Genomic DNA, 144,179 nt, shown 5'->3' with positions numbered 1-144,179 from the left:
AGCATAATTTGTCTGATTCTCTGTAATAATGGTATGGGAATAATAATGCATTTTATTTTGTAAAGTGGTTTCTTGCATCAAACAACACAACAACATTTTCAGTCACCTCCTTGTCTGAAAGACAAGTGAATAAACAGGTTAATGTCAAGGTCTGCATGTTTTTTTCAAAGGTCGCATGGAATCAATGTAGGCCTACATTGAACACCACACATTGGCAGCTACTGTAGTCTGAATTATAAAATTTTATGGGAGGATGTTTTTGATGGTAGGCTACTCTAGAAGGCATACATTATGATCAAATAGCCACAGTAGCCTACTTGACCACTGTTAAAACTGTAACTTGAAAACATTTGAGGGAACATTAGTAGCTATATAATTTTAAACATTCTGCTCCCCCGTGCTCTCGTGATGGCATGGGAATGTCTTGTAAATATGACTGCAGAGAGAGTGGGAGGGCTGGGCTGTGCCCTACAGGTACAGATGTAGGATCTTAATTTGAGCCAGTTTGCTACAGCAGGAAAACAATCCTGCAGCAGCAGAACATTTGAATTATTATGTGGATTATAATTAATGGACATGTTTCTAGGGGTTGATACATTTTTCGTAAGGGAAAATCAAGTCTGAAATTTCAGAGTGGAAATTACAAACTTCAGAAGCCTTTTAAAACCTAAAATACACTACAGGTTTGCAGGAAAGTTCTCCTGCAACAGGGTGATCAAATTAAGATCCTACATTTGTAATGTCTTGTGAATGGGTGAGCTGGTTTCCACAGGTAAGACTGTGTACATAGTACAGCTGCAGCAACATGCCCTGTCCTGTTTGCATTCCATGCAACAACCCTCTCTCTGCAGCACTGGCGCTGGAAAATTCCAACGTGAGTCAAGATGGGAAGATGGGGGAGGTATAGAAAAGAGAAACATCCCACTAGGGCACAGACGTCAATTCAACGTCTATTCCACATTGGTTCCATGTCATTTCATTGAAATAACGTTGAAACATTGTTGATTCAACCAGTGTGTGCCCAGTGGGATGAATTGCTCAAGTCTTTGACTATGTTTGAAAGGTGAGACTTCGTATAGTACATGTATAGCACAGGAGGCTGCTGAGGGGAGGACAGCTCATAATAATGGCTGGAATGGAGTGAATGGAATGATATCAAACACGGAAACCATTCCATTAATTCCGTTCCAGCCATTACTAAGAGCCTGTCCTCCCCAATTAAGGTACCACCAGCCGTCTGTATAGTATAGTATAGCATAGTATGGTATTCAATAATACACAGTGGAAGAGACATTATGCACTATGCCATCTATACATCAATGAATTAGAGTCAAAATTATCAATAGGCCTGTCAACTAGATATCACCCTGTATGACACACAGTACCCATACAATGTTGATGAGTCGATGACTCAATGCCATTAAGCCATTAATACGTCACCACAGCTTTGCGCCTGGAAAAATATTAATTTATCAATACTTCAATAACACTGAATAGGCTACTGTATATTATTCCACAATATGAATCATGCAATGGGCCATAAAATAATGCAATTGCTACGGGCCAAATCCATACAAAAAAATTTAAACGTCATAAATCTGTATATCTTTGGCTTGATCATGAAATAGTCATTTACTCCAGGGCTCCCCACCATCACTCCAGCAAAAACAGGGAAAGAGAATGAAAATATATTGTAGATTAGACAGGAGTGCATTCAAAATAATGCACTCACTATTTTTGTAAAGCCCAGTGTCTCCTCTTCCTTTTGTTTCTCAAAAAGTGGGCAGCTCATTATTCATTCAAATACGCTGAATCCAGAAAATAGCCAATACCAGATTACATACTGTAATTCTAATGCCGATGAGTTCCTGGTATATCTCGGGAGACATTACTTTATTTGAAATACTTCCCACTTTTTATTAAAGGGGGGTACATACACAGCCATGAGCAATTTTGACAGAGTTTCTGACTATTTGTGTTCTTCCAATTACTAAAGAACACCTTTGACTAGAAACACAGTGCATGCCTCCCTATTTGAACATCGCTCTCCTGTCTAAACCCTGTCTAACAAGGGGGATATATTATATCAGACATACCATAACAGTCCATAAAGTATCGTAGCAGTGTCCTTTGTTGTTTGATCTGGGATCATCTCCTCTTAGACACTCCTGCCAGTGAAAAAGTAGTCCCGTCACCAATGTGCTTCTGCTAGCTCAGATAATCCCATAACTCTGTCTATAGCTGAAGTCTATACTGCTAAAGTCTCTCGTTTAAGGGCACTCGGCTGCCCTCAACAACATACTATTTTCCGCATGAAAGTAGAAAAGGAATCTATCAGCATGTGTGAATTGTGATGATATACAGTTGAAGTCGGAAGTTTACATACACTTAGGTTGGAGTCATTAAAACTCGTTTTTCAACCACTCCACAAATGTGTTGTTAACAAACTATAGTTTTGGCAAGTCGGTTAGGACATCTACTTTGTGCATTATACAAGTAATTTTTCCAACAATTGTTTACAGACAGATTATTTCACTTATAATTAACTGTATCACAATTCCAGTGGGTCAGAAGTTTACATACACTAAGTTGACTGTGCCTTTAAACAGCTTGGAAAATTCCAGAAAATGATGTCATGGCTTTAGAAGCTTCTGATAGGCTAATTGACATCATTTGAGTCAATTGGAGGTGTACCTGTGGATGTATTTCAAGCCCTACCTGCATACTCAGTGCCTCTTTGCTTGACATCATGGGAAAATCAAAAGAAATCACCCAAGACCTCAGAAAAATATTGTTGACCTCCACAAGTCTGGTTCATCCTTGGGAGCAATTTCCAAACGCCTGAAGGTACCACGTTCATCTGTACAAACAATAATACACAAGTATAAACACCATGGGACCACGCAGCCGTCATACCGCTCAGGAAGGAGACACGTTCTGTCTCCTAAAGATGAACGTACATTGGTGCGAAAAGTGCAAATCAATCCCAGAACAACAGCAAAGGACCGTGTGAAGATAATGGAGGAAACAGGTACAAAAGCATCTATATCCACAGTAAAACGAGTCCTATATCGACACAACGTAAAAGGCCGCTCAGCAAGGAAGAAGCCACTGATCCAAAACCGCCATAAAAAAGCCAGACTACGGTTTGCAACTGCACATGGGGACAAAGATCTTAGTTTTTAGAGAAATGTCCTTTGGTCTGATGAAACAAAAATAAAACTGTTTGGCCATAATGACCATCGTTATGTTTGGAGGCAAAAGGGGGTCGCTTGCAAGCTGAAGAACACCATCCCAACCGTGAAGCACGGGGGTGGCAGCATCATGATGTGGGGGTGCTTTGCTGCAGGAGGGACTGGTGCACTTCACAAAATAGGTGGCATCATGAGGAAGGAAAATTATGTGGATATATTGAAGCAACATCTCAAGACATCAGTCAAGAAGTTAAAGCTTGGACGGAAATGGGTCTTCCAAATGGACAATGACCCCAAGCATACTTCCAAAGTTGTGGCAAAAAGGCTTAAGGACAACAAAGTCAAGGTATTGGTGTGACCATCTCAAAGCCCTGGCCTCAATCCTATAGAAAATGTGTGGGCAGAACTGAAAAAGCGTGTGCGAGCAAGGAGGCCTACAAACCTGACTCAGTTACACCAGCTCTGTCGGGAGGAATGGCCCAAAATTCACCCAACTTATTGTGGGAAGCTTGTGGAAGGCTACCAGAAACGTTTGACCCAAGTTAAACAATTTAAAGGCAATGCTACTAAATACTAATTGAGTGTATGTAAACTTCTGACCCACTGGGAATGTGATGAAAGAAAGAAAAGCTGAGATAAATAATTATTTCTACTATTATTCTGACATTTCACATTCTTAAAATAAAGTGGTGATCCTAACTGACCTAAGACAGGGAATTTTTACTAGGATTAAATGTCAGGAAATGTGAAAAACTGAGTTTAAATGTATTTGGCTAAGGTGTATGTAAACTTCCGACTTCAGCTGTATTGTCAGTGGTGTATTACTCCCTCTCAGGAAAATCTCTATGGGAAATATAGGTGTGCCATTATTCTTCACCATCTGTGTCCTGTGGAGGGAATAAAGGCCCCAAATGGATGGCCCCATTGTTCCCAGACCACATTTTAACAGCACAGTCTGCGATATTTCACTGCTGTTCAATGGTCATGACAAACAGAGTGGCAGGGTCAGTCTGTTGAAATGGCAGACTGTGGCTTTGACGCTGGCCAGATCCATCAGTGTCCACACAGCTGAATGAGTGACAGGAGGGGAGGAGAGGGCCGGGCAGGGTGGAGAGGCGCAGTCAGTACTCCAAGTGAGTTCTCTCTCTCTATCTCTTTCTTTCTCTCTCTTGCACTTTCTCTCTCCTCCAGCAATTCAATCTGATATTAATCAATGCACAGGAGGAGAAATGATAGCTTTCTCATATTGCTAGCGCCCCTCACACACACATTATTGAACGTTTTTCCTCTATGAGCTCTTTTAATAACAAGGCCAATTTCATTTTCAGTTGATGCCGCCATCCATCTACACAACGTTTACACCTCCAAAAGAGGCAATTGAGTTCTATGTTTTACTGATGCAGCCATCGATGTTCGTGCCAAGTGGGTGTGTGATTAATTTATTCTTCTTTGACAGAATCTGTGAAGCTTACATAAATATAGCCTACGTGCCATGATCCATGTTGCATTTGGAACAGTAATAGAATGACATGTATTATTGTGTCCAAAAATGAAATTAGTGGGTTTGAGTTTCCCACCAGAATTACGTTGTCACTTATGTTCTTACACCGAGAGCCGTATTGAAAAGTAACACGTACAGAAACATCAGAAACAAACATATAACCCTAATACTACATCAAATAATAAGTGTGGTATCTGAAAATGTGACAAATATTAGAATAGAATGCTTTGCAAAAACAGGAGATTGGAGATGAAGATACTAAACTGCATTTTGGTCTTGAGACACACAACTTGGCACTAGCTCCTATCCACAACCTGGCACTAGCTCCTATCCACAACCTGGCACTAGCTCCTATCCACAACCTGGCACTAGCTCCTATCCACAACCTGGCACTAGCTCCTATCCACAACCTGGCACTAGCTCCTATCCACAACCAGGCACTAGCTCCTATCCACAACCTGGCACTAGCTCCTATCCACAACCTGGCACTAGCTCCTATCCACAACCTGGCACTAGCTCCTATCCACAACCTGGCACTAGCTCCTATCCACAACCTGGCACTAGCTCCTATCCACAACCAGGCACTAGCTCCTATCCACAACCTGGCACTAGCTCCTATCCACAACCTGGCACTAGCTCCTATCCACAACCTGGCACTAGCTCCTATCCACAACCTGGCACTAGCTCCTATCCACAACCTGGCACTAGCTCCTATCCTTCAAGCAGACACCATTTTCTCTCCCAAGTATGGTCAAATGCCAGAACAGGCTTTTTGTTCTGGCAATGACACCTTACCCTGCCTCCTGTAAGGTTACAGGACTTGTCTCGTGTTTTTTTAATCATCAAATCTGATAGGTACAGACCAGACCAACTGTCAACTTTTCAACTAACATACTAAAGTAGCCTTCCATTTACATACGTAATTTTTGTTTAGAGTATGAACAGTGTTGTTCTATGTATGATGCAGGGTACCTTCTCTGTCTTGTAATGACAGCATGGGTGGCAGAACTCCTTCTATAGTTCCTTACTCACCATGAGAGTTCATTTGCCCACATAGTTGTGATAAGCAGTGAAAAGCGAGACAGGCAGCGCTCACAGACACCCCTTTCTCACCTTTCTATAGCTTGTTTTGTCTCCGGATTACCTCCTGACTGCAGAGGCACAGGAATCTAAATTGGCTCTCAGTTAACCTTTCAGTCATGGCACAGTGATTTCCTTTAAATCTAGACATGCTTTGTGCTGCTGGGGCTTGGTGTTCAGTCCCCTGCTCTATTAGGAGGTCTTATGGAGTGCTTTCTACGACTATTAACAATAGAAAGAGTTATTTGAATCGGTAATGCATGTTGTAAATAGTTAATTAAAAACACACCAATATATTTCAGTAAACAGACTTTTCAGAAGTGTGGCATTCCATCTCAAAGCTGCTCTGTGCTTTAACAGGTTTCTCATTGTTCTGGATCTAATCAAAGGATTGCTTTCTGGACCTTGGGGAGATGTGGAGAGGTGGAGAGGATGAAAGATGCTGAGGTGGATAGGCTTTGACCTGTGTCATAAGAGGAGAGAGGTTTTGACCTGTGTCAATAGAGGAGGGAGGTTTTGACCTGTGTTGAGTTCACAGTGTCACTGTCCTTTTTCAGGAGCACAAAGAACATCTCAAAGCACGCCTGAACTAATCAGCACCTCATAGCCAATTGGAATGTCCTCCTCTGTCAGTCTCTATAGAAACAGAACAGTGACGATGGCTGGGTAAAACAGCAGGTATTCTGAACACAGTACAAGCCCAGACTCATACAGTCACAGAGGCCAGGGCTCACTGGGATGAGAGGGGGAGGACTGGAGTGCTTAGCAATGTGCTCAGGTGCTGTGCAGAAACACGTAGAGCTATAAGCTCTTTCACAAATATAGGATAACTACTAATCTATGCACACATATTCACACAGTAGCCTTATTTCTGTCATATAGACCCACCTACTGTGTACACAACAAATTACAGTGGACTGGAAGCTAACTTTATGAAACAAAGAATGAGTAGAGTTCAAGTATTCAACAGAGATCAATTAGCTCATATGTTGTCATGTGTTTTCTCTTCTCTACATATTCGTAAGCTAAATGTGTCTTCAACTATGATTGCACTGACTGGTAGCTTCCATATAATCAGTAATTTAACATGATCTTTATGGTAGCTTCACTAATATTCTGATATCCTGTTAGCTTCCATATAATTAGTAATTTAATAGGATCTCTTTGGTAGCTTCACTTATATTCTGATATCCTGTTAGCTTCCATATAATTAGTAATTTAATAGGATCTCATTGGTAGCTTCACTAATATTCTGATATCCTGTTAGCTTCCATATCATTAGTAATTTAATAGGATCTCTTTGAAGCTTCACTAATATTCTAATATCCTGTAGCTTCCATATAATTAGTAATTTAATAGGATCTTTATGGTAGCTTCACTAATATTCTGATATCCTGGTAGCTTCCATATCATTTGTAATTTAATAGGATCTATTTGGTAGTTTCACTAACTCTGATATCCTGGTAGCTTCCATAGAATTAGTAATGTAATAGGATCTCTTTGGTAGCTTCACAAAAATGCTGATATCCTGGTAGCTTCCATATAATTAGTAATTTAATAGGATTTCTATGGTAGCTTCACTAATATTGTGATTAGGCCCAGAGTACCTGAGGGATCTGCTGTGATGCTATTCGTCCTCTGTTATTACTGAGTAGACAGTAAATAAACACAGGTTTCTAACAGCCCCGCTGCCAGAAAACCCAATATGAGACTCACCAGACAGACACTCTATGAGAATCATGTTGGGATAAAAGTTGTATATCTTTTAGGATTCCATTCATGTGCTATTTTGAAAGTTTCTCAAAACAGGGCATCAATGTCTATCTTGGTAACTACTCAAATCAAATCACAATTTATTTGTCACATGCTTCGTAAAAAACATTTGTAGACTAACAATGAAATACTTACTTACCAATAATGCAGAGAGAGAAAAAAATGAAATAGTAAAAAACTGAAAAATATTAACATGGGGAATGAATAGAAATATAATAACACAAGGAATAAATACACATTGAGTAACGATAACTTGGTTATGTACATGGGGTAACAGTACCGAGTCGATGTGCAGGGGTACGAGGTAATTGAGGTAGATACAGTGCATTCGGAAAGTATTCAGACCCGTTGACTTTTTCCACATTTTGTTACGTTACAGCCTTACTCTAAAATAAATTACATTCTTTGTTCCCTCATCAAGCTACACACAATACCCCATAATGACAAAGCGAAGACAGGTTTTTTGAAGTTTTTGCAATTTTATACAAAATAAAAAACAGAAATACCTTATTTAAATAAGTATTCAGGCCCTTCGCTATGAGACTCGAAATAAAGCTAAGGTGCATCCTGTTTCCATTGATCATCTTTGAGATGTTTCTACAACTTGATTGTAGTCCACCTGTGGTCAATTCAATTGATTGGACTTGATTTGGAAAGGCACACACCTGTCTATATAATGTCCCACAGTTGACAATGCATGTCAGAGCAACAACCAAGCCATGAGGTCGAAGGAATTGTCCGTAGAGCTCCGAGACAGGATTGTGTTGAGGCACAGATCTGGGGAAGGGTACCAAAAAATTTCTGCAGCATTGAAGGTCCCCAAGAACACGGTGGCCTCCATCATTTTTAAATGGAAGAAGTTTGGAACCACCATGTTTGGAACCACCAAGAAGTTTGGAACCACCAAGAGCTGGCCGCCCGGCCAAACTGAGTAATCGGGGGAGAAGGGCCTTGGTCAGGGAGGTAACCAAGAACCCGATGGTCACTCTGACAGAGCTCCAGAGTTCCTCTGTGGAGATGGGAAAACCTTCCAGAAGGACAACCACAGCCCGCTTGGAGTTTGCCAAAAGGCACCTAAAGGACTCTCAGACCATGTGAAACAAGATTCTCTGGTCTGATGAAACCAAGATTGAACTCTTTGGCCTGAATGCCAAGTGTCATGGATAGTGTGATGTCACGAGAGGCTACACAGCTTTCAGCGGGATTGCTCAAGTAGTGCAAGGAGACAAGGTTCAAACAAACCAAGGATTTTATTATAGGTCTTGGGAAATTAACGAAAATATAACAAAATTCTGTTCTCTTGTGGCTCTTTAAGGGTTAACAGTTCAGGGATGTCTCTTCCACATCCAAAATCATAATTCTCACTCGCTCAGATAACTTTTCCCCAGCCTTACTGTAGTCCACGTTGCAGCTAGTGGCCAACCCAGCAAAAAGTCCTTCCAAATGTCTCTCACGTATTTCCACAGGTGCATATATCCAAAGGTGAGTATTTCCCAAAGGTAAGTATCTCCAAATCCTTATATTCCTCATGGAAGTGGACGTGCAGCACTCTTGTCCTCCAGAGAGCCCAGGTTGGAGACTGTGTCTCTTCACCCCCCACACACTCCCTCAGTGTGTCTCTTCCCTTCCCAAACCTTCAGCTCATCAGCTCCTCATTTGTTTCAGCTGCGTGGGAAGATTGGCCATAGAGGGGTGGAGTTCCCGACCATACCAGCAGATGGAGCCATAGCTGTCTGGGTTTGCAGCCATCTCAGGGGATGTAACGTCCCTCCAGGACACAGCCTCTCGTGACATCACACATCCCCCTCCTCGGGACCGGCGTCCTCGTCGGGGTAAAGGCAGCGAAGAAGGCATCACGCCGGGAGAGGGCGTCCGCATTGCCGTGGTGCTTGCCAGCCTGCTCTCTCTTCAACTCCTCCACCTCTAGGACCAGGGACTCAGCCTCCTGTTGTCTCTCCTTGAGTTTCTTACTGAACGCATCAGCCTTGGTTTAGCAGAGTTTAGCTTCTGTTGAGCAGCTTTCAGTTCCTTCTCTCTCTTGCCTCCGCATTCTTCATCTTGTTCTCCAACACCTTGTACTTCTCCTCTGCCTTCTTCTGGACCTCCTTACTACTGCGCAGGGTCTCCTCACACTCCTCGATGGTCCTGCGCAGCCTCTCCAGCTCCTCCTGTTGCTTATGAAGGAGCTCTGTTGGAGTTTAGCCTGGAGGATATCTAACTCTTCTGTCTTCATGTCTAACTGTTGCTTTAACAAACGATACCTCTCAGCGGTCCCCTTCAGACCAGACAGTTCTTTGTCCAGATTCTGTAGCTCCGTCTCTGTGTCGGTCTGGGCACCTGCCATCCCTATCAGAGCCCGGGCGGGAGTGAGTAATTCGAGGATTGCACCGGAGCCTTCCCAGGATGAGTCTTGCCTCTCCGTTTCCGAGGTACTCGGGTTATCCTCTCCTGAGACTCTCTCCAGAGTGGGTAAAAGGCTGGGCAGTCTCGTCCAATTAGGACAGGACGGGGGAGGGAATCAACCACCCCGCCGTCGTGTGTATGGTTCCCCGTGTGCTGGTCATTGTAAGTTCAGTAATGGGGTATTCTCTGGTGTCCCTATGGACACAGGAAACTGGGAGGACTTTCCCGGGGTCAGACGCGTTGGGCCCACCAAATCCTTACGCACCAGGGTGGCCCGGCTACCAGAATCCAGTAAGGCCTCCACATCATGGTGATTCACAGTTACCGGGCAGGTGGGGGGTCGATCTGGGCCGCCATCTACGACTCCCAAGAGCGAGGCAACACGGTGTGTGGGTGCTGAGCTGGAGGACTCCGCAGTGGGCATAGGTTCATCGGCTGGTTTCCCACACTGCCAGGAGATATGTCTCATCTCCCCCACACGGTAACACTGTCGAAGTCCCCCTCCTGGTGTACTCTTCTTGGACCCGCTTGGTTTCTGGCTCCCCCTGGAGCGGGATAAGTCCTGACGTGGCTGGGTTCGAGACCTGGTCCTTTGGACGGGTTCTTCCCATTTGTTGGGGCCGCACTCCTGGGGTCTTTTCGGGAAGCATTCAGCATCTCCGCTGTGGCCTGGTACTTTTCCACAGCTTCACGGTCAGATCAGCCGTGGTCAAGGCCTGTTGACTGATGAACCGTTTTGCCTCATAAGGCAGGGCGCGTGAGGGTAACGATCCACCACAACGGTCCACCACCGCCGCTGCTGTATTCCTCTGCGGATCCAGCCATTTCCTTGCGATTCGAACAAGTTCATGCATCTGCGCCCGAGGAGGTTGGTCTGGTTGGAAGGTCCAGCTGTGAAAGTGGGCCAACCAAACTTTGTGAGTCCATATCTGCTGAGGATCTCAGACTTCAGGGCATCATAGTCAGTAACCTGGTCAGGGCCCAGGTCCCGGACCAGCATTCAGCGATTCCCGGTTAGAAAGGGGGGCTAACAGACCAACCCACTGTTGCTTGGGCCAGGCTTCCCCTAGTGGCCGTGGCCTCAAATGCATGCAGGTATGCCTCAATGTCATCGGTAGCTCCCATCTTAGATATAAAGTCACTTGCCTTTATTGGGCGGGTATTTTGGACAACCATCTGTCTCTGCAACTGCAATCCTCTGCCTTCAGAAGGTTGGCTTTCTTTTGCTCCTCCAAGAGAGCACGTTAGCTTGTATCTGGGCTTGCTGGCCAGCAACAAGGGTTTTCAATATGTCCTCCATTTCAGTCGGGCGGGAGCCTCTACGGCCAACTTGGAAAACTGGGTGATCAAACCTTCGGTATCCTCCTCTGACATGCACTATTAACGCTTAAGCGTGCCCGTATTCTCCACCATCTGTGATGTCACGAGAGGCTACACAGCTTTCAGCGGGATTGCTCAAGTAGTGCAAGGAGACAAGGTTCAAACAAACCAAGGATTTTATTATAGGTCTTGGGAAATTAACGAAAATATAACAAAATTCGTTCTCTTGTGGCTCTTTAAGGGTTAACAGTTCAGGGATGTCTCTTCCACATCCAAAATCATAATTCTCACTCGCTCAGATAACTTTTCCCCAGCCTTACTGTAGTCCACGTTGCAGCTAGTGGCCAACCCAGCAAAAAGTCCTTCCAAATGTCTCTCACGTATTTCCACAGGTGCATATATCCAAAGGTGAGTATTTCCCAAAGGTAAGTATCTCCAAATCCTTATATTCCTCATGGAAGTGGATCGTGCAGCACTCTTGTCCTCCAGAGAGCCCAGGTTGGAGACTGTGTCTCTTCACCCCCCACACACTCCCTCAGTGTGTCTCTTCCCTTCCCCAACCTTCAGCTCATCAGCTCCTCATTTGTTTCAGCTGCATGGGAAGATTGGCCAGAGGGGTGGAGTTCCCGACCATACCAGCAGATGGAGCCAGCTGTCTGGGCTTGCAGCCATCTCAGGGGGATGTAACGTCCCTCCAGGACACAGCCTCTCGTGACATCACAATAGATAATAAACAGTAACAGCAGCAGCAAAAGGACAGAAAAAAAAATATGAAAATGTATGTACTCACTACTGTAAGTTGCTCTGGATAACAGCATCTGCTAAATGACTAAAATGTCAAATATAAATGTAAAAGAGTTAGTACAAAAAGAGTAAACGCAGATATTCCACGTAACTATTGGTTAACTATTTAACTAACTATTTATCAGACTAATAGCTTAGGGGTAGAAGCTGTTCATGGTCCTGTTGGTTCCAGACTTAGTACATCGGTACTGCTTGCTGTGCGGTAGCAGAGAGAACAGTCTATGACTCAACTCTGAATAATGTTCTTTGCAGTCATAGTCAATTTCCCATCAGTATGAGAAAAGGAAAGAGATAGGAAAGCAAAGCTCTAAATGTAAGACTACATAATGTGCAATACATAGATTGGGTATTTGCTAGAGCAAATTTGCAATTGGTTCGTGATGATGGTATATACTCCACAAAATATCAAATTGACCTTTTTGGATTAATGTCCCAACTTGGCAACAGCATCTAAAGAGGACTGATAACAAGATTACCTCACACACACACACACACACACACACACGCACACGCACACACACACACACACACACACACACACACACACACACACACACACACACACACACACACACACACACACACACACACACACACACACACACACACACACACACACACACACACACACACACACACACACACACACACACACACACACACACACACACAGAGAGACACAGACACAGACACACAGACACAGACACACCTATTCACTGAGGGTGCACCTAATTTTCCTTGTGAGAGATAGCCTATTTGTATTCCAGCCGCCACATCTTGAAATCTGCATCCAAATGGGGAGTGAAATATTTATGCTGCAAAATGATGGCACTCTTCATTGTCAATTTACTTGGACATAAAAGTGCATTTGATGGCTGGTGCATTCCTGCTCAGGCGAGTCAGAACAGACTCACTCAATGAGGCATCAGATTCCCATCAGTAGATAGAGAGAGGGGGAGGAAGGAGAGCGAGGGGAGAATGAGGGGAGAGAGAAAGAGACAAAGAGGGGAGAGAGAGGAGGACAGGGAGAGAGAGGAGGACAGGGAGAGAGAGAGAGGGGGACAGAGGAGAGAGAGAGGGGGGGACAGAGGAGAGAGGGGAGAGAGAGGAGGACAGGGAGAGAGAGAGAGGAGGACAGAGGAGAGAGGGGAGGACAGGGAGAGAGAGAGAGGGAGACAGAGGAAAGAGGGGATAGAGCTGAAAGAGAACGGAGAGAGAGGGGGGAGAGAGGGGGCAAATGCAGCAGCAGGGGTCCAGGCTAAAGACAGTCTATGGACAGGGCAGAGCACCCATGAGCCCAGTAGTCTTGAAAACCCGACTCTAGGCAACAGTGATTAGGGTCTAGTTTCAATAACCTCTGCGATCTCCATCTTGCTAGCCACTATTTTGTATTTTACAGTTTTTTACAATCACTTTTGCACTAATTTTAGAACCTTGACGTCATTTTTCAAAACTCTAGACACAAAACTCAAAACGGTCATCACTTGTAACACAGGCTGTCCAATGTTCAAAACATTGCATTGTGCATTCATATCTTTAAAGAAATCTTGCACTTGCACAATCATTGGTTCAAAAAACAAAATTATTGTGAAATAGCAATGAAACGTTAATTTAGATCACCCACACACAAGCAACCGATAGTTTCACTGTGTCATTGTTCGTACAATCATTAAATATTGTAGTACAAAATAGGTGATACATGTTTCATTATGGTACTACATGTAAATACATCCCTGTAAAAGTACTGCAGTAGTAGAGAGAATACTACAGACACAGTGGAATCATTGAACAAAATCTGAAATATATTGATGAAAAACAATACAGTACTGTAAAACATCAAATGCAGTGTTCTTCAACTTGCTTGTACTGTAAAAAGAAAAGCATAGGAGTGATGTCTGTACTTCTACATTTGCATCAACTCTGTCTTGTGGATTTTTGGCCACAGGTTCTCATCTACATCACAATGGATGTTTTCATTGGCCAAACATCTTGGAAAAAACCTTCGGGCATGGCGAATCCAGGCCTGACACTGGTCTGCCGTGATGTCATTGCATGCGTCATCCATGGCCTGGAGAAGAGTGACTTGTTCATGAGGGCGCCTATCATAAACCTTCCATCTGCATGTGTAGAACAATTCCTCAATCGGGTTAAGGAAAGGAGAGTATGGTGGTAAATATAGGGTGGTAAATTGTGCATGGGCCTGAAACCATGCTTGCACCATATGAGCATGGTGGAACCTGACATTATCCCACACAATGACATAGGTCACGCCATCAGCTCTACAGACCTCATCGAGCTCATCAAGGAAGGTTACAAGGAGAGCTGCATTATATGATCCAATACGAGGTATGCGTCCCACCACACCATCTTCTGTTATAGCCGCACACATGGTAATGTTGGCCCCACGTTGTCCAGGTACTTGGATGGTTGCCCGCTGGCCAATGAAATTCCGACCTCTCCTCCTTGTCTTGGCCAGGTTAAAGCCTGCCTCATCCAAATATATGAATTTGTGATGGTTGTCATCAGCATCCAGCTCCATCACCCTCTAAAAATACATTTTGGAAAGAGATTTACTGATTACTGTACAATGTAGAATTACAGTATTAGGGAATTTTATTACAACAGCCATCTTGAAACTAAACATACCTGAACATACTCAGTCCTCATTTGCTTCACTCTGTCTGCATTTCTTTCAAAAGGCACACAGTATAGTTGTTTTAAAGACACCTGGTGCCTTTTCAGCATGCGTGCAATAGTCGGCAAACTTATGGATTCCACATTGTTAAACATGTCTTCATTGTCCAAGATATGCTGGCGAATTTCTGTAAGGCGAATACAATTTCTGGCCCGAACCAAATCGACCACACCCTGCTCTTGTTGGTCAGTCAGAATTTTGCCTCTGCCTCCCCTATTTGGCCTAGTCTCAATTCTACAGGGAACATTATAGTAAGAAGAAACTTGGTCACATCACCTACTCTGTGATACACATTGGTATGCAGTCATTTGACAATTGAGAGTAGCATAATGTTTAGTGCATGCTGACGACTTACCGGTTCTCATTGCAGAAAGTTCTGATTATTGAGGCCACGGTTGACCTTCTGAGGTTTGGTTGTATCATTGTAGCCGCCTCAGTCATTGTCATGCCATGATTTATGACATGGTCTACAACTATTGCTCAGATTTCATTGGACACTCTTTGCTGTTGCTGCCGCTGTCTTGGTCCGTGGCCTTGTCCTCTACCACGTTCCCCCACGACCCCCTCTGAGAAGGGGTGCTTGTCCCCTGCCATTCCTTTGACCAACACGTCTTCCTCGCCCTCCTCCCACCACTGCTTGACCTCTATTGTGACCTGGATCACCTGCCGGCTCCATGTTACAATACGTATCGCTATGTTGTTGCAAGTGGATCCCAATCAATTCTTTATATACTCGTTCCACAATGTGAACTCATCAGTAACGGGTTGGCAGAATTGGACAAGCAATTACAAGGGCCTGCATCCATACAGTGCAGTACTGTCAATACTGTAAATAGTCTGAAAAGGTGGTACATGGGACCATAGAAACGGTGTCTGATAAAGAATGATGATGAAATATTACATCCATAAATAATGTAGTCTAATTGGTTCATGCTCCACGCTAATTGGTGACAATGAATCTCGTTATCTTGAAACTTTCATGATCTAAACATGGCATATTGTTTGTCTGTTTCCATACAACTATGCATTAAGAGTAATGCAACAGTTACTTATCATTTTGAGCAGTTGTATCAATTGATAGTTGGATAATTGTAATGAAATGAATAGACACTCATCTGAAATGTAATGTGTGAATTGCCTTTTGAAATAGTAGTACTTTGATGTTAAGTTGTGTCATATTGAACAGGTGATTTTTGTTAAATGAACAAATTATCTTAGTTTTATGTGTATTGTATCCAAGCAAAAGTATTGTATCCAAGCAAAAGAGTTTTGAAAAATGTGCATTTTGATCATTGGTTGTGAGTTTTGTGTCTAGAGTTTTGAAAAATTACGTTAAGGTTCTGAAATTAGTGCCAAAGTGATTGTAAAAAACTGTATTCATCCGGATAGGGTAGTGATGTATTCAGTGCCAAAAGAGTCCATCGTTGAAACCAGACCCTAGTCACTGTTGCATAGGGTCGAGTTTTCTAAACTATAACCCCAGCCCTAAAACAATCTAAACACCATTATGAACCCCAACCCTAAAGCTAAATATCAAATGCCCCCAAACCAAATTCCATGCTTAGACACTCTGTGATCTGACAAATTATTCCTGAGTGGACTTGTCTAATGATGATGAAGGTGTGGTTTTGGATTAGGTCTTCACTATTCAAGCCTGTTGTAATGAAAGACTTAGAAGATTCAGATAGAGATACCATGTATTGTCCTTTCATAAAAATAAAAATAAACATTTTGGGCATGGCTCCTTTAACCCTTGAACTGGCACACCAAGAATATTAGAAAAAGATTTGTTCTGCAAAATATGTAGAACAGTAAGCAGGGTCCCCTGTAGCTCAGTTGGTAGAGCATGGCGCTTGCAACGTCAGGGTTGTGGGTTCGTTTTCCACGGGGGCCAGTATGGAAATGTATGCTCTGGATAAGAGCGTCTGCTAAATGACTAAAATGTAAATGTATTTGGTTTGGAGGCAATTAGCTTTAGGCTTGGGGTTTATAATGGTGTTTAGATTGTTGGGAGAGTTGTCTCAGTATGGGCCATAATGAATAATTGTTGTTTGCATGACTTAAACTTTGATAGAGAACGCATCGCAAACACCTCAACCAGCCAGTTGAGTTGCCCAAATAGAGTAAACTAATTTTGTATTGTAATTTGCATAGACTTTCAAACAAACTTGTAATTTTCCATTTTATACACAATTAGTACAGAAATGTGTGGTAAAATGAGGCTTGGTTTTGCTCACGTTCACTTCCTGGTTTTCAACCATCTTTGAATGTGTGTTTAAAAAATATAGAGTCCGATAATGATCATTTTAATAAAAGGCATTGGCTGAGATTATAAAATATGCCAAACAATATGCATATGTTTCATTTAATTTAAAATTGGTTGTCAAACGTATCTCAATCGCCCGGTTGAGCTGCCTTTTAAAGGGTTAGCAGAATATCCTCATCTAATAAAACTGCAGTACATCACTCTATTCAATTGGTATGCATTCTTAATACAAAGTATCTAAAAGATCTAGACACTACTTTTTACACAGTGCACTTTTACATATCAGTGTGTGGCTTCAGAGTGATAGAGAGAATTTACATAAGCCATTCTCTGTACTCACTGCCTGAAGGGCTCTGCTCACATTCCTTCCTGACTGTAGCATGTTCAGACACAGCCTTTACTTTGGCATGGCAGCGCTGAAGTCCACCATCTCTTTCTCTTTCTTTCTCTCTTATTCTCACAAACACACACACATCTCTCTCTCTGTCTCTCTCTTCATCTCTCTCTCTCTCACTCTCTGTGGGTCTGTGGGTCAGTGCTCTCCCTAAAACAACTGAATAACAAACACCTTCCTTCCAGGCCTTCAAGGAATCTTGCTTGTTATTTGAAGAGAAATTAGCCACCCAAACACTGAACACTGTTGCTAAGACACACCGTGTTCTATTGACCAACACATCAACTAGTTCTGAATCATTACTATACAGCAACAACGTGTCCTCCTCATCACCCCTCACCAGGCGCTGCTATCAATGGCTGTGTTCCCTTGTCACTGACCTTGCTGTTCTATGAAAATTGATCTTCATCCCTAAACTCTGTCAAGCTTCCTCTGGACAAGTAAACAACTCCCCATATAAAACAGATTTTCTCTGGAAACATTGATGGATGTAGGAGTTTATAGAGAGGGTGGTGCTATGTGATCAACATTCTATTTGGTCTATTCTGTGGTACTCCAAAACAAAGGTTGCTTAAAGGACAAAGAGCTGATGACACCTTGGGTTTAACTTCTGACCCTTATATAGCGTCAGTCTGTGGTAGGATGTTGACCTAAGCATGGAGTAATGTCCATCTATTGTTATTAGCCTCACAACTCACAAACCAATGGGATCGTTTAAACAGCCATAGGAGGACTGTGGAATTGCCAAGCCATCTCAATCTAAACACTAACCTTCTACTTTAGGTGACTATGCAGCACAACTTAATGTGTGATGTCACAAGCTGCATTATCAGCCATTGGGTTGATCTGAAAGCAGGATTTGAACTTTTACTCATATTTTTCTAGCTTATCCATGATATGCACATCATGAAAATGTCAAGTCCTTTGGCCCGAATTGCACGTTTCATCTACTATATGTTATGCAACCCTTCTTTTCAAAATGCTCTACAAAGCTGTTCCTGCTATAGGCAACACTGTTCTGCTGACATTTATGAGTATGTAAATTCCTTAGACTCCACAGCTATCTACCCTTAGCATACCTCCACCCCCTATCCCCTTATATGGTAACACCTGAGCTATTTTATCTAATTTGATCTGGGACGACTCCCCAAAGTTACAGAATCATCACTGAGGTCATCTAGAGATGTGGAAAACAAAGGCCCAACCTCAGTGTCTGTCCACTGACCAATGCCTTGCTTCTCTACAGCATGTAGTTCTGTTCTGTTGTGCTGTGAACTATTTGTTCCTGAGGTTTTTCAGGGTAATCTCGAGGAGCAAGAAGTGACAGGTGAAAAACGAGCATATAAAAGCTCTCCGATTAGAGATAACTCTAATTTTAAATGACTAAAATGTAAAATGTAAATGTAAATGTAAAAAGCGAGAGTTATCTCTAATCGGAGAGCTTTTACATGCTTGTTTTTCACCTGTCACTTCTCGCTCCTCGAGATTACCCTGAAAAAGCCCCAGTATGCATCCCAAATGGCACCCTATTTCCTATATAGTGCACTACTTTTGACCAGGATCCATAGGGCTCTGGTCAAATATAGTGCATTATTTAGGGAATAGGGTGCCATTTGGGATGCAATCCCAGTCTCTGTCCCTGTCCAGGCCTATCAGGCCCACACACCACCCCAGAGTAAAACACAGTGTGTCTGTCTGAGGAGCACAACAACAGCCCATAACTCAAAGATATTGGTGTTCTTGTCAATAAAATCACATAAAAAGAAAATTGGTCTCAAATGAATGTGCTCTCTCAAGATAAATATATTGTCAACTGAGGCTCGGTGCATATAGAATTCAGGAATGTCTTAGAACTGTCCCCCTCCTCCTCCATCGCTCCCTCCTTTCTCTTCCATCCCCCTGTTTTCCCCCTGTTCCCACCATTGTCTAGGGGTGGAATTCCTTTCAGGGAGCCACAGCCCTTTAAGAGTGAGGGATGTTGTCGGGTGTCGCCCCTTTTCACTAAGGTTGAGAGGAGGAGCTAGAGCTATACCTGCAGCTACAGAACTGCAAAGTTTGCTGGCAATGTTACCAAGAAGTTGCCAGAATGTTCTATATTCCTATCAAGTTACTTGCTGCCAAAATTGAAAAGTCATTAAACTGGACATTATAATAAACCAAAGGCTGCACGAAAAATAACTCTGTTGTTGAATTAGTATGTTAATATCCCATTTATATGTGGATTATAGTAATTCTAGGGGATAAATGCCGCTAAGCGTTTGAACAGTCATGGTTGTCGCTAATTACGACGATACAAATTATTCCTTTTCACAAACCCTATGCAATTATCTCTCCAATTTTGCTATGAGAAATCATACGGGTGCAGAGAAGCTGTGGATTACAACACAAATGAACCAGTTTACAGTTTTTTTCAATTGTTTAAGCACAATTTTGAAAACAGGGCCCGGTTTGTCAAAACACTACACACAATTAGCACAACCCTACACCAAAGTAGCACAACACTTCAGATCATTTGCAAAATGGAACACTTTTGTCAAAACTATACACGACTTCATAAAAACAATATTTTGTTACCATATGAAACACACACATTTCATATGACTTCAATCTTTTTGAACCAGTTACACACTGCTGTTGCTAACCTAAAACACTTTTAGCAAGTCTAATTCTCAGTGATTAGAGTACTGTAAATGAAGTACACAGAGAAAGTGCAACTATACAAACACTACACAAGACCAATGCTGCAGACTGAGGAAAATATCATTTATTTCTCTCCATATACCCAAATCAGTCAACATGTCAGCATGGAGAATCACAACAAAACATGCCCCAGTTTTCATGCTACTACAGTAGTGTGCATAACACTGTTAGCTCAGCAAACAACAGACAAACGTAAAATACTGTATCCAGTACAGGTTACAATTACAGTAAATATCAACAACAACAAACATAAAAAAAAATCTGAAAAAAAACGGACAATATTGTACAGAAAATACTACAGTAAACATACTATACATTATCTCTTCGCCTAGCTGGATCTGGCCAGATAATTTCATCAACATCACAAGCAATATCCTCATTAGCAAGACAACGTGGGAAGAACCGTCTTGAATGTCGACTCCATCCTTGCACAGCTGCGGCGTCGACTTGGTCACAGGCGTCCTCCATGGCGCCTGTGACCAAGAGGGGTACCTGAGCCTGGGGCTGGAGATCGTAAACCTTCCACCGCCATGCAGAGAAAAACTATTCGATGGAGTTTAGAAACTGAGAGTATGGTGGAAGGTATAGTACTGTCAACTGTGGATGGTGTTGAAACCAGTTCTGGACCAAAGCAGAGCGGTGGAATGACACATTGTCCCAGATGACAGTGTATTGCATCTGGTGCATTTCATTACATGCTGTGACGATGTGGTGCAATCGGTCCAAAAATGCGAGAATGTGAGGTGTGTTGTAAGGGCCCATTTTGGCATGACGGAGGAGAACCCCATGCTGTGAAATGGCAGCGCAAAGGGTGATGTTACCCCCACGTTGCCCTGGGACATTGATTATAGCCCTGTGGCCAATGATATTTCTGCCTCTCCTTCTTGCTTTTGTGAGGTTGAACCCTGCCTCATCAATATATATGAATTCATGCAGGATTTCCTTAGCATCCATCTGCAAAACTCTCTGAAATACAGTGAAAGACAAGATTGTGTAGTTCAGGATAGGTCTAGTATACAGTCAATGTAAAAAAGTCATGTGTGCAGTATGCAACATCACAGTGATAAAGTGAACAATACAAACCTCCACATACTCATGCCGCAGCCGTTTGACCCTCTCTGAATTCCGCTCAAAAGGCACTCGATAAAGTTGTTTCATTTGAAGCTGATGTCTTTTCAGGATGCGTGCCAGTGTTGACTGAGAGACCTGATGGACATTATTGAAAATGGCATGGTCACCGATAATGTTGGCTTGTAGTTCTCTGAGCCTGATAGCATTATTGGCCAAAACCATGTTTATTATCTCTCTCTCTTGTTCTTGCGTGAATATGGGCCCCCTTCCTCCTTGTCGTTCCCGACCCTCAATCCTATGTAGAGAATAATACATGTAACTTACTGTACAATGTCACAGGAAGGGGGTATCACAAGTGCTGATATGGTGCATACAATAAGCGGCTGATTACTGTAACTGTAGACAGATCTTCTTTTACCTGTTTTCCTGTCGAAAAGTCCTTATGACAGATGCCACTGTATATCTGCTAAGATTTGGCTGAACTCTCAGTCCAGCCTCCCTCAGCGTCAATCCGTGGTTCACAACATGGTCCACTAGTGTTGCACGAATGTCATTTGATAAGTTTGGTCCTCTTCTTCTTTGTGCACGTTCTCCTCCTGCTTCAGGTCTTCCTCGACCTCTGGCTCTGCCTCTGCCTCTGCCTCTTCCTCTACCTCCTTCTCCTCCTCTGTGTACTCCTCCTCTCACCCTCACTCTTCTTCTGACTCCTTCCATTTAGGTTGAAGTCAGGTGAACCTACGTGCTGCATTTTTATAGTGCTTAAACCTGATTGGTGTGTCTACAATTTAGCAATCATTTGTTTGTGCACCTGATAGCTGTGTTTAACAGATTGGCTCATAGGTGTGGTAATTTGACAGTCAGTGCTTTGGAATTGCAAGGAAGTGACATCATGATATACTTCTGTGTCTGATGTATACAAGTGTGTTTAGTGTTTTGCAAATCACTGTGTGTAATGTTTTGCAAATAGTGTGAAGCTGACAATGTGCTTACAGTTGTGCAAATCTAGCCTTGTGTTTTGCTCCTTGAGTGTAAGGTTTTGCTAATTGTGGGAAAAGTTTAATTTTAGTGTGTAAGCAATCGTAAAAATCTGTAATGAAGAGAGTGATATCCTCTGATGGGAAGGAGCAGGATGAGCAGTGCCTTCAGCAGCACATTACTACGATGAACAGAGCTCTACGTTACTACGATGAACAGAGCTCTACGTTACTACGATGAACAGAGCTCTACGTTACTATGATGAACAGAGCTCAACGTTACTACGATGAACAGAGCTCAACGTTACTACGATGAACAGAGCTCAACGTTACTACGATGAACAGAGCTCTACATTACTACGATGAACAGAGCTCTACGTTACTACAATGAACAGAGCTCTACGTTACTACAATGAACAGAGCTCTACATTACTATGATGAACAGAGCTCTACATTATTACGATGAACAGAGCTCTACATTACTATGATGAACAGAGCTCTACATTACTACAATGAACAGAGCTCTACATTACTACGATGAACAGAGCTCTACGTTACTACGATGAACAGAGCTCAACGTTACTACGATGAACAGAGCTCAACGTTACTACGATGAACAGAGCTCTACGTTACTACGATGAACAGAGCTCTACGTTACTGCGATGAACAGAGCTCTACATTACTACAATGAACAGAGCTCTACATTACTATGATGAACAGAGCTCTACATTATTACGATGAACAGAGCTCTACATTACTATGATGAACAGAGCTCTACATTACTACAATGAACAGAGCTCTACATTACTATGATGAACAGAGCTCTACATTACTACAATGAACAGAGCTCTACATTACTATGATGAACAGAGCTCTACATTACTACAATGAACAGAGCTCTACATTACTACGATGAACAGAGCTCTACGTTACTACGATGAACAGAGCTCAACGTTACTACGATGAACAGAGCTCAACGTTACTACGATGAACAGAGCTCTACGTTACTACGATGAACAGAGCTCTACGTTACTACGATGAACAGAGCTCTACATTACTACAATGAACAGAGCTCTACATTACTATGATGAACAGAGCTCTACATTATTACGATGAACAGAGCTCTACATTACTATGATGAACAGAGCTCTACATTACTACAATGAACAGAGCTCTACATTACTACAATGAACAGAGCTCTACATTACTATGATGAACAGAGCTCTACATTATTACGATGAACAGAGCTCTACATTATTACGATGAACAGAGCTCTACATTACTACGATGAACAGAGCTCTACATTATTACGATGAACAGAGCTCTACATTACTACGATGAACAGAGCTCTACATTACTACGATGAACAGAGCTCTACATTACTACGATGAACAGAGCTCTACATTACTACGATGAACAGAGCTCTACATTACTACGATGAACAGAGCTCTACATTACCACGATGCACAAACCGAACCGATCAAACATATGGCCCTAAGCCCTGGGTACTATTCATTCAATGTTCAATGCAATGTCTCACTTTTCCATTTTTTATTAAAGATTCCAGGAATCCAGAGGTGTAGCATACTGAGAATAGACTGTAAAACAATACCACATAGAAGGGTGTGGCTCCTCTGTAACGTGGAGAGGGGAGTAGAGAGGGGGTAGGCCTTATTTGTGGGGCTGATATCCCATTGGTCGATGCTGGGCCTCTAGAATAGTGTTACCTGAGTCAGGTAGAGAAGTAAAGTCAGTCTGAAGAACGTTACTATTTTGTTCTATCGGTAACGTCACTCTTTCTGTTTGCATCTGTTTGTGTGAGAAGATATTTGGCTGTTCTCTAACTAATTTCATAATTTGGTTTTCGCTTCTGCATTCCTCTACAGAAGGTGTGGACTAAAACACCAGCAAGGTGAGTGAGATGAGTGAAATATCTATATTAATTAGCAATGCTGAAAGTACGAAACGTCTTACAAGCTCCTCCATGCTATTTCAATCTTGTTTTTTATCTGGAAGTAGAGTTGAAATGGAAAGTAATTAGTTTGCAGATATCTTCATAATCATAGCAGGATCATGGATTTCATGCAATTCAATGCTGTGGAGAAATAACACATTTTAATGGAATAACAGCTAATTAGAAATCAGAAAGGAAGCGACAGAAAACATATTAAGAACCTAATAAAAATTTGATACACATCTAACAATCTCCATGTAATTAACAACAATGGTACAGTAGGACCTGGGGAGGAGTTGTTTGTCATGTAAGTGTGTGTGTGTGTGTGTGTGTGTGTTTGTGTGTGTATGTGTGTGTGTGTGTTTGTGTGTGTGTGTGTATGTGTGTGTGCATGTGTGTGTGCATGCGTGTGTGTGTGTGTGTGTGTGTGTGTGTGTGTGTGTGTGTGTGTGTGTGCGTGTGTGTGTGCGTGTGTGGGGGAGGGGGATCAGTATCAAAGCTCCTAAGCAGGTGTGCAGAGCAGTAGAGGGATGGTGATGGTGTTGAGGGGTGTTTGGTTCCTTCAGGAGGGGGCTCTGAGGCAGCGGTGGTGGGGAGTGCCTTGGAGGTGGCAGGGCTTTGTGAGAGATGACAGAGCCAGCCAGAGCAAGCACTCAGGCAGGCCTATGATTTTGTGCCAGAGAGAGGCCAGGTTCTCCTCCCTGCATGCCTGGAGCCCTGGAGCCCTAAAGCAGTTACAGGGCAGGTCTGGCCTCGCTCTAGATCAGACTCAGGCTGACAGGGAGAGGCCAAGTTACACTCCCTGCTCTGCTCTGCTCTACTCCCTGTCCCTGCCACCCCCTCACCCTCACCCTCTTCACCCTAACCCCCCTACACCTATTGACTGGAGTTATAAATCACTCAGGGCTCTAACTGCTGCAGCAACCCAGGTGCCAGGCCAAGCTCTCCAACCCTCTATTCTCAGTGGTTCTGCATAATCCGGAAGCAGTGAGAAAGGGTGTGTTGCTGCAGTTTTGTTCTCCTTAATAGGAGAGAGGGAGGGATAATGAAATGTGTTAACTATCCTAAACAAAGTTACCTCTATTGTTAATTTGACATAACTTTTGTTTATTTAGTTTCAGACTGCTGCTGGAGCCCTACTGTATCTGCAAGAACATTCTGTGCATTCTATCCTTCATTCCACCGGAGTCTGTCTTTATCTAACCAGATTTCAGTGAAGTGAAGTGTAAGAGACATGGAACTCGAGCCTCGCAACCTAACTGAGCAATGGAGTCCATTTCCAAAGTACTGCTGCAAGCAGTAATACGTCTAATAATTTACACCCAACAATATCAATGGAAAGTGTGTATTGTGTATGTTGATTGTGCTCTGGAAGGAATGTTATTGCACCTTACAATAGCTGCTGATGTAAAAGGGGCTTTATAAATACATTTGATTGATTGCTAATTTAATGTTCATCATAAATGTAAATGTTTTGTAACCTGATAAAAATTCTTATTCCGTCTCTTTGTTTGCTGAAGAGCCTAAATATATTCTGTCTCTGATCCTGTCCTTTTTGCAAGAGCTGCTCAAATACTAAACAACATTTCCACAAATTTACATTCAGCGATTTACAGCACCCACGCACTTTGGTGTAACACACCAGATCTCAATGCCACAACATGTTTTTTCATTAGCTGACAGGGACCATCCGAGACCAGCCCACACACAAACACACAATGCTAAAGTTCAGCCAATGAAGTTGAGCTGAGAGGCCTCAGAGTAACTGCCAAGTTCTATTATCTATTCAGAATGTGCTACACAGACTAACCTCTCCGCAAAACAATGATTATAAATGTAGCGCTACTTGAGATGCATCTCTGGCGAATGCCAAATGGCACCCTTATTTCTACACAGTGCACTACTTTTGACAGTAGCCCTATGGGCCCTGGTCAAAGGTAGTGCACTATAAGGGAGAGTATGGTAAGTTGAGAAATGTTCTACATTTAGCATCACTCTGTCAAGGGAAATATAGTATTCTTTCTAACAAAGATATCTACATTTATTTCAGGACGTTGTTTATCCCTGGAAATAATTAGAATTAAAGTAAACATTACAGTTTTGAAAACATAGCTTGTCCAAAAAAGTGGTCTCTTGGCACAACTTTCCCCGGTACAGATTCAGGGTCAGAGTTAAGCCGCCTAAAAATGTCTGTACTGAATGTAATATTACCACTACCTTTTAAAAACCATACAAGTATTTATTTCCCAAACACAAAATTATTAATTTTGTGTATGGTTTCCTAGAAGCAAGGGTGGCTAAACGTACCCCTTTGGCTCAACTTATCCCCCTCTCCCCTAGGGAACAGGGTGCCATTTGTAACCGTTTAATGTCCGCTGACCCCCTGGTGTACTGTGGGTAGTTGTTTGTGTTTTGATTATTCTATTTCAAACCCAATGAAAATGTGTCCTTATATACTGAACTGGAGTGGAACAAGTCTCATATGTAACCTTTGGTCTTTCAAAGAGTAATGTGTTCTCTAAGATTAAAGCTGAAAGTCACTAGCTGCAGGTTTTCCACCAGGCCTGGTCAGGCTAAAGCTTTTATGTTCAATAGTATTTGGAATAAAGCAAAGCACTACATCTGGGTTTTTTTATCCTGTGCCCTTTGCTACGGTAGTGGCATTTGTTTGTTTTGGTTGTGTTTTAATCAATTCCCCTTTGGGGAGCTTTTAAATAAAATACAAATAAAAAAATGAATCCAAAAAGCAAAGCAACAGATTTTCAGCCCAGGGTTACCCCTGTGGCTCCTCTCATTAAAACCATAAATGCACCCTCCTGCTCTCATTAGCATGGAAGCATTTTCTGCAGGCCTCAAACAAAGTCTGAGCAACTAAACGACGACAGGCTTTCATGTACAATGTTGTTGTACACAGAGACAGCAACGCTAGGCTGTCAAACGCACAAAAACCCACAGAACAGGAGGAGATTGCTGGCTTTGCTGAAGCAAGGATATGATTGGTAAAGTAATCTACTGCCTGTCTTCCTGTCTATGTGGAGGTGGACACCAAACATCAACAAAACATGAATAGCTTAATTTTCTGTGTTGTGAACAAAATGGCAATCACCATTGACAGACTCAAAGACATCTTTCTCTCATACAGTGTTGAACAGTTCCTACATAGAACAGAGAATGTTACTCACTGTTCCATTGTCTTATGACTATGATTTCCGGATCACTGCAATGGTTTGAAAATAGCTTCTACTGTAGCCAGGGAGCACCTCCTGCACTGTAAGGGGAATTGGACACTAGTACTGCTACAGTAGTCATGCCAGTCAGGGGAGCTCTCTCACTTCCCTTCCTGCTCCTCCTGAGCCCCAGCCCGAGCCTAGGGGAAGACACAGGTTATAACCTAAGATGTTCCAAACAGCTGTTACCATGCTAATGAGAAAATCTGTTGGAAAACTCGTCTTCAGTTATAATGACTCTATTTAATTGTCATTGTCAAAGAGAGGGAAATTAGTTCTCATCACACATAGAGTACTTTCTAATTGGTAGCAAGTTATACCCCTACCTGACATGATGATAATTAGCACTAGATTTACTCAAATCTGTTCCTGTAATGACATACCTGTAGGCTTTGTCGCAATGGTTATATCATAGCATAGCATTAATGCACCATGCACCCCCCTATGCACTCCAACGCACCTCCACAGTGGCCAAGGACATGGGTGTTCACCAGCTGGGTCGTCTGGTGGAGCTGCTGACCTCCAGGGAGTGTGAGAACCACCTCTCTGCCCTGTCCCACCCAAAACATCTTCCAGCAGCTGGACCAACTCTCACTGGAGAACAACCAACTGGACCTCCAGAAGAGAGTCAAGACAGACACTAGTACAGCAACGCTGACAGTACATCACAACGAATAGCTCAGCTGTGTCTGCACCATACATTTACTGTACTTAGAGTCTTAGAGCAATGCAGCAATCAAAGGGCGTAGCTATCTGTCCATATCTGTATTGAGGAATGTACTTACTACGACTGTGATAGGTGGTTGTCTCACCTAGTTATCTTAAGATGAATGCACTAACTGTAAGTCACTCTGGATAAGAGCATCTGCTAAATTACTGAAATGTAAATGTAAAATGTAGCTGAATACACAACATGCTCTGCTCTAACCCAACACTAATATGGGTATATCATAAAGTGAGGCACTCAATGAGATTGTTGTTTATCCCAGTCTGTGAGGACTCAGAGGAGAGTGAGCTGTATGTTCCTCCTGTGTCCTGCTCTGTTTGCCTGTTCCTAGTTAGCTGCAGCAGCGTGGCTGGGCCTGCTGTCTGACAGCCATATTATGTGTGTTTACCAGAGAGGGACAGTGAGGCTCAGTGCCGGACAACTCTGACAGACTTGCTGCTGAAGGACGGAGAACAGACATACTACGACAGGCTGTCTCGTGCCCTGCAACACGTCGGACGGACGGACATCGCCATAGGTCAGACACAGACGGACGGACGGATTGACAGACAGTCATGCCAGTCAGGGGATACAAACACAGAACTAATGATGTCTCATTGAAAGCAATCAAAGATATGTGATTCAGCTGCCAGAGTAGAACAACACGATAAGTTAACTTGAACATTTGATTTGGACATGATTTCACCTAACAAGGCTTCAATGACAATGTCTACATAATTACCTCATTACGACAAGATCCGTTTTAATTAGAATTTCAAAAATGGCATATACTGCACAATGCCTGTCTCTGGCATGTGGTGGGGTCCAGTGTGGAAGAGACTCCACAGTCGAGTACCGATGGATCCGAGGTGGTGTAAATGATCTGACAGAGGACTCAGTGGAGCTGACACCACATTCACTACAAACCATCTGCTCCTTTCATCATCATCAGAGAGAGAGAGAGAGAGAGAGAGAGAGAGAGAGAGAGAGAGAGAGAGAGAGAGAGAGAGAGAGAGAGAGAGAGAGAGAGAGAGAGAAAGAAAGAAAGAAAGAAAGAAAGAAAGAGAGAGAAAGAGAGAGAGAGGGTCGATAGAGAGAGAGCGAGCGATAGAGAGAGAGAGGGTAGATAGAGATAGAGATAGAGAGTGAGACAGAGAGTGAGAGGGAGAGGGGGTAAAGCGAGGGGGATGGAGAGCGAGACAGAGACATAGAGAGTATGAGAGAGTGATAAACAGAGAGAGATAAACAGAGAGAAAATGATAAAAGCGTGACAGCCCAAGAACATCCCTTTAGTCAATACTGTGTATGAAATAAATTTATTTTAGAATCAGAATGAATGTGTGGAATCTGTGGATACAAAAAACACCAATTACCCTGGACCTGATTGCAATTAGGAATAAATCCACTTTTACACAGAAACTTGGTCTGTTTGTTTAAATTCTTTATGCAAGTCAAAAAGAGATCAGCTGCTGTATTGCTGAACTAATTGTATTTACAGTACCTAGGCATGCTTAGTTCATGTCCATTAACTTATGGAGGGAACCCAACACATGTTGGTGCAATTTTAAGCCAGCATATCCCGAAAATATTTTTGGTATCACAGATCAAAACTCAATTGGGATGAAGAATGTTTAACATGCTTTGTACATTTTTATCACAAACAATTTTTTTGAAAATCATAATGCAAGTGGCCATTTTAGGCCTATACAGTGGGGAGAACAAGTATTTGATACACTGCCGATTTTGCAGGTTTTCCTACTTACAAGCATGTAGAGGTCTGTAATTTTTTTCATAGGTACACTTCAACTGTGAGAGAAGGAATATAAAACAAAAATCCAGAAAATCACATTGTATGATTTTTAAGTAATAATTTGCATTTTATAGCATGACATAAGTATTTGATCACCTACCAACCAGTAAGAATTCCGGCTCTCACAGACCTGTTAGTTTTTCTTTAAGAAGCCCTCCTGTTCTCCACTCATTACCTGTATTAACTGCACCTGTTTGAACTCGTTACCTGTATAAAAGACACCTGTCCACACACTCAATCAAACAGACTCCAACCTCTCCACAATGGCCAAGACCAGAGAGCTGTGTAAGGACATCAGGGATAAAATTGTAGACCTGCACAAGGCTGGGATGGGCTACAGGACAATAGGCAAGCAGCTTGGTGAGAAGGCAACAACTGTTGGCGCAATTATTAGATGCGCCAACAGTTGGAAGAAGTTCAAGATGACGGTCAATCACCCTCGGTCTGGGGCTCCATGCAAGATCTCACCTCGTGGGGCATCAATGATCATGAGGAAGGTGAGGGATCAGCCCAGAACTACACGGCAGGACCTGGTCAATGACCTGAAGAGAGCTGGGACCGCAGTCTCAAAGAAAACCATTAGTAACACACTACGCCGTCATGGATTAAAATCCTGCAGCGCACGCAAGGTCCCCCTGCTCAAGCCAGCGCATGTCCAGGCCCGTCTGAAGTTTGCCAATGACCATCTGGATGATCCAGAGAAGGAATGGGAGAAGGTAATGTGGTCTGATGAGACAAAAATAGAGCTTTTTTGTCTAAACTCCACTCGCCGTGTTTGGAGGAAGAAGAAGGATGAGTACAACCCCAAGAACACCATCCCAACCGTGAAGCATGGAGGTGGAAACATCATTCTTTGGGGATGCTTTTCTGCAAAGGGGAGAGGACGACTGCACCGTATTGAGGGGAGGATGGATGGGGCCATGTATCGCGAGATCTTGGCCAACAACCTCCTTCCCTCAGTAAGAGCATTGAAGATGGGTCGTGGCTGGGTCTTCCAGCATGACAACGACCCGAAACACACAGCCAGGGCAACTAAGGAGTGGCTCCGTAAGAAGCATCTCAAGGTCCTGAAGTGGCCTAGCCAGTCTCAAGACCTGAACCTAATAGAAAATCTTTGGAGGGAGCTGAAAGTCCTTATTGCCCAGCGACAGCCCCGAAACCTGAAGGATCTGGAGAAGGTCTGTATGGAGGAGTGGGCCAAAATCCCTGCTGCAGTGTGTGCAAACCTGGTCAAGACCTACAGGAAACGTATGATCTCTGTAATTGCAAACAAAGGTTTCTGTACCAAATATTAAGTTCTGCTTTTCTAATGTATCAAATACTTATGTCATGCAATAAAATGCAAATTAATTACTTAAAAATCATACAATGTGATTTTCTGGATTTTTGTTTTAGATTCTGTCTCTCACAGTTGAAGTGTACCTATGATAAAAATTACAGACCTCTACATCCTTTGTAAGTAGGAAAACCTGCAAAATCGGTAGTGTATCAAATACTTGTTCTCCCCACTGTACATGCCTCCTGTAAGACCCTGTGATCTGTGAACCATACTTGGTAAAGACAACACCTTGGTGTATTCTGAAATGAATACAATGTTTCAGATTAATTTATTGAACATTACAAATATTATTAATGTCTCAAAAGTACCCTTTTTGATTTTGTTTATTTTTAGATATATTGAAATTATTTTTTATTTTATTTTATTTCACCTTTATTTAACCAGGTAAGCCAGTTGAGAACAGGTTCTCATTTACAACTGCGACCTGGCCAAGATAAAGCAAAGCAGTGCAATAAAAACAACACAGAGTTACATATGGGGTAAAAAACATAAAGTCAAAAATACAACAGAAAATATATACACAGTGTGTGCAAATGTAGCAAGTTATGGAGGTAAGGCAATAAATAGGCTATAGTGCAAAATAATTACAATAGTATTAACACTGGAATGCTAGATGTGCAAGAGATTATGTGCAAATAGAGATACTGGGGGTGCAAAAGAGCAAAATAAATAACAATATAGGGATGAGGTAGTTGGGTGGGCTAATTTCAGATGGGCTGTGTACAGGTGCAGTGATCGGTAAGGTGCTCTGACAACTGATGCTTAAAGTTATTGAGGGAGATAAGAGTCTCCAGCTTCAGAGATTTTTGCAATTCGTTCCAGTCATTGGCAGCAGAGAACTGGAAGGAATGGCGGCCAAAGGAGGTGTTGGCTTTGGGAATGACCAGTGAGATATACCTGCTGGAACGCAGACTACGGGTGGGTGCTGCTATGGTGACCAATGAGCTAAGATAAGGCGGGGATTTGCCTAGCAGTGATTTATAGATGGCCTGGAGCCAGTGGGTTTGACGACGAACATGTAGTGAGGACCAGCCAACAAGAGCGTACAGGTCACAGTGGTGGGTAGTGTATGGGGCTTTGGAGACAAAACGGATGGCACTGTGATAGACTACATCCAATTTGCTGAGTAGAGTGTTGGAGGCTATTTTGTAAATGACATCGCCGAAGTCAAGGATCGGTAGGATAGTCAGTTTTACGAGGGCATGTTTGGCAGCATGAGTGAAGGAGGCTTTGTTGCGAAATAGGAAGCCGATTCTAGATTTAACTTTGGATTGGAGATTCTTTATGTGAGTCTGGAAGTTGAGTTTACAGTCTAACCAGACACCTAGGTATTTGTAGTTGTCCACATACTCTAGGTCAGACCCGTCGAGAGTGGTGATTCTAGTCGGGTGGGCGGGTGCCAGCAGCGTTATAAAATGTAAAATTATAAAATGTATGCATCGAAATTGACATTATAGGTAATTAACCAATCACAGTCCTCCTGTAGGATTGCACATTCAGCAAATCACCAGCAGAGGGAGTTCCCTTTGAACCCATTTTCCTACTTACTGTGTTGGTGGTGCTCATAAAATTAATCATAACTTTAAAAGTAGCAAAGAGCGCACTGTGGAAATGTGATGTTCTTGTAGAGTATATTGTTTAAAACAATATGTCTAAAAATGAACTAAATAAAAAAGGGTCCTTTTTAGATATGAATATTAATAGCTTTAATGTTGAATAAATTCATGTGTTGATTGTATTTCAGAATGTAGCGATACTCCATATTTTAGAGAACACTATAACAAGTATAATGACACCAAGATGTTGTCCGTATCATATACGGTTCACAGATAATTGGGTCTGACAAAAGGCATGTACACTCTTAGAAAAAAAGTGCTATCTAGAACCTAAAAGGTTTTTTTGGCTGTCCCCATAGGAGAACCCTTTGAAGAACCCTTTTGGGTTCCATGTAGAACCCATTCCACAGAGGGTTCTACATGGAACCCAAAAGGGTTCTACCTGAAACCAAAAAGGGATCTACCTGGAACAAAAAACGGTTCTCCTATGGGGACAGCCGAATAACCCTTTTGGAACCCTTTTATCTAAGAGTGCATACGTCTAAAAAGGGCCTAAAATGTCCGCTTTTATCATAATTTTCACAAAAAAAGGTTTGTGTTACAAATTTCAAAAGCATATCAAACATCCTTCATCCCAATTAAGTTTTTATGTGAGAATTGTCTGAACAATCTAAGATAGCAAAAGTATATTCGGGCTATACTGGCATGGATTTGTCCGTTGGAGCTCTTGACATTGAGTGCAATACAACATTTATCCATTGTTACATGTACACCAATATACACTGTCTCTCTGTCTCCCTACAAATCTACTGTAGCAGGCATAAAGAGACGCCTAAGCGGAGTTCCCACTTCTGTTTTTCAAGGGAAATGGAAGTTAGGTTGAAAATACTGTATCCCTAAACAACGGAAGTTTGTGTTTTCTGGTGACTCCACATAGGCTAATAGATTATAGACGGGAATGTCTAACCATTCAAAGCACCAATGCTCTGATGTTCTTTCAGAGGTGGGGAAGAACATCAACCAGGACAAACCCTGAGTATGAAGAAGTATGTGGAGGAGTACCCTCAGAGAGTTAGCTCCATAGGGTTCAGTCAGAGACAGAGAAACATCATGTTTACACACAGCCCCAAGCAAGGCATGGTAAGGTCTAGAGCCGCAGGTTATATAATGGACACATAATGTATATGTATAGATGACATGTAATGTCTAGATAATGTGATGGTCATGTATGAGCCCTTGCAGATAATCTCTACACTGTACTGTGAAGGAAATTCATTGAACAAAATATTTGGTTGCACTAGCTGGGAAGTGGACAGCCATCCAATTTATTACTAATAATAAGCATCATCCCGTCACTTTGAGGATGATGTTTCCCATGACACCTCACTTTGAAGAACTACTTTTCCCAGGACACCTGCAAATTCAAAAATGCAATCATCACCTATCAAAAAAGATTCTGGAGATTCTCACAGGCACCAAGGCCAAGTTCTCACAGGCATGGAGGCCAAGTTAAAACTTGAAAAAATAGGTGTCTGATTCTCCTCTGATTTGACTTTACTCTCCAGTGCTTTTGTTGAGTGGTTGTTTGTCACTGTCAGTAAAGGCATCTGTTGTTGTGCTTTTCTTGATTGGCTGACAGTAAGAGATCTGTTGTTGTGACGTTGTTGATTGGCTGGCAGTAAAGGGATTGGTTGTTCTGCTGTTGTTAATTGGTTGACAGTAAGAAATATGACAGTAAGAAATATGTCAATGAGGGACCTGACGTGGAGTGATCTGGAGCTAGGGGTGGAGAGGGCTCCTGTCCAGCCGTACCAGCGGAGCTTGACTGACGGGGTATGGCCCCTGGTGTAAGGGGTCCTGCTAGGCTTCGCCGGGGCCTTCCTCATGGGGGTACCCATCCTCCTCTTCCTCCTGCACATCTCTATTCCACCTCTCTAACAAGACCAGGGGACAGTCATCATCATCACATCAAGCCAGAAACACACGGCTATGGCTGGAGATGTGACATCAGCAGAAATGGCCCCCCATAAAAATGGCCACCCATAAAGTAACTTGGAAAGGTCAAGGGATTCAAGCCAGGGTGCTCTTGTCAAGTCAAGACAATGATCCACTGGGGTACACATAAAGAACTGAAGAGAGAATTTAAATAAAAAAAGATATCATGAAGAACTGAAAAAGTGTTGCTACTGCTTTCTATATTGCTGCCCTGAAGTTAACAGGCGCTATCAACAAAGATCAGTGGGAAAAGGTTGTGATGGACTACTTTCTGGAGGACGATCGTGCCATACTGACTCTCTCTGAATCTGAAAATGAATCAGACGATGAGGAAATCCCTGATTTAGATTTTTTTAAATTCATTGAACCAGACATTGTAGAGTCTTCGGATGACAGTGATGGGGAAGAAGCGGCGATCAACGGTGTTGTTGTCACGGAATAAGTTGACCGAGTGGAAGCAGAGAGATGATTGCCAAATGTGGAGAGAGTTCAAAGAGAACACAGAACGCTGTTGTATTAAACGCCTGTCTCCGGATTACATCTTCAAACTAAGGGCAAAGATGGCATCCATGACAGAGAGGGAGAAGCGTTCATCCATGTATACGGATAAGAGTCTAGCTACATTTTCAGATATTATACGTTTCTAATCTAAAGTAATTTTCATTGCAAGTTAATGCGTACTGTTAGCTAGCTGGCTAACGTTAGCTGGCTGGCTCGCTAGCTAACGTTATGTGTATAATCTGTGTAGTAATATTATTCATATCTCAGAAATCCATTTGCATTGCTAGTTATAGCCTAATGTTAGCTAGCTAGCTAACCTATTTGGTTAGCTTAAGCTACCTGCAGATTCATGCATGGTGCATGCTAGTATTGCCGTGTTCAAAACAACTGGGAACTCTGAAAATTACGAGGTCAAATCAAGACGTCAGTGATCTTCAAGTCGGAAACTCAGAGCTCTAGAAAGAGTCCCAAGTTCCCGAGTTGGAATTCTGAGTTGGATGACCATTCAAATAGATTTTTCAGAGTCGGAGCTCATTTTTTCTCTAAGTTCCCAGTTGTTTTGAACGCACTGATGTCGGAAGTGGGAGATTTCCATGTTTTGAACGCGCCATTAGAGTTGTGATTATGGTTAATTGTTTAGCTAGCTAGATACAGTGCATTCGGAAAGTATTCAGACCCCTTGACTTTTTCCACATTTTGTTGCATTACAGCCTTATTCTAAAATTGATTAAATTGTTTTTTCCTCATCAATCTACACACAATACCCCATAATCACAAAGCAAAAACAGGTTTATAGAAATGTTAGCAAATTCATTAAAAATTAAAAAACATAAATATTAAATTTACATACACTACACGTTTGGACACACCTACTCATTCAAGAGTTTTTCTTTATTTTTACTATTTTTTACATTGTAGAATAATAGTGAAGACATCAAAACTATGAAATAGCGTTGTTGTTCACTAGTTTACTCCAATTGGGGAAGGGGTGGTGGGGTTGGAAAGTAATGAAGGGAAATATAATTTTAAAAAGGATATGTGTGTGTGTATGGATGTATGTATATATGTATGTATGTATATATATGTGTGTGTATGTGTGTGTGTGTGTGTGTGTGTGTAATTAAAAAAATAAAAAATAAAAAATCTGAAATAACACATATGGAATCATGTAGTAACCAAATTGTTTTTAAACAATTCTAAATATATTGAATACTTGAGATTCTTCAAATAGCCACCCTTTGCCTTGATGACAGAATTGCACAGTCTTGGCATTCCCTCAACCAACTTCACCTGGAATGCTTTTCCAACAGTCTTGAAGGAGTTCCCACATATGCTGAGCACTTGTTGGCTGCTTTTCCTTCACACTGCAGTCCGACTCATCCCAAACCATCTCAATTGGGTTGAGGTTGGGGGATTGTGGAGGCCAGGTCATCTGATGCAGCACTCCATCACTCTCCCTCTTGGTAAAATAGTCCTTACAAAGCCTGGAGGTGTGTTGGGTCATTGTCCCACTAAGCCCAAACCAGATGGGATGGTGTACCGCTGCAGAATGCTGTGGTAGCCATGCTGGTTAAGTGTGCCTTGAATTCTAAATAAATCACAGACAGTGTCACCAGCAAAGCACCTGCACATCATCACACCTCCTCCTCCATGTTTTATGGTGGGAAATATACATGCGGAGATCATCCGTTCACCCACACCGCATCTCACAAAGACACGGCGGTTGGAACCAAAAATCTCATATTTGGACTCCAGACCAAAAGGACACATTTCCACCAGTCTAATGTCCATTGCTCGTGTTTCTTGGCCCAATCAAGTCTCTTCTTCTTACTGGTGTCGTTTAGTAGTGGTTTCTTTGCAGCGATTTGACCATGAAGGCCAGATTCACACAGTCTCCTCTGAACAGTTGATGTTGAGATGTGTCTATTACTTGAACTCTGTGAAGCATTTATTTGGGCTGCAATTTCTGAGGCTGGTAACTCTAATTAACTTATCCTCTGCAGCAGAGGTAACTCTGGGTCTTCCATTCCTGTGGCGATCCTCATGAGAGCCAGTTTCATCATAGCGCTTGATGTTTTCTGCGACTGCACTTGAAGAAACGTTCAAAGTTCTTGAAATGTATTGACTGACCTTCATGTCTTAAAGTAATGATGGACTGTCGTTTCTCTTTGCTTATTTGAGCTGTTCTTGCCATAATATGGACTTGGTCTTTTACCAAATAGGGCTATCTTCTGTATACCCCTACTACCTTGTCACAACACAACTGATTGTCTCAAACGCATTAGAGGGAAAGAAATTCCACAAATTAACTTTTAACGAGGCACACCTGTTAATTGAAATGCATTCCAGGTGACTACCTCATGAAGCTGGTTGAGAGAATGCCAATAGTGTGCAAAGCTGTCATCAAGGCAAAGAGTGTCTATTTGAAAATCTCAAATATAAAATATATTTTGATTTGTTTAACACTTTTTTGGTTACTACATAATTCCATATGTGTTATTTCATAGTTTTGATGTCTTCACTATTACTCTACAATATGGAAAATAGTAAAAATAAAGAAAACCCTTTAATGAGTAGGTGTGTCCAAAGTTTTGACTTCTACTGTAAGTATTCAGACCCTTTACTCAGTACATTGTTGAAGCACATTTGGCAGCGATTACAGCCTCAAGTCTTCTTGGGTATCACGCTAGACCCGATCCCCCGGTACAAAGACCGGGGCCTCACTGCGGTGGAGGTCAGCATTGGCCTTCTGGCGACACACGGCACACTGGAGGTGGACGTGGGCAGCGTTCCACGTCTCCTCCGCACACCAAAACCAGTTATCCACTGCAGGAGCTTCGGTCTGGCTCTGATGCCACGGTGCCAGGACCGGCTGATAACCTAAAACACACTGAAATGGAGATAGGTTAGTGGAGGAGTGGCGGAGAGAGTTCTGGGCATATTCGGCCCATGGCAAGAACACCGACCACTCCCCCGGCTGGTCCTGGCAGTAGGACCGCAGGAACCTACCTACATCCTGATTCACCGGTTCCACCTGCCCATTAGACTCGGGGTGAAACTCAGAGGTCAGGCTGACCGAGACCCCCAGACGTTCCATGAACGCCTTCCAGACCCTGGACGTAAACTGGGGACCCCAGTCAGACACTATGTCCTCTGGCACCCCGTAGTGCCGGAAGACGTGAGTAAACAGGGCTTCCGCAGTTTGCAGGGCCGTGGGGAGACCGGGCAGAGGAAGGAGGCGGCAGGCTTTAGAAAAGCGGTCCACAACGACCAGAATGGTGGTGTTACCCTGAGAGAGGGAAAGATCAGTGAGGAAGTCAATTGTTAAGTGGGACCATGGCCGTTGTGGAACTGGTAAGGGATGTAACTTACCCGCTGGACGGTGCCTGGGTGCCTTACTCTGGGCGCACACTGAGCAGGAGGACACATACACCCTCACGTCCTTAGCCAAGGTAGGCCACCAGTACTTACAGGTCAGGCAGCGGACTGTATGGCCGATACCTGGGTGACCAGAGGAGGGGGACGTGTGTGCCCAATTGATAAGACGATCAAGGACAAGAGACGGCACGTACCGCAACCCAGCTGGGCGCTGAGGTGGAGATGGCTCTGTGCGTAACGCCCGCTCTATGTCCGCGTCCACCGCCCATACTACCGCCGCCACAATGCAGGAGGCCGGGAGTATGGGGGTGTTGTTTATGGGCCTCTCCTCTGTGTCGTACAGCCGTGACAGTGCGTCTGCCTTCACGTTCTTAGTGCCTGGTATGTATGACAGCGTGAAATCAAACCGGGTGAAGAACAAGGACCACCTGGCCTGGCGAGGGTTCAGCCTCCTCATTGCCTGGATGTACTCCAGGTTACAGTGGTCATTCCAGACGAGGAAAGGATGTTACGCCCACTCGAGCCAGTGCCTCCACGCGGTCAGGGCTCTGACAACAGCCAACAGCTCCCGATCACCAATGTCGTAGTTCTGCTCCGCCGGGCTGAGATTCTTAGAGAAGAAGGCACAGGGGCGGAGCTTGGGTGGCGTGCCTGAGCGTTGTGATAGGACAGCGCCTATCCCTACCTCGGACGCATCCACCTCCACTACGAATGGTAATGATGGATCGGGAGGGGCCAGTACCGGGGCTGAGGTGAACAGAGCCCTCAGGTTACTGAAAGCCCTGTCAGCCTCAGCAGACCAGTGAAGCCGGGACGGTACACCCTTCAACAGAGAGGTGATGGGAGCACTGCACCTCCTTTATCGTGGTTGGAGTCGGCCAATTACGCACGGCTGAAATGCGGTATCCCTCCACCTCCACACCTGAGGTTGTGATGTGGTATCTGAGGATGGAGACGGTCTGTTGGAAGAACAGACACTTTTCTGCCTTGGCATATAGGTAATTCTCCAACAGTCGGCCCAGCACTCTGCGAACCAGGGACACATGCTCGGCACGCGTAGTGGAATACACCAGAACATCATCGATAGACCACCACACCGTGACCAAGCATGTCCCGAAACACCTCGTTCACAAAGGACTGGAAGACTGATGGAGCATTCATCAACCTGTACGGCATCACCAGGTATTCATAATACCCCGTGGTTGTGCTGAATGCTGTCTTCCACTCATCCCCTTCCCGGACACACACCAGGTTGTACGCACTCCGGAGATCTAATTTTGTGAAGAAGCGCGCCCCATGCATTGATTTGATAACAGAAGAGATGAGGAGTAGAGGGTAACTATAGCGAATGGTAGTTTGATTAAATGCCCGGTAATCAATGCAAGGGCGCAGACCTCCGTCTTTCTTCTTCACGAAAAATAAAGGGTAGGCGAAGTGAAGGGACGTATGAACCCCTGCCGCAGGGACTCGGCGACGTATGTCTCCAGAGCCTCTGTTTCAGCCTGCGACAGGGGATATACATGACTCCTGAGAGGCACAGCGTCTAACCTGAGGTTTATCGCACAATCCCCCGACCGATGGGGTGTTAATTTGGTCGCCTGCGTTCTCCCAGATCGCTGCACCACCCAGCTCCATCGGAACGTAATCCGGGTTGAAGGGGGGTGAAATGGGCAGGCCCCTTCCAGGACGTCCTCTTGAAGCCAGCAGGTTGTCCAACCGGATGGCCATGTCCAGCAGCTGGTTGAAAGTCAACGTGGTATCCCGGCAGGCTAGCTCCCTTCGGACGTCCTCACGCAGGCTGCATCAGAAGTGGTTGATGAGGGCCCGCTCGTTCCACCCGGACCCAGCCGCTAGAGTTCTAAACTCTGCCTGCCTCAGATGGACCAGAAGCTCGCCCGCCTCTCTACCTTCGGGGGGATGATCAAAGACTGCCCGGAAGAGGTGAGCGAACGCCCCATAGTTGTCCAACTCATCTCCTCCTTCACTCCAGACCGCGTTGGCCCACTCCAGGGCTTTCCCCGAGAGGCAGGAGACGAATGCGGACACCTTCTCCCGCTCCGATGGAGTCGGGCTGATAGTGGAAAAATAGAGGTCCAGCTGCAGGAGGAATCCCTGGCAGCTGGCCGCTGTCCCGTCGTACTCCCTTGGTCGAGATAGGTGAATACCTCTGGGCACTGGGGTGTGGGTGGCTGGATCCGGTCGCTCAGCTGGTCCAGAAGGGTCGGGTCCTCTCCTCTCCAGGCGTTGGACGACCTGGAGAACCTGATCCATCGCTTCGCCCAAGCTGGCTAACATGTTGGAATGCTCCCGGACCCGCTCCACGACTCCAGCCATATTCTCCGCTCCTGCTGACTCCATGCTGTCGGGTGTGTGATTCTGTAGCGGGTGATTTTGGACTGAGTCAGGCGCAGGAGGGTAAATCACAGAATAAATGGTTTATTCGGCAATACAACGGTACGCAGCAATGCGTAAAACACTATAGTGCGGTAAAACGGCGCACTGGAGAAAACAAGGCACACAATAATCAATCACACACAAAGACATGGGGGGCAGAGGAAATACATATACTGTACTTTACATTAACATTTACATTTTAGTAATTTAGCAGACGCTCTTATCCAGAGCGACTTACAGTTAGTGAATACATATTTTTTTTATACTGGCCCCCCGTGGGAATCGAACCCACAACCCTGGCGTTGCAAACGCCATGCTCTATCAACTGAGCTACATCCCTGCCGGCCATTCCCTCCCCTACCCTGGACGACGCTGGGCCAATTGTGCGCCGCCCATGAGTCTCCCGGTCGCGGCCGGCGGCGACAGAGCCTTATGAGGGGATATGGACCAGGTGTGTGTAATAATCAAGATAAAACAAATGGAATGATGAGATGAGGCACGGCAGAGGCTAGAAGGCCGGTGACGACGAATGCCAAAGCCTGTCCGAACAAGGAGAGGAGGCAGCTTTGGAGGAAGTCGTGACAATTTCACTGTAACATTTACACCTTCTGTGTCCTGTGCATGTGACAAATAAACTTAGATTATATTTGATATAGTGTGTGTTTACCAGAGACGGTAATGTGAAGAACTCTTTGGTTGTTTACTATACTACCTTATTCACTCTGTTTAGCACATGGCCTCATATGTTAATCCGTAAAGAGATGGGTGGGGCTAAGGCTTAAGAGGGTGTGAACGATGCTGAATGGGTCTAGACAAAGAAGAGCTCTCAAGTAGGTGTACCAAAACATTCACAGCCATTTTCTCAAAAGTGGGGTTACAAGGTTATCAACTTTCAAAGCAGAATTACTTTCCCATGGTTTCTCAAATGCAGTGTATGATATACCATTTTCTAGCTCTTAGTCTCTACTTTTATCCAATGTAAAAAAACACTATTTAAAAATGTGCTACATAGGATCGAATCCAGGTGGTGGGTCACATATGTGAAAAATATACTCATTCTAGATCAGGGCTGGAGAGCTACTGTCCTGTTGGTTTTCACTCTAGCCCTAATCTAGCGCACCTGATTCTAATAATTAGCTGCAATAACCAGCATTATTTTAATACACCATTAACAATAAATAATGTCCTATAATACTAATATTAATCCAAGCACTGCTATCCCCGGTAGCCAATAAATAATGTCCTATAATACTAACATTAATCCAAGCACTGCTATGCCCAGTAGCCAGCCAGCCCCTTGTCCTCCAACCAATGCAGCTGGACAATGGCTTTGTACTAGACCGTTCCTAATTATGATACAAGACGATAATGATAAAACACTTTCCGATAAACGACTAATAATCCATGCTGTGTTTGGTGAGGTAATAAACATTAGCACCTTGCCAGTGGTTAGATGAGATGAGTGGTGTGACTGTGACAGATGCGTTGGAACCGTTGGAACCCATCCCTCACACCAAAGGTGTTCCAGTGTTCCTCTGACAGACATGCCACTTCCTATCTCCCTCCCGGTGACGGGCGGTACCGTGCCCGCCTTTACCTCCCAGTGGCGGTGACGGCGGTGTGCCCGTCTGGCATTGAGGAGCAACTAATTACAAAGCCTGCCGCCTTTTCCCTGGAGTCTGTCTGCCCGTCCATACCTCCACAGGCAGTCCTATCCCAAACACTAATAATAATGACAATGCTAGCAGACAATGAAACACAGCTTGGCAGTGACAACGACATGGCAGCCTCTCTGAGAGACAAAGAGACAGAGTTCAAATGGAAAATAAGAAACTAGCTATTAGGCCCACAGAAAGAACAACTGTATTGTGTAGGTGTGTAAACTGTAGGCCTAGAGTAGCTGGGACCTAGATGTTGCAAAGCTGAACATGACATGGATTCCATTTCATAGAAATGTCTAGTAGTTATGGTGCAAACTCAAACTGCATGGCAGCACGCCATTGTCTTAAAGCAACCATTCTAATTCATTACATGCAATGTAACATTTTGCTTGCAACAAAACCTTTCACATACAGAACACTGCTGAGACAAACACTTTTAGAATAGCCCAACAGTAGGCTACCCTCGCAGCACTGAAGTGCTTAGTGCTTAGTGCATCCATACTTTCTATAGTTCTTATATACAGTAAATTAACTAATTACTTAATTATGCAAGTGCATCCTAATGTGCTTCAGGAAGCAGGCAGCTCAGATTAATAGTGCTACTAAGCAGCAATTAAAGGCAATTAGTTCATGAATCAACATCTAAACAAATTATAGTTTGTTAGAGTCGGAGCTGTGTGTGTGTGTGTGTGTGCAGAGCACTAAGAGGCCAAGAGGGCATGGATGTAGAACATATTGCAGAAGTCAAAGGGAGAATGTTGAAGTTTGACAACAAGTTATCACAACTAGTTTAACTGTGGTGTCTACATGAGGAGACTCCAGATGGTTTTACCACATAGTTATTTTAACACTTTTTCCTATATTGGGAACAAATCAAGCTGATTTGATTAAAAGGGAATGATATTTTCCACATATTTCAAAATGTCTGTCCACAATAACTTTACTTTAAAAAAAGATGGAACCCTAGACCCCAAGAAGGCAAACCCTCTGACAAAACATTATTATTTTTGTGTTCTCTCTATTCTTTCACCCTGAATAATGGTAAGACCCTGGTGGTACTACTGACTATGACAGGCTCAGCACCCGCTGTGGGCTCACCTGTGTTGCAGTAACCAGGGGAGAGGAGAGCTGGTGTTCTCTATGTCTGAGTGAACCACAGACAAGACAACATCCCACCTGGGGCCTGTCTCTCACAGTAGAAACACAGACAGTACAGACACAGTGTGATGTCACACCAGGGTACAATAACTCTCATGTGGTGAAGGATATGAAAACCATAGCTGGGCCCGCTGACACATTGTCACGCTCTGGCTCCGGGACTCTGTATGTTGAGCCAGGGTGTGTTCGTTCTGTGTGGGTTGTTTCTATGTTGGGTTTTCTAGGTTGTTGTTTTCTGTGTTGGCCTAAGTGACTCCCAATCAGAGGCAACGAGTGTCAGCTGTTTTCTGGTTGTCTCTGATTGGGAGCCATATTTAAACTGTCTGTTTTCACTTTGTGGTTGTGGTTTCTTGTTCCTTTTGTTTGTGTGTATCGAAGGACTTCACGTTTCGTCCGTTGTTTTGATCGTGTGATCTGTTTAATAAATAATATGTACGCATTCAACGCTGCGCCTTGGCCCGCTTCATTTCAAGACGATCGTGACGGAAGAAACCACCACGACGGGGTCAAGCAGCGTGATGAGGAGAAAGGCTGGAATTATGAGAAGTGGAGAGAGAATTGGACGAGAACCATGGAGGCCTGGTCCACGGGGGAGAGACAAGCCCAGAAAATTTTTAGGGGGGCTCACGCCGTGGACGACGGGGCAGCAGGAGTACGGGATAGAGTGGTGCAGAAGGTTGGCAGAGAGGGCCGCCAGGTTAAGGGGGCCACCGGTCACAGAGGAGAGGGAAAGTGTGGAGGCACGGCGAGAGGTACTGGGGTGTGTTACCAGTCCGGTCCGGCCCGTTCCTGATCCCTGCGTAGGGCCAGTGGTGTGTGTCCCCAGTACGGTCCGGCCTGTTCCTGTTCCTCGCATCGAGCCTGTGGTGCGTGTCGTCAGCCCGGCCCGGCCTGTTCCTGCTCCCCGCGCCAAGTCTGTGGTGCGCGTCGTCAGCCCTGACCGGCCTGTTCCTGCTCCACGCACCAAGCCTACAGGGTGCGTTGCCAGCCCAGCCCGGCCTGTCCCTGCTCCACGCACCAAGCCTACGGTGTGCGTCACCAGCCCGGTCCGGCCTGTTCCTGCCACCCGCACCAAGTTTACGGTGCGCGTCGCCAGCCCGACCTGTTCCTGCCACTCGCACCAAACCTACGGTGCGCGTCACCAGTCCGACCCGGCCTGTTCCTGCCACTCGCACCAAACCTACGGTGCGCGTCGCCAGCCCGGTCCGGCCTGTTCCTGCCACTCGCACCAAACCTAGGGTGCGCGTCGCCAGCCCGGTCCGGCCTGTTCCTGCCACTCGCACCAAACCTACGGTGCGGGTCGCCAGCCCAACCCGGCCTGTTCCTGCTACTCGCACCAAGCCAGGGATGCGAGTAGTCAGTCCGGTGAGGCCCGTTCCGGCTCCACGCACCAAGCCAGGGGTGCGTATCGTCAGCCCGGTCCGGTCCGTTGCTGCTCCACGCACCAAGCCAGGGGCGCGCATCGTCAGCCAGGTCCGGTCCGTTCCTGCCTCATGCGCCAAGCCAGGGGTGCGCGTCGTCAGTCCGGTGCCTGATCAGGTACAGGTCAGCTGCTCCACTACGGAGCTTAAGCAATCTGCTCCGTCGATGTCCAGTCCAGATCCAGCCAGCGGGGTCAGACCGGACCAGGGGCGCTACGGGGGGATTATGGAGGGGTGGTGGTCAAGCCCGGAGCCGGAACCGCCACCGAGGAAGTATGCCCACCCAGCCCTCCCCTGTTTTGCTATTTTTGAGGCGCGGTCGCAGTCCGCGCCTTTAGGGGGGGGTACTGTCACGCTCTGGCTCCGGGACTCTGTATGTTGAGCCAGGGTGTGTTCGTTCTGTGTGGGTTGTTTCTATGTTGGGTTTTCTAGGTTGTTGTTTTCTGTGTTGGCCTAAGTGACTCCCAATCAGAGGCAACGAGTGTCAGCTGTTTTCTGGTTGTCTCTGATTGGGAGCCATATTTAAACTGTCTGTTTTCACTTTGTGGTTGTGGTTTCTTGTTCCTTTTGGTTTGTGTGTATCGAAGGACTTCACGTTTCGTCCGTTGTTTTGATCGTGTGATCTGTTTAATAAATAATATGTACGCATTCAACGCTGCGCCTTGGCCCGCTTCATTTCAAGACGATCGTGACACACATGCCTGAGAGCACTGTTCCCTCCCAAAAAATAGTCAATGAGCAAATTTCAGGTCTGCTGAGCACAAACTTGAACATTGTGAAAATTCTGTGCAACTTCCGGCGCGTGTTCACTGAGGCTCTACCTGCTTTAAGTTACAGTTTTAACAGTGGAGAAGTAGGCTATTATCGCTATTTGATCATAATGTAGGCCTACCAGAGTGGCCTACAATAAAAAACAATGGAGAAAATGCACATTGCATTACAATTTAACATGGAAATAGCTGTTCTATCAATCAGCCTACAGTAACAGCCAATGTGTGGTGTTCAATGTACAGTAGGCCTACATTCCATGAGACTTTTAGAAAAACACAACATGCAGGGCTTGACATTAACATGTTTATCCACTTGTCCTTCAAGCAAATGTTGTTGTGCTTATTGATGCAAGAAACCACTTTACAAAATAAAATGCATTATTATTCCCATACCATTATTACAGAGAATCAGACCTATTGTGCTAACCTCTGCCTATTGGCTACTTAGCTTTTTCGAGCCTGTCTCAAAATACAACATTGCCCCTTTAAGACAATAAAAAGCTCTTTACCGACTCGCTTTTCAAAGATGTCTAGAAATGTACACGTTTTGTGCTCTTGTAGGAAGCAATCACTCCCCCAATTGCTGTCTATAAATGATCTATAACTGGGCTAATAACTCACTAACTAGCTAAGTATATGAACAAATGTGCACAAGTGGCTACATGCAGCTCTCGCTTTGATCTCAAAATAAGCGCATCTACTCACGACCGCTCATGCTGTAAACACAGTCCAGTTAAAGTGAATGGCACAGATCCATATATGGCAATGGTCTATTTGCATATAGGCCTACTGCAGCTCTGATTGGTTATGCCGCACCGGTCTGGGTCTGTGTAGAGTAGGGCTGAGTCCTGTGCGTCAACGCAATAGAATCCTACTCCGATGCGTTCTGACTACAACAAAATCTCTTGCATAGTTTGTTTTGTTTCGTTATGTTGCATTGAAATTGGCTAATATTGCATTGATTCGATCACAATTGCCACAGTAAAGGGAAACTAGAAAGTTGAGTGAAGTTCAATCTCGTGCTTCTCTGCATGGGCTGATATTTCTTCTGCATGGCATTCCCAAGGGAGCTGTGCACCCGCACATGTGCGCAGCTTATAGGGAACATTGCCTGAGAGATGGAGATATTAAGATTTTTCAATGCATTTTACCATGACATTTCAGCAACCTCAAATGTTTAGATTGGAGTATGGTCAATTGTATGATTGGTTGGACATTTGGCTGCATTCCCTCTATCCAAGTTCAGGCCTTGTTCCATGATGAAGTATGCCAAACCTTCATTTCTAAGTTCTCTCATTCAAAGAAGCAATAACATAAGCCACAGTTGGAAAGAGAGAGGAAAATCTGACATCAAATTGACATTTATCTCTGAAGCACAGCAAATGAGAAAGAAGACACTTTTCAGGCACATCCATCCATTCTTATGTAGATCGACTTTATTTTATGATGGTTTCTTGTGGTTATTACCAGCCTGCAGAGGAGAGGTCTTATCAAACAGGATTCTCTATTCTCTGAATAGAGCACATCTGTCTCCTGTCATCGGCTCTGCTCAGCAGAAGGAGTCAGAAATGCTTGTCTGGGATAAAACTAAAGATCGACAGGATGTGAGGCGTGCCGAGGAGATGCTCAGGCTAAGGCTCAGGCTGGGGCTCAGACACAAGAGGCTGGGGTGTCCTTGATGTGCTGAGGGTGGAGAGTACCAGGCGTAGCCAGGCCTCTAGGGTGTGCTTAGTGTCATTAAAAGCTTTAACTTCCTTCCCCTCCCTCCATTTGTATTTCCAGTCATCCTCAGGCCACTGAGGTGCTGCAGCCCCTGCTGGCCCAATCCCCCCGCTCTGCCATCAACTACCTCTCGGTGAGTCCCGACTCCCGCCCACCAACTCACCCCTGGCTCAATACATATCACAGGAAAGAAAGATCACATTTACATGCAGCTTCTTTAAAGACATGCTGTTTTAATCACCTCAACCTCCACTTTTTTTTTGCTCCATTCTCTCTCTCTCTCTGCTTTCCTTTGGGGGAATGAGACACTTCATCAAAGTTTTTATCCCTGATCAGACCAGCTGGTTGAGTTTACAGATGAAGCCACAGTGCCCTCCTGTGGTGATGCTTAGTCTCTGCAACAGCTGACAGTGCCTTGACAGGGCAATGATATAAAGCTGACAGTGTGAGGCTTCGAAAACCTTCAGTCAATGTGTGATTACTCAGAAGGGTAAAGTACACCTTAACTAATTGATCATCCTATTCTTTATCCAGAATCTCATTTAGTCTTATTGATTTAGTTGTTCTTGGTGTTCTTGATAGGGATTCATTAAATCCTTGTCCAGAAAAAGTATTCATAGCACAATGTGTCCAATCCCAAGATAACCAGCAAGTGTCCATAATAAAAATCTCATTAAAGAGATTCCAACTCAAATAAAACACTGTTCCAAGCTAAAATGTGATACTATACTGTATTTGTGGAAATGGGCCAACTATTCTACCCCAGTTGATTATCAGACTACTGAATACATTTACCCAAATAAGTTAATAAGTCAAAAGATCAGACGTGACCAATACATTACATTCAAACAACATAATGAATCAGCAACAATCTAAGTTGTGAATCAGAGTTACAGTAAACAAGTTTGATTTGACAGGCTCTAACATTGAAATACTCTCAGAGAACAACAGACTAGTTACTAGGCCCATCTTCTTCACTTGTTTCACTGGCCAAATGGAAAACAGATTGTACAGTATTTTACATCAAGCTGTGGGCTAATGTCGTGATCGTATAATTGGACGTTAAATAATTAACTGTCCTCTTAACAGAAGCAGCGTCTGTAATTTTATACCTTAATTAATCACCCGGGAAACACTCCATTCTTAGAACCATTTAATTGCCAACAGAGTACTGGAGGGAGACAATAGGCAACATGAATGAATATTAGATATCAGTGGTCAGATGTGCCCCCAGCCAAGACTGTAAATAAACCCTGTCCAAAAGGCGAGGCCTGCGACAGCGTTTTCCTGAAATGGCACAATCAAGATTCATGATCCCCTTGGCTGTAAACTTGCCTGTAAACAAAGCTCCATAGATCTCCCTCTCTCGATGAACCGTAGTCTGTTGATCAATGTCAACCGACTGTTACTTCAATCTCTAGTCGTTTAAGATGTTCTGTCATCCTTAGACGGTGTAGAGAAATTGGGATAACTCTCTGGTTGTATTTAATGGCAGGCTGATACCCAGATTGCCCATATCCCATTTTGGCAGCAGTGGCATCTAATGTCATACCCCCCCCTCCTTCTGGTTTGCTATTCAAGTGCTGCACGTTTCAATCTTATTTCTAATGCAAAGGTCAAACCCATCATTTTGCTAAAGAAGGCAGCTCCAAAAGAAGTCTGAGTAACAGTCTACAGAAACAGTCTACTCTCAAGTACCAACAAAAATGTTTTAGACAACAATTCCAAAGCCATATACAAAACAATTTAAATATAGGGCATTCCACATATACAATCTGTCTAATAGTCCTAAAGTATTTTGAACTGTTTGTGTAAACTGATTTTGGTTCACTCTCTCTGCCTCATATTTTGTGAGGAAATCAAACTACCCTGTCCCCGGACAATGAATGTGCAGTCCTTATTTATCACACTAATCGAGTGTCTGATCTAATCGAGTGGCTGATCTAATCGAGTGGCTGATCTAATCCAGTGGCTGATCTAATCCAGTGGTTGATCTAATCCAGTGGTTGATCTAATCCAGTGACTGAACTAATCGAGTGAAAGATCGAATGCAGTGGTTGATCTAATCCAGAGGCTGAGCTAATCCAGTGGTTGATCTAATCCAGTGGTTGATCTAATCCAGTGACTGAACTAATCGAGTGAAATATCTAATATAGTGGTTGATCTAATCGAGTGTCTGATCTAATCCAGTGGCTGATCTAATCCAGTGGTTGATCTAATCCAGTGACTGAACTAATCGAGTGAAAGATCTAATGCAGTGGTTGATCTAATCCAGTGTCAGAACTATTCCAGTGGTTGATCTAATACAGTGTCTGGTCTAATCCAGTGGCTTGATCTAACCCAGTGGCTGATCTAATCCTGTGGCTGATCTAATCCAGTGGTTGATCTAATCCAGTGACTGATCTAATCCAGTGACTGATATAATTCAGTGGCTGATCTAATCCTGTGGCTGATCTAATCCAGTGGTTGATCTAATCCAGTGACTGATCTAATCCAGTGACTGATATAATTCAGTGGTTGATCTAATCCTGTGGCTGATCTAATCCGGTGGCTGATCTAATCCAGTGACTGATCTAATCCAGTGACTGATATAATCCAGTGGTTGATCTAATCCAGTGACTGATATAATCCAGTGGTTAATCTAATCCAGTGGCTGATCTAATCCAGTGACTGATCTAATCCAGTGACTGATCTAATCCAGTGACTGATATAATCCAGTGGTTGATCTAATCCAGTGACTGATATAATCCAGTGGTTTATCTAATCCAGTGGCTGATCTAATCCAGTGGTTGATCTAATCCAGTGACTGATCTAATCCAGTGACTGATATAATCCAGTGGTTTATCTAATCCAGTGGTTGATCTAATCCAGTGACTGATCTAATCCAGTGACTGATATAATCCAGTGACTGATATAATCCAGTGGTTGATCTAATCCAGTGGCTGACTGTGGCCCAGGGGTATACATTCCTCATGGAGTCATGTATATAGGCTACACACAGGGAGCACAACATCTGGAGGAGTCAGTCATGGCAGGACAGCTGTTTGAGGGGTATTACACTAAACACTAACTATATTACAGCAGTGTGCAGATTACTTCTGGTTGCCAACAAGTAGTTAAGCAGTGATTACATGATAAAAGAGACATTAATTATTGGGTAAAATTACACTACCTAGTCAGTAACTATATTACAATGGTCATCTGATTTAAAAAGATGAAATGTCCAGTTTCCTTCCATTGCAATGCAATCATTATTTTACGTGCTGATTATATTCTGGTTACCTATACGAGTAGGTAATAAGTAAGTAATTACATGATAAAATGGAAATTCATTGTAAAGTGCAGAGAGGAGCTACCACGGTACATCACTTTTAATGGAACAGGTGATTGAATAAGAGAATAGAATGGCATTCCATTAAACTCTAGAACCCTGTATAACACACTCCCACCATGATTCACAATCAGATTGCTTTCATTAGTATATTCTCTCACTGCCATTTAAGACAAGGATTTAGCTATCTTGGAATTAAGAACAATTGCAAGAAGAAATCCAAGAACTTTCTTTTCAAGAATCGAATTTCTTCTTAACTTTTTACTTAAGGAAAAACATAAGAAATAACATAAGAACATTTCCAATAACCTTTTTGAGGAATAGCAACTTTGCTTAACTTTCTTCATAAATCTATTGTTAAGTTAAGAATACATTTCTTCTTAAGAAGGTTGTACTGTAGCCTACCAGTGACACCTGCTGGGTCCAGGCCTGGCAGCTATTACCAGAAAAAAAAGGCAGCGTGATAGAGAGAAAGCCATTAAAAAGTGGAGTGTCTCGGAGTGGCTCTCCCACGACTCCTGATTAAAGCTGATGGCCCTATGAGCTCTGTAATTACCTATGGTGCCAATTTGCTCCGGAGAGGAGGGAGGGGGGCCGCAGGACATGGTGAGCCAGTATATCTTAGGATGATTTCTTAATAGCTTCATAAATCTATTCATGCATCCCAAGCATACCAACAGCATACCAACATCCACTGACTGCCATCCACTGACTGCCACTAGGATAGAAGGATTAGATGCACCTGCTACTGATATGATGCAGGGATTCAATTATAATAATTAGAAATAATAATTTGGTGGGTGCTTATATTTGTCCTATTTCACACATGTACAAATGTGTATTAATACGCATGTGTGACTTATATATACAGCTCTGGAAAAAATTAAGAGACCACTGCAACTTTTTCTTAAATCAGCAGCTCTACATGTATGACAGCCATTCCATTCCAGTGTCTGTTGAATTCCAACACAGGCACACCTCATTCTACTGAATTAGGTACTGATTAGGTGATCACATGAACCAAATCTTATTTAACGAGGAAAAGTATAAAAACCACTGCTGTGGTCATCACTATCCTCTTGCAATAGGACCAGCTGGATGTAAAAAACAGTGCTAATAGTACCTCAAACGTAATATTAATCAAAAAATAACTATTGACCATGCCAAAAGAGTTGAAAAGGAACGTTTTGAGTGAGGAAAAGAAGGGTTCAATTCTGGCTTTACTGGCAGAGGGATACAGTGAGCGTCAGGTTGCTTCCATCCTTAAAATTTCAAAGACGGCGGTTCATAAGAACAAGGTCAAGCAGCAGACATAGGGGACAACAAAGCTACAGACCGGCAGAGGGCGAAAACGACTCTCTACTGACCGGGATGACCGCCAACTCATTCGAATGTCACTCAACAACCGTAGGATGACATCAAGTGACCTACAAAAAGAATGACAAACGGCAGCTGGGGTGAAGTGCACGGCGAGGACAGTTCGAAACAGGCTCCTAGGGGCAGGGCTGAAGTCGTGCAAAGCTAGAAAAAAGCCCTTCGTCAATGAGAAGCAAAGAAGAGCCAGGCTGAGGATTGCAAAAGACCATAAGGATTGGACCGTAGAGGACTGGAGTAAGGTCATCTTCTCTGATGAGTCCAATTTTCAGCTTTGCCCAACACCTGGTCATCTAATGTTTAGACGGAGACCTGGAGAGGCCTACAAGCCACAGTGTCTCGCACCCACTGTGAAATTTGGTGGAGGATCGGTGATGATCTGGGGGTGCTTCAGCAAGGCTGGAATCAGGCAGATTTGTCTTTGTGAAGGATGCATGAATCAAGCCATGTACAAAGTTGTCCTGGAAGAAAACTTGCTTCCTTTTGCTCTGACATTGTTCCCCAACTCTGAGGATTGTTTTTTCCAGCAGGACAATGCGCCATGCCACACAGGTCAATCAAGGTGTGGATGGAGGACTACCAGATCAAGACCCTGTCATGGCCAGCCCAATCTCCAGAACTGAACCCCATTGAAAACTTCTGGAATGTGATCAAGAGGAAGATGGATGGTCACAAGCCATCAAACAAAGCCGAGCTGCTTGAATTTTTGCGCCCGGAGTGGCATAAAGTCACCCAACATCAATGTGAAAGACTGGTGGAGAGCATGCCAAGACGCATGAATTCCACCAAATATTGATTTCTGAACCCTTCCTAAGTTAAAACATTACTATTGTGTTGTTTAAAAATGAACTTATTTTCTTTGCATTATTCGAGGTCTGACAACACTGCATATTTTTTGTTATTTTGACCAGTTGTCATTTTCTGCAAATAAATGCTCTAAATGACAATATTTTTATTTGGAATTTGGGAGAAATGTTGTCAGTAGTTTATAGAATAAAACAAAACAGTTATTTTTACCCAAACACATACCTATAAATAGTCAAACCAGAGAAACTGATAATTTTGCAGTGGTCTCTTAATTTTTTCCGCAGCTGTATATATATATATATATATATATATATATATATATTATATCCCACTCTCCCTGAGACACCCTCGGAAAGTGGGGTCACGGCCAGGATCTGCCATTATCAACGGCGATCCTGGAGCAATTAAGGTTAACTGCCTTGCTCAAGCAACCGAAAGGTCGAACTAGCGACCTTTCGGTTACTGGCCCAACACTCTAACTGCTATAGGCTCACTGCCACCCTCACTATGTGAGTTGGCACCCGCTATGTTGTATCTTACAGTAAAAGTATTCCTGTGTCACAACAATATTACAATCAGCATAACTATTATTTAACATAATTGAGGTGTTAGCTTTGAGGTCGTTAGGCCCATCACATCTGCTCATACATCTTAAATCTTAAATTGCAACTTAATTCTACATTTAAAAACATTTAAAAGATTCTGCCATGATGAAGCCAAATGGAATTGTATTAGTTTGAGATTCTAATGTCATTGGCTGTGACCATCTACTGGGAATCAGAGGGAGGTCAGAGTAGACTAGCTGGGATAATGTGACTTGGGAATGATGTTTATCACACACACACATAAACATCCATCCATTTCTGCATAATTTAGACCGTAATTTAAACTCAATCATGTAGCTCCACATCAGGCCCAAGTGCTAGGCCCCATGTGCTAAACCTTAAGTGGGATGGTGGCACTGTTGTCCCCTTGGACATACAGTGCCTTTGGAAAGTATTTAGACCCCTTGACTTTTTCCACATTTTGTTACGTTACAGCTTTATTCTAAAATGGATTCAAAAAAATAAAAAAATAGCAATCTACACACAATTCCCCATAATGACAAAGTGAAAACAGGTTTGTAGAAATGTTTGCAAAAAAATAAAATAATAAAATTCTGAAATACCTTATTTACATAAGTATTCACACCCTTTACTATGAGACTCGAAATTGAGCTCAGGTGCATCCTGTTTCCATTGATAATCCTTGAGATGTTTCTACAACTTCATTGGAGTCCACCTGTGGTAAAATTAAATTGATTGGACATGATTTGGAAAGGCACACACCTGTCTATATAAGGTCCCACAGTTGACAGTGCATGTCAGAGCAAAAACCAAGCCATGAGGTCGAAGGAATTGTCCGTAGAGCTCCGAGACAGGATTGTGTCGAGGCACAGATCTGGGGAAGGGTACCAAAAACTTTCTGCAGCATTGAAGGTCCCCAAGAACACAGTGGCCTCCATCATTCTTAAATGGAAGATGTTAGGAACCACCCAGACTCTTCCTAGAGCTGGCCACACGGCCAAACTGAGCAATCGGGGGAGAAGGACCTTGGTCTGGGAGGTGACCAAGAACCTGATGGTCACTCTTACCTAGCTCTAGAGTTCCTCTATGGAAATGGGAGAACCTTCCAGAAGGACAACCATCTCTGCAGCACTCCACCAATCAGGCCTTTATGGTAGAGTGGCCAGACGGAAGCCACTCCTCATTAAAAGGCACATGACAGCCCACTTGGAGGTTGCCATTAGGCACCTAAATACTCTCAGACCATGAGAAACGAGATTCTCTGGTCTGATGAAACCATGATTGAACTCTATGGCCTTAATGACAAGTGTTACGTCAGGAGGAAACCTAGCACCTTCCCTACAGTGAAGCATTGTGGTGGCAGCATCATGCTGTGGGGATGTTTTTCGGCGGCAGGGACTGGGAGACTAGTCAGGATCGAGGCAAAGATGAACGGAGCAAAGTACAGAGAGATCCTTGATGAAAACCTGCTCCAGAGAGCTCAGGACCTCAGACTAGGGCGAAGGTTTACCTTCCAACAGGACAACAACCCTAAGCACACAGCCAAGACAACGCAGGAGTGGCTTCGGGACAAGTCTCTGAATGTCCTTGAGTGGCCCAGCCAGAACCCAGACTTGAACCCGATCGAACATCTCTCGCGAGACCTGAAAATAGCTGTGCAGCAACGCTCCCCATCCAACCTGACAGAGCTTGAGAGGATCTGCAGAGAAGAATGAGAGAAACTCCCCAAATACAGGTGTGCCAAGCTTGTAGCGTCATACCCAAGAAGAATCGATGCTGTAATCGTTGCCAAAGGTGCTTCAACAAAGTACTGAGTAAAGGGTCTCAATACTTATGTAAATGTGATATTTCCGTTTATTTATTTTTTGTATATTAGCAAAACATTCTAAAAACCTGTTTTTGCTTTGTTATTATGGGGTATTGTGTGTGGATTGATGAGATGTAAAAAAAAAGAAAAGAAAAAGAAAAAAGAAAAAGGCTATAACGTAACAAAATGTGGAAAAAGTCAAGGAGTCTGAATACTTTCCGAAGGCGCTGTATACTTAATATGAGTGGGGGTACATCTATATTAATATATGAATACATAATGTAATGTAATCATATATCTCTTATGCATTTCACATAAGACTGGGTTCTTGGCTTTAGAACTGAGCAAGCAAAGATGGTTTAACTCTGCAGTCCAACTGATAAAATGGGTCTTGTTAAATACCACAATACATGTAGAATAGTATTTTCTCCCAGTCTACAGGAGTATGCACAAAACCTTTATATGTATTTATGTTCTCCTTTCGTTAGATTCAATTATGCCATGACATTGTCAAGTTGCAGTTAATTGATACTCCAGAACAAGCCTCCACGCTACATAGAGACTAGACTATACATCAACCCAATAGGGATATAATGGTGTGCTATTAAACAGACCATTGAGGAAAATAAAGCCATATGAAAGTGCTGATGCGAAGTTCCTCCCCTCACTCTCCAGCCTGCCTTGCTTCTATACACTCCAGAGAGACCAGCCGAATCTCTCCTCTCCACAGCTGCTTTCATAGATGCACGCTCAGACTGTCTCACAGTTAATTACAGGAAGACCACTGTCTCACCATGCAGCAGATGGGCTTCGTCAGCAACTTCTCTAAACAACATTTGTAGGCTAAATGTCCTTCGTGAGTCACTGAGCCCATACCGTCTGATTTGTGTTTGTCTTATACTGTAGTATACTGCCCCCTGCAGTGCTCATTTCATCAACAATAACTATGACGAAAAATACTCATCAACAACTTATTTTTCCTGACTAAAACAATGACGATAATGAGACAAGTTGTCCTGGAAAAAACAATAACTACTACAAATTACTTTTCATTTTAGTTGACGAAAATGTGATGAGAGGAGAATTCCACGATACTATTTGACATTTCATTTGACACGAAGTTCCTTTTAATATGTTTGTCCAATCCTAATCATGCATGCATGCAGAATATTTCATGTAACCTTATCATTGGCAGGATTTTCATCTTTCAGTTGCCCATTCTGATTGTGCTGATCTGCTAGCATTCAGTCACTCGTCAATCTTTTGAACTAATGCGAAGGCAGGACACTTGACTTGTATCTAACCTCAACTAGAAACAATGTTTACTCTCTCTTACATTCATGGAGGCTATTTTTGCTTTGATCACTTCAGAAGCTCTATTTTCCCATATGTGCTGTTATTCATTCATCTCTCTTGCTGCTCTCAAGCAGCGGTCCACAAATGCGAGTTGCGGTTGCTTCTTTCCAATGGGAAAAAGGAATGCTATTTGTTGAATAATAGGAGTACAGTAATACTACAGTATAGTACAGTAATACTACAGTATCGTACAGTAATACTTCTGGCATTTTAGTAAAGCTTCATTCTCCCTTTATCAAGGAAACCACAGTTATTTACCCCCTTGACAGTTATGATGGGGAGGAAACCACAGTTATTTACCCCCTTGACAGTTATGATGAGGAGGAAACCAGTTATTTACCCCCTTGACAGTTATGATGGTGAGGAAACCACAGTTATTTACCCCCTTGACAGTTATGATGGGGAAGAAACCACAGTTATTTACCCCCTTGACAGTTATGATGGGGAGGAAACCACAGTTATTTACCCCCTTGACAGTTATGATGGGGAGGAAATCACAGTTATTTACCCCCTTGACAGTTATGATGGGGCGGAAACCACAGTTATTTACCCCCTTGACAGTTATGATGGGGAGGAAACCACAGTTATTTACCCCCTTGACAGTTATGATGAGGAGAAAATCAGAGCTGTAAATTGTTTAACCTGTAGCCAGGCTTTATAGCCTATATGGTTAATTATGGCTGGCATCGGTTATTTAAGCGATAATGCCAGAGAAGCCGGTGTTTGGAGAATATACTGGCACGGGTGTTGTTAGTCCCGAGATGACTGGCAAACAGTGCCAATATATCCTCCAAACACCAGCTTCGAGGGCATTATCACTTTTATACAACAAGTTACCAACATATTCAAATAATGATTGACATATTTTCATTAAAAACTTTATTTTTATGAATTTATTCATATTATTTCATCCTTCCACGAGATATAGTCCCAACACAAATCTTGGGTTGCAACCCAAGCCGGCTGGTCGTTTGTTCTAACGGTTCGGTTGCCAGAGACGCAACCCAGTCGTTAAGTCTTTTTATTCTGTATCTATGGATGTGGCCCAGTCGTTCGTTCTAAATGTTTTATTGCCATACTGGCTGGCAACGTTCTTATCTCTTGCTTGCTAGCTTGCCAACTACGGCCAACTTACAGTCACGTCAAACAGTGCAGGCAGAATAACAACAAAGTAGCTGCATTTGCATTTGTTTAAGCAGTTTTCTAGTGACATTTATTTGGATACATCCATAACAATGAGCTAATGATGAGCGATTTCACCTGGCATAGAAAATGTACTCCCTCGTCAGGACACTGTTGTTCAGAGGAGCTAGCCAACAACACAGCTAACACAATCACTTCAAACTGAAGCTGGAAAGACTGCAAACTACCTGCACTTCGTTTCGATTTACCTGTTTTCTATTGATATTTCTTTGTATAAAGTATATCCATAAAAATTATGCTGATTCATGATTTTGACTGGGTGAGAAAAAGCTGCCTGCTTGTCTGTCTCATCCCGACTCCCGACTCATTCATTACTATGTGACAGCTTGAGATTGAATTTGAATATGGAAACAACTTTGCAAATGTCGGATAGACAGACAGCAAGGTTTATACAAACCTCTGCTGTTAAAAATTGAAATGTTAGTCTAAAAGAAATGTGAGACAATGTCTAGATGCTTTTTATAGTGGAAATCAAATTTATAAATTGCCTGGCTGGGCTGATGAGACAGTGGATTGCGCAGTCAGATGGAACAGAGTAAATAGGCATTTTAACATCATAAATTTAGCCGGTGGTAACTTGTGGAATAGACACCAGCTGGAATGCAGTTTTAACCAATCAGCATTCAAGATTAGACCCACCCATTGTATAAATGAGGGGATAGTAGGCCTAGTTGGACAAAGCTGAATGTGCACAAGATGGAAGTTAGAGGTAGCCTAAATATTAATTATTTAATAGAAAAAAATGCACTGACTATTATGTGACTAACTTGGCTGACTAAAACTAGACAAAAATTGTTCCGAGTTTTAGTTGACTGATAATAACTAAAACTAACGAAGGAGGAAATGACAAAAATGTGACTAACACTAAAAGGTATTTTAAAACTAAAACTAAGACTAAAACGACATCTGAAATAGCTACCAAAATGGCATCGGAGTGCAGTATTGCTAAGGAAGATTTTGTCATTTTTCTAAACTACAGGAAGGCTAGAGTGAAGAGTCATCTGAAGACCATCTGTACATTTATTTCAATGCAACGACACCTTACAAAACATTTAATGACATCAAAACGTTCTATTCGAAATGTTGCCATTTGTTTCTTCAATCTCTTATTTATAAAGCAATAAAAGTGAAACCAAACCATTAATGCCTAGTATTCCACCTGAGTGCAATATGAAGCTAAATCCAAAGCCATATATCTGCTATCTACCATGCTTGAAATCACTCTCATACCCAACAAACAGTCTAACTCAATCTACCATATAGAAAGATTGCTAATAATCGAATAATCTAGTAATATCTTCATGCAGCGATGAGATGTTGAGAGTCTTGCCAGTGTGTAGTGAGTTAGGGTACAGTCATACTTCACAGTGTGATTCAGTGTTGTGGCAGTCAAGGTGACGGTGACAATGGATAGGGTAACCAGGGTGATGGCTGTCATTGGAAAGTAACCACCATGACGATGTGGATGGCAATGGTGATATGGTGACGTGAGTGCTGGTGGCGTCTATGATGCCGTGACCCCTTGTCCTTTAGAAGTGATCCTTGAGCAGTCTGGTGAAAGGGAAGCTACCATGGCCACACAGAGTCCCTGTGTAGTCATCCAGATGCAGAGACCACACCATGGCTCCACCCACCATGGCTCCACCCAGCTCCTGACGCTGTAGCTCTCTCAGCTGCAGAGGAACAGGGGAAGGAGTTTTACACATAACTATGATAGATAAAAATTAGCCAGCTGGCTAAACCTGGTATAATTACAAAATGTGTGATTCATGTGCATTGTCCCTGTCAAATAAAGTAAGATGAATTACATGTAAGATGTAATACCACTGTATTGCTTGATATATAAAGATGATATGTTATACGTTGCACACATACTGTATTGATGCAAAGGTTTACATACAGTTGAATTCGGAAGTTTACATACACTTAGGTTGGAGTCATTAAAACTCGTTTTTCAACCACTCTACAAATGTCTTGTTAACAAACTATAGTTATGGCAAGTCGTTTAGGACATCTACTTTGTGCATGACAAGTAATTTTTCAAACAATTGTTTACAGACAGATTATTTCACTTATAATTAACTGTATCACAATTCAAGTGGGTCAGAAGTTTACATACACTGAGTTGACTGTGCCTTTAAACAGCTTGGAAATTTCCAGAAAATGTCATGGCTTTAGAAGCTTCTGATAGGCTAATTGACATAATTTGAGTCAATTGGAGGTGTACCTGTGGATGTATTTCAAGGCCAACCTTCAAACTCAGTGCCTCTTTGCTTGACATCATGGGAAAATCAAAAGAAATCAGCCAAGACCTCAGAAAAAAAATGGTAGACCTCCACAAATCTGGTTTATCCTTGGGAGCAATTTCCAAACGCCTGAAGGTACCACGTTCATCTGTACAAACAATAGTACGCAAGTATAAACACCATGGGACCACACAGCTGTCATACCGCTCAGGAAGGAGACGCGTTCTGTCTCCTAGAGATGAACGTAGTTTGGTGAGAAAAGTGCAAATCAATCCCAGAACAACAGCAAAGGACCTTGTGAATATGCTGGAGGAAAAAGATACAAAACTATCTATATCCACAGTAAAACGAGTCCTATATCGACATAACCTGAAAGGCCGCTCAGCAAGCAATAAGCCACTGCTCCAAAACCGCCATAAAAATGCCAGACTACGGTTTGCAACTACACATGGGGACAAAGATCGTACTTTTTGGAGAAATGTCCTCTGGTCTGATGAAACAAAAATAGAAATGTTTGGCCATAATGACCATTGTTATGTTTGGAGGTAAAAGGGGGTAGCTTGCAAGCCGAAGAACACCATCCCAACCGTGAAGCACGAGGGTGGCAGCATCATGCTGTGGGTGTGCTTTGCTGCAGGAGGGACTGGTGCATTTCATAAAATAGATTGCATCATGAGGAAGGAAAATTATGTGGATATATTGAAGTAACATCAGTCAGGAAGTTAAAGCTTGGTCGCAAATGGGTCTTCCAAATGGACAATGACCCCAAGCATACTTCCAAAGTTGTGGCAAAATGGCTGAAGGACAACAAAGTCAAGGTATTGGAGTGGCCATCAAAGCCCTGACCTCAATCGTATAGAAAATGTGTGGGCAGAACTGAAAAAGCGTGTACGAGCAAGGAGGCCTACAAACCTGACTCAGTTACACCAGCTCTGTCAGGAGGAATGGGCCAAAATTCACCCAACTTATTGTGGGAAGCTTGTGGAAGGCTACCCGAAACGTTTGACCCAAGTTAAACAATTTAAAGGCAATGCTACCAAATACTAATTGAGTGTATGTAAACTTCTGACCCACTGGGAATGTGATGAAATAAATAAAAGCTGAAAATCATTCTCTCTACTATTATTCTGACATTTCACATTCTTAAAATAAAGTGGTGATCCTAACTGACCTAAGACAGGGAATTTTTACTAGGATTAAATTGAGTTTAAATGTATTTGGCTAAGGTGTATGTAAACTTCGACTTCAACTGTACCTTCTCCCTCAGGATATGTATATATTAAAAGTTCAGCCAGTATCGTATTCATGTGCCTGGATCAGCTTCTCCTATCAAACTTCACCACGGTCCCACTTTTGAGGAACTGACTATGGAGTCGAGCATAGAGACAGAGATATTTTGTCAGGAATGTCACCAAAATAAGAACTGACTCCACACTGTGGTTGAACCATAACATGTGATCCATTACATGCATTTTGTACATTGTATTAACTTCATAGTAGGCCATTACATCTATAGTGGTATCAGTATATTCTGCTGATTCCTCTTGTAGCTCTCCCACTGGGCACAGACGTCAATTCAACATCTATTCCAAGTTGGTTCAACATAATTTTATTGAAATGACATGGAAACAATGTTGATTCAACCAATGTGTGCCCAGTGGGCTGTGTCTCCCTCATCATAGTAGATCTTGTTTCCCAGGATCCGGGGTACAGTTAGATCTCATTCCCCAGGAGCCGGGGTACAGGTAGATCTCGTTCCCCAGGATCCAGGGTACAGTGGGCAGGGAACCCCAGAATAAGCTTCTGGGAATCCACCCTCTGAGCGAGCCAGCACTGCACTAGGTGCTCCTGGGAAAACAGTATGGAGTATTTGCAACATTGTAAAAAGTTTGGTCACAAAAAAGCTACATTGTTTAATGTAAGGGACTAACTTTGCTATGCAAATGAACAGCGAAAAATTAATACAGCAGAGGAGGCTGCTGAGGGGAGGACGGCTCATAATAATGGCTGGAATGGCGTGTAAGGGCTGGAATGGAGTGAATGGAATGTTATCAAAACCATGTGTTTGATATCATTCCATCCACTCCATTCAAGCTATTATTTTGAGCCGTCCTCCCCTCAGCAGCCTCCACTGTAATACAGGGATTATATGCATTTCTCCCTGTGGTGTATTCACAGCTGGATGCTTCTGGCTGAATAGAGGACTGATATGACCTGACATTCCCTCTAATGGTCCACACAACTCCTACACACACAAACCACATTTCTGTTACATAGCACACTTCTCACTTTGATGACATCAAATTAAAAAACAAATATGAAGATGTTATCTGTGGTCTTACCTTGAGTAAATGAGTGAAGAGACTCTTGTTCCTCTGTGCTCCATTAGAAGCAGAGGGAGGTTGCCACACCACATCCAGTCCATCAATGCCCTCCTGTCTCATGTGTTTCAGAGCAGAGTGGGCAAATGTCTTCCGCCTGGTGTCGTCTGAGGACATCTTTAGGAGCCTATAGTGGAGTTCCTGCTAGAGTGAAAACTATTCAGGAGTTTTTCCCAACAATTACTAACGTTGCTTTCATGTTCAGTAAGCATTAAGGAAAATAATCATAACAGCTGTACCTGGGCTATTTATCTACGGCATAGAGTTAATACAATATGGTTATTCAGAGATGACCTGTAGTGCTAGTAGGCTAATGAAGAGGTGTCAGTACAGTTCCATCCCCCAACAGCAAGCAGTCTTCAGATCTGGGTTTCTGGTGGAGGGTAGAACCGAGTTAAAAAGGCTGTGGGAGGAACACTATGATCTCAAACACACATACAGTACAATACTACATACACTCTAAGAAAAAAGGGGTCCAAAAGGGTTCTGCGGCTGTCCCCATAGGAGAACCCTTTTAGGTTCCAGGTAGAACCCTTTTAGGTTCCAGGTAGAACCCTTTTAGGTTCCAGGTAGAACCCTTCGTGAACCCAAAAGGGTTCTACATGGAACCAAAAGGGCTCTAACTGGAACCAAAAGGGGTTCTTCAATGGGTTCTCCTATGGGGACAGCCGAAAACCCCTTTTTGGCTCTAGATAGTACCTTTTTTCTAAGAGTGTACCTCTCGTTTAGTTAATTATAATGCTATATACCTCCTCTCCTTGAGCTTCACAGGTTGCCACTGGAGTCCTCTTCCACTCCTCCATGACGACATCACGGAGCTGGTGGATGTTAGAGACCTTGCACTCCTCCACCTTCCGTTTGAGGATGCCCCACAGATGCTCAATAGGGTTTAAGTCTGGAGACATGCTTGGCCAGTCCATCACCTTTACCCTCAGCTTCTTTAGCAAGGCAGTGGTCGTCTTGGAGGTGTGTTTGGGGTCGTTATCATGTTGGAATACTGCCCTGCGGCCCAGTCTACGAAGGGAGGGGATCATGCTCTGCTTCAATATGTCACAGTATATGTTGACATTCATGGTTCCCTCAATGAACTGTAGCTGAGCACTGACAGGCTGACCCCCCACCCCTTCAACCTCTGCAGCAATGCTGGCAGCACTCATATGTCTATTTCCCAAAGACAACCTCTGGATATGACGCTGAGCACGTGCACTCAACTTCTTTGGTCGACCATGGCGAGGCCTGTTCTGAGTGGAACCTGTCCTGTTAAACCGCTGTATGGTCTTGGCCACCGTGCTGCAGCTCAGTTTTAGGGTCTTGGCAATCTTCTTATAGCCCAGGCCATCTTTATGTAGGGCAACAATACTTTTTTCAGATCCTCAGAGAGTTCTTTGCCATGAGGTGCCATGTTGAACTTCCAGTGACCAGTATGAGGGAGTGTGAGAGCGATGACACCAAATTTAACACACCAGCTCCCCATTCAAACCTGAGACCATGTAACACTAACGAGTCACATGACACCAGGGAGGGAAAATGGCTAATTGGGCCCAATTTGGACATTTTCACTTAGGGGTGTACTCACTTTTGTTGCCAGCGGTTTAGACATTAATGGCTGTAAGTTGAGTTATTTTGAAGGGACAGCAAATGTACACTGTTATACAAGCTGTACGCTCACTACTTTACATTGTAGCAAAGTGTCATTTCTTCAGTGCTGTCAAATGAAAAGATATACTCAAATATTTACAAAAATGTGAGGGGTGTACTCACTTTTGTGAGATACTGTATGTACAGTACGAGTCAAAAGTTTGGACACCTACTCATTCCAGGGTTTTTCTTTATTTTTACTATTTTTTACATTGTAGAACAATAGTGAAGACATCAAAAATATGAAATAACAAAGTACAGATAGCCCTATTTGGTAAAATACCAAGTCCATATTATGGCAAGAACAGCTCAAATAATCAAAGAGAAACGACAGTCCATCATTACTTTAAGACATGAAGGTCAGTCAATATGGAACATTTCAAGAACTTTGAAAGTTTCTTCAAGTGCAGTCGCAAAAACCATGAAGCGCTATGATGAAACTGGCTCTCATGAGGACCGCCACAGAAAAGGAAGACCCAGAGTTACCTCTGCTGCAGAGGATAAGTTCATTAGAGTTACCAGCCTCAGAAATTGCAGCCCAAATAAGTGCTTCACAGAGCTCAAGTAACAGACACATCTCAACATCAACTGTTCAGAGGAGACTGCGTGAATCAGGCCTTCATGGTCGAATTGCTGCAAAGAAAGCACTACTAAACGACACCAATAATAAGAAGAGACTTGCTTGGGCCAAGAAACATGAGCAATGGACATCAGACCGGTGGAAATCTGTCCTTTGGTCTGGAGTCCAAATAAGAGATTTTTGGTTCCAACCTCTGTCTTTGTGAGACGCAGTGTAGGTGAACGGATGATCTCCGCAAGTGTAGTTCCCACCGTGAAGCATGGAGGAGGAGGTGTGATGGTGTGGGGGTGGTTTGCTGGTGACACTGTCTGTGATTTATTTAGAATTCAAGGCACACTTAACCAGCATGGCTACCACATCATTCTGCAGCGATACGCCATCCCATCTGGTTTGGGCTTAGTGGGACAATCATCTGTTTTTCAACAGGACAATGACCCAACACACCTCCAGGCTGTGTAAGGGCTATTTGACCAAGAAGGAGAGTGATGGAGTGCTGCATCAGATGACCTGGCCTCCACAATCCCCCGACCTCAACCCAATTGAGATGGTTTGGGATGAGTTGGACCGCAGAGTGAAGGAAAAGCAGCCAACAAGTGCTCAGCATATGTGTGAACTCCTTCAAGACTGTTGGAAAAGCATTTGAGGTGAAGCTGGTTGAGAGAATGCCAAGAGTGTGCAAAGCTGTCATCAAGGCAAAAGGTGGCTACTTTGAAGAATCTCAAATATACAATATATTTTGATTTGTTTAACACTTTATTGGTTACTACATGATTCCATATGTGTTATTTCATAGTTTTGATGTCTTAACTATTATTCTACAATGTAGAAAATAGTTAAAATAAAGAAAAACCGTTGAATGAGTAGGTGTGTCTAAACCTTTGACTGGTACTGTATATATTCTTAATTCCATTCCTTACTTAGATTTGTGTGTATTGGGTATATGTTGTGAAATTGTTAGATATTGCTTGTTAGATATTACTGCACTGTCGGAGCTAGAAGCACAAGCATTTCTCTACACCCGCAATAACATCTGCTAAACACGTGTATGTGACCAATACAATTTGATTTGATTTGATTACAATGCTACATACCTCCTCTCCTTGAGTTGATTACAATGCTACATACCTCTCCTCTCCTTCAGAGGGTCCTGTCCTCCTCTGTGAAGGGTGTGATGTGATAGTCCTGATCCAGGTCCATGTAGGCCATGATGATGTGGATGCAGAGGAACGGGTCAGCCATGTCCAGGCTGAAGGCAGGCATGTCAGGGTGGTGCTGGGTCCTGCTGTTCACATAGCAGACCAGATGGTACTCTTCCTGAGTAGGCTAAATCAAATCAAATCAAATCAAATGTTATTGGTCACATGCGCCGAATACAACAGGTGCAGACATTACAGTGAAATGCTTACTTACAGCCCTTAACCAACAGTGCATTTATTTTAAACAAAAAAAGTAAGAATAAAACAACAACAAAAAAGTGTTGAGAAAAAAAGAGCAGAAGTAAAATAAAGTGACAGTAGGGAGGCTATATATACAGGGGGGTACCGTTGCAGAGTCAATGTGCGGGGGCACCGGCTAGTTGAGGTAGTTGAGGTAATATGTACATGTGGGTAGAGTTAAAGTGACTATGCATAAATACTTAACAGAGTAGCAGCAGCGTAAAAAGGATGGGGTGGGGGGGCAGTGCAAATAGTCCGGGTAGCCATGATACAAATGGCTTTAGCGACCAACAGGCTGAACCAAGCAGAATCTTAAAGGAAGAGAACAATATTTCAGCAATGTGCAACTACTATGGTCTCTGCAGTACAAGCTGTAGAGGGAAGGGTACAATATACCAAGGAGGTTACATTTGAATAGTAGGCCTAGGATGTTCCTTATCTGTTAACACATTCGTGCTGGGCCGATGTCCGGGTGGAAAAAATGCCAGTCTAACAGGGTAAGAAAATAGGGTGGCTCTAGGAAGATGATCGTTCAGGTTGTTAATAAAAGTATGTCGGGAACTCGTAAATATGACATTCCTACTGGGAAAAATGCATGTGAATGCTCCTCCATCTCATAAATACGACTAGGGAGGAATCTTAATTGCATACTCCTCGTGTCCTCTCCCCTCCCCTCTTTCTCAAAACCCATTGGATGAGAAAGCTAGAGGTCCAGCCCCACTGACCTTCTTCTACAATTGGTTTTGAGAAGGAGGCAAGGAGATAGGAGAGAGGAAACAAGGAGTATGCAGTTGAGATTCTCCCTAGGAAACTTGGGTATGATTTCTGGATCCCAATCTTTCCCACTACGGAACTCTGATGTCACACACCACTGAAAATGGCAACAAACATGGCCACGATTTCGGCTGTCAATGGTGAGAATGGTTCTTGTGTGTGAATGCTCCAAGTCGTTCCTCCAAAGTAGACAAGACGTTCCTCCGATCACTCTGACATAACGTGAACGCGCATAAAGACAGAGCCCAGAAAGACCACATCCTGTTTTGTCACACTGATATATATTTTACACCTTCTATACAGCAAATTGGCTAGTGTTACCTAGTGTTGATTGTGCAGTGAAACATTTCTAGTGTTGATTCAGGTGTTAAATTAATTGTAAGTGTTAAATGAACACTCATTGGTGAAAAATCAAATCAAATCAAATGTTATTGGCCACATGCGCCGAATACAACAGGTGCAGACATTACAAATGCTTACTTACAGCCCTTAACCAACAGTGCATTAATTTTTTATAAAAAAGTAAAATAAAACAACAACAAAAAAGTGTTGAGAAAAAAAGAGCAGAAGTAAAATAAAATAACAGTAGGGAGGCTATATATACAGGGGTGTACCGGTGCAGAGTCAATGTGCGGGGGCACCGGCTAGTTGAGGTAGTTGAAGTAATATGTACATGTAGGTAGAGTTAAAGTGACTAGGCATAAATAATTAACAGAGTAGCAGCAGCGTAAAAAGATGGGGTGGGGGGTGGGGGTGGGGGGGGGGTGAATTTTGCAGTGCAAATAGTCCGGGTAGCCATGATTAGCTGTTCATGAGTCTTATGGCTTGGGGGTAGAAGCTGTTGAGAAGTCTTTTGGACCTAGACTTGGCACTCCGGTACCGCTTGCCGTGCGGTAGCAGAGAGAACAGTCTATGACTAGGGTGGCTGGAGTCTTTGACAATTTTGAGGGTATAGAGGTCCTGGATGGCAGGAAGCTTGGCCCCAGTGATGTACTGGGCCGTACGCACTACCCTCTGTAGTGCCTTACGGTCAGAGGCCAAGCAGTTGCCATACCAGGCGGTGATGCAACCAGTCAGGATACTCTCGATGGTGCAGCTGTATAATTTTTTGAGGATCTGAGGACCCATGCCAAATCTTGAGGGGGAATAGGCTTTGTCGTGCCCTCTTCACGACTGTCTTGGTGTGTTTGGACCATGATAGTTCGTTGGTGATGTGGACACCAAGGAACTTGAAGCTCTCAACCTTTTCCACTACAGCCCCATCGATGAGAATGGGGGCGTGCTCAGTCCTCTTTTTTTTCCTGTAGTCCACAATCATCTCCTTTGTCTTGGTCACGTTGAGGGAGAGGTTGTTATCCTGGCACCACACAGCCAGGTCTCTGACCTCCTCCCTATAGGCTGTCGTGATCAGACCTACCACTGTTGTGTTGTCGGCAAACTTAATGATGGTGTTGGAGTCGTGCCTGGCCATGCAGTCATGGGTGAACAGGGAGTACAGGAGGGGACTGAGCACGCACCCCTGAGGGGCCCCCGTGTTGAGGATCAGTGTGGCAGATGTGTTGTTACCTACCCTTACCACCTGGGGGCGGCCCGTCAGGAAGTCCAGGATCCAGTTGCAGAGGGAGGTGTTTAGTCCCAGGATCCTTAGCTTAGTGATGAGCTTTGAGGGCACTATGGTGTTGAATGCTGTAGTCAATGAATAGCATTCTCACGTAGGTGTTCCTCTTGTCCAGGTGGGAAAGGGCAGTGTGGAGTGCAATAGAGATTGCATCATCTGTGGATCTGTTGGGGCGGTATGCAAAAAGAACCCCAGTGTTGGTGTTAATAACCAGTGTTAACCCAAAACCAAGCCCTTCATTGTCATATTTTCAAGCATGCTCTATTGCAGGTTGATTTTTTGAATTGTTAGTTTCAATATCTATGTTTTTGCATGTACATTCATTAATTAATCAATCTTATGCTACTCAAATATAAATAACATACATTTTTCTAAACTAATCCAATATTACTTCTAATTATTGCACCCATTACTGAAATGGTTGTTCCAGTTTAGATACAGGTCATTCTGAATGCAGGTTGTGGGTGAATAACATTTTAAATGTTGGATATCCCCACTCTAGTTGGATTCCAATAGGAATTACACATCACTTTGCAAGCCATCACGATGTAACTTGCAAGCCAGAAAACCTTGAGTTTCAGGCCACTGTATTAGGGTAAACTAGGCCCTCAAAATAAGGCCTTATTAAATAAAGAATTACACTTTAATGATAACATATTCGCTTGGGATCTCACTTTGTGAAGGCCACAGGACTGAAAATGGATGAATCCAACAACCATTTCTCTGTCACTAACAAATACTGTCATGGGTGGTAACTCTAAAAATCACTTGAAAGGCAAAGCACTCTGGGAAAAATAAAAATAAGGCTTTACATTAAGCAGTGTGTTAATTCAACACTTAAAAGCGTGGACCTGTATAGACACTGGAACAGTGTTAAATGTAACACTGTCAGTGTTACCAACATCTTCCCCAATAATAAACCGTGGGTATCTCGGGAATTAAAAGAGCTCCTCAACCAGAAGAAAATAAGTGTTTAAATCAGGTGGCAGTAAAGAGGAAAATAAAAATATTGAGAGGAGACTCAAAAGTCAAATCAAGGAGTGCAAGGGAGCATACAAAGACTAATTAGAAAACCTTTTTAAAGACAAGGACAGTAGGAAAGCCTGGCAAGGGCTACAGACCATCACTGGCTACAAACCAAAGAGACATGGTATGACCATCGAAAATGACCTTGTTTTTGCAAATGATTTGAACAGTTTCTATTGTAGGTTTGACATGTGTGATTTTACATCGCAGTAGAAAGTGGTCCTGGACAGTATAGACAGCATACTGTTGATATACAGATCTCTGTGAATGACGTCAAGCAATACTTTCAACGCGTCAACCCACGAAAATCATATGGTCCAGACGGCATCAGCAGCAAGGCACTTCAGGCATGCGCAGACCAGATTGCATTACCATTCCAGTAGCTGTTCCAGCTGTCACTGGACAGTGGGACAATTCCTGACTTATAGAAAAATACGCTAATTGTCCCAGTACCTAAAAACAACAGGCCAAAAGAAAAGAACAATTTACGCCCTGTAGCCCTGACAGATGTGCCTACTAAATATTTGAGAAAATAATTCCAAAACAAATTCTCTGGTCTCTCATCCCAACTAGATCCTAACCAATTCGCCTACCGTTCTTACAGGGGTGTTGATAATGCGTTGCTGGTCATGCTGTACAATATCTACGAACACTTAGAACAAGCAAATAGCCTAGTGAAAATTGTATTCATTGACTTCAGTAGTGTGTTTAACACCATCCAACCCCACCTACTGGTGGATAAGCTGGTGAATGTGGGTGTCAACTCTCTACTGATCAAGTGGATTAATAGTTTCCTTGTGAACTGTACTCAGCTAGTGAAGTTTAACTCTGCCATCTCTAGTAGAACGGTGAATACGGGAGCCCCGCAAGGTTGGGTATTTTCACAGACACTGTACACACTGTGGACAAACGATTGTCAAGCCTCTGACTCAAACCATGACACCGCTGTTGTGGGTTTCCTCCACCCAGACCAAGCCTCCCTTCAAGGTTTTGACAGAGAAACTGCAAAATGTGTCCAGTGGTGTGCAGATAACTTTCTTGAAATAAACGTTAAGAAAACAAAAGAGATGGAAATTGGAACAAAACTGCACTACAAAACTGCACTACCCCCTACGAAGACCAATGGGGAATCAGTCAATAGAGTGACCACATATAAATACCTGGGGATTGAAATTGACAATAAACTGAAATGCAATGACTGTGCCATTGCAAAGATAAATACATTGCAACAGAGAATGTTTTTTTTTTTTTACGCAAACTGAACCATTTTTATGTCGACCGCCATATCCTACAAAATGTTCTATAAATCTGTCCTGCAGAGTGTCAAGCTTCAGCGCTTGATCAAGACGGCGGGAAAGACAATTTGTATAGATCAAGACTCAGACACCAACCTGTACACAAAACGAATTCTCCTAAAACTTGAAAGAATTTTACAGGACAGTACCCATCCCCTTTACCCAAAACTCAGTCACAGCAGCAGCCGGACAAGGGGAAAGAGACTTCTTCAAATGATGATCAAAACAGAGAGATATGTGGACTCTTATTTCAACAGCCATTAGGCTGTACAAAGGATAGTCTGTTGGTCCCTCGAGTATACAGCATATTGCACTTTTACTGTAAATGTGTAGGCTATAGCACTTTCAATGAATTCTATTGTGTAGTTTCTGTGTGTTCATGTTTTATGTACCATCTTTTTAAGCACATGACAAAATGAATTTCCCCCTGGTGTGATAATAAAGTTGACCTGAACCTGAACCTGTAGAATTTGCTGTGTAAAATAGAGCAAGAAAACCAGATAATTGTCAAATAAGTGTAATTTGATTTTATATGGTATGCTTTATCAACACATTTAGTAATTGCATATTATCACTTGTATAGTAATTGAATATATCACTGTTTAGTAATTGAATATTATCACTCGTTTAGTAATTACATATTATCACTCATTTAGTAATTTAATATTATTACTGTTTAGTAATTGAATATTATCACTCATTTAGTAATTGCATATTATCACTCATTTAGTAATTGCATATTATCACTCATTTAGTAATTGAATAGAATAACTTGTTTACTAATTGAATATTATCACTTGTTTAGTAATTGAATATTATAACTCATTTAGTAATTGAATATTATCACTTTTTTAGTAATTGAATATTATCACTCTTTTAGTAATGTCATATTATCAATTCAATAATAATTCATTTCACACATTTGAATCTCTTCCAGTGTTGTGTTACATTAGGCAAGTGGCAAGGCCTCTAAAATGTTGCGATACCCCTACCCGAGGTAAAACAAAACACAACCATGTTTTTTCACATCTCTAATGTCTCCCATTTATGAAATGGATGGTTGTGAAAAAGTATTTGACATCAAAAGTGGTTCAAGTTATAAATAGTGACACACAACCTAAACTCAAAACGTGCAGAATAATGCCTGGCTGGAGGGGGGACGGACCACACGCAGTCATGTAACCCAGTATTGCAAGCTCTGATATTTCTAAAATGTGGAATACAAGTAGTCAGTTGTCTTCCCTACATACACAAACAAACAGCATTAGGATATCTTAATGCATCTCTGAAACATAGACCTGTAACCACAGAGATACAATAGATGGAAACATCAACTATGAATATTTATGATGAATGTAAGCTTTACTTTTTGGTAGCCGATTAATAGACAAATTTGCTGTTATTCAATGCTATATGGTCCTGCCTGACTAAAACACATACAGTTACACGTCTTTTGATGTTGTGGCTATTGTAATCGGCTCTAAGTAAAACAATTCGGCTCAGACATCGAAATTACACTAAATATATTTTTTGTAGATGAGAGCCATTTTTTCAGAATTGTGTATAACACTCATGCCTATAAAGACTGTTTTGGTGTGAATCCATTTGATTCAGAATCCAATATGGCCAACATAATTACACTCAAACATATTTTCTTGCATATAAATTGCCCTGGTTTATTTTGTTTTGTGTTATTCTGTCTTTAAAAGGGTTTCGTAAGGCTCTTGTTATAACTAGGACTATGAGTGGCACTGACATGCCTCGGTTGTGTTTGAATAGCTGAAGCCAACTAGCTTTTCAATGTGTGTTCATGTTTTCCACGACACAAGCACATAGTAGCGTAACCAAGTTACAGGAAAGCAACCTGTAATACAACAGCCAGCCACTGTAGTAGCGTATATGTACAGCTCTAACATTTCCCCTATTTTCCCCACTGAAACTAAGTGTGCAAGGTTGATTCAAATTCTTTGAGGTGACCAGGACATGAGTGTGTCCTAACAGGGTGAGGAGACAAAGTAACCAGTAGTGGTTGTAGTTCTGCGGCCTGACCAGGTTGCACAGCTAACTGGTCATTCTGGGCAAGCTGCAGTGACAAGGGCAGTATCCTTCCTGTATGACTGGCAAGGTATTCAGGACTGTGTGGTGCTCAGTTTCCATTTCTACAACATTTGGGTGCAGGCACTCAGCAGATGTAGCTTGCATGCCAACGAGACCCATTAACTAAATGGAATGTTATCTCAGCCTGAATGATGCTGGGTTTACTCCAGTAGTGGAATGGTTGGTCGTCTGGTTGTGAAGGAGAGTCTGTGAAAGGCTGTCATAAACAGACCTGCCCTTAATAATTGCATATTATAAAATCAATAATAATTCATTTCACACATTTGAATCTCTTCCAGTGTTGTGTTACATCATATTAGGCTAGTGGCAAGGCCTCCAAAATGTTGAGATTCCCCTACCAGAGGTAAAACAAAACACAACCATGTTTTTTCACATCTCTAATCTCTCCCGTTTATGAAATGGATTGATGTAAAAAAACATATTCTCCTGCGTTTAAATTGCCCTGGTTTATTTTGTATTGTGTTATTTGTCTTTAAAAGGGTTTCATGTGGCTCTTGGTATAACTAGGACTATGAGTGGCACTGACATGCCTCTGTTGTGTTTGAATAGCTGAAGCCAACTAGCTTTTCAATGTGTATTCATGTTTTTCATGACACAAGCACATAGTACCGTAACCAAGTTACAGGAAAGCAACCTGTAATACAACAGCCAGCCACTCTAGTAGTGTATACAGTACCAATCAAAGGTTTGGACACACCTACTCATTTCAGGGTTTTTCTTTATTTTTACTATTTTCTACATTGTAGAATAATAGTGAAGACATCAAAACCATGAAATAACACATATGGAATCATGTAGTACCCAAAAAAGTGTTAAACAAAGTAGCCACCCTTTGCCTTGATGACAGCTTTGCAGACTCTTGGCATTCTCTCAACCAGCTTCATGAGGTAGTCACCTGGAATGTATTTCAATTCAAATATAATTTGTTGAATTTCTTTCCTTCTTAATGCGTTTGAGCCAATCAGTTATGTTGTGACAAGGTAGGGGTGGTATACAGAAGATAGCCCTATTTGGTAAAAGACCAAGTCCATATTATGGCAAGAACAGCTCAAATAAGCAAAGAGAAACGACAGTGCATCATTACTTTAAGACATGAAGGCCAGTCAATACGGAAAATGTCAAGAACTTTGAAAGTTTCTTCAAGTGCAATCGCAAAAACCATCAAGCGCTATGATGAAACTGGCTCTCATGAGGACCGCCACAGGAAAGGAAAACCCAGAGTTACCTCTGCTGCAGAGGATAAGTTCATAAGAGTTACCAGCCTCAGATTGCAGCCCAAATAAATGCTTCACAGAGTTCAAGTAACAAACACATCTCAACATCAACTGTTCAGAGGAGACTGTGTGAATCAGGCCTTCATGGTCGAATTGTTGCAAAGAAACCACTACTAAAAGACACCAATAAGAAGAAGAGACTTGCTTGGACCAAGAAACACGAGCAATGGACATTAGACCGTTGAAAACTGTCCTTTGGTCTGATGAGTCCAAATTTGAGATTTTTGGTTCCAACCGCGGTGTCTTTGTGAAACACAGAGTAGGTGAACGGATGATCTCCACATGTGTGGTTCCCACCGTGAAGCATGGAGAAGGAGGTGTGATGGTGTGGAGGCACACTTAATCAGCATGGCTACCACAGCATTCTGCAGCGATATGCCATCCCATCTGGTTTGCGCTTAGTGGGACTATCATTTGTTTTTCAACAGGACAATGACCCAAAACACACCTCCAGGCTGTGTAAGGGCTATTTGACCAAGAAGGAGAGTGATGGAGTGCTGCATCAAATGACCTGGCCTCCACAATCACCCGACCTCAACCCAATTGAGATGGTTTGGGATGAGTTGGACAACAGAGGGAAGGAAAAGCAGCCAACAAGTGCTCAGCATATGTGGGAACTCCTTCAAGACCTTTGGAAAAGCATTCCTCGTGAAGCTGGTTGAGAGAATGCCAAGAGTGTGCAAAGCTGTCATCAAGGCAAAGGGTGGCTACTTTGAAGAATATAAATAAATATTTTGATTTGTTTAACACTTTTCTGGTTACTACATGATTCCATGTGTGTTATTTCATAGTTTTGATGTCTTCACTATTATTCTACAATGTAGAAAATAGTAAAATATACTCCAGTAGTGGAATGGTTGGTTGTCTGGTTGTGAAGGAGAGCCTGTGAAAGGCTGTCACAAACAGACCTGTCCTTAGATCTTTCCAAAACCTAATTGACCTGTGGTTGTAGTTTTTTATGTTGAAAAGTCCTGTTGGTCACATCCTACATATTTCTTTATATTCCTTTGGAAGTCAGGTAGGAGGATTCTTTGGGTGATATTTACTGTGAGTAGTTGGCTGTGATTACGGTCTGAGACAGGGCCATCAGGAGATGAGGAGAGTGACAGAACCTGTGAGGGTGACCTGAGGTTACCTAGAGGTTATTTAGCGTGTAGGTCATAGACTACGACAATGAAGTGTTGGTTTTGAGGGACATAGCACAGCTACACACACATATATGACGACACAACAGTGGTAGGCCTGATCACCGACAACGATAAGACAGCCTATAAGGAGGAAGTCAGAGACCTGGCAGTGTGGTGCCAGGACAACAACCTCTCCCTCAATGTGAGCAAGACAAAGGAGCTGATCGTGGACTGTAGGAAAAGGAGGAAAAGGAGGACAGAACAGTCCCCATTAACATTGACGGGACTGAAGTGGAGCGGGTCGAGTGTTTCAAGTTCCTTGGTGCCCATATCAACAACGAACTATCATGGTCCAAACACACCAAGACAGAAAACCTTGTGAAGAGGACACGACAACACCTTTTCACCCTAAGGAGACAGAAAAGATTTGGCATGGGTCCCCAGATCCTAAAAAGGTTATACAACTGCACCATCGAGAGCATCCTGACCGGTTGCATCACCGCCTGGTATGGCAACTGCTCGGCATCTGACTGTTGTAGTGTCTAAACAGTTTATGACTTTGCTGACGTTTGCAAATGGTGTGTTAGAGGAAGTTGACTCAGCTTGCGGAAGCATCTGGAAAGCATTACTATAGGGGCCCCCTAAAACAGAGGAAGTCTGTTATGTGAAGGCCTGGGATTGGTTTATGGGAAAACCACCCATATCATGTTACAGACTATAAATACCATGGTTGGAACAAAGGACGGAGAGGAACAACATATTAGAGATTGGGTCAGTTGTTCTCCAGATGTCTGCAGGAGTCTGTAAATTGACGCTGAAATCTTTGATGTAATAAACTATTATAATCAAGGACAGTGTCAGCGGATTTCTTGTCATCACAGCATAATTAGCATCGTTATTTCGATACCACAGAATGGCGACGAGGAACTTTGGGACGTGTTGCGTCTCTCCAGCGTTCCATTCATGAGCTACGAAGTGACTCCCGCTCAAGACGCCGGCACATAAGGTGAGATTTCTCACAATTTGGGGCGCTGGTCGGTTCGTTTGCTTATGTGGGTGTGTGCGCTGAGGAGATGTACCGTTTGAAAGACTTATGTGTGCACTTTGCTGTTATTTGCTGTGGGATAAGAATCCGTTCAAAATTTCTAAATTTGTTTGCGTTGAAAACAACGCAAACAGGGGGGAGTGTCTATAGGAATTGATAACACTGGGCACAGGGATATTTGGCTTGAATAAAATTGAAAAAGAATAGAATGAAGGAATAAGGCCAGGAACTAAGGAAAAATGTATACTAATTAGGACGTCGTTGATCTATGGAAGCCCTCAAACGAGGCGATCATTAGGATGGGCCGAAAATCCTGAAAACTCACTAGGTTGATTTTTAAGGTCAGTTCTGGGAACTGGAATTTGTGGTAGATACATTTGGTTGCAAGTTACCCCTCGACTTATAGTTGATGAGGTATATGTTCGATGTAACCTCTCATTGAATATCTGCAAACTCGAGGTAGCAGAAATTTAGGAAGGAACTATGAGAAATAAGGAACGATGGTAGCATGCTTTAGAGGACCGTAGGAACGGATGCATTCCTCTTGAATTGTGTGTGTGTGGGGGAAAAAATAATAATAAAATAAAGACGTCTCTGTTGTGTTTCAGCTGTGTGTCGACTCATGTTATGATAAGATTTATGTTAGAGATATATACATATACATGTTTTGTTTGAGAACAGGGGTTTTAGTTTTTTGTAAGGAAATATGTTAGTTAAGGTTAAAATCTTATCTCCGTTAGCGAGAACGTTAATAATTGTTAACTATATATGAGCCCCCTGGAAGGAAGTTAAGGTTAAAATCTTATGAGTCTCTATAAAAAGAGAACGTTTAATAACTGTTAAAAGATTATGAGCCTACAGGGAGGACTTTAAGAGTGTATAGAGATGTTTTGTAATGGATAAGAAAATAACTATAAATCTGCAGATTAGGATAAGTGAAGTTAAGAAACTTCAAAGTAGGATTTGTGTTCTATGTTTTGTGTTGGTTTGTGAGTTCTGTTAAGTGTTACTGTTTGTCTGTGTTGGGGAAATAACGGAGGGACAGCTGGTCTGTCTACTTTCTGTTGTTTAGCTTGGAGAGAGCTGCTTGGGGGAGCTCTTCTCACTCTGAAATCGCATTGGTGAATGAACTGCGCATGTGTGGGATTTTATGAGTTTAGAGTTACGTAGAGCAAATATGCCACTCCCCTGCCTGCACTGAGCTGCTGTGACATGCAGACAGAGAAGGAGGGGGAGACTTACACACGAATAAAGTATTCTGTTTGTTAAATCGGCTGTTGCTTAACGATGAAACTATTTAATTGAGATCTATTGAATTTATAAATGAGAGATATGTTGACGGATTAAAAATAAATAAAATAAAATGTTATTGCGCTATTTATAATATTCCTGAGTTAAGCTGTTTGCTTATTTATTAGCGCGAGTGTGAACATAGGTATGTCTAAAAGGGTATTGCATGGTTGAAATAACCCAGTGAGTGCATAAAATACTAAATTCTTGTCTGTTCCTTTGTTCTTCTGTTATGTGAGAGACGAGAAGGAGGAGACAGAGAGAGAGAGGAGGTGCTGACCAGTGAGTCACGCGACAGTGTGTGCTGCCACGGATCCAGTCCAATTAAGGCCAGTACTGTTCTATTCACAAAACGTACCTTCCCATACAGGATATTGTGTGTGTCTAGCATATTTCATGTTGTGACAATTTGACAGGGACATGGCAACAGACTGATCAATTGATGTAATTAAGAATTGCAAATTGGAGTTTTTTGTGCATGAGTTGGTTTGATTAGAGTTGTGTTGGAAATCCAGCACTGACATTATTCTGTAAAATTAAGGTAATTGGGTGATTATTAAGCAATTGGTTTGTGAGTGCTGTAGTGTTGCTGGATTACAGGTCTTTCTTTTTTGGATTGCTCTGAAGTTGACTACTTTCCTTTACTTTTCCTGATCGGATGTGGTAAGATTGGCACTAATCAATAATTTGGTAAAATAAAATAAATAATTAATTAATTAATAAATTAATAAAAATAAATACATATATTGATTAATTAATTAATTAATTAAAAACAAATTAAAGGAGGGAGGGAGGGAGGGAGGGAGGGAGGGAAACATAAGCTACATAGTCTAAAGTATTTTTGGGTTTACAAATTAATTGGTTTAAAATAATAATAATAATAATAAAATAATTCACAATAAAGGAATATAGAAGAGTTGTTACAATGGGGAAAAGGGACATAAAAACTATGAAAGTAATTACTCCTGTTGATGTAGTAGAAAATAGTAATCCTCTAATTAATGGTATTGCAAGGTTATCTGGAAAATTGAATAAATGTTGGCCTGACATTGAACAACCATGGCCAGTGGAAGGGACTCTTAACCCTGACGTCATCAACATAATGAAAGTGCTTGTGTCAATTTATAAGGCAGATCAAAAGAAGGGGAAAAAAAGGGAACAACGTAAAGAAAAGAGACAAAGAGAGCTGGGTGTCTTAAGCTGTTTGAAAATGAAGGACAAAAACGGATAAAAGATACCAAAGATAAAAGAAACAGAGGTATAGAGAAAATGGCAAAAGAGGTGAAGGTGACAGAAAAACTAATGGCAGAAGTCAATACACCTTTCTCACATACGGATTCAGCAAAAAGACCCCCACCTTACGAGAAAGAAGTAGAGTTTAAGGACGTCTATCCTCAGCTTCCAGTGATCATTCAGGAGGGTGATTATTGCATCAGAGATGAAGATGAACTAATAATAGAGAGAGGACAAGCAGAAACGACAATAAAGATGAATCCAAACTCCAAAAGTAAGAAGAAAACGAGATGTCTGGAAACTAAGGGTGGAGTGAGGTTCAGGAGGATGGAACTTGATGATGATGATCAGAGTGATTCAGAAGAGATCATGGGTAGATATGACCCTGTGATCAGACGGAGGTTGGCCAGAGCGGAAAGAAGGGGTGATGGATGTTGGAAGAAGAAGAATACAAGAGATTCGAGTTCTGATTAAAGTGAAGATGAAGACAGCGATAAAGGTTTGGAGATTAAAGGTGCTTCATATTCAAGAGGATTGTATCCTTCAATGATTAGCACAGAAGAAATAGAAAGAGATATAGACCGATGCGTATCATGCCTGGATAAGGCGAATAATTTAGAAGAAGTAAGAGAACTGGAAGAACAACTCAAAAAGCTGAAGATACAGAAGAAAAAACTGCTGAGAAAAGGATCCCAAGAATTGGAGAAGAAGTATACATTGAGGCCAAGGAAAGAGAGCACAAGTAAGAAGATGATGCCAGTGATAATTCGAGGACAGAACCTGGAGTATAAGCCTTTGCAGAATACCGATATGTCAGATATACTTGAGAAGCTGCCTACTCTTCAAGATGGAGCATATCCTTGGATTTCAAAATTGGAAGAAATTACGGTGGGAACACAGTCTGCCATAGGAGACGTTAAGAGACTTTTGGCTAATCTCCTTGGGATTCCAGATATGGAAGACATTTTTCAGAGAGCTGGACTTAATAGATATGTGGGGACTGCGGTGAACGATCCTGAATTGTTGGCTGCAAGTAGAAATCGGCTGTGGAGAGCACTGAAAGATACGTTTCCAACAAATGTGCATCCTGACAACATTCTGATTGACCCACTAGGACAACAAGAAAATCCGAGAGCCTATGTGTCAAGAGTTCATCAAGTGTGGAGAAATATTACCGGAAATGATCCAGATGTGAGTCAAATTGAGCAGTCAATTTTGAGAGCTAAACTGCAGATGGGACTGCCCTCACCAGTAAGGAGCAAACTGGCAGAGGTGGTTGGACTTGGAAGCATGACAAAAGGTGTCTATACAGATCATATCATCAAGTGGATCTGTACAGGAAAAAGGAACACAACCAGAAAGAACAGGACCAAGAAACTCTCAGAAAACTCAATCAAATACAACTGGTGGAGAATAAGAAGGAGAAGAAACCAGCTTTGGTTATGCAGAATCAGTGTGCACCAAATCAACAATCACTGCCACAGCTTCAACCGAACCAGTTCCAACCGCAATTGTACCAGCCACCAATAGCGGTACCAGTTGTTTCATATCCACAGCCAGTCTCTGGACAGACACAGAATTGGAGAGGAAGAGGACGAGAAGGCTTAGGAAGAGGAAGAGGAGGAAGATTTAAGCCATACTTCCAGCAATCTTCAGAAGTGTGTTATAATAGGCCCTTTTCACGTGACGTCAGACAACTTCCGTTCTGCCGCGATGCAGGTTATGTTTACATCCGGTGTCGCTTTAGGAACGCTTTAGCTAGTAGCACATCATTATGGAGTTCACCCAGTCCCTTTCACATCTGCCACCAATACGACTTAACGATCGAGAACGACTTGCTGACAAGTGGTCCCTTACTTCAAGATCGGAAGCTTGATAAAGGCTACAAGTTCTTCGTTGAAGGTTACCTGTTTGATTATGAAGGTACGTGTTTATCTTTATTTAGCTTAAATTAGCCCTATGCTAGCGAAGGTTATGAGCTGACGAGTTTCTGTTTTGCAGCCTCTTTTTAATATTACTGCTGTTTGTATCGACCGTAAGATAAGAGTCAGTAATGTATTAATGGCTAATGCTGCGCCCTTTCTCCCAATCACTGTATTGAAACAGTCTCAAGTGTAGTTAACGGTGAGGTGACAGTGAGAGGGCGATGTTACAGGTCCATGAAGAAAAATGAGGAGGCTCATCGAGCTTCAGGTTTCTCAGATAAACAGTTCTCTAACATTATGATAAGATAGGTTAAGATAGATAAGTTTTCTTTTTGTTGTGTTTTGCTGCGGTTGCAGATTTAATAAGAATGATTCCACAATGTTCCACTGTGGATCGGTTTGTTTCTCAGTCTGAGCTCTGATTTTGTATCATTAAACTTAATACACAACGGAATTCTTACAAACCGATGTGGGTTGTTGACGGCAATAAAGACTGGGAAAGATTCTGTGATAACTCAAAATGTTCAAATTTTCGATAAGTGTTGGCACTACTTGTCAAAGGTTTCAGAACAGCCAATTTTTCTTAATTAAAAAAGAAATTGGGTTTTGAAAATTGTGTACAGTAGTTTATAATGAAACGCAGAAAAAATGTTTTGTAAGTACAGCACTAATTGTTATGTCTCTATGAACAGGTTACACTAGACTCTGCAGAGGTTCCTGTGGTACTCAATCACATGTCATGTTCCTGCTCTGCTGGGAAAGCACTATGTAATCACATAGTAGCACTTCTTTCAAAGTGCTCACTATGTTACCATGGGCTTTAAGACAGTGCCATTGCCTCTGTCATGCACCAGCGCACTGCAGACCTGGCACCGGCCTAGGACACAGGTCAGACATTATTTGTTACACTGATGCAGAACTTTGCAGTTTGTATTGACTTTTGACAATGTATTGTTCATCATTATTATATCACAGGGAATTGTACCAGAGGCCACCAATGATATGGCGGTGTGTAAACCAGCGGCTAAGAAAAAAACAAGTGTCAGAGCTGGTGTGAAGTGCACACTGTACCGAGCCTATGATGGTGAGTCTGAATGAGCCCCCGCCTGTACTAGAGCACAAAGACTTCAGTGCATTTCTAAAATAATACAAACATAAAAGTGATTATTATTTGTTACTTTTTATATAGACTTTCAGTGGATATTTTTTTATTTGTATTAGAAGCATGTACGAGACTGGATGAGTGTGGTTGTCTTTTTTAGTGAAAAAGATAAGGTGGCATTTAATGAAATCTAAACTTGACATATCTCACTTTCATGCCAGGGCCTATTCCGGATCCTCACGTCATGGCCAGTGCTGAGAAACTGAAAGACATCCGTCCACAACCAGGGATTTGCAAATTGCTGCACGGGCTTGAGGGCCTTAATTTGGTGGACTCTAAATTTGGCCCTGTGCCATTTGGGTCTTTGCTTTCTTACCAGTGCCCTCTAGAATTAAGTAGAGATATTATTAAACACCCTGGTGCCAGTGAGTTTCCTCAGTTGCCTATTGAAGGTTACAACTTTAAATTTCCCATTGATTTTGAGCCCAACTACATACAACAATGTCATTTGGACAGCCTGATTGTGTCAGAGGAGATGTCTGCTGCTATTGAAGCAGAAACAAGAATGCAGTCAGAATGCCAGCTGTGGAGCCAGGTACGCAAACCCCCGACTGACAGCCAGCAGATTCCGTGAAATATGCCATGTTGCGTGGGGGGAGTTGTCTGCCAAGGCTTTGGCAACCCGCATTCTGAGAGGAACTCCTCAGACAGCTGCTATGAGAAGAGGGTTGGATCTGGAACCTGAGATACTGAGGCAATATTCTGATTTTTGTGATGTCTCTCTGAAACAATGCGGGGTCATCATCCACCCTGATTCACCTCACCTTGCAGCCAGCCCGGATGCTAAAGTCTTCTGCCCAACAGAAGCACCACCATTTGGTCTTGCTGAGGTTAAGAGTTGCGATGTTGAAAATGTTACCCAAGTTAAACACCTGATCACAGTTAAAGGCCAGGCCTGCCTTAAGAAGAGCCACAAATACTACTATCAGGTTCAAGGCCAACTCGCCTTAAGCGGACTTCAGTGGTGTGACTTCATTACAGATACCCGCACTGACTTCACAGTTGAGAGAATCTTTAGGGATGAGGAGATTATCCACTCAATGCGACAGAAGCTTGATCATTTCTATTATAACATCTACATGGATGTCTTCTTAAGTTATAAAACATAAGGCAGAATTTTTATGTGTAAATAGTGTTAAGGTAAATGTGGAAGGTGAACCTTTGACATTTTTTTCTTTAACTGCAAATTAACTTGTCATATACTGTATATCTCCTATGTACTGAAACACACATTTTGAAAAGGATTGTGATGTAAATGTCGACATGTTTTTCTTTAACTGCAAATGAACTTAATTGTGTTATATACTGTATATCTATGTATTGAAATACAAATTTTGAAAAGGATTGCGATGTTGTAAATGCTCTTACCAAAATCAAAAAGGATTGGAAGCAGTTGCTTGCAAACATATATTTAATAGTTCCATCAGTGCCATGACACATAAGCACATAACATGGTTAATAGTTGGATATTTTTACAATATATCACATTAGGTTCATTAATAGCTATGAAAAGTTATTACCCTTAACAAAAACATACAGTATAACATTAGATCAATTAAATTACCAACAAAGTTAATTCATATTTACATTTTTTTGTACATACAATACAGTAATATAAAAGTACTTCTATTTACAGCCCATCTAGCTTACTCAGGAAATATACAACTTCCAGTTGACAAAAACATCAGACTGGTTTGTCTCCTTTAATGTCAAGAGGTCCCTGATAGTTCGACATGAGGCAGCAGATGGCCCACAGCCGATTCACTGAACCCACTGTGGAAAGAGGAACAAGCCCATCCCAGATATGGTACTCCTTCACCCTCGTATGGCCCTCTCGACTGAAAATCCTCAGCCGGGCGATGGCCTGGGTCTTAAGAGTGTCCTCCCTGCTGAGCTGAGGAGATTTTTACGGGAAGATACGGGAATTTCTGTTTGTTGTTTGAACAAAATGGTACACTGCAATAGCATCTTCTCGAAGATTGTGCCATGCTTCGGTGTTGGATGGGATACTGTTGCGATACAGACACCGGAGAAAAGAAACAGCTAAATTAACATTCAGCTTTGACCAGGAATCAATATTTATCTAGCTATCATGCACAACAGTATTTGAATAGGTGAGTTACTATACATTCATGAATAAACTAACTGCCTAACAAAGGGTTAGATAGCTAGCTAAGTAAACTTGTTACATTACAGCCAGGCAGCAATGTAACGCTTACCTTTTAACGTTATCGGTATCTGGTACTAAGTTGTTGTTAGCTAACGTTAGCCCACTTTTAAGTAACTAAGGCAGTGAACAATTATGAATTAACAATAACGTTAGCAAGTTACAAACCATTGCATATACGTAAACATTATTACTCTTAACTTTACTAATTTAACTTAAACGTACCTCAGAAGAGAAGTCTCAGGTTACGGGCGAACGGAAGTGAAGTTAACCTGCTACGCGGAAAGGCGGAAGTTAGATGACGTCATCGTGAAAAGGGCCTATTGTGGACAGGTTGGTCACTTTGCCCGTGAGTGTAATGGGCCAGGAGGAAACACCAGAGGGAATTTCAGAGGAAGATACAGGGGCCAGTTAAGATCATCTGGAGGACCGGTGAACCCTTATAGGGGCCCGGAGCAAGGATTCTAGGTGTGCCCAGAAGATCCGAAAGGGGGGTGTCAGCTGGTAGCATCAGGACCGGAAAAAGATCCAACAATTGAGGTGAAAATAAACAACCGACCATTGGAAGTGATGGCGGATAGCGGAGCTGCTTTTACCTGTGTTCAGCCTGAAGATGCTACACATCTCCCTATGTCCAATCAACTAATTAGGACAATCAGATTTGAGGGAGTGAAACAGCTGATTCTTCTTACGGAACCAATTGAGCTCTGCTATAAAAATCTGAAAATTACAATACCCATACTGGTATCAGAACATACACCTATTGCATTGTTGGGAAGAGATGCATTGTGTAAGTTGAACTGTACAATAAAATGTACACCAGACGGCTGTCTGGTAGAAGTGCCAAAGGAAAAGGTTTACCAATTGTTGATGATGACAGAGATGGATTCTTCTACAGTATTCTGGATTGGAAATCTTTTTGAAGCAGGCTAAGATATGGGAGAAATTCATTGTGGCAAATATGCCAGATGCGAGGCTTCCGGAATATCCATTTCATTGTACGCTCAAGTATTTCAAGAATGCTGCCCAATCGAACTCAGAGGAATGGTTGAGTCATCAACCAAAGAAAGTTCAACTCAGCTCATGTTGCATAATTTTAGGACCACAAGGAGCAGCTATGAAGATAAACACAGACGATTATCTGGATAAAGAATTTGAGATTGAGAAGAGTGTACCACATGTGACCTTGTTGGTTTCTGAAGGCTATGAGCAGAAGCAAATAGGAGAAATAATGACAGAAGCAGAGAAAGCTGTTTTCGTACCGATGAAAGAGAATTTGGCGATTTGGAGGAGTGAAGATCAGCGATTTCTCAAAATAATGATTTCGACTCAAGGTACAAGGAGAGCCACAAGCTGTACGGATGACACATGAATCTATTTGCAGTGTGAAGATGGATTCAGACCCTATGAAAGAGGAGATGTTGCAACAAGTTCCAGAATGTTTGTGGTCTCAACACAGTACCGATATTGGACTTGTGAAATCAGCCCAACCGGTGAAAGTTGAACTTCGACCAGGAGCCAGACCTCCTTGGAAGAATCAGTATCCATTGAAAGATGAAGCAATCCAAGGGATTGAACCACAAATTGAAGGACTTTCGAAAGCAGGTGTTTTAAGGACAACAAAAAAAACTCAGAGTAACACGCCTTTGTTGCCTGTGAAAAAACCAGATGAAACTTATCGTGTGGTTCAAGATTTGAGAGCAGTGAATGAGGTAGTGACTGACTTTCCAGCAGAAGTGCCAGACCCGCATACCTTGTTAGCCCAAATTCCTCCTGATGCGACACATTTTACGGTGTTAGACTTATGTGGTGCATTTTTTTGTGTTCCACTTAGTGTAGAAAGTCAGGGTTTATTTGGGTTCACATATAAGGGCCAATTCTATGAGTACAGTCGTTTGCCACAGGGGTACAAGCATAGCCCCCATATTTTCAATAAAGTACTGAAGGATGATTTGGTAGGGATAGATCAGATATTGCAAAGCACTGTCATTCAGTACGTAGATGATATAATTATCTGCTCACAGAATAAGGAAACATGTCATAGAGACTCAATTAAATTGCTACAGGTATTGGCAGAAAAGGGGCATAAGGTTTCACAGAAAAAGTTACAATATTGCCAGGAGAAGGTTGTTTATTTGGGTCAGAAAATAACGCATGGACATAGAAACATTTCGGACAGTCAATTGGAAGCTATTCGTAAGGCTCCGAAGCCTAGAACTGTCAGAGAGATGATGACATTTCTTGGTATTGCTGGTTATTCTTCAGTTTGGGTTGAGAGCTATACTAGTTTGACGGGACCTTTGAGAGCTATGGTTAAGGATACTGGAAATTGTCAACTCCATAGCAATCTTTCCTGGACACAGGAAGGCCATGTGGCATTTGAAACGATCAAACAGAGGTTGCAGGAGGCACCTGCACTTACACTACCAGACTACTCTAAGAACTTTTTACTATATGTGTCTACTTCTACTGGAGGTAGATATGCATGTGCAGTTCTTTGTCAGCCGACAGGCACAGGGACGAATCCTCAGCCTATTTCCTACTACTCTACTGCCTATTCAGAAGTATAACTAGGGCTACCACTGTGCTACAGAGCAATGGTGGGAGTATATTCAATGTATGACAAAGCATCATCTGTTACGATGGGTTACCCAGTAACAATTCTTACCCATCATAGTCTCAGAAATCTTCTGAACTATGGGAAATATACATTGACTATGCCTAGGCTCAGAGACTATCATAGGCTCTTAGAGCAGGAAGATGTCACCCTAGTGAGGTGTGATACGGTGAATTCAGCCGAGAATTTGCCAACTTCAGAGGATGGTGAGCCACATGATTGTGTCCAAGAAGCAGAGAAATACTCGAGGCTTAGATCAGATTTGCAAGCCTTTCCATTACGTGAGGCAGACCTGGAGTATTGGACTGATGGGTCGGCAGGTAGCTTAGTGGTTAAGAGCGTAGTGCCAGTAACCGAAAGGTCGCTGGTTCTAATCCCCGAGCCGACTAGGTGAAAAATCTGTCGATGTGCCCTTGAGCAAGGCACTTAACCCTAATTGCTCCTGTAAGTCGCTCTGGATAAGAGCGTCTGCTAAATGACTAAAATGTAAAAAATGGGTCTTGTTATCGTGTGGGAGATAAATTGTGTGCTGGCTATGCAGTAGTTAAAGCCCAAGGAACTGGATTTGTTGTTGAAAAGGCTGAAGTAATACCACAGCCTGCATCTGCACAACTTGCTGAACTTGTGGGGCTAACAGAAGCATGTTTGTTAGCAGAAGGAAAGCGAGTGACGATATACACTGATTCAGCATATGCACATAGTGTATGTCATTTGTTTGGAGCAGTGTGGAAAGGTCGAGGGTTTAAGAAAATGAATGGTTCTCCGATACAACATCATGCGCAAATAATGAAACCGTTGCATGCTATGATGAAGCCTAAAGAGATAGCGATAGCTAAGTGTGCAGCTCATAAAACAGATGTGTCAAAAGTCACACAAGGGAACAAAGTTGCTGCAAAAGCCGTCACAGGAGCGGACAAATTGGGAAAAGTTTTTACGCTTAAGGATGTGATTTTGATGCAGGAAGCTGCTTCTACGATCGACAAACAGTTATGGCTAGACAGAGGTGCCGTCAAAGATGCTACTGGTCTTTGGAGAAACCATGAGGGGTTGATAGTAGCGCCTCTAGACCTATTAGGTCTGATGATTCAGGAAGCACATAGGTTAGCTCATGTTGCAAGGGGGGAGGTTAGGAGAAAGATCACAAAGGAGTATGGTTTTTGGGCACCATATTTGCTTGAACAGGTTGACTATGTCATAGGCAGGTGCACAATCTGTCTGAAAAATAATGTTCGCAGGGGTGTGACTGTTCTTCCTGGTTCCATTCCTACACCGAGAGGTCCTATGCGTGAGTTGGCTATCGACTTTGTTGATATGATAAAACCAGTTGATGGGAAAAGATACATGTTGGTGGTTGTAGATAGATTTTCACAATGGCCAGAGGCCTGTCCAACCAAGCGAAAAGATGCTCAATCGGTTGCCAAGTTCTTGTGTAAAGAAGTCATAAGCAGGTGGGGACTACCCAATCGAATATCCTCAGATAATGGGAAGGAATTTGTGGATAAATCAGTGAAATTGATGTTGCAAAAATTGGGAATTAAGCAACGTCTTGGAGCAGTTTATCACCCACAAAGTCAAGGGATTTGTGAAAAAATGAACGGTGTCTTGAAAAATCGCATTGTCAAAATTTGTCAGCATACGGGTCTAAACTGGATAGCGGCGCTTCCTTTAGCATTAATGGTGTGTCGCTCAAGTGAGTTGCGTGATCTACGTATGACACCCCATGCCTACGCCTTGTTTGCGAACAAGCGGAAAGGGTCCAAGTTTGGCTCTTTTGGAAGATGAAATGAGAGCGTACGTTACATATATGGCCAATTTTCATAAAAAGTTGTCCACATATGTTTCTGACAGGCAAAGAAAAGAAGAGGTGCAGGAGAAGCTTGATGAGCAAAAAAGGAGTACAGTGCAACCTGGGGACAAGGTGTTCGTGAAGGTATTTAGAAGGAAGTGGTATAACGAACGTCGTGAAGGACCATTTGAAGTTGTTCGTAGTACTGGAACAGCTGTCCAAGTTAAAGGGTCTCCAACGTGGTATCATTTGTCACATTGTGTTAAAGCGCCTGGAGAAGAGGTGCCACGCGCAGAGAGACAGGATGTTGAAGGCTCAAGAGAGCAGGATGGAGATGGGGAGAACAGGCAGAAGGAGAGATGCATGACAATATCCAGAGTGAAAACCCAGAAGGAGATATTGTCCATGTTGTGGACAACATTGATGATAATGTTTATACTTCTGATGATGCCAGAGATGACTCTGCAATGGATGGAAAGGAAAGGAGAGTTGGGGACATTGATTTTCAATACGTCCCAGAAACAACAGGGAATATTTCAGTGGAATGTGAAGCAGCGGAGATCACCAAGGGCAACTCTGTTACAGGAGAAGCTGGTGATTCGATTAGACAAAGTAGGCCCAGACCAGTTAGGAGAAAAGTCAGACCAAAACGTTACGAAAACTAGGGTTGAAGTAACTCTAGGACACTCAGCTCAGCTCCCATGTCAGTGCATGAGAGAGAACAGTGGTGAAGGGAAATGTAGAGTTCAGTGGGAAGATAGCTATGGCAGGAGTTTAGATCTGTTAGGAGCAGTTGCATTGAGAAAGCATGCGTTGCTGAATGATAAGAGAAGAATGAAGATTGAGGGTGATTGCAGTCTCTATGTCACGCCCTGGCTCTGGGGACTATGTTATGTTGAGCCAGGGTGTGTGATTCTATGTTTGTATATCTATGTTGGCCTGAGTGACTCCCAATCAGAGGCAACGAGTGTCAGCTGGTTGTCTCTGATTGGGAGCCATATTTAACTATCGGTCTTTTCACTTTGTGTTGTGGTTTCTTGTTCCGTGTTTGTTGGTTTATGTAACCAGGGACGTCACGTTTCGTTTTTGTTATTTTGATCGTGTGATCATCTTGATAAAATAAAATGCTCGCATTCAACGCTGCGCCTTGGTCCTCCTCATTGGTAGACGATCGTGACAGAAGAAACCACCATAACAGGACAACAGGACCAAGCAGCGTGAAGAAGAGAGAGGATGGACTTGGGAGCAGTGGAGTAGGAGTCTCGACTGGGCCAAGCCAAGCGAAGAGGAGAGAGGTTGGACTTTGGAGCAGTGGGGTGTGAGTCTGGCGAGAGGGATGGAGGCCTTGGCCACGGGTAGGCGTGAAGCCCATAAAATTTTTAGGGGGGGGCTAACGCCGTGGACGACGGGGCAGCAGGAGGCTGCCAGGTTACGGGAGTCACTGGTCACCAGGGGGAAGGAGGATGTAGAGGCACGGCGAGAGGTACTGGCGTGTGTTGCCAGTCCGGTCCGGCCTGTTCCTGATCCCCACGTAGGGCCAGTGGTGTGTGTTCCCAGTACGGTCCGGCCTGTTCCTGCTACTCCCACCAAGTCAGTGGTGCGTTCCGTCAGCCCGGCGCGGCCCGCTCCTGCTCCCGCACAAGTCAGTGGTGCGCGTCGCCAGCCCGGTCCGGCCCATTCCTGCTCCCCGCACCAAGACAGTGGTGCGCGTCGTCAGCCCGGTCCGGCCCATTCCTGCTCCCCGCACCAAGTCAGTGGTGCGCGCCGTCAGCCCGGTCCGGCCCGTTCCTGCTCTCCGCACCAAGTCTGTGGTGCGGCCGCCAGCCCAGTCCGGCCCATTCCTGCTCTCCGCACCAAGTCTGTGGTGCGCATCGTCAGCCCGGCTCGGCCCGTTCCTGCTCCCGCACCAAGTCAGTGGTGTGCTTCGCACAGCCCAGTCCGGCCTGTTCCTGCTCCACGCACCAAGCCTCACGGTGTGCGTCAGCCAGCCTGGTAAGGCCCGTCCTCCTCCACGCACCAAGCCAGGGGTGCGTGTCGTCAGTCCAGCACAACCCGTGCCTGGGTCATGTCCGAGCCGGATCCGCCGCCGAGGCGGAGTGCCCACCCGGTCCCTCCCTGTTGTGGTTGTTTGGCGCGGTCGGAGTCCGCGCCTTTGGGGGGGGGTACTGTCACGCCCTGGCTCTGGGGACTATGTTATGTTGAGCCAGGGTGTGTGATTCTATGTTTGTATATCTATGTTGGCCTGAGTGACTCCCAATCAGAGGCAACGAGTGTCAGCTGGTTGTCTCTGATTGGGAGCCATATTTAACTATCGGTCTTTTCACTTTGTGTTGTGGTTTCTTGTTCCGTGTTTGTTGGTTTATGTAACCAGGGACGTCACGTTTCGTTTTTGTTATTTTGATCGTGTGATCATCTTGATAAAATAAAATGCTCGCATTCAACGCTGCGCCTTGGTCCTCCTCATTGGTAGACGATCGTGACACTCTATGTGTATAATTCCCAGCAGGAGGATCAAGGTGATTATAAATGTATTTTGTATAATCCACAGTTTGAAAGTGAGGGATTAGAGTTGGGACTGAGAGTTAATGTAGTGACACTAGTGGTGATAGATGGAAATACAAGTAAAGAGCTCAAAGCTGTAGGGAAAATAGATGAATCAACAACAATGACATCAACACTTCAGCCTAATACAACAACAGTGAGAAGCAATTCAACTCTTTCAACATTGACAGTTATTAAAGCTATAAATGTATCACATTTGATTACAATGGCGCCTCAGACAATCGCTCCAACACCAATTTTAGAAGAAAATACTGTCATTAGTGTTATGATGGGTGGTACAGCTCATCTTCCTTGTAGATGTGAGAGACGGAGTGGGGGTGGTGACATTCCTCCCAGGTGGAGAGATAATTATGGAGAAGAAGTGTTGTTATCAGGACCAGAAGTAGAAGCTGTTTCATCTAGTCAAAGGAAGTATATTTTGTACAACGATATGAAGTGGAAGAGGGTTATGAGTGATTGCTCACTTATTTTGCGTAATGTTACATGGGAAGATCAGGGAGAATATATGTGTACTTATTTAGAGCCAGCGTTAAAATTTGTTCCGGTTAAGAATTATTGGTTAAAAGGCTATGTAACTCGTAAGGTGACGCTTATGATGGAAGATTTAAAATCTGTTGAAGTTTCCACAGTCACCAAAGGAGTTCAGGAGCAGTATATTACAGTAGCCACTCCAACAGTAAATAATACACAGAGGACATCTGTCACTTTCCCACTGGAAATAATTAAGAGTGTTAATACATCAACTAAAGCAACTATTTTAACAGTAACTTTGAAAGAGATTAATGTTACGACGGCAATAACACATTTCGGAAATGTGACACAGACACCAACAACAACTTTTCTGAAACTAAAGGATGTAGTAAGAGCGACTCAGAAGTTTATGATACAGATGGAGAGTGCTGTGAATGGTAGTAAGGATAGTATTGAAATAGAAGAGCAGATGGTAGTAGAGAATGATGTAGATTCATCTGAAATAGTGCAGAATACTATCCTGGAGGTAAAGGATGAGTTCTTTACTTTTGATGGAACACCAGAAGATATATCTGATCAATACCGCTCATTAGGGAAGAGAGAAACTAAATGGAAGGCATATGGATTTGATTCTTCTGTTTTGCAAATTAAAGATGGACGGGCAGGTAGGAATCTATGGTTCCAGCAGTTAACTCATTCTGTAAGATCAGTGAGGAATCTTGAGGGTCCATGTCTGTTGAGAATTCCAGCACCAGGCACATGGGGTTCAATCTTAGAGACGGTGGCTCAACCTCTATCAAGTACGTGTCAATCTTATGCTTTATCATGGCTGTTGTATCAGCAACAATCATTAACAGATATAATAATGTCGTTGTCGAAGCATTTGTTTAGGCCTAGGTTTAAGTGTTCTTGGTTAAATGAATTACCCTATGTGAATTTGTTAGATCGGAAGGAAAATCAGTTAACAGCGATTCCTGAAGCATTGGAGGTGAAACCCGTGAGGGCTAAAAGCTGTTTTTGTTCAAATAAAACATATGATGGACCGGGTATGTTTATGGGAATATCAGATTGTGATGATTATATGATGACTTGGGGTAAGCATGAACGTAAGGTTAGTAATGAGAAATATAATGTAACTTTTTATGTTCCATTTAGTAAGAAGAACAGGACTTTGATGGTGAAAGATCAGCTTTCGCCTGGCAATGTGACTATTGGGAATTTTAGAGATACAGTGGGGAAAAAAAAGTATTTAGTCAGCCACCAATTGTGCAAGTTCTCCCACTTAAAAAGATGAGAGAGGCCTGTCATTTTCATCATAGGTACACGTCAACTATGACAGACAAATTGAGAAAAAAAAATCCAGAAAATCACATTGTAGGATTTTAATGAATTTATTTGCAAATTATGGTGGAAAATAAGTATTTGGTCACCTACAAACAAGCAAGATTTCTGGCTCTCACAGACCTGTAACTTCTTCTTTAAGAGGCTCCTCTGTCCTCCACTCGTTACCTGTATTAATGGCACCTGTTTGAACTTGTTATCAGTATAAAAGACACCTGTCCACAACCTCAAACAGTCACACTCCAAACTCCACTATGGTCAAGACCAAAGAGCTGTCAAAGGACACCAGAAACAAAATTGTAGACCTGCACCAGGCTGGAAAGACTGAATCTGCAATAGGTAAGCAGCTTGGTTTGAAGAAATCAACTGTGGGAGCAATTATTAGGAAATGGAAGACATACAAGACCACTGATAATCTCCCTCGATCTGGGGCTCCACGCAAGATCTCACCCCGTGGGGTCAAAATGATCACAAGAACGGTGAGCAAAAATCCCAGAACCACACGGGGGGACCTAGTGAATGACCTGCAGAGAGCTGGGACCAAAATAACAAAGCCTACCATCAGTAACACATTACTCCGCCAGGGACTCCAAATCCTGCATTGCCAGACGTGTCTCCCTGCTTAAGCCAGTACATGTCCAGGCCCGTCTGAAGTTTGCTAGAGTGCATTTGGATGATCCAGAAGAGGATCGGGAGAATGTCATATGGTCAGATGAAACCAAAATATAACTTTTTGGTAAAAACTCTACTCATCGTGTTTGGAGGACAAAGAATGCTGAGTTGCATCCAAAGAACACCATACCTACGTGAAGCATGGAGGGTGGAAACTTCATGCTTTGGGGCTGTTTTTCTGCAAAGGGACCAGGACGACTGATCCGAAAGGAAAGAATGAATGGGGCCATGTATCGTGAGATTTTGAGTGAAAACCTCCTTCCATCAGCAAGGGCATTGAAGATGAAACGTGGCTGGGTCTTTAGCATGACAATGATCCCAAACACACCTCCCGGGCAACGAAGGAGTGAAGCCGTAAGAAGCATTTCAAGGTCCTGGAGTGGCCTAGCCAGTCTCCAGATCTCAACCCCATAGAAAATCTTTGGAGGGAGTTGAAAGTCCGTGTTGCCCAGCGACAGCCCCCAAAACATCACTGCTCTAGAGGAGATCTGCATGGAGGAATGGGCCAAAATACCAGCAACAGTGTGTGAAAACCTTGTGAAGACTTACAGAAAACGTTTGACCTGTGTCATTGCCAACAAGGGGTATATAACAAAGTATTGAGAAACTTTTGTTATTGACCAAATACTTATTTTCCACCATAATTTGCAAATAAATTCATAAAAAATCCTACAATGTGATTTTCTGGAATTTCTTTTCTCATTTTGTCTGTCATAGTTGACATGTACCTATGATGAAAATTACAGGCCTCTCTCATCTTTTTAAGTGGGAGAACTTGCACAATTGGTGGCTGACTAAATACTTTTTTCCCCACTGTATTTGGTGGGTTTGTGGTGATAAAGCATATATATTCTTACCCTATGGATGGACAGGATGTTGTTACATGTTGACGTTGAAGCTTCCATATGAGGTTTTTACCATTAAAAGAGGGGAAGCACCGGACACAGATACATCTGATTCTAGGTTTGGAAATAGGGTGAAAAGGGACATGGCGAAATTTCATAGTCTGGAAGCCTACCATTGGAGGATAAGTCTAGGAGAGAAGTGGGGACTTGGACTTTTTCCATGGTATGGTGTAACATTTTTGGCAGATCACATTGATAATATTACCTATACTTTGCAGGGTTTTGCAAATGAAACGATAAGAGGGTTTAACCTTCTGTCAAATACTCAAAGAAGTCACAGACTGACGCTGTTGAAACATGACATGGCTCTTGACTATATTTTAGCAAAACAAGGTGGCTTATGTTTGGCTATGAACTTGACGGGGGATGATTGTTATACTTTGATCCCCGATAGTTCCGATAATATCACTAGTGTTATAGATGCATTGAAGAATATAAGGGATGCGTTTGGTAGATCTGAAGGAGCTGGATGGTCAGCGAAGGCTTGGTTGCAAGATCAGTTAGGCCCAGTGGGAGCAGTGATAGTTCAGATTTTAGTGGCCGCTCTTATAGCGCTGTGTGTGATGTTTTGCTTTTGTACTTTGTTATTGACTTTTGCGAAGGCTATGATATTGAGATGGGTTGGAGTTGTGATGCCTGGAGACAACACTCAGATGCCGTTGTTAACTGTTACTGATCTAGATGGAGATAAACAAGTGGGACTGGATGGAGTATTGATGGATAGATATCCATTTTGAATATCCGATCATTTCTCACATGTTTTTACATATTATTGTGATATTTAGTATTTTCTTATGAATCAAAGGGGGGAAATGGAATGTGATTCATTTTATATATAATTTTTATATTATTGTTGATATTGATGTTTTAATTTACATGTGTTGTTTTGCAAAAGATACTGGTTGGTGTTTTCTTTTCTTCCAGAAGCATATGGGGGAATGTGTAGAGGGGATTCAAATACTCAAACATGGACAATATGAATGGACTGGAGGAAGTGGAACAAGGAAGGTGTGGAAATGTTCAGATTCCATCATCGACGTTTCATTGAAAGTCGACACTGCTGAGGAGATGCAGTGTAGTGGACTACATTCCAGTGTCTGCAATGATATATATACATATTTGCATGTGTAATACATAATTTGTGTCACATTTTTTTACATTTACATTTTACGTCATTTAGCAGACGCTCTTATCCAGAGCGACTTACAGTTAGTGCATACATTATTCATTTTATTTATTTTTTTTCATACTGGCCCCCCGTGGGAATCGAACCCACAACCCTGGCGTTGCAAACACCATTGATAAAGATTTATGAATTGATCTGGAGTACTTAGGTGGTCGCCTGGGGCAGAGGGGCCGTGAGAGAATTTTACTGTCTTGATTGATTGATGGATATTTGGAAAGAAAGCTGCCAGACAGGTTTTTCGCTCTCACACTCCATAAAGATTTGTTCATATTTCATAGAAATGTATTTACACTCCATAGAAAAATGTGTTTACTCTCCATACATTTTGGTTTATTGCTAAAGTTACACAATAAGAAAAATTGTTATTTGTCATAATCCTATTCTTTTTGTTTTCGAGACTTAATTAGTCTCGAATGGGGGAAATATGTAGTGTCTAAACAGTTTATGACTTTGCTGACGTTTGCAAATGGTGTGTTAGAGGAAGTTGACTCAGCTTGCGGAAGCATCTGGAAAGCATTACTATAGGGGCCCCCTAAAACAGAGGAAGTCTGTTATGTGAAGGCCTGGGATTGGTTTATGGGAAAACCACCCATATCATGTTACAGACTATAAATACCATAGTTGGAACAAAGGACGGAGTGGAACAACATATTAGAGATTGGGTCAGTTGTTCTCCAGATGTCTGCAGGAGTCTGTAAAATAACGCTGAAATCTTTGATGTAATAAACTATTATAATCAAGGACAGTGTCAGCGGATTTCTTGTCATCACAGCATAATTAGCATCGTTATTTCGATACCACACTGTAAGGTGCTACAGAGGGTAGTGCGTACGGTCCAGTACATCGCTGGAGCCAAGCTTCCTGACATCCAAGACCTATATACTAGGCGGTGTCAGAGGAAGGCCCCAAAAATTGTCAAAGACTCCAGTCACCCAAGTCATAGACTGTTCTCTCTGCTACAGCACGACAAGCGGTACCGGAGCGCCAAGTCTAGGACCAAACAGCTTCTACACCCAAGCCATAAGACTGCTGAACAATTAATCAAATAGCCACCCAGACTATTTGCATTGACCCCTTTATTTTTACACTGCTGCTACTCGCTGTTTATTATCTATGCATAGTCACATTACAAATTAACCTGTACCCCCGCACATTGACTCAGTACCGGTACCCCCTGTAAATAGCCTCGTTATTGTTATGTAATTTTATTGTGTAACTTTTAGATTTGATTTGATTTCTTTTTACTTTAGTTTATTTAGTAAATATTTTCTTAAGTCTTTCTTGAACTACATTGTTGGTTAAGGGCTTGTAAGTAAGCATTTCACGGTAAGGTCTACACCTGTTGTATTCGGCGCATGTGTCACGCCCTGGCTCTGGGGACTCTTGTATGTTGAGCCAGGGTGTTAGTTTCTTTGTGTAGTGTCTATGTTTCGTTTTCTATGTTCTGTTCTAGGTTATGTGTTTCTATGTTGGCCGGGGTGGTTCTCAATCAGAGGCAACGAGAATCAGCTGTTGCTTGTTGTCTCTGATTGGGTACCATACTTAGGCAGCCTGTTGTGCACTTGTGTTTTGTGGGATCTTGTTCCGTGTTGGTTTGTGTTGTTAACCGAGGACTTCACGTTTTGTTTGGTTGTTTTGTATTTTGTATCGTGTTGCCAGTACACTATTAAAAAGATGTACGCATATCACGCTGCGCCTTGGTCCAATCATTATGACGGTCGTGACAGAAGATCCCACCAAAACAGGACCAAGCAGCGTGTCCAGGAGCAAACGCTGGAGGTAACGTTAGTGGATGTCCTCCTCGGTTGGGGGCAGATCACGGAGGAGGAGGCCGTCCGTTACCGGAGGGCGATGAAGGGGGAGACCCAGGCAGGAGAGGAGAAGCGGCGCCAACCGGGCCGTCGTCGGACAGGCGAGAGGCACCCCCAATAAATGTTTTGGGGGGGGCACACGGCATGGACGACGGGGCTGCTGGAGGCAGATAAAGGGCGAGTTTGTGGACGAGGAGAGAAGGCCACCAGGTTACGGGGGCCATTGGTCAGTAGAGGGAGGGAGAGTGTAGAGGCACGGCGAGAGGTACTGAGGTGTGTTACCAGTCCGGTCCGGCCCGTTCCTGATCCCCACACAAGGCCAGTGGTGTGTGTTCCCAGTACGGTCCGGCCTGTTCCTGTCCCTCACACCAAGCCTGTGATGCGCGTCGCCAGCCCGGCCCGGCCTGTTCCTGCCCCTCGCACCAAGCCTGTGGTGCGCGTCGCTAGCCCGGTCCGGCCTGTTCCTGCCCCTCGCACCAAGCCTGTGGTGCGCATTGCCAGCCCGGCCCGGCCTGTTCCTGCCCCTCGCACCAAGCCAATGGTGCGCGTCGCCAGCCCGGCCCGGCCTGTTCCTGCCCCTCGCACCAAGCCAATGGTGCGCGTCGCCAGCCCGGCCTGTTCCTGCCCCTCGCACCAAGCCAATGGTGCGCGTCGCCAGCCTTGTCCGGCCTGTTCCCCGCACCAAGCCTGTGGTGCGCGTCGCCAGCCCGGCCCGGCCTGTTCCTGCCCCTCGCACCAAGCCAATGGTGTGCGTCATCAGCCCGGTCCGGCCTGTTCCTGCTCCCCGCACCAAGCCAGTGGTGCGCTTCGTCAGCCCGGTCCGGCCCGTCCCTGCTCCCCGCACCAAGCCAATGGTGCGCATCGTCAGCCCGGTCCGGCCTGTTCCTGCTCCCCGCACCAAGCCAGTGGTGCGCTTCGTCAGCCCGGTCCGGCCCGTCCCTGCTCCCCGCACCAAGCCAATGGTGCGGTCGTCAGCCCGGTCCGGCCCGTTCCTGCTCTCCGCACCAAGCCTGTGGTGCGCGTCGTCAGTCCGGCACAGCCCGTGCCTGTTTCACCGGTGCCTGGTCAGGTACCGGTCAGCTGCTCCACACCGGAGCCTAAGCAAGCCGCTCCACCGATGTCCAGTCCAGCTCCGGCCAGCGGGACCAGACCAGGGGCGCTACGGGGGGGTTGTTAGAGGGTGGTGGTCACGCCCGGAGCCGGATCCGCCTCCGAGGAGGAATGCCCACTGTTGGGTTTATGTTGGCGCGGTCGCAGTCCACGCCTTTGGGGGGGGGGGGGGGTACTGTCACGCCCTGGCTCTGGGGACTCTTGTATGTTGAGCCAGGGTGTTAGTTTCTTTGTGTAGTGTCTATGTTTCGTTTTCTATGTGCACAACAGGCTGCCTAAGTATGGTTCTCAATCAGAGGCAACGAGAATCAGCTGTTGCTTGTTGTCTCTGATTGGGAACCATACTTAGGCAGCCTGTTGTGCACTTGTGTTTTGTGGGATCTTGTTCCGTGTTGGTTTGTGTTGTTAACCGAGGACTTCACGTTTCGTTTGGTTGTTTTGTATTTTGTATCGTGTTGCCAGTACACTATTAAAAAGATGTACGCATATCACGCTGCGCCTTGGTCCAATCATTACGACGAACGTGACAGCATGTGACAAATCATATTTCATTTGATTTGATTTGAAGATGATCCATGGGCTTTGATGGAAAGTAAAGGGGTTGCAGAGCTGGTGGAACTGATCAAACATGGTGCACAAAGACCACTATCTCACAGCCACTATCCTTGTTTTTATAGGGATGTTGGGCTTACAGAACAGTTTCCCAGACCAGTCACATCAGCATGAGAGCTCATTCTTTACATGCAAGTTCAGTTCAGGTATCACATGGGCTGGCCAACCATGAGTGGTAGCAAAATAGGTACATACAGTGCATTTGGAAAGTATTCAGACCCCGTGACCTTTTCCACACTTTGTTACGTTACAGCCTTTTTCTAAAATTGATTAAATAGTTTTTTTCCCTCATCAATCTACAGACAATACCCCGTAATGACAAAGCAAAACAGATTTTTAGAAATGTTTGAACATTTATTAAAGATAAAAAAACGGAAATATCACATTTATATAAATATTAAGACCCTTTACTCAGTACTTTGTTGAAGCACCTTTGGCAGCAATTACAGCCTCAAGTCTTCTTGGGTATGACGCTACAAGCTTGGCACACCTGTATTTTGGGAGCTGCTCCCATTCTGTGGTCCTCTGTAGCTCAATTGGTAGAGCATGGCACTTGTAATGCCAGAGTAGTGGGTTCGAGCCCCGGGACCACCCATACGTAAAAATGTATGCACACATGACTGTAAGTCGCTTTGGATAAAAGCGTCTGCTAAATGGCATATTATTATTCTTCTCTGCAGATCCTCTCAAGCTCTGTCAGGTTGGATGGGGAGCGTCGCTGCACAGCTATTTTCAGGTCTCTCCAGAGATGTTCGATTGGGTTCAAGTCCGAGCGCTGGCTGGGCCGCTTAAGGACATTCATAGACTTGTCCCGAAGCCACTCTTGCGTTGTCTTGGCTGTGTGCTTAGGGTCGTTGTCCTGTTGGAAGGTGAACCTTTGCCCCAGTCTGAGGTCCTGAGCGCTCTGGAGCAGGTTTTCATCAAGGATCTCCCTGTACTTTGCTCCTTTCATCTTTCCCTCGATCCTGACTAGTCTCCCAGTCCCTGCCGCTGAAAAGCATCCCCACAGCATGATGCTGCCACCACCATGCTTCACTGTAGGGATGGTGCCAGGTTTCCTCCAGACGTGACGCTTGGCATTCAGGCCAAAGAGTTCAATTTTGGTTTCATCAGACCAGAGAATCTTGTTTCTCATGGTCTGAGAGTCCTTTAGGTGCCTTTTGGCAAACTCCAAGCAGGCTGTCATGTGCCTTTTACTAAGGAGTGGCTTCCGTCTGTAAGGTTCCGTATTTATTTTCTTAGTCACCTTGTTGTCTTGAACGTAGCCCTGTTTCTTTGTGTTCTTGAACGTAGCCCTGTTTCTTTGTGTTCTTGAACGTAGCCCTGTTTTTCATTTTTGTTCATTGATTTCACCTGTGTTAGTTACTCATCAGCTCCTTATTTAGTTCAGTTCATTCTGTTTGTGCCTTGTGAGGTATTGTTCGTTTTGACTCTATTAAGCCTTTTCCTAGCTTGTTTGTCAGAACCAGTTATAGCCTTCAGTCCTAGTTTTTGATTCTCCTGCCTGTTTGCCTACCTGTGTATGACCATTGCCTGCCTGCGACCACGATTCCTGCCTTCTGCGAAGGCGAAATAAACACCTGCCGCGCTCTGCGCTTGAATCTACACCTTTTTCTCCCTGAATATTCATTACAGAATACCTCACCCAAAAAAACGGAATGGATTCAGCGGAGCTACAGCGGCGCCTAACCCAGCAAGAGGAGAGTATGGAGGAAATCTGCCATCTTCGCCACCAGCCTATCCCTACTCCTCCGTATCGTAACCCATAGCCCTCCTTCATTCATGTCCATGCCTGGAAAATATGACGGTTCACCTGGGAAATCTCAGGGATTTCTGATGCAATGCAGCAAATACATTGAGCACAACCCCACTAACTTCGCCACCAACAAGAGCAGGGTGGATTTTGTTGTGTCTCTACTCACAGGCAGAGCCCTGGATTGGGCCACCGCCATATGGACTGCCAACAGGACAGAACTCGGATCCGGGACCCATTTCCACACCCTCTTCAAAGAGGTTTTCGATCACTCTCCTTCCGGTTGTCCTATAGGAGACCTCCTCATAGAACTTCAACAAGGATGCAATTCAGATGCCGAGTATGCCCTCAAGTTCCACACCATGGCTGCAGGGAGTGGATGGGCTCAACAGGGAACTTTAGGTGGAGCTGGCATGTAGAGGTGACCTTCAGGATTTAAATCAATACATTCGTATGTCCATCTCCATCGACCACCCAAGGAGAGATGATAAGGGTCCCTCCGCTGCCATGCAGGTAGGCGTGTCCTTATTTCTAAACATCTCCCAGAAGCAATTCTCCATCCCAGTATTGATAACCGCGAAGGGGGTTACTAAATACGTAGAGGGCTTGATAGATTCGGGGGCAGCAGGTAATGTTATCGATCACCAGCTAGTAGGGCGGCAGGTAGCTTAGTGGTTAAGAGCGTTGTGCCAGTAACCGAAAGGTCGCTGGTTCTAATCCCTGAGCCGACTAGATGAAAAATCTGTCGATGTGCCCTTGAGCAAGGCACTTAACCCTAATTGCTCATGTAAGTCGCTCTGGATAAGAGCGTCTGCTAAATGACTCAAATGTAAATGTAGTACAAGAGCTTATAATAATATAATATGCCATTTAGCAGACGCTTTTATCCAAAGCGACTTACAGTCATGTGTGCATACATTTTTACGTATGGGTGGTCCCGGGGATCGAACCCACTACCCTGGCGTTACAAGCGCCATGCTCTACCAATTGAGCTACAGAGGACCACATGACAGCTTGACATTGATCTAACACCTGTCACCCCTCCTTTAAGGATTAACGCCCTGGACGGGCAGCCTTTGGGCACAGGCTTCATTACGCACCTGACACAGAGCGTCACCTTCCAGATTGGAGTCTTCCACACCGAAACCAATCAACTCATAGAACTCTCATCCCCCAAACAACCACTCATCCTCGGACACCCCTGGCTTTGTCGTCACGACCCTGCCATCTTGTGGCGACAAGGTGAACTACTGTCCTGGTCTTCTACCTGCTTCACCAGTTGTCTCAGCCTACCCTGCAGAGCTACCACCATTGAGGACTCTGCCTCTGCAGTGCCACCCACCATACCATCTGAATACGCCCAGTACAGCAATGCTTCAGCAAAATCAAGGCATCCACTTTGCCACCACATCGCCCAGGGGACTGTGCTACTCCCTGGAGACTTACTCCCTGGAGTGTCCCCACCTAATGGCCGTGTTTACCCCCTATCTATCCCGGAAAATGAGGCAATGGAGAACTTCATTGATGAAGCACTCGAAAACGGTTTCATTCGTCCTTCTTCTTCCCCGGCTGCATCCAGCTTCGTCTTCGTTGGAAAAAAGCACAGTGGTCTCCGTCCATGTATTGATTACCGTTCCCTGAATGACGTCACGGTCAAGAACCATTTCCCTCTTCCTCTGATCCCAGCGACCCTTGAACAAGTGGGCCGCGCCAACATCTATACAAAACTCGACTTGCGAAGTGTCCGTATACGTGAAGGCGACGAATGGAAGATGGCCTTTATCACCGCACGAGGGCACTACGAATACCTGGTCATGCCCTATGGCCTTACTAACGCCCCCGTCGTCTTCCAATCCTTTATGAACTAGGTTTTCCAGGATATGATCAACTGCTTTCTCATCATCTACATTGATGACATCCTGATTTACTCCCACTCCATGAAGGAACACATACAGCATGTACAAAAGGTTCTTCAACGGCTCCTTGACCATACCTTTATGTGAAGACTGAAAAGTGCACCTTCCATGTAACCTCGCTAAACTTACTCGGTTTCGTACTGACACCTGGGGGGGTCAGCATGGATGAGAACAAAGTCACCGCCGTCAGTAACTGGCCCAAACCCACCACCGTTAAGGAACTCCAACGTTTCATTGGGTTCTCCAACTTCTATCGCCGGTTCATTTGGAACTTCAGTTCTACTGCCGCAAACCCTCACTGCCCTTACCAGCCAAAAGACCCGGACCCTTCAATGGACTGATACCACCCTGACTGCTTTCAACAACTTGAAACGCCTCTTCACCTCAGCTCCTGTCCTTCGCCAACCTGATTCGACCCTTCCTTTCACCCTGGCGGTGGATGCCTCCAATGTAGGCGTAGGAGCCATACTCTCTCAGCGGGTGGGAACACCTCCAAAATCACATTCCTGTGCCTTCTTCTCCAGGAAGTTATCAGAGGCTGAGAGAAATGTTGATGTGGGGAACAGAGAACTCCTCGCCATCAAGCTGGCCCTCAAGGAGTGGCACCACTGGTTGGAGGGCGCACAACATCCCTTTCTTGTCCTAACAGATCATTGTAATCTGGAATATATCAGAGGGGCCAAGAGGTTAAACTCCAGACAAGCCCGCTGGGCTCTCTTCTTCACATGCTTCCATTTTCATGTTACTTACATCCCTGGAAAGAAAAACATAAAAGCTGATGCCCTTTCCCGCCGGTTTGACCTTCCGACCAGTAACTCAGACCCTACACCCATTCTTCCTTTCTCTTGCATTATGGGACCGGTACAGTGGGAGGTTCACTCTGCCATACAAGAAGCCCTAACCTCAGACCCGGCTCCTCCTGAGACACCAGCTGGGAAGAGTTACGTACCAGCAGCTGTAAGACCCCAACTGATGCAATGGTGTCACACGTTCTTGGGGTCACGTTCATCCCGGCATTACAAGAACCACCGAACTTCTAGCCCGTAAGTTCTGGTGGTCCTCACTGGCATCCGACGTAAGGGATTACGTACTCTCCTGTCCAGTCTGCGCCCAAACCAAAAGCCCTCGTCATCTCCCTTCCGGTAAGCTTCAACCTTTGCCAATCCCTCACAGACCCTGGTCCCACATAGCTGTTGACTTCATCACAGACCTTCCTGAATCCTCTGGTAACACCACCATCCTTGTCATCTGTAGCATCCTGTAGCTCAGTTGGTAGAGCATGGCGCTTGTAACACCTGGGTTGTGGGTTTGATTCCCACGGGGGGGCAGTATGAAAAATGTATGCACTCACTAACTGTAAGTCGCTCTGGATAAGAGCGTCTGCAAAATGACTAAAATGTAGACCGTTTTTCAAAAATGTGTTGTCTGGTTCCTCTTCCTCATTTACCTAATGCCATGGAATTGGCTGAGTGTATGTTCCAGCAGGTGTTCCGTCTGTATGGGATTCCGGAGGACATCGTCTCTGACCGCAGGCCCCAGTTTGTCAACCGGGTGTGGTGAGCCTTCTGTGACTGACTGGGGGTCGCCCTCAGTACCATCCCCAGGCCAACGGGCAGATGGAACGCCTGAACCAAGAAATAGGGAAGTACCTCCACCAACAATGTTCTGCCTCTCCACACGACTGGAGTCGGTATATGGCCTGGGCCGAATACGCTGAGAACTCACTCATGCATTTATCCCTCCGCCTTACTTCGTTTCAGTGTGTACTTGGTTACCAAACCTCCATGTTTCCCTGGGAGGTGGAGCCTGGTACTATCCCAGCTGTCGACGACTGGTTTCGGCATAGTGAGCGTGTATGGGAGACCGCTTACCGGCATCTGCAGGAAGCCTCTACTACCCAGAAACGCTTTGCCGCCAACCTACCCCACTCTTTCACCCCGGACAGTGTGTGTGGCTCTCTACCAGAGACATATGGCTCCGCCTCCGCTGCAAAAAGTTCTGTCCTCGCTTCATTGGTCTCTTCAAGATAACCCATCGCATCAACCCTGTCACGTACCGCCTCCAGTTACCCCGTCAGTATAAAATCTCCTCGTCCTTCCATGTGTCTCTGTTAAAACCGGTCACCTACAGTCCTCTTCATCCTCCAGTCTCAACCTGCAGTGCGACATCGGAGGGAACCTGCCTACGCCATTCAGGCCATCCTTGATTCCAAACGCCTGAGAGGTTGCATCCACTATCTAGTGGACTGGGAAGGTTATGGGCCTGAAGACCGGTCCTGGGTTCTTGACCAGGACATCCTCGACCCAGAGATGATTCAGGCATTCCACCGTGATCGACCTCGGGGTCGACCCCCGAACAGACCCACTGGACATCAGCCTCGACACAGAACATCGGGTCAGTCGACGACCTTGTCGAACCAGCCTGCCGGACCTCGCCCCGAGGTAGGCGGCCACCTCTGCTCCCCCGCCCGCCCGCTCACCCTCCGGAGCCGTTGGATCGTCAGGAGCCTCCCTTGGGGGGTACTGTAAGGTTCTGTATTTATTTTCTTAGTCACCTTGTGTTCTTGAACGTAGCTCTGTTTCTTTGTGTTCTTGAACGTAGCCTTGTCTTTCATTTTTGTTCATTGAGTTCACCTGTGTTAGTTACTCACCTGATCTCATCAGCTCCTTATTTAGTTCAGTTCATTCTGTTTGTGCCTTGTGAGGTATTGTTCGTTTTGACTCTACTAAGCCTTTTCCTAGCTCGTTTGTGAGAACCAGTTATAGCCTTCAGTCCTAGTTTTTGATTGTCCTACCTGTTTGCCTACCTGTGTATGACCATTGCCTGCCTGTGACCACGATTCCTGCCTTCTGCAAAGGCAAAATAAACACCTGCCGCGCTCTGCGTGTGAATCTACACCTTTTTCTCCCTGATTATTCATTACACCGTCTGGCCACTCTACCATAAAGGCCTGATTGGTGGAGTGCTGCAGAGATGGTTGTCCTTCTGTAAGGTTCTCCCATCTCCACAGAGGAACTCTGGATCTCTGTCAGAGTGACCATTGGGTTCTTGGTCAACCCCCTGACAATCTAAATAATCCTGGAGGCACAAGTTACACCACAGTTGGTAATCCGCAAGTTGTAGAGCTAGGGAAAGGGTGTCCAGGGTTCTTTTTCCTTTTGTTGGCGCCTCCGAGTTGGCTCATTGATCCTCAAAGAGGCTAGTGACTTGGAATACTTTGTTGTTACCATGCCAAGCAGTATGCTGCCTTTTCTATAAAAGTTCGGACACACCTACTCATTCAAGGGTTTTTCTTTATTTTTACTATTTCTTACATTGTAGAATAATGGTGAAGACATCAAAACTATGAAATAACACACATGGAATCATGTAGTAAACAAAGGTGTTAAACAAATCAAAATACATTTCATATTAGAGATTCTTCAAATAGCCACCCTTTGCTTTGGTGACAGCATTGCACACTCTTGGCATTCTCTCAACCAGCTTCACCTGGAATGCTTTTCCAACAGTCTTGAAGGAGTTCCCACATATGCTGAGCACTTGTTGCTTTTCCTTCACTCTGCGGTCCGATTCATCCCAAACCATGTCAATTGGGTTGAGGTCGGGGGATTGTGGAGGCCAGGTCATCTGATGCAGCACTCGATCACTCTCCTTCTTGGTTAAATAGCCCTTACACAGCCTGGAGATGTGTTGGGTCATTGTCCTGTTGAAAACCAAATGATAGTCCCACTAAGGCCAAACCTGATGGGATGGCGTATCGCTGTGGTAGCCATGCTGGTTAAATCAATCACAGACCGTGTCACCAGCAAATCACCCCCATACTATAACATCTCCTCCTCCATGCTCTACACATGCGGAGATCATCCGTTCACCCACACCACATCTCACAAAGACACGGCGGTTGGAACCAAAAATCTCAAATTTGGACTCCAGACCAAAGGACAGATTTCCACCGGTCTAATGTCCACTGCTCGTGTTTCTTGGCCCAAGCAGGTCTCTTCTTATTATTTGTGTCCTTTAGTAGTGGTTTCTTTGCACAAATTCGACCATGAAGGCCTGATTCACACAGTCCCCTCTGAACAGTTGATGTTGAGATGTGTCTGTGACTTGAACTCTGTGATGCAATCTTCCGTATACCCCCCCACCTTGTCAAAACACAACTGATTGGCTCAAACACATTAAGAAGCAAAGAAATTCCACAAATTAACTTTTAAGAAGGCACACCTGTTAATTGAAATGCATTCCAAGTGACTACCTCATGAAGCTGGTTAAGAGAATGTCAAGAGTGTGCAAAGCTGTCATCAAGGCAAAGTGTGGCTATTTGAAGAATCTCACATTTTTATTTGTTTAACACTTGTTGGGTTACTACATGATTCCGTATGTGTTATTTCATAGTTTTGATGTCTTCGCTATTATTCTACAATGTAAAAAATAGTAAAAATAAAGAAAAACCCTTGATTGAGTAGGTGTGTCCAAACCTTTGACTGGTAGTGTACATGCAGGGGATTAAACCACCATTTATTGGTATTGTGGCAGCCATATTGGATTTTGGATGCCATACTGGATTTGGAGTCAAATCTAGGTGGGCCCCATAATGTAATTGCAAGAGGCTGAAAATATCAAATCCACATAGAAATGACAGTTTTCACACTCAGCCCACTTGTTTTCCTTAGATCCGATTCGATTACAATAGCCACAACATCATAAAACATGTGTCACTTATGTATTTTTGTCAGGCAGAACCATACTGCACTGAATGAGAGCACATTTGACTTGGAAAGTTGTCTATTAATCAGCTACCAAAAAGTTATGTTTACATTCATCCTAAATATATAGTTCAGATATTTCCACCTATTGTATCTCTGTGTTTACAGGTCTATATTTCGCTTGCAATAATGGGTTACATGAGCTAATGTACCCCCCATGTTGATTAACCACTTGTTTTTGTGCATACAATTTTGAAAATATGATACAAACATGTTTCAGCAGGCTATCTGAAATATAACAAAATGGTGTGATAAAATAGGGATATTTACTAATGCTGGCAGTGGTAAGTACGCTCATGTTGAGAAGTCTACATTGTGATCATTTGTTCAGAGAAAAACTGACATTCCTCAGGTAGCCTGAGGCTGCATTTAAACAGGCAGCCCAATCCTGATAATCTTTTTACTAATTGGTCTTTTGACCAATCACATCAGACCTTTTTACATCAGGTCTTTTTCAGAGCTGATCTGATTGGTCAGAAGACCAATTAGTAAAAATATATATATATATATTGAACCTCGGCAAGACGGAGCTGCAATTAAAGACTTTAAGTCTGGGAAAACTCCAGGGTTGGATGGCATACCAGTCGAAGTATACCAAACCTTTTTTTGATATACTAAGAGGACCGCTATTAGCATGTTTTAACCACACCTATGTAAATGGTAGATTATCTGACACTCAAGAAGAAGGTCTGATCTCATTATTACTGAAACGGATACAAGTGGAAAATATAAAGATCCAGTCCATTAAAAAATGGGAGGCCCCTTACACTTCAGTGTTGTGATGCAAAAATTCTAGCAAAATGTATAGCGCATAGAATAAAAAAGGTATTGTCGGATATTATTCATTCTAATCAGACAGTTTTTTTACAAGGAAGATACATTGGAGATAATATAAGGCAAGTATTGGAAACAATAGAACATTATGGAAAATCGGAGAAACCAGGCCTGCTATTCATAGCAGACTTCGAAAAGGCATTTGATAAAGTACGAATGGGGTTTATATATAAATGCCTGGAGCATTTCAATTTTGGTGAATCTCTTATAAAATGGGTCAAAATTATGTATAGTAACCCTAGGTGTAAAATAGTAAATAATGGCTATTTCTCAGAAAGTTTTAAACTGTCAGGAGGAGTGAAACAAGGTTGTCCACTATCGGCATATCTATTTATTGTGGCCGTTGAGATGTTAGCTATTAAAATCAGATCCAACAATAATATCAGGGTATCAGAAATCCAGGGCTTAAAAACAAAGGTTTCATTGTACGCTGATGATTCATGTTTTCTTTTAAATCCACAACTAGAATCACTCCACAGCCTCATAGAGGATCTAGATACATTTTCTAACTTCTCTGGATTACAACCAAATTATGGAAGGACTGCCCGTTCCATGATCTCGCCATCACGGTTGACAACTCCGTTGTGTCCTCCTCCCAGAGTGCGAAGAGCCTTGGCGTGACCCTGGACAACACCCTGTCGTTCTCCGCTAACATCAAGGTGGTGACCCGATCCTGTAGGTTCATGCTCTACAACATTCGGAGAGTACGACCCTGCCTTACACAGGAAGCGGCACAGGTCCTAATCCAGGCACTTGTCATCTCCCCGTCTGGATTACTGCAACTCGCTGTTGGCTGGGCTCCTGCCTGTGCCATTAAACCCCTACAACTCATCCAGAATGCCGCAGCCGTCTGGTGTTCAACCTTCCCAAGTTCTCTCATGTCACCCCGCTCCTCCGCACACTCCACTGGCTTCCAGTTGAAGCTCGCATCTGCTACAAGACCATGGTGCTTGCCTACGGAGCTGTGAGGGGAACGGCACCTCCGTACCTTCAGGCTCTGATCAGTCCCTACACCCAAACGAGGGCACTGCGTTCATCCACCTCTGGCCTGCTGGCTCCCTACCTCTGCGGAAGCATAGTTCCCGCTCAGCCCAGTCAAAACTGTTCGCTGCTCTGGCACCCCAATGGTGGAACAAGCTCCCTCACGACGCCAGGACAGCGGAGTCACTCACCACCTTCCAGAGACATTTGAAACCCCACCTCTTTAAGGAATACCTGGGATAGGATAAAGTAATCCTTCTACCCCCCCTTTACTCCAAAGTGGAAATTATAGGCAATTAGCAAGACACCCCCAATAAAGTACTGGTTTTGCAGGTGGTGACCACAGACCACTTCTCAGTTCCTATGCTTCCTGGCTGATGTTTTGGTCACTTTTGAATGCTGGCGGTGCTTTCACTCTAGTGGTAGCATGAGACGGAGTCTACAACCCACACAAGTGGCTCAGGTAGTGCAGCTCATCCAGGATGGCACATCAATGCGAGCTGTGGCAAGAAGGTTTGCTGTGTCTGTCAGCGTAGTGTCCAGAGCATGGAGGCGCTACCAGGAGACAGGCCAGTACATCAGGAGACGTGGAGGAGGCCTTAGGAGGGCAACAACCCAGCAGCAGGACTGCTACCTCCGCCTTTGTGCAAGGAGGAGCAGGAGGAGCACTGCCAGAGCCCTGCAAAATGACCTCCAGCAGGCCACAAATGTGCATGTGTCTGCTCAAACGGTCAGAAACAGACTCCATGAGGGTGGTATGAGGGCCCGACGTCCACAGGTGGGGGTTGTGCTTACAGCCCAACACCGTGCAGGACGTTTGGCATTTCCAAGATTGGCAAATTCGCCACTGGCGCCCTGTGCTCTTCACAGATGAAAGCAGGTTCACACTGAGCACGTGACAGACGTGACAGAGTCTGGAGACGCCGTGGAGAACGTTCTGCTGCCTGCAACATCCTCCAGCATGACCGTTTTGGCGGTGGGTCAGTCATGGTGTGGGGTGGCATTTCTTTGGGGGGCCGCACAGCCCTCCATGTGCTCGCCAGAGGTAGCCTGACTGCCATTAGGTACCGAGATGAGATCCTCAGACCCCTTGTGAGACCATATGCTGGTGCGGTTGGCCCTGGGTTCCTCTTAATGCAAGACAATGCTAGACCTCATGTGGCTGGAGTGTGTCAGCAGTTCCTGCAAGAGGAAGGCATTGATGCTATGGACTGGCCCACCCGTTCCTCAGACCTGAATCCAATTGAGCACATCTGGGACATCATGTCTCGCTCCATCCACCAACGCCACGTTGCACCACAGACTGTCCAGGAGTTGGCGGATGCTTTAGTCCAGGTCTGGGAGGAGATCCCTCAGGACACCATCCGCCACCTCATCAGGAGCATGCCCAGGCGTTGTAGGGAGGTCATACAGGCACGTGGAGGCCACACACACTACTGAGCCTCATTTTGTTTTAAGGACATTACATCAAAGTTGGATCAGCCTGTAGTGTGGTTTTCCACTTACATTTTGAGGGTGACTCCAAATTCAGAACTCCATGGGTTGATACATTTGATTTCCATTGATAATTTTTGAGTGATTTTGTTGTCAGCACATTCAACTATGTAAAGAAAAAAGTATTTAATAAGATTATTTCATTCATTCAGATCTAGGATGTGTTATTTTAGTGTTCCCTTTATTTTTTTGAGCAGTGTATATCAGTGGGGAGAACAAGTATTTGATACACTGCCGATTTTTCAGGTTTTCCTACTTACAAAGCATGTAGAGGTCTGTAATTTTTATCATAGGTACACTTCAACTGTGAGAGACAGAATCTAAAACAAAAATCCAGAAAATCACATTGTATGATTTTTAAGTAATTAATTACTTAAAATGCAAATTAATTACTTAAAAATCATACAATGTGATTTTCTGGATTTTTGTTTTAGATTCCGTCGCTCACAGTTGAAGTGTACCTATGATAAAAATTATATATATATATATATAAAACATGGGGGATTGGAAGTGATGCAGACAATTACATTGATGGAAGTTACAATCTATCTGCAATATTAAGCTGATCTACCCCCACAAAAAAAAAAAAAAGACGGAGCTGCTCTTCCTCCCGGGGAAGGACTGCCCGCTCCATGATCTCGCCATCACAGTTGACAACTCCATTGTGTCCTCCTCCCAGAGTGCAAAGAACCTTGGCGTGACCCTGGACAACACCCTGTCGTTCTCAAAGCGGTGACCCGATCCTGCAGGTTCATGCTCTACAACATTCGCAGAGTAGCACTGAGACTGCACTTGTGAAGGTGGTAAATGACCTTTTAATGGCGTCAGACCGAGGCTCTGCATCTGTCCTCGTGCTACTAGACCTTAGTGCTGCCTTTGACACCATCGATCACCACATTCTTTTGGAGAGACTGGAAACCCAAATTGGTCTACACGGACAAGTTCTGGCCTGGTTTAGATCTTACCTGTCGGAAAGATATCAGTTTGTCTCTGTGAATGGTCTGTCCTCCGACAAATCAACTGTACATTTCGGTGTTCCTCAAGGTTCCGTTTTGGGACCACTATTGTTTTCACTATATATTTTACCTCTTGGGGATGTTATTCGAAAACATAATGTTAACTTTCACTGCTATGCGGATGACACACAGCTGTACATTTCAATGAAACATGGTGAAGCCTCAAAATTGCCCTCGCTAGAAGCCTGTGTTTCAGACATAAGGAAGTGGATGGCTGAAAACTTTCTACTTTTAAACTCGGACAAAACAGAGATGCTTGTTCTAGGTCCCAAGAAACAAAGAGATCTTCTGTTAAATCTGACAATTCATCTTGATGGTTGTAAAGTCGTCTCAAATAAAACTGTGAAGGACCTCGGCGTTACTCTTGACCCTGATCTCTCTTTTGACGAACATATCAAGACTGTTTCAAGGACAGCTTTTTTCCATCTACGTAACATTGCAAAAATCAGAAATTTTCTGTCCAAAAATGATGCAGAAAAATTTATCCATGCATTTGTTACTTCTAGGTTAGACTACTGCAATGCTCTACTTTCCGGCTACTCGGATAAAGCACTAAATAAACTTCAGTTAGTGCTAAATACGGCTGCTAGAATCCTGACTAGAACCAAGAAATTTGATCATATTACTCCAGTGCTAGCTTCCCTACACTGGCTTCCTGTTAAGGCAAGGGCTGATTTCAAGGTTTTACTGTTAACCTATAAAGCGTTACATGGGCTTGCTCCTACCTATCTTTCCGAGTTGGTCCTGCCGTACATACCAATACGTACGCTACGGTCACAAGACGCAGGCCTCCTAATTGTCCCTAGAATTTCTAAGCAAACAGCGGGAGGCAGGGCTTTCTCCTATAGATCTCCATTTTTATGGAACAGTCTGCCTACCCATGTGAGAGACGCAGACTCGGTCTCAACCTTTAAGTCTTTACTGAAGACTTATCTCTTCAGTAGGTCATATGATTGAGTGTAGTCTGGCCCAGGAGTGTGAAGGTGAACGGAAAGGCTCTGGAGCAACGAACAGCCCTTGCTGTCTCTGCCAGGCCGGTTCCCCTCTCTCCACTGGGGTTCTCTGCCTCTAACCCTGTTACAGGGGCTGAGTCACTGGCTTGCTGGTGCTCTTTCATGCCGTCCCTAGGAGGGGTGCGTCACTTGAGTGGGTTGAGTTACTGACGTGATCTTCCTGTCTGGGTTGGCGCCCCCCTTGGTTTGTGCTGTGGTGGAGACCTCTGTGGGCTATACTCGGCCTTGTCTCAGGATTGTAAGTTGGTGGTTGAGGATATCCCTCTAGTGGTGCGGGGGCTGTGCTTTGGCAGAGTGGGTGGGGTTATATCCTTCCTGTTTGGCCCTGTCCGGGGGTTTCTTCGGATGGGGCCACAGTGTCTCCGGACCGCTCCTGTCTCAGCCTCCAGTATTTATGCTGCAGTAGTTTATGTGTCGGGGGGCTGGGGTTAGTTGGTTATACCTGGAGTACTTCTCCTGTCTTATCCAGTGTCCTGTGTGAATTTAAGTATGCTCTCTCTAATTCTCTCGTTCTCTCTTTCTCTCTGAGAACCTGAGCCCTAGGACCATACGTCAGGACTACCGGGCATGCTGACACCTTGCTGTCCCCAGTCCGCCTGGCCTTGCTGCTATTCCAGTTTCAACTGTTCTGCCTGCGGTTATGGAACCCCTACCTGTCCCAGACCTGCTGTTTTCAACTCTTAATGATCGGCTATGAAAAGCCAACTGAGATTTATTCCTGATTATTATTTGACCATGCTTGTCACTTATGAACATTTTTGAACATCTTGGCATGGTTCTGTTATAATCTCCACCCGGCACAGCCAGAAGAGGACTGGCCACCCCTCATAGCCTGGTTCCTCTCTAGGTTTCTTCCTAGGTTTTGGCCTTTCTAGGGAGTTTTTCCTAGCCACCGTGCTTCTACACCTGCATTACTAGCTGTTTGGGGTTTTAGGCTGGGTTTCTGTACAGCACTTCGAGATATTAGCTGATGTACGAAGGGCTATATAAAATAAAATTGATTGATTGATTGAGTACGACCCTACCTTACACAGAAAGCGGCACAGGTCCTAATCCAGGCACTTGTCATCTCCCGTCTGGATTACTGCAACTCGCTGTTTGCTGGGCTCCCTGCCTGTGCCATTAAACCCCTACAACTTATCCAGAACGCTGCAGCCCGTCTGGTGTTCAACCTTCCCAAGTTCTCTCATGTCACCCCGCTCCTCCGCACACTCCACTGGCTTCCAGTTGAGGCTCGCATCTACTACAAGACCATGGTGCTCCCTGAGGGGAACGGCACCTCCTTACCTTCAGGCTCTGAGCAGACCCTACACCCAAACGAGGGCATTACGTTCATCCACCTCTGGCCTGCTATCTCCCCTACCTCTATGGAAGCACAGTTCCCGCTCAGCCCAGTCAAAGCTATTCGCTGCTCTGGCACCCCAATGGTGGAACAAGCTCCCCCACGACGCCAGGACAGCGGAGTCACTAACCATCTTCCGGAGACACTTGAAACCCTACCTCTTTAAGGAATACCTGGAATAGTATAAAAGTAATCCTTCTTCCCCCACCCCCCATAAAAAAAAAAGATTTAAAAAAGGTGGTTGTCCCACTGGCTATCATAAGTTGAATGCACCAATTTGTAAGTCGCTCTGGATAAGAGCGTCTGCTAAATGATGTAAATGTAAATGTAATTGTAATTGGGCTGCCTGTCTAAACTCAGCCTAATTAGCCTACATACCGACAGTATTGCTACCTATGCGCGCCAGTTAACACAACTGTCCTCCTGTGTCTCTCTACACCAGCGAATGGATAAAACATCGATGAAGGTCTCACTTCATATTAAGAAAATAATAACTACATATTCAGCTCAAGAAGACAATTGGCCTAATAGGCTAATCACAACACTGTCTGACCTCTTCTTCAAACCGTCGCGCCTGTCATGACGCTAGCATCTTATCCAATCAAATTCCTTTGGCCTGTAATCCAGTGTAGCTCAGTTGGTAGAGCACAGCGCTTACAATGCCAAGGTTGTGGGTTTGATTCCCACGGGGGGCCAGTATGAAAAACAATGTATGCTCTGGATAAGAGTGTCTGCTAAATGACTAAAATGTAAATGTAATCCCTCCTCCATTTGTGTAGTTCTCTAATATACAGGTGTATTTTTCACAGTTGTGGACTAGAGTCACAAATTTGATGACTTGATTGAAAATAAAATAACTTCAGACTTGACTTGGACTTGGAGCCTAAAGACTCGGGACTCACCTTTGACTTGAGACTGATTACTTGAAATTGTCTGGCGAGGTTTTGTAACTTTTTGTCACTCATTTTGTGACACAGAGTCCATGGATTACTCTCCATGCAGCCAGAGACAGTAGCCGCAACATTGCCCTTGCAAAAAAAGCGTGCAAGAGATTGGCTAGTGAAACGTGTAATCTGTCCTCTGATTGAACCAGCAAACTGTCCATCAACAGAGGTCTGGTGAGCTAGATTGCTGATTTTCTGTCAGGGCCAGCTCCAGGCATAAGTGACATAAGCGGTCTTTTAGGGCCCCAGGCCGCTAGATAGCCAGCTATCTAAACTTGTAGTAATCATGGCCAAATAACGACCGGGCACGCAGGGCAAGTGCCCAGGGGCCCTGACCTCCAGGGGGCCCCCATTGATTTTGTTAGTCACTCTCACTCAGATATCATTAACATAGTACTTAAAATGTGTAGAATTGCAGGAAATTAGCTTTAAAACTGCAAAAATGTATTTACACCCCATGGCAAATTTGGTAGAATTGCAGTAAATTAGCTGTAAAACTTCAAATTTGTTCTCTCTGCCCCATGGCAAATTTAGGAGAATGCATGAAATTTGTTATAACCAAATTTCACTTAGGGCCCCCCAAAAGGCTAGAGCCCTGTTTTCTGTACAGCTATAGGATCGGGGGCAGCGGCAAATGTCAAATTGTAGGGAGAGAGCATTGCCATAAAAAAATGCAGCTCTCAAATTTTTTTGTCATCAATAACTGTTTACTTTGCAAGCTATTGGGCATCGAGCAACTATTAGGCTACTAGCATAGGGCTACTGCTCTTTTGTTATGTACAAATTGCTTATGAAGTTTGCACCCCCACACAATCACACCTCCTCCTCCATGCTTCACGTTGGGAACCACACATGCAGAGATCATCCGTTCACCTACTCTGCGTCTCACAAAGACATGGCGGTTGGAACCAAAAATCTCAAATTTGGACTCATCAGACCAAAGGACAGATTTCCACCGGTCTAATGTCCATTTCTCGTGTTTCTTGGCCCAAGCAAGTCTCTTCTTCTTATTGGTGTCCTTTAGTAGTGGTTTCGTTGCAGCAATTTGACCATGAAGGCCTGATTCATGCAGTCTCCTCTGAACAGTTGATGTTGAGATGTGTCTGTTACTTGAACTCTGTGAAGCATTTATTTGGGCTGCGATCTGAGGTGCAGTTAATTGCCGATTTCTGTGGCTGGTAACTCTAATGAACTTAACCTCTGCAGCAGAGGTAACTCTGGGTCTTCCTTTCCTGTGGCGGTCCTCATGAGAGCCAGTTTCATCATAGCGCTTGATGGTTTTTGCGACTGCACTTGAAGAAACTTTCAAAGTTCTTGACATATCTCGTCTTGACTAACCTTCATGTCTTAAAGTAATGATGGACTGTCATTTCTCTTTGCTTATTTGAGCTGTTCTTGCCATAATATGGACTTGGTATTTTACCAAATAGGGCTATCTTCTGTCACAACACAACTGATTGGCTCAAACGCATTAAGAAGGAAAGAGTCCCCGTGCCCAAGGACTCTAAGATTACCTGCCTAAATGACTACCGACCCGCAGCACTGACGTCTGTAGCCATGAAGTGCTTTGAAAGGCTGGTCATGGCTCACATCAACAGCATTATCCCAGAAACCCAAGACCCACTCCAATTTGCATACCGCCCCAACAGATCCACAGATGATGCAATCTCTATTGCACTCCACACTGCCCTTTCCCACCTGGACAAGAGGAACACCTACGTGAGAATGCTATTCATTGACTACAGCTCAGCATTCAACACCATAGTGCCCTCAAAGCTCATCACTAAGCTAAGGATCCTGGGACTAAACACCTCCCTCTGCAACTGGATCCTGGACTTCCTGACGGGCCGCCCCCAGGTGGTAAGGGTAGGTAACAACACATCTGCCACACTGATCCTCAACATGGGGGCCCCTCAGGGGTGCGTCCTCAGTCCCCTCCTGTACTCCCTGTTCACCCATGACTGCATGGCCAGGCACGACTCCAACACCATCATTAAGTTTGCCGACGACACAACAGTGGTAGGCCTGATCACCGACAACAATGAGACAGCCTATAGGGAGGAGGTCAGAGACCTGGCCGTGTGGTGCCAGGATAACAACCTCTCCCTCAATGTGACCAAGACAAAGGAGATGATTGTGGACTACAGGAAAAAAAAAGAGGACTGAGCACGCCCCCATTCTCATCGACGGGGCTGTAGTGGAACAGGTTGAGAGCTTCAAGTTCCTTGGTGTCCACATCACCAACAAACTATCATGGTCCAAACACACCAAGACAGTCGTGAAGAGGGCACGACAAAGCCTATTCCCCCTCAGGAGACTGAAAAGATTTGGCATGGGTCCTCAGATCCTAAAAAAATTATACAGCTGCACCATCGAGAGCATCCTGACTGGTTGCATCACCGCCTGGTATGGCAACTGCTTGGCCTCCGACCGCAAGGCACTACAGAAGGTAGTGCGTACGGCCCAGTACATCACTGGGGCCAAGCTTCCTGCCATCCAGGACCTCTATACCAGGCGGTGTCAGAGGAAGGCCCTCAAAATTGTCAAAGACTCCAGCCACCCTAGTCATAGACTGTTCTCTCTGCTACCGCACAGCAAGCGGTACCGGAGTGCCAAGTCTAGGTCCAAATGACTTATCAACAGCTTCTACCCCCAAGCCATAAGACTCCTGAACAGCTAATCACGGCTACCCGGACTATTTGCACTGCCCCCCCACCCCATCCTTTTACGCTGCTGCTACTCTGTTAATTATTTATGCATAGTCACTTTAACTCTACCCACATGTACATATTACTTCAACTACCTCAACTAGCCAGTGCCCCCGCACATTAACTCTGCACCGGTACCGCCCTGTATATATACCCTCCCTACTGTTATTTTATTTTACTTCTGCTCTTTTTTTCTCAACACTTACTTTTTTGTTAAAAAATAAATGCACTGTTGGTTAAGGTCTGTAAGTAAGCATTTCACTGTAATGTCTGCACCTGTTGTATTCGGCGCATGTGGCCAATACAATTTGATTTGATTTGATTTGAAAATTCCACATAGGCACACCTGTTAATTGAAATGCATTAAAGGTGACTACCCCATGAAGCTGGATGAGAGAATGCTAAGAGTGTGCAAAGCTGTCATCAAGGCAAAGGGTGGCTACTTTGAAGAATCTCAAATATAAAATATATTTGATTTGTTTAACACTTTTTGGTTATTACATGATTCCATATGTGTTATTTCATAGTTTTGATGTCTTCACTATTATTCTACAATGTAGAAAATAGTAAAAATAAAGAAAAGCCCTTGAATGAGTAGGTGTGTCCAAACTTTTGACTGGTACTGTATATTTCATCAAATCTTACAATAATTGCTAGCGTTTCATCATTCCATCCCTGTAACCTTGTACCCCTGCACATCGACTCAATACTGGTACCCTTAGTTCTTGAAAACACTTCTCCGTATGTAGGGTTTTCAGATGTTACATTCGCCCACATTTGGCTCCTTGTGAACTACAATTCCAACGCTGTGTTTTAACGTTTGTAAACATCAATAATCATCGCTTTCAAACCGGTAGCCCCGTATCTTTTATATCAGCAAGAAAGAATCTTTCAAATAAAAAAGATACACTTACTGTAGCAGTTTTGCACAGATCCACAAGCTGTGTGTGCCTCCAGTTGACGAATTACACTTCCTCCCCAGTTATGCTTACACACAGGTGTTCGGCGCACGCTAGATAGCACAAGTGGTTGCCTTTGTCTTCAATCTGTCTTCTGTAAACAAGCGATGTAACATGGCGATATGGCCGTATGGGAAGATTAACCCTAACCTTATAAAGGTGTGTAGTAATTTAACTTATTTATTCTTATAATTCTTATTATTTCTTTCTGATATGAAAGACACGTTCCTTATGTTTTCAAAAACGTACCGCAAGCAATGCGTGTTAGTGTTTAGACTAGTGTCGGGGCTCTTAACACAAAACGTACCTGGCTTTCAATGGGGTATGGTACCCCGTGTATATAGCCACGTTATCGTTACTCATTTTGTATTTATTGTTACTTTTATTATTACATGTTATTATTGTTCTATTATTTCTCTATTTTCTTTCTCCCTGCATTGTTGGGAAGGGCCCGTAAGTAGGCAAAGTATTTCACTGTTAGTCCACACCTGTTGTTTACGAAGCATGTGACAAATAACATTTGATTTGATTTTAGCGTTATTGCAACACTTAGACATTTCTGTTTCATGTTTGATACGATACATTTTCATTTATTTCTTACCCTCTGAGTAGGTGCAATGTTTATTGTGCACATGAACGTTTGCAAGACTCATGAGGTAGAAGTTCTGTTTATTTAATTCAATGTATGGTTTCCTTCGTTCCGGGTTATGTCGTAGTTCCATGTGTCTGTGCCCTATGTCTCTGTCATTCTTGTTGTGAGTAATAGGAGCATGCATGCCACAGTGCGCATAGAAATAGGCTACATGGCTTGCGGGCCACGCTTTGGAGTCCATACGTTGAATAAGAGAAAATGATTGTTCCATGTATTAATGGTCATGAAATATCATTAATAATCATTAAGTCTGATTAAGACGAAATTGCCTTTTACATTGTAGAACCAGTTTATTGGTTATTATTGCCAATTGGGTTTGTATGGTCCTGGGAGGGGCCAAGTTCTAATATGTACCTGTTTGAGCTTCGATTCGATTTGGTTTCTCAAGGGGAGGCTGTGCAGTCTTGCCCTCTTCCTATGTCCGTTGAGATAGGACAGGTTAAGCCTGATACAGAGGCTATTTCTTTTTAGCTTAGTCCCACCTCTGGTATTTTTACATAAATAATAATAGGAAAGATGTGATTATAATAGCCATGTCCTCAAGGAGACCAGTTGTTCAGTCACTACAGTATATCATGCTTAGATGATTTAGAGATCATCCAGAACAATATTTACAATACACAATCATTTATAATCAAAGATACAGCAAAAATGATTAAATGTTATGATCAACCTAAAGTTAACTTCTGAATCCACTCGTATATATTCCTCCTTTATCTTCATTCTTCATACATTCAGCAGTACAAATCCCATGTTCAAAACAGTTCCTGTGGAGAGAAAATGATGAAAAAAATATTATTCAGAATTACTGTGTTGGGTTGATAGGAAAATATTATCAATGTGATCCAACTATTTTACAAGAAGTTGCTTCATCAAGATAGATTATACACAACAATTATAAATGGTTCATTTAGTCAGTCAGTGTACCTGCTCGAGGCGCCTCTCCGCATCCTGCTGAAAATTGAGGACCAGCTCCTTTCTTTCTTGCTCTGTCTGCAAACCCATAGAGAGACACTTCAGTCACCCATGACTCAACACACACGTCAATTGTGGTTAACACATTTCCTCTATCAATTTATTGTAACATGATCTGAACCAGTGATATAACCCCGGGCATTCTGTCTCTGGGTGTGTAACGAGAGAGAAAAGAGGGGAGAAACAGACAAACTTTTTTATGACCTGTGTTGACATTAGGTTTAAACGTGAAGTTCTGAAGTAAATGTTATAGCAGTTGTGCCAAGCTCTCTGGCATTTTGTTATATGTTTGTTCTGTTTACCCTCACTGCCCCAGATACGTTCATGGAGGATTGGGACAGGATTTTCTTGGTTCTCTCGCGCTCAGAGGAGAGATGGTGGGGGTGAAGTGTTGATGCAGGCAGAACCAGGGGCTTATGGCCTGTCTGCTCCGTAGGCTGGAGGAGCCTGTGGGGGTTCACCCCGGGACGCTGTGACTTTGAAGGGTGTTAGTGTGGCCCACTGCAGGGGCCCACTGCTGACTCTAGCACTCTCTCGCTCTCCGAAATGTCTATCTATGTGAATGAAGTTTTTATATTATCTCAGAGGCAGTGAAAATAACAATAAACAATATCATTGGCATTTTGTTAAATGTTTGTTCTGTTTACCCTCACTGCTCCAGATACGTTCATGGAGGATTGGCTAACAGTAATAATACCTGCTCTTTGTTATCTTCTCTTCCTTTATGTAAACGGCTGTAAACTATTTGAACTGGACCTGGTCCCATAGATTAGATATCTAGGAATTGTTCTGTCCTTGTCTTTGACCAAATTGCAGACAAGATGTTGTTCAGATGTAGTCGGTGTAGAGGATTTGCATAGAATAACCTGTATCATTTACTTTCTTGTTACTCAATGAGGATCTGAGAAGTGATTCATGGTCATAGTGATTAAGGTGTAGGAGTAGGTGGGACCTGCCTTTTCAGGGCCTTCTGTGTTCCTCGACCTCTGCTGGGCACAGAGGATGGCGTCATGGACAGACAGGAAGAGGTGACCTCGGGGGACACTGCCCTCCTCAAACATCCCTCCCCCCTCCAGCTCCTCGTACACCTGTGCTGCAAACACACACCAGAAACCAACAAAGTAATACAAGGAGCGTAACTAGGGAGCTCAGGGACCTTGTATGCCCACTATGATACTATTTTGTTTTGTAGGGACAGACATGGGCTTTTGTGTTAATGGACTGAATCTTTCGCCCAACGTGATGGAACTCAAATGACCTTAAACATTCCTTTGCATCGGGAAGCCCAAGGCATTGCATATATGATTCAGCAGATGATGTGGCCCTCTGTAGCTCAATTGGTAGAGCATGGCACTTGTAACACCAGGGTAGTGGGTTCGATCCCCGGGACCACCCATACGTAAAAATGTATGCACACATGACTGTAAGTCACTTTGGATAAAAGCGTCTGCTAAATGGCATATTATGAACAGGGAACCCTTTGTAATTGAATGCCCACCTGCACTATACCCTTTGATGGATCACCTCTTTATCTCAATAGGAAAAAGTGAGAAGGAAATGTACAATTCTAGACCCTATTATGTTAATGCTGAGATGGGATTTTAACCGTTAACTGTATTCTCTTTCATCTTCTATGTGTCCTTAGTTTGCAGACAGTGACTCAGCTTTGGCTCCTGCAAATGAGATCCTGTTCCCATGACTACTATTGAAAGACACCTGGCCGTTCGATAGGTAACTGCGTCATGAAAACTAGATCTTACCTTGAACATTGGCCAAGTATAGCTTGATCCCCAGCATCTCATAGCTCGAGTACATCTGTATGACAAGTACATAACAGCACACATCAAACCTCAACCAACTATATGACAAATGCCAGTGCATATCACTGTAAAAGTACAAATGCATCCTGCACTTTCAGACTTGTTAAAAAACTAAATAAAATTGGAGACTTATTGCTTATCGTCTATATCAGGGATGGGCAACTCTGATTGGGGTGGGGCCACAAAAAAACTGAACTCATCATGAGGGGCCGCAGTTGCACGAGGGTCTGCATACCCTCATCCATAACCCTCCCCACACACACACACATTGCGAGCTAAACATTTTAGTGGCACCCCCCCCCTTGACAGCGGAGATAAATGTTTAACGTTTTTTTAGTTAATTTCATGCAATTCTATACATTTTGCCATGGGGCAGAGAGAAGATTTTGCTATTTTATAACTAATTTCCTGCAATTCTACACATTTTGCCATAGGATGGAGAGAAATGTTTGCAGTTTTTAATATGATATCTGAGTGAGACTGCTTAACAAAATCACTGGTGGTCCCCCGGCCGGTAATTCGGCCATGATAACAAGTTTGGATAGCTGGCTGCTAAACTAACTTAGCAATCTAAAAAAGAATTGCGGACATGGGCTAATTGACTGACTATCAGTGACTGACATAACAAGAGAAAACCTGCTAATGCACAACCAAATGTTTAAATATTCTACTATTCTAACTTGAAACAAAAAAATATATAAGAATTGATACGATGGCCTTCAAAAGGGGGCATGCCTGGTCTATATGATGACACTGTTGTAGTATCACCCATCATCTCACTATTCATATACTGTAGCTAGCATAACAAATGGCCAAGGCATAACGGGGAACCAAATAAAGGAAATAAAGACCTTGGTGAGCACTTTGATTCCCATGAGGTCTATGAAGCAGACCCCTGCCAGGTCCAGGATGAGGGTGTGGAAGGGGGTGGGCTGAGAGTCCAGGGTGACAGGGGAGGAACTGGGCTGGTCTGGGTCAGGAGACTGCTCACCCAGCTCATTGTCACTACAGTGGAAGTTCACATAGCTGGTGGGTGATGGTGGCGGGTAAGGATTGTCGTCGCCAATGTCAAAGTCGTTCTGAAGCTCTAGCTTTGATATGGTCTAGACATGGGGGAAGGAAAGCCACAAAACAGTCAACTTAATCGAACCAAAGGCTAAATTACACTGGGATATGTATTTAGCTTCAACATAATTTCATCTCAAATGTACAGTATGTTTCACATAACACCTTCAAAACCCAAAAGGCTTGGTTATACGGTCTATTGGTGGTCAGATCAGATGCCTATGACCTTTGACCTACCCTGACCTGTGAAGCGGTGCCGTAAAGCGAGACATTTCTGCCATGGCGCACTTTCCTACAGCGCTCTCTCACCGCAGCTACTCCAGCGGTCCCAACACCACCGGCATGCAATTGCAAAAGCATTCGAGGGGATACAGCTGTTCACTAATTAATTGTGTTAAACACACAGAACCCACTGGGCACAGAAGTCCATTCAACATCTATTCTTCGTTGGTTCAACCAGTGTGCGCCCAGTGAGAAGTCTGTATGAAGGCTATATCCCACTTGGGAGCCAAGTCCAGCCAATCAGAATTAGTTTTCCCCCACAAAAGGGATTTATTACAGACAGAAATACTCCTCAGTTTCATCAGCTGTCCGGGTGGCTTGTCTCAGACGATCCCGCAGGTGAAGAAGCCGGATGTGGAGGTCTTGGGTTGGCGTGGTTAAACGTGGTTTGCGGTTGTGAGGCCTGTTGAACGTACTGCCAAATTCTCTAAAACGGCTTATGGTAGAGAAATTAACATTCAATTCTCTGGTAACAGCTCTGGTGGACATTCCTGCAGTCAGCATGCCAATTGCATGCTCCCTCAAAACTTGAGACATCTGTGGCATTGTGTTGTGTGACAAAACTGCACATTTTAGAGTGGCCTTGTATTGTCCCCAGCACAAGGTGAAACTGTGTAATGATCATGCCATTTAATCAGCTTCTTGATATGCCACACCTGTCAGGTGGATGGATTATCTTGACAAAGGAGAAATGCTCACTAACAGGAATGTAAACACATTTCTGCACAAAATTTGAGAGAAATAAGCTTTGTGTGTGTATGGAACATTTCTGGGATCTTTTATTTCAGCTCATGAAACATGGGACCAACACTTTACATGTTGTGTTTATATCTTTGTTCAGTATAGTCATATTTACCCAAAATAAATACACTAAAGCCCTGACCTGTGACCTCTCACCTGAGATCTCATGGTTACCAGAGAGCTGGGCTTCCTCTTCTTGGTCTCCTTGTTTTGCCTGTCTAATTCTTTCTGCTGTTTCTTCAAAAACGTATTCCTGGCCAGGAGAAGTTTACCTGGGTCCAATCCAGTCTATGCACAAACACACACCAGATGGTAAATGGTTCTAAACATAATTGATGGCAGGGTTAGAGACATGGCCATTCTATAGTCATCAAGGTACCTTTTTGATGACCTTTCGTCTGAATATCTCTGCATTGGCAAAATAGAGAGGGGAGCAGTAGTTCATTATTTTCACCCCTTCTACACATTTCACCTATAGAAATAGAAACATAAATGTATTCCATTGGATATATTTATATACATTCAACCTTGCTATGAAAGAAGACACAAACATAAATCCAAAGTAAATGGTGATGACACTACCTTGCTGTAGACCTTGGGATTTTTGTAAATATCTGTGTCCATGATCTGAGCCATCTCTGAACCATTTCGACTGTGGGGAACAAAATAAAATACATCTAATTTATTTCTTAACAATTAAAAACATGAGCATATGAAATATACCAGTGACTTTTGTTACACAATCAATGTTGTTTTACTTACAACTGGGTCTGAAAAATAACCATGAGGATGGAGAAGCTAACTCCAATGGCAACTCCATAAGGCAAACTCAGGAAGAACGTGGCTAAAAATGACACAACCCACACACACTGAAAAAGATACAGGATAATTAGAGCAGTAGATTTGATAGTGTTTGAGTATCGACATCAGAGCTGACACTTAAACTGAGGGTTATAAGCATGTCCTGGTCATACAATGAGGAATGGATTTGACTCACACAGTCCGGTTTACTCTTCTTCCAGAGGTAATATGGGTCAGAGAGTTGCAGCAGGGTGTTCTTCAGGTTGACAGCTATCAGGGCTCCCAACACAGACTATAGGAATAAAAGGTGATCAACACTCAGTACCTTTTTACTTTTATGTTATTTGTACATCATAAACATATATGATGTAAGAAGAAACAAATACTTATTTTGATTTTCAACCCTCAGTGTTACTGTACATCAGCGATTCTAAACCAGGGGTTCTAAGACCCCTGAGAGGTCTAAGAGAGCTTTCAGGAGTTCCTCGATTTGAAAGTGCTTCAGTGGGCCCCGGAATAGAAAAGGTTGAGAACCTCTGCTGTACGTCAATGTTTCTATCTCTTTTGAATGCATTGAAATAAAGGTCCTCACCTTTGGTAGTGGTTTGAGGAAATGCCCCAAGGCCAGCATGGTGACCATGACCACCAGCATCACACACAGACTGGCAAACTGTGAAGAAGAAAGAACAGGATGGAGTCTTTATTGAGACAAGATGCCAATACTACACACTAACTGTTATGTCCTGAACAGAGCTCTGATGAAACTTGGAATGTTATTGTTGTTTTGTGTTTTTTGTGGCCCCCGGGAAGAGTAGCTGATGCTTCTGCAAAAGGGGATCCTAATAAACAAATAAACAAATTGTCAGTCAATCAACTACAAAGGGAATTAACAAGTTCATTATAATTAAGTGAATTGTTAAACATAAAGGTAAGAGGTATGTTCAATGAATACTGTGTTGTCTTGTGCCGTGCAAAGTTTCTACATTGTCCAGCTTCAATGCTCCCAGTGTCTCAATGCTCCCTGTGTCTGACCTGTGATGTTCCCCCAGCATTGTCTACTGCCAGGGTGACAGACAGAGCACAGCAGATCACATGAATCTTGAAGAAAGACCCCAAGAAGTTACTGCAGCCCAGAGCCAACATCTCCTGCACAGAAACACACATCATTGTTTATAGTACACTATGATGAGTAATGGACACTATAGTCAGAAAGTTTAGACAGAGGGATTTGATGGGATTACATAAAAACATTGAATATGTTAAAGACACACTCCAGGCTCCTTTCACCTCATTTATCACCTGATTTACTTAACAAAAGGCATATCTCAATAGGTGGTCCAGGTATCCTCATGGCACAACAGGAAAAGTAAAAAAAATAGCTGGAGTGCGTCTTTAAAAAAAGAAGACAGATTTGACAATAATGTGGTGAAAAATAAACTTTGCTTCACATTTTCTTCCTTTCCCCTCATGCTTGTCCCCTATTCATACCTGATTGGGATCCACATCGTAGCCATGCTTTGCTGCCAGTGTCCTGCCTATAGCCAGGTTGATCACATAGCCCATGATAGCCAGGGAGAAGGCTGAGCTCAGCATCCCTTCCCACTGACTCACTGCTGGGAGGATCGGAGCAGGAAATCTAGGAGAAGAGGTTGGGATTACAGAACCTACTTGTCAATGTGAGGAAAGACTGTAAAACAGTCATAATAGCGCACCATAACAGTAACCTTTTCTGGTAATATTCTGTGTCCCTTACCCTAGGGGAATCTTCCCCACTATGTCAATGTGATACTTATCAGGCAGGTCCAGGGGACCCGATATGGCTGTGGCCACCACCACCTGTGCAAAGGGAGGTTCTGGTTTAACCATTTATATTGGTCTTGTAACTCCATAGCATAACATTGCATAGCATAGCATATGATGGTATAACATGGCATAGCATAGCATATGATGGTATAACATGGCATAGCATAGCATATGATGTTATAACATGGCATAGCATAACATAGCATAACCTAACATAGCATAAAATAGCATATCATATCATATCATAGCATAGCATAGCATAGTATAGCATAGGCTGGCATAACATGGCATTGCATAATATAGCATAGGATGCCATAACAGCATATCATAGTATAGCATAGGATGGCATAGCATAGCATAACATAGCATCATAGCATAACATATGCCGGTATAACATGGCATATTAATATGGAGGCGAAAGAAACGCCCACCTATTTAGGCGAGGTGCTGGCTAACGGAGTAGAACACTTGAAAAAGAAAAGGAGACCCGCACACTCTAGGAGCTCAGATGCAATAATTTAATAACCTAATAACCAACGTTTCGACAGACATGCTGTCTTCATCAGGTTATAACATGGCATAGCATAACATAGCATAGGATGGCATAACAGCATATCATAGTATAGCATAGGCTGACATAACATGGCATAGGATGGCATAACAGCATATCATAGTATAGCATAGGCTGACATAACATGGCATAGCATAATATAGCATTACATGGCATTGCATAACATAACATAGCATAAGAGGTACAAGTTAGAGTCCTCCATTACTCACAATGATGATCTCTATGGGGATTGGGAAAGGCAGCTTGGGGCGGTAGCGTGCACCCAGCTCCTTCACTGTTATAAGAACCACACTGCTGACCAGAGCAAAGACCAGCGAGGCTATGTTGGTGTTAGGCAGGCCATAAACGATATCTTTAAGCGTCTGTGACAAAAAGGGACAAATAGTACTGTAGTTCTGCATGCAGATATGAAGAGCAAGGGTCATTTTTCAACAAATGAGGCTTACATTGATAGTGGCTAGTGGTCCACTGTAGGAAGGCACATTGATGCCAAATATGTACTTTAGTACAGAGATCAGGATCTGCAGTCCAGCTGCTGTCATGAACCCCCTGACGAAGGACTCGGACAGGTAGATGGCCACAAAGCCAAACTGCATCAAGCCCAGGCCCATCTGCTCAGACAGATTTTGTGCAACAGTTAATTCATTCACATTTAAGGTACAGTATGAGAGCTGAACACTTGCATTACCTCCAGAGACAATGCCTTAGCTTAGAATGCTGACACAGTTGTGGCACTCAGAATCACCGGGGTTCAAACCGCAGGTTGACATTTATTGGAATGACTCATGTACTGGAGGCAGCTCTGCAGAGTAGTCACTATCTGGCACAGCCACAAAGCCATAACATCTGATTTTAAACCTAACCCTAACCTTAACCCTAACCTTAACCACACCGCTAACCCTAATGCCTAACCCGACTTTGCAGCTGGCCCATCTAGCCGAAATCGGTCAGTTATGCCTCCAGAGCAAGATTCTTGACAATCTGCGTTCTGTCACATATACTGTACAATGGTAAACTAGGCTTCTCTGTGGCCTCCAGTACCTGTATGATAGCAGTGAGGCAGGCCAGCGTCCCAGAGATGCCCAGTCGAACCTCGTTCATCCTGTCCTCATCCATCACTGTGGCATTAAGGGTGGCATTGAAGTGGCTGAAGTCAGACTCAGGGGCCAGCTTCAGGCACTCCATGCCCACCATGATGCTGAGCACAGCAAAGGTACCTGGATGGAGAGAACACTCAATCACACTTTAAGAAGAGGAATCCTATGTCCAATGCATAAAAAAACCACCTACCCAAGGACACTTCACTTGGTGACTATTCAAGCTTCAGCGTGTCTGGGTACAATTACATCCTATAACCCAGCAGTTCCCAAACTGATTACCAGAGCCCATACTATAATCTACATTCAGTTAAATGTTTGAAGCAGAGAGGTTTTAATAATCAATTATTTAGTCTGGGTTTGTTTTTTCACATCTCAACCCTTATTGTGGTGGCGACTCAACAGACCCCTCAATTGGTGGGTCAAGAAGCACAAAGTTTGGGAACCCCTGCTATAACCTACAGTACCTTGTTAAAGTATTCATCTCCCTTGGCGTTTTCCTATTCTGTTGCATTGCAACCTGTAATTTAAATTGATTTGTATTTGTATTTCATGTAATGGACATACACAAAATAGTCCAAATTGGTGAAGTGAAATTAAAAAAATAACTTGTTTCAAAAAACTCTAAAAAATAAATAACGGAAAATTGGTGCGTGCATATGTATTCACCCCCTTTGCTATGAAGCCCCTAAATAAGATCTGGTTCAACCAATTACCTTCAGAAGTCACATAATTAGTTAAATAAAGTCTACCTGTGTGCAATCTAAGTGTCACATGATCTGTCACATGATCTCAGTATGTATACACCTGTTCTGAAAGGCCCCAGAGTCTGCAACACCACTAAGCAAGAGGCACCACCAATCAAGCGGCACCATGAAGACCAATGAGCTTGTTTGGTGTTCGCCAAATGGCATGTGGGAGATTCCCCAAACATATGGAAGAAGGTACTCTGGTCAGATTAGTCTAAAATTGACCTTTTTGGCCATCAAGGAAAACGCTATGTCTGGCGCAAACCCAACACCTCTCATCTCCCCGAGAACACCATCCCCACAGTGAAGCATGGTGGTGGCAGCATCATGCGGTGGGGATGTTTTTCATCATCATGGAATGACCTAGTCAAAGCCCAGACCTCAATCCAATTGAGAATCTGTGGTATGACTTAAAGATTGCTGTACACCAGTGGAACCCATCCAACTTGAAGGAGCTGGAGCAGTTTTGCCTTGAAGAATGGGCAAAAATCCCAGTGGCTAGATGTGCCAAGCTTATAGAGATATACCCCCAATAGACTTGCAGCTGTAATTGCTGCAAAAGGTGGCTCTACAAAGTATTGACTTTGGGGGGGTGAATAGTTATGCACGCTCAAGTTTTCTTTTCTTTTTTTCTTTTTTCTTGTTTGTTTCACAAAAAAAAATATTTTGCATCTTCAAAGTGGTAGGCATGTTGTGTAAATCAAATGATACAAACCCCCCAAAAATCAATTTAAATTCCAGGTTGTAAGGCAACAAAATAGGAAAAATGCAAGGGGGGTTGAATGCTTTCGCAAGCCACTGTATGCCTTTGATTATGGTAAACTTACCTGGGACCATTTGGTGAGCAGTGCCCATGAAGAAGTAGGGGATGAGAGGGAAGAAGGAGGAGTAGAGGCCATTGACAGGGGGTAGGTCAGCCAGCAGGGCAAAGGCCATGCCTGTAAAGAATAGAAAATCACTCATCAACAATTGAACAACCATAATCAAGGAAAATATAATTCTGATCATTAACTGTAATATTAATGTTGAGACCTTATTAAAAATGCAATGATTCACTATGAAACTGTATTAGAAAATATTTATGTTTAGAGATTTATCTTAAAGAGAGGCTGAACTCAAAAACCAACTTCTCTGGTTGAAAACAGCCTATGTGGCATCAATATTAGTCAAAAACATGTATTCTAGTGCCAACATTGACTACAGTACAAATAGGATAATTTTGATCATGTAGTCATTATCGTCCAAAACTGAGATTCGTTGGTGCGTTCAAGACAACTGGGAACTCAGAAAAAGAAAAGAGCTCAGACTGGGGAAAATCATGACGTCAGTGATCTTCAGATTGGAGAAGTCGGAGCTCTGGGATGATGCACGAGTTTCCGACTTGCAATTCCAAGTTGGATGACCGTTCAAAACGATTTCTCCCAGTCGGAGCTCGTTTTCTTCAGAGTTCCCAATTGTTTTGAACGCACTGAAGTCGGAGGTCAGAGATTTCCTAGTTCTGAGTTGTCTTGAACCATCATACAACTGAGGTTGCCACAGCTTACCTGATGGTTGGGTTGTGATTTTAAGCCTGCCCACATGGGACCACTGCCTGGCACAGTCTAATCACGCCTGGCACTGCAAGGCAGTAATCAAATTATCAGTAGCACAGCTGCCTGGGGTGCTGCAGTGCACGCTATCCAATCGCTCACCAGAATCAACCTACAACCCGCCCATTCATTTACAGACTGACAAACTAACCATTAAAACGCAGCGCCTCAGACTTATTTAGACAACAATTATATACAACACATTGTCGCAAATGTTATGTTGAAGGAACGAGAGTTGTTTTTTACAAACGGCTTGGGGTTTTCGAACTCAAACATCACACGATGGTCACGACTTGACAAAAGTGATCCACTCGAATGAGCCCAATGAGTACCGAAAAAGCCCAGGCGGAATCGGTAAGTTCAGCCCCTCTTTAATGTTAAAGGCACAGAACTTGAATGGTAGAACACCAGAGGGAGTAGAATGACAGACCTTGGGGAACCTGAATGGTACCTGCGCTGACCCCACTGATGACATCACAGAGGAGGTTCTCCTTCACCTTGTACTTGGGCAGCCAGCTTAGGATAGGCAGGTGTCTGAACAGCAGGGACTTGAGTCGAGACCCAGAGCACCTAATGATGTGCATAAACATGCATGTCTGGTTAGAACAGTCTCCCTATGGCCTCATAACATGGCTCCTCTTCCTTTGGTATAGCACTAACCCAAGAACCACATCACAGAAATCTCGACAGGAACATATTGGTTTAAAATGTAAATGTGAATAAAAGTACTAAGGTTTTGTTAGATAAACTTCATTGACTCATGAAAGAGATAAACATTTGTGGGCTTTTTATTGTTAGCAGAATGTAAATACTATACCTGAAGCATTTCTTCACTTTCTGTCCAATGGGGAAGGTCCGTTTCTTCATGTCAAACTTCCTATCGAAGTCTGGGAGCGAGTAGGCCGGCCTGTTGATCACATAGGGTGGGCAGTCTTTTTGCATGGCTTCAGCCAATCAGAGGACAGTTAGACAGGTATGATGGTGTCATTAAAGCAGCATTGAGGCATTTGAATAAGAAATTGTATTACATTGATAACATTGCATGACAACATTACGCAAAGGCTAGCCTGGTCCCAGATCTGTTTGTGCTCTTGCCAACTCAATTACTGTTATTGTCAAGCCAAACAACATTTCTTTAGAATAACAATTCCACAAGGAGTTGGTAAGAGAGGAGAAACAAACTGGTACCCTGGCTACTCAAAGCGCATTCACACAGCAAAAACTTGTTTCAGGTGGCTTAGTTGTTGGCATCCATAAACTAAGGAGGTCTATATATATTGTAATATTCCAAACAATTAGAATACATTGGAGGTAGTGGGTAGAAACATGTAACATGAACATGTAACAAATTCCTAACACCAAAAATAGTAGTAATTTGCACAGTTATTTCCTGAGTATAAACCTCTGCTGTTCTGCTGGGTTCCTAATCTAACCTCCTGTGCCAGTGTGCCTCAACAAAGCTGGATAACCAATCACACAAAATACAGGCACATGGTCAGTCAAACATCAGCCCGTCTCACCTTACAATGACTATGTTAATACTGAAATAATACTGTACCAAAACACTGGGAGAATGAGTGGCGTCATTGACATTTCAAAATTAAAGATGATTTTTTACAGACCATAAAGATTACATTTTTCAGTAATGCAAGTAAATAGAGATGAAGAACACTAATATTTTGAGATCTGAATGCTCACATTTCATACGTGTCAGAGGCCACAGAGAGAAACAATCATGTGTGCCAGAGTCAGAATACAAATTTTTTTTCAGAGAGTTTATAAGACAAAAGACCAACAGCAACTGTCTTAGGACATGAGATGCTTTACATCATGCTAACCATTTCACCAAACTCTGAAACAACAATAATTTATTTAAACAGAGTAAAGTGACCAACAATTTAAAAACAAAGATAATATAATGTACTGTACCTTACAGCTGGAATGAACTATGATGTGACGGTAATCCAGTTTCCCAGTAGGGTTAATTATTGGTTTTATACTGGAGCTTTGTTGACACCTTCTCCATGGGAGGAGCCATACATGGCAAACTATGGCTTAGCTTAGCTTTAGAGGGCATCACGTTTGGTTAGGAATAGTTCATTTGTGGAAGTATGATATGAATAGGGCAATTCAAACTGCAATTCATGATCTGTCTGAATAATAAGAAACAGCATAATCACATCAACATTTATTAAAATAAAATGTATATCTGAAATACATCTTGTGAATAAAGAAACTCATTCCAAACAAAACAAACAAATTACTTCTTTAAAATATTCCCCTCCCTCTCACCAACAGCCTCACTCGCTTTCTCTCATCAAAAACACACCATTCACACAACTGAAGACATTTCGGTAACGATTTCTTTGACTATATATATATTGAGAATTCATTACACATCTATAATAATTTCATGAACGTGTTATAACAGGTCCCAACCGCATTATTAAAGGTAAATTAAATATATCCATAGCATGTAATATTGCAGATAGATTGTGGATTCCATCAATGTAAAAATGTCCAATCCCCCATACATTTTTTTGTAAATATACAAAGTTTTAGAACACCTACTCATTCAAGGGTTTTTCTTTATTTTTACAATTTTCTACATTGTTTCAAAGTTCTTGAAATGTTCCGTATTGACTGACCTTCATGTCTTAAAGTAATGATGGACTGTCATTTCTCTTTGCTTATTTGAGCTGTTCTTCACATAATATGGACTTGGTCTTTTACCAAATAGGGCTATCTTCTGTATACCACCCCTACCTTGTCACAACACAACTGATTGGCTCAAACGCATTAAGAAGGAAAGAAATTCCACAAATTAACTTTTAACAAGGCACACCTGCTAATTGAAATGCATTCCAGGTGACTACCTCATGAAGCTGGTTGAGAGAATGCCAAGAGTGTGCAAAGCTGTCATCAAGGCAAAGGGTGGCTACTTTGAAGAATTTCAAATATAAAATATATTTTGATTTGTTTAACACTTTTTGGGTTACTACATGATTCCATATTTGTTATTTCACAGTTTTGATGTCTTCATGATTATTCTATAATGTAGAAAATAGTTTTAAAAAATAAAGAAAAACCCTTGAATGAGTTGGTGTGTCCAAACTTTTGACTGGTACTGTAACTATAGAATATATTTTATTGTATTATTATTTTCCCCAAACCCTGCCACGCCTCCCCTAATTGGAGTAAACTAAGACAACAAATCTTAGGCTTCTACTTCCAGCTTATACATACTATATACATTTTACGGACACAGTATAGTTTACAATAGTTATCTTTTGTTTGTTTTTAGTCCCATCCTTCAGCTCCACTCAACCCCTCCTATCTATCTCTGAACACCATCAAGTTTTGATTTCTATTTGCCATATATTTTTCAACTGTGCTGTGATGTTTCACAAAATGTCTGAACCTTTCTATTCTTACTGCCATACCAGTGTTAGTGAATATGCCAAAAGGCCAAACCACATTTTGAAAATGATGCTGATATTTAGCCTTTACCAGCCCCATTTACCCCATCGGCCAGTGACCTTCTTCTTCTTCTTCTCACTGAGGTCAGTGGTGCATGAAGATCCCCATAGGGTTGAATCCTCAAGGTACATTTTACGGATCAAATCTTTCCTCTCATTAACAGCCCTCCTCCACATCGCAATTAAATTGGTCTTACTGGTCTATAACGCACACATGAAGGGTCTATGTATGAATTCAATGCAGTCAATGTGAAGTAATTTCAATTTTCCGATTCAAAAAGCATTTATAGTAAGCACTTCATGGTAATTAACTGTGCAGTTTACCACTGATCTAACACCAACATTAAAGGTCTATGTTGGGCTATGAATCAACACAAAACGTGGTTTGGTCTATTGGCATATTCCCCAACACTGGTATGGGAGAAGCTCACGTTTGAGAACAGCCATAATGATGACACTACACTGTATTTTTAAGGTAAATATGACCTCTTGCATAGAATGACATGATTGCACTATAGATGTGCTATGAATATATTTCATTAACCTTTAATAATGCAGTTGGGACCTGTTATAACAATTCATAAAATGATTATAGATGTGTAATGAATGCGTTATACATATATAGTCAAAGTAACTCGTTATCCTACAGGTAAATATATTAGATCTTTAATATGATGAAACAAAACAATGTGAATATATGACAACATATGGAGATAGAAACGTAGAGAAAAGGTAGCCCCGTCAGATCAGGAGTTCCATACACCAGTGTATTAGTGTGCATTATATCCATCCTCAGCCTCTATTGCAATTTCTCTTTAAAAACAGATGGCAGTGGAGTGCAATTGAATCAATAGCATCATTTAAAGTGCATTAATATGTATCACATCAAACATGTATTGGTGTGTTGTTTCCTAAAAGAGAATAACACATATTCAAAATCATATGACAATCCATTATCCAGACAGAGATAGCAATGACTGGGCAAATAATCCTGCTCCCCCAAGTGGCGAAAGGAGAAACAGTAGAGAAATCACATAAACAACAGTGACAGAGCTTTTTTGTATGGGCATATTTGGACACTTACTCATTAGATGTGACATTGCATCAATAAATTTCAATCTGAAGCTTAAAATACAATTCTTAAAAATGGTGGCCTTTTGGACAGCTTCAACCCAAACCCTCAGAGACAGACCTTCCACAGCCTAGATGGTCCAGTCCTGATCCCTAATTAAGCCACTCTACAAATAGGCTTGTGTAAATCTTTCCTTAGAAAACATAAGCCTCTGCTGTCTGCCATTACAGATAAGATGTAGCCTAGTTCCCCTCAGAAGGAGTTTTCCCAAGTGACTATGGCTACTCACTCCAATAAAATGGCTGAGCTGTTACTGTATGTGTAGTAGCGGGGGTTTGAGGACAATTTAAAGCTTGTCCGGAGTGTGTAACTATAATAAATGAAAGTCAAAAGAAGTCTTATCCAGCAACTCCAGCTTCTCAGTGCTCTGTTTGGTCCAAAACTATTTTTCACCAACTCTTTTGCCGCCGGTTGGTTCCCGATTTTCCCAAAATATTCTACCAAGTGTATGAAGGGTAACATGGAGGGTATAATCAGAAGTCACTGAGGATGCTGATGTCAGCAAACTCTTGGCGGTATCTGTGTGAGTACAGGGCCAGGAGGAAGGCCCATTTGAGAGTCAGGAAGCTCCAAACACACGACAGGTACAGGCTCCCCGGGTCAGTCGGAGCTACAGGACGGGAGAGAAAACCTGTCAAAACATTTCTCTACACAGTACAAATTCTCCTAACCATACACACATGCAGTATAGAGCACTGGCATGCAAATAATGAATCTAAATGAGGAAGAGAGACAGAATGCAGGTATTAAATTATAATAATCATAATTTGGTGGGTGCTTATATTTGTCCTGTTTCACACATGTACAAGTGTGTATTATACGTATGTGTGAATTGGAAATGTGTTTTTTTGCATATCCCAACTCCCCCTGAGACACCCTCAGAGAGTGGGGTCACAGCCAGGGTCAGACATTATCAGGATGCTGGTAGTAAAAGATTGGATTATTATTATAAACAACATATATGAACTGTTCTGCATCAGGACAAATTATCGTTCTTCAGTGAGGAAATATTCCAAAAGGTTAATTCACTGGGTAACACTTTACATTAAGGTAAATAATAAACATATAATATAGCTATCACATTTAAAATGTGTGACATGATCCTGTTAGGGTTATAAGAGAGTATGAGCCAAAGAGAGAAAGACTCACATTGCTTCTGTGTGATGGCAAGGGTGAGGAAGGTAGTGAAGGCCACCACAGCTAGTATGGAGAAGAGACCTCCAACGAAGATGAAGAACTTGAGTCCCTTCAGCCATGTGCGCCAGTAGTCCTGCAGGTACATGACGTGGGTGACAAGGGACCAGAATGCCAGCACTCCTGTGGGGGGCAAGAAACGTGGAATACCTCATCATACTCTCCAGAAAGGCAGGCATACTGTGAGACCTCATCATGACTGAACTAGGGCATAGTCACAGTGTGCTAAGTTAGGGAGCACCATCACAGAAAAAGCCATTGGTGAACCAGATGTGAGGGGTCCTTGCTCTAATAAAGGTTGTGATGCAAAATATGATGCAAACAGTTAGCCTATTCAGCCTATTCAATTCACACACTAGTTCAAAAGTTGTACGCAAGTATTAGTTAATCAGGGCAGATCTTTGAGCAATGTTTTTGCTACAGTTAAGTATTACACAAAAACAACATTTTACAGAAACCATGAGAAATATCAAACAGGCTCATGCCAATCATCTGTACTAGCTGAGTGATTTGTATGCACTGACATAGTAGTGGAGGACATTGACAATGCTATTCAACATTGTGGTGAAATTCACATTTAACTACAAGTCCGTCGTCCTATGTTGTTGTGCTGGTGTCATGCCGCTACTGTACCTGACAATCCGCCCATTGCCGCTGTCCATGGTTGTTTGTATGCTATGTTCCAGACCAAAAAAGCTGAAAATCCAACCAGCATTCCAAAGGTAGCATATCCTATACTGACGTATGTTCTACTCTTCCCCATTAACACAGATATGACAATAGCTCTAGGTTGAAAGGTTGAAAAAAAGCTTCTGTAGACGGTCAATAAAAAGGCATAACATGTAGCCTGACAGCTTATAGATCGACACAGTTTACCACATACTAAAATAACTAGGCAGGCCTATGCAACATCAGTCCTGGCTGGTTGCTGTATCCTTAATTCACACGAATTGACTATAAAACAGATTTCAACAACCATCGCTGATTGATACAAACGAATTGATTATCGAACGAAGACAACGCTCCCTACAATTGTATCAAAAACGAAAACCGATTTTAAAAAAAGCAGCCTAAGTGTCAACAAAATAACGACTGTTTATCCCACCCGCCCAGGAATGATCAAGATTGTGTGTTATCTACAAGAACCAACGCTACAGTTTTTCCGTCTTCAGCCAAGAGGCGAGTCAAATTAATTTTAGCCTACTGAGCTTTCTCAAGCAAGCTGTCTTGTATGTTTGGATATTGGGAAACATCCATCATGTAATGTAACCAGACAAAGTTTTTGTCACAGAAATACCTACAAGAAAAGGAAATAAATGGATAAATATGAGATGTTAACTATCTAGCAAGCAATTGAAAGATCTTTGTTCTGAGGAAACCCCCACAAGACAGACCTAAACAGTGCCTCCTGCGGCCCAGAGTTAAACTGTTAATACTAGGCTATTATAAAAAACACAAGGATATTGTGACTTGATGTAGTTACAGTCAGTGGCGGATTGGCCATCTGGCAATTCTGCCAGATTGGCTGGACCATTTTTTAGTTGGCTGGGCTGGTCGAAATTGACACACATATACACACATATATATATATATATATATACATACATACATACATACATACATACATACATACATACATACACACACACATCTTAATTCAAAATCTTGGGCATTAATATGGAGTTGGTCCTCCCTTTCCTGCTACAACAGCCTCCAATCTTCTGGGAATGCTTTCCACTAACTAGATATTGGAACATTTCTGCGGGGACTTGCTTCCATTCAGCCACAAGAGCATTAGTGAGGTCGGGCACTGATTTTGGGCGATTAGGCCTGGCTCGCAGACGGCGTTCCAATTCATCCCATTAGTTGTTCGATGGGGTTGAGGTCTGGGCTCTGTTCAGGTCAGTCAAGTTCATCCACACTGATCTTGACAAACCATTTCTGTATGGACCTCGCTTTGTGCACAGGGGCATTGTCATTCTGCAACAGGAAAGGGCCTTCCCCAAACTGTTGCCACAAAGTTGGAAGCACAGAATCGTGTCTAGAATGTCATTGTATGCTGTAGAGTAAAGATTTCCCTTCACTGGAACTAAGTGGACTAGCCCGAACCATGAAAAACAGCCCCAGTCCATTATTCCTCCTCCACCAAACTTTACAGTTGGCACTATGCATTGGGTCAGGTAGCGTTCTCCTGGCATCATGTCCGTCGGACTGCCAGATGGTGAAGCATCACTCCAGAGAACGTGTTTCCACCACTCCAGCCGACGCTTGGTATTGCGCATGGTGATTTTAGGCTTGTGTGCGGCTGCTCGGCCATGGAAACCCGACGAACAGTTATTGTGCTGACGTTGCTTCCGGAGGCAGTTTGGAACTCGGTAGTGAGTGTTGCAACCGAAGACAGACAATCTTTACTCGTTACGCGCTTCAGCACTCTGCGGTCCCGTTCTGTGAGCTTGTGAGCCATTGATGCTCCTAGACGTTTCCACAATAACAGCACTTACAGTTGACCGGGGCAGCTCTAGCAGGGCAGAAATTTGACGAACTGACTTGTTAGAAAGGTGTCATCTTATGACGGTGCCATGTTGAAAGTCACTGAGCTCTTCAGTAAGTCGATTCTGCTGCCAATATTTGTCTATGGAGATCGCATGGCTGTGTGCTCGATTTTAAACACCTGTCAGCAACGGGTGTGGCTGAAATAGCCGAATCCACTAATTTGAAGGGGTGTCCACATACTTTTGTATATGTAGTGTGTGTATATATATATATAGTGGCAGATCAGGGGGTTGGGTCAAGACGTTTACACAGATCAGACACGGACAGAGTATGATTAGCTCAGTTTCAAGGGTGTTTATTAATACAATAATTTAAAGAAAAGGTTAGGTCTCCCCCATGAGACCCTCTCCAGGATACTGTCTCCAACTACACAGAAGTTTCCTTACTTTCCCCAGTCCTCTCTCATGTGCTGCCCTTCTGGCAGCTTTATGGGCCTTGCACAGCTGGTGAGCAATCCGCCCTTAATTACTCACCAGCTCCCAATCAGCCCCAATTAGTCCTGTCCGGGGAGCCCGTCGAGACCTGGCACGTCCAGCAGATGGAGCCACCGCCTCGTGATGTATACCCCATCTGTTACCAGGCCTCGACGAGTCAGTCGACGAACGGCCCCTAGTCCCGTATCACATGCATCCGTCTGGACCACCATCGGCACCTGGAAATCGGGCGTTAAGAGAATCGGATGGGAGCACAGCGCTTCCTTCAGACGGCTGAACGCCGCTTCTGTCTCGTCCATCCATTTCACTGTTTTCGGGAGGCGGGCCCTGGTTAGATCGGTGAGGGGGGAAGCTATAGCCGCAAAGTTGGGGATAAACCGGCTATAGTATCCTGCCAGTCCCAGGAAGGACTTGACCTGTGTCTTGGTGCGTGGAACGGGCCAGTCACGTACCGTGTGAACCTTCCTCTCCTTGGGCTTGACGTTCCCCCATCCAATCAAATACCCCAGGTACTCCACCTCCTCGAACCCTAGCTTGCATTTCTTGGGGTTTGCGGTCAACCCGGCTTGTCTGAGCGCGTCCAGCACCGCCTGGAGGCGCGTCAGGTGCTCCTCCCAACCTTGGCTGTGGATGATGATATCATCCAGATAGGCCGCTGCGTACTGCTGGTGGGGTCAAAGCACTCTGTTCATCAGTCACTGGAATGTGGGCGGGGCTCCGTGGAGACCGAACGGGAGCACCCGGTACTGGTACAGACCGTCTGGTGTCGAGAACGCCGTCTTCTCCTAGGAGGAGGCTGCCAATGGTACCTGCCAATATCCTTTGGTCAGGTCAAGGGTGCTGATGTACCGGGCCTTTCCCAATCAGTCGATTAGCTCTTCCACCCTCGGCATGGGGTAGGCGTCGAATACGCTTATGTCGTTCACACCCCGGAAATCATTACAGAAGCGGTGGCTACTGTCCGGTTTGGGCACCAACACGATGGGGCTGCACCATGCACTGTGGGACTCTTCAACGACCCCCATCCTCAGCATAGCCTCCACTTCTTGTTTCACGGCCTTCCGTCGGGCCTCCAGAATTCGATACGGCCTCTTTCTTACTGTTCAATGAGGGTCGTGCGGCCCGGCTTCTCTGAGAACACCGCCGTGTTCCGATCGACAAGCTCCCGGAGCTCTTGCTTCTGGGCCGGGTCGAGGTCCTCACTGCTCGGGACCACCACTGGTACCGTTGGCATCCTGGGTCCCGACCATAACACAAGGCCAAGGCTGTCCTCTCGTGCCACTTCTTCAACAGGTTCACGTGGTAAATCTGTTGAGGTTTCCGTCTCCCCGGTTGCCGTACGCAGTAGTTGACAGGTCCCAGTTTCTCGACCACCTCGTATGGTCTGTGCCATGTTGCCAGGAACTTACTTTCAGCCGTGGGGATCAACACCAACACCCTGTCTCCCACCTGGAATTCTCGAGGCTGGGCTCCCCAATTGTAGACCTGGGCTTGGGCGCGTTGGGCCTTCTCCATATGTTCCCTCACGACTGGCCAATTGGCTGTCATCCGCTCCCACATCGTCTCCACGTGCTCTACCACGCTGCGTAAGGGGGTCGGTTGGGCTTCCCACACCTCCTTGGCGAGGTCCAGTAGGCTACGTGGCCTCTTCCCGTAGAGGAGTTCAGACGGGGAAAACCCAGTGGAGGATTGGGGTACTTCTCAGATTGAGAACATTAGGTGGGGTAGCAGCTGGTCCCAGTTCTTCCCGTCCTGCTCGATGACCTTCCACAGCATCTGTTTGAGCGTTTTGTTAAAGCGCTCAACGAGCCCATCCGTCTGCGGGTGAAAAACGGAGGTCCGGATCTGCTTGATCTGCATGAGGCGGGACATAAACTCTGTACCTTGGTCTGTCAGGATCTCGTTCGGGATGCCCACCCTGCTAAAGAGGTTGAACAGTTCCCGGGCGATTCCCTTGGATACCGCCGCCCGTAGGGGAATGGCCTCGGGATACCGGGTGACATAGTCTACTATTACCAAGATGTACCTGTGTCCTCGTGCAGTCTTTACCAGGGGTCCCACTATGTCCATGGCGATGCGTTCAAAGGGCACCCCGATGATCGGCAGGGGGACCAGAGGGTTTTGGAAGTGTGCTTTCGGGGCAGTGAGTTGACACTCTGGGCAGCTGCGACAGTAGTCTTCCACGGCCCTCCTCCCGGGTCTTCTCCATTCCCAGGTGCGCCCCCAACAGGTGGGTGTGGGCCAGCTGAAGAACGTTTCCCACGTACCGTCGGGGCAGCAACAATACCTCTCGAAGTTCCCCCTGTTGGCGTGACACCTGATACAAAAGGTTATTCTTAATTTGGAAATGAGGGTATCGCCAGTCACTTACCCCCGGAAGTAGCTGTCCATCCACCGCTATCACTTGGGCTGCAGCAGCTTTCAAATTCGGATCCTCCCACTGGGCCGTGAAGAATTGTCCCCTCAGTTGGCCCCCAACGGGGATCTCGACTGGCCCCTCGAAATCGAGAAGGGGGAGGATGGGCTCCTCCTCCAGTGGTTCCCCAGGGGGTTCGGGTTCCGGCTCCCCCTCCGACTCTGACATCCGGACCCGTAGAGTCAGGTTGGTTAACCGGTGGCGTCCTGGCCGCACAGGCGAGGGGTTGTCCCCGCTCTTTTCTTCAACTCGTGCCCCCATAGGGCCGCGAACAGCGGACAATCCCGTCCCACTGGATAGGTACCGGCAGCTCTGGTACTGCACCCACCATCATCTGGCAGCTTCCTTGTGGTGTCACGATGTTGGTCCATACGGCGGGGTACCACTTTGTGTCACCGTGAACACAGGAAATTGACATCTCCTTACCCTGTTTGGTCTCCTGGTTCAGCAGGCTTGTGTAACTATGCTTCCGGAGTCTAATAGCGCTTCCATGTCGTCTCCGTCAACCTTCACCGGGACCATGGGTGCAGTTGATTCATGGTGCGCCCAACAGGAGGTGACATAGTTCACGGCGTGACCCACCTGGCTGATGGCATCAACTCCTCTCGAGCAGGGCAATTCCAGGCAATGTGCCCCCGGGCGCCACACTCAAAACTCCTCCGTTGGTCTCCATCTACCTGGGGTCGTCGGTGGTGGGTCGGCCCTTCCCCAGCCATCTCTCCACGGGTTTGCGGTCCCTTGGCCCTGCCGACTGTTGGTTCGGGGTACACCGCGGTGGGGTTGTCCTTTCGTCCCATCGCACAGGTCGCCGACTCATCATGGTTCCCCCTCTGTAGGGCCTGAGTGTTCTGATGTGTCTCCACGGCTTCCAGGAGGCCCTCCAAGGTCTTGGGCGCGCTTAGGCTTCATGTCGTGGGGTAGCGCCCGTACGAAGCGATCCAGGACCACTTTGTCGAGGAGGGAGAGGGTGGTTATGTCGGTTAGGAGCCATGCCCTGGTGACGCGCAGAAGGTCGCTCATCTGGGCTCGGGGGGATGCGTTGTCAACCTCCAGTCGTGGAACCGTTGAGCCCGATGGGCCAGGCTGTACCCGTAGCGACTGAGTATCTCCCGTTTGAGTCCGTTGTAGTTAGCCACCTGTTCGTCGTTCAGGTCCCAATATGCCTTTTGGGCATTCCCAGAGAGGAACGGGGCCAGCAGACTTGCCCACTTCGGCCTTGGCCATTCCTCCCGTAGCGCTGTCCATTCAAACGTACAGAGGTATGTTTCAATGTCATCGTCTTCCGTTAGATTGATTAAAAACTGGTTGGGATGGGATTCAGGAGACGCTCCTCCTTGCAGCTTCGCTGTTCCTCCAGCGTTCGTTCCTGAACCGCCTGTTGTGCTTGTTGGGCCCGGACGAACTGAGCTATCAATTCATCCATGCTGATGCTGTGTAAACGTCAACCCTGATCTGACCACGTTATCAAGATGCCCATATTC

The 144,179-nt window shown here is 43.7% G+C and overlaps 2 protein-coding genes across 2 annotated transcripts; both read right to left on the bottom strand.

Annotated features, from left to right (window-relative positions):
- Positions 1–66,193: 66,193 nt before the first annotated feature.
- Positions 66,194–132,432, bottom strand: LOC121537206 (solute carrier family 26 member 9-like). Its single transcript, XM_041844900.1, has 20 exons — positions 132,308–132,432; positions 131,921–132,060; positions 130,729–130,839; positions 129,097–129,272; positions 128,502–128,666; positions 128,265–128,417; positions 127,435–127,517; positions 127,170–127,317; positions 126,714–126,827; positions 126,274–126,351; positions 125,878–125,973; positions 125,643–125,749; positions 125,463–125,532; positions 125,260–125,352; positions 125,037–125,168; positions 123,644–123,895; positions 122,733–122,787; positions 121,929–122,065; positions 120,925–120,990; positions 66,194–66,379 (listed from the first exon to the last, which is right to left on the bottom strand). The coding sequence occupies exons 1-20, from the start codon at positions 132,430–132,432 to the stop codon at positions 66,194–66,196; spliced, it is 2,487 nt and encodes an 828-aa protein (XP_041700834.1).
- Positions 132,433–135,613: 3,181 nt separating this feature from the next.
- Positions 135,614–138,449, bottom strand: LOC121538015 (heme transporter hrg1-B). The gene is made up of 3 exons (XM_041845747.2): positions 137,929–138,449; positions 137,251–137,418; positions 135,614–136,711 (listed from the first exon to the last, which is right to left on the bottom strand). Exons 1-3 carry the CDS (start codon positions 138,056–138,058, stop codon positions 136,575–136,577), a joined length of 435 nt encoding a protein of 144 aa, XP_041701681.1. The 5' UTR covers positions 138,059–138,449; the 3' UTR covers positions 135,614–136,574.
- Between the last annotated feature and the right edge of the window lie 5,730 nt (positions 138,450–144,179).

This window comes from Coregonus clupeaformis, chromosome 24 (assembly GCF_020615455.1).
Source record: "Coregonus clupeaformis isolate EN_2021a chromosome 24, ASM2061545v1, whole genome shotgun sequence".
Lineage (NCBI taxonomy): Eukaryota > Metazoa > Chordata > Actinopteri > Salmoniformes > Salmonidae > Coregonus > Coregonus clupeaformis.
This window is presented reverse-complemented; position numbering and strand designations above follow the sequence as displayed.

Bases quoted from the DNA above. Each gene is read 5' to 3' on its own strand.
- LOC121538015 (XM_041845747.2), bottom strand. From the start codon at position 138,058: ATGGGGAAGAGTAGAACATACGTCAGTATAGGATATGCTACCTTTGGA. The intron at 137,419-137,928 runs GTACAGTAGCGG...TGCCCCCCACAG, and splicing joins GGCAATGGGCGGATTGTCAG to GAGTGCTGGCATTCTGGTCC. The intron at 136,712-137,250 runs GTGAGTCTTTCT...CCCGTCCTGTAG, and splicing joins TGCCATCACACAGAAGCAAT to CTCCGACTGACCCGGGGAGC.
- LOC121537206 (XM_041844900.1), bottom strand. From the start codon at position 132,432: ATGCAAAAAGACTGCCCACCCTATGTGATCAACAGGCCGGCCTACTCG. The intron at 128,418-128,501 runs GTAAGCCTCATT...TTTTTGTCACAG, and splicing joins GACCACTAGCCACTATCAAT to ACGCTTAAAGATATCGTTTA. The intron at 122,066-122,732 runs GTAAGATCTAGT...GTGTGTTTGCAG, and splicing joins ATACTTGGCCAATGTTCAAG to CACAGGTGTACGAGGAGCTG.